General features: G+C 37.0%; 21 protein-coding genes and 5 long non-coding RNA genes across 38 annotated transcripts in view; 13 read left to right on the top strand and 13 right to left on the bottom strand.

The window, feature by feature from the left end:
* The first annotated feature begins 4,429 nt into the window (after window positions 1-4,429).
* Window positions 4,430-7,540, top strand: LOC113728680 (uncharacterized). Its single transcript, XM_072077431.1, has 4 exons — window positions 4,430-5,410; window positions 5,568-5,710; window positions 5,771-6,080; window positions 6,169-7,540. The coding sequence occupies exons 1-4, from the start codon at window positions 4,907-4,909 to the stop codon at window positions 6,790-6,792; spliced, it is 1,581 nt and encodes a 526-aa protein (XP_071933532.1). The 5' UTR covers window positions 4,430-4,906; the 3' UTR covers window positions 6,793-7,540.
* Window positions 7,541-16,200: 8,660 nt separating this feature from the next.
* On the bottom strand, window positions 16,201-18,215 carry LOC113731496 (uncharacterized). The gene is made up of 2 exons (XM_027256798.2): window positions 17,411-18,215; window positions 16,201-16,474 (listed from the first exon to the last, which is right to left on the bottom strand). The coding sequence occupies exons 1-2, from the start codon at window positions 18,029-18,031 to the stop codon at window positions 16,391-16,393; spliced, it is 705 nt and encodes a 234-aa protein (XP_027112599.1). The 5' UTR covers window positions 18,032-18,215; the 3' UTR covers window positions 16,201-16,390.
* Window positions 18,216-25,714: 7,499 nt separating this feature from the next.
* On the top strand, window positions 25,715-28,015 carry LOC113731498 (uncharacterized). Its single transcript, XM_027256799.2, has 2 exons — window positions 25,715-26,157; window positions 27,592-28,015. Exons 1-2 carry the CDS (start codon window positions 25,858-25,860, stop codon window positions 27,709-27,711), a joined length of 420 nt encoding a protein of 139 aa, XP_027112600.1. The 5' UTR covers window positions 25,715-25,857; the 3' UTR covers window positions 27,712-28,015.
* Window positions 28,016-28,959: 944 nt separating this feature from the next.
* Window positions 28,960-30,401, top strand: LOC140037212 (uncharacterized). Its single transcript, XR_011841138.1, has 2 exons — window positions 28,960-30,098; window positions 30,221-30,401. It is a non-coding gene; the product is annotated as an uncharacterized lncRNA (long non-coding RNA).
* Window positions 30,402-31,270: 869 nt separating this feature from the next.
* On the top strand, window positions 31,271-34,327 carry LOC113731499 (uncharacterized). The gene has a single exon (XM_027256800.2). The coding sequence runs from the start codon at window positions 31,541-31,543 to the stop codon at window positions 34,037-34,039; it is 2,499 nt and encodes an 832-aa protein (XP_027112601.2). The 5' UTR covers window positions 31,271-31,540; the 3' UTR covers window positions 34,040-34,327.
* Window positions 34,328-35,877: 1,550 nt separating this feature from the next.
* Window positions 35,878-37,586, top strand: LOC113731501 (3-oxo-Delta(4,5)-steroid 5-beta-reductase-like). Its single transcript, XM_027256803.2, has 2 exons — window positions 35,878-36,139; window positions 36,312-37,586. Exons 1-2 carry the CDS (start codon window positions 36,101-36,103, stop codon window positions 37,434-37,436), a joined length of 1,164 nt encoding a protein of 387 aa, XP_027112604.2. The 5' UTR covers window positions 35,878-36,100; the 3' UTR covers window positions 37,437-37,586.
* A 137-nt stretch (window positions 37,587-37,723) lies between these two features.
* On the bottom strand, window positions 37,724-39,571 carry LOC113731502 (uncharacterized). 3 transcript variants are annotated; one of them, XM_027256805.2, is made up of 5 exons: window positions 39,123-39,571; window positions 38,961-38,982; window positions 38,774-38,879; window positions 38,576-38,683; window positions 37,724-38,393 (listed from the first exon to the last, which is right to left on the bottom strand). In XM_027256805.2, the coding sequence occupies exons 1-5, from the start codon at window positions 39,181-39,183 to the stop codon at window positions 38,292-38,294; spliced, it is 399 nt and encodes a 132-aa protein (XP_027112606.1). In that variant the 5' UTR covers window positions 39,184-39,571; the 3' UTR covers window positions 37,724-38,291. The 3 variants fall into 3 exon arrangements, with proteins under 3 accessions (XP_027112606.1, XP_027112607.1, XP_027112605.1); XM_027256806.2 differs by having other exon boundaries at window positions 38,957-38,982; XM_027256804.2 differs by having other exon boundaries at window positions 38,957-39,014.
* Window positions 39,572-39,707: 136 nt separating this feature from the next.
* Window positions 39,708-43,373, bottom strand: LOC113731500 (probable protein phosphatase 2C 63). The gene is made up of 4 exons (XM_027256801.2): window positions 42,818-43,373; window positions 41,996-42,369; window positions 40,554-40,790; window positions 39,708-40,288 (listed from the first exon to the last, which is right to left on the bottom strand). The coding sequence occupies exons 1-4, from the start codon at window positions 43,101-43,103 to the stop codon at window positions 39,986-39,988; spliced, it is 1,200 nt and encodes a 399-aa protein (XP_027112602.1). The 5' UTR covers window positions 43,104-43,373; the 3' UTR covers window positions 39,708-39,985.
* A 4,045-nt stretch (window positions 43,374-47,418) lies between these two features.
* LOC113728681 (uncharacterized) lies at window positions 47,419-48,714 on the bottom strand. Its single transcript, XM_027253052.1, has one exon. It carries the CDS (start codon window positions 48,712-48,714, stop codon window positions 47,419-47,421), a length of 1,296 nt encoding a protein of 431 aa, XP_027108853.1.
* A 695-nt stretch (window positions 48,715-49,409) lies between these two features.
* Window positions 49,410-53,442, bottom strand: LOC113731503 (probable E3 ubiquitin-protein ligase RHY1A). 3 transcript variants are annotated; one of them, XM_072079510.1, is made up of 4 exons: window positions 53,168-53,442; window positions 52,635-53,008; window positions 51,386-51,576; window positions 49,410-50,254 (listed from the first exon to the last, which is right to left on the bottom strand). In XM_072079510.1, the coding sequence occupies exons 2-4, from the start codon at window positions 52,953-52,955 to the stop codon at window positions 49,825-49,827; spliced, it is 942 nt and encodes a 313-aa protein (XP_071935611.1). In that variant the 5' UTR covers window positions 52,956-53,008; window positions 53,168-53,442; the 3' UTR covers window positions 49,410-49,824. The 3 variants fall into 3 exon arrangements, with proteins under 3 accessions (XP_071935611.1, XP_071935610.1, XP_027112608.1); XM_072079509.1 differs by having other exon boundaries at window positions 52,635-53,015; XM_027256807.2 differs by having other exon boundaries at window positions 52,635-53,442.
* A 3,591-nt stretch (window positions 53,443-57,033) lies between these two features.
* On the bottom strand, window positions 57,034-58,204 carry LOC113731068 (uncharacterized). The gene is made up of 2 exons (XR_011841139.1): window positions 58,061-58,204; window positions 57,034-57,814 (listed from the first exon to the last, which is right to left on the bottom strand). It is a non-coding gene; the product is annotated as an uncharacterized lncRNA (long non-coding RNA).
* A 5,282-nt stretch (window positions 58,205-63,486) lies between these two features.
* LOC113728682 (uncharacterized) lies at window positions 63,487-67,317 on the bottom strand. The gene is made up of 3 exons (XM_072077432.1): window positions 65,953-67,317; window positions 64,576-65,038; window positions 63,487-64,478 (listed from the first exon to the last, which is right to left on the bottom strand). The coding sequence occupies exons 2-3, from the start codon at window positions 65,024-65,026 to the stop codon at window positions 63,487-63,489; spliced, it is 1,443 nt and encodes a 480-aa protein (XP_071933533.1). The 5' UTR covers window positions 65,027-65,038; window positions 65,953-67,317.
* Window positions 67,318-68,448: 1,131 nt separating this feature from the next.
* Window positions 68,449-73,351, top strand: LOC113731504 (probable prolyl 4-hydroxylase 9). Of its 2 annotated transcripts, none has more exons than XM_027256809.2 (8): window positions 68,449-68,871; window positions 68,970-69,089; window positions 70,299-70,456; window positions 71,666-71,750; window positions 72,013-72,108; window positions 72,346-72,411; window positions 72,542-72,661; window positions 73,065-73,351. In XM_027256809.2, the coding sequence occupies exons 1-8, from the start codon at window positions 68,752-68,754 to the stop codon at window positions 73,149-73,151; spliced, it is 852 nt and encodes a 283-aa protein (XP_027112610.1). In that variant the 5' UTR covers window positions 68,449-68,751; the 3' UTR covers window positions 73,152-73,351. The 2 variants fall into 2 exon arrangements, with proteins under 2 accessions (XP_027112610.1, XP_027112609.1); XM_027256808.2 differs by having other exon boundaries at window positions 68,454-68,871; window positions 71,648-71,750.
* A 2,957-nt stretch (window positions 73,352-76,308) lies between these two features.
* On the top strand, window positions 76,309-79,268 carry LOC113731505 (leucine-rich repeat protein 2-like). Its single transcript, XM_027256810.2, has 7 exons — window positions 76,309-76,466; window positions 76,659-76,791; window positions 76,941-77,012; window positions 77,391-77,534; window positions 77,634-77,705; window positions 77,813-77,884; window positions 78,909-79,268. The coding sequence occupies exons 1-7, from the start codon at window positions 76,385-76,387 to the stop codon at window positions 78,973-78,975; spliced, it is 642 nt and encodes a 213-aa protein (XP_027112611.1). The 5' UTR covers window positions 76,309-76,384; the 3' UTR covers window positions 78,976-79,268.
* A 1,159-nt stretch (window positions 79,269-80,427) lies between these two features.
* LOC113731507 (uncharacterized) lies at window positions 80,428-84,175 on the top strand. 4 transcript variants are annotated; one of them, XR_003458539.2, is made up of 5 exons: window positions 80,428-80,819; window positions 80,927-80,968; window positions 81,456-81,511; window positions 82,965-83,066; window positions 83,864-84,175. It is a non-coding gene; the product is annotated as an uncharacterized lncRNA (long non-coding RNA). The 4 variants fall into 4 exon arrangements; XR_011840325.1 differs by having other exon boundaries at window positions 83,897-84,175; XR_003458540.2 differs by having other exon boundaries at window positions 80,431-80,819; window positions 83,876-84,175.
* Window positions 84,176-86,308: 2,133 nt separating this feature from the next.
* LOC113731509 (protein SYM1-like) lies at window positions 86,309-89,926 on the top strand. Its single transcript, XM_027256812.2, has 4 exons — window positions 86,309-86,900; window positions 87,670-87,898; window positions 88,999-89,123; window positions 89,420-89,926. Exons 1-4 carry the CDS (start codon window positions 86,541-86,543, stop codon window positions 89,501-89,503), a joined length of 798 nt encoding a protein of 265 aa, XP_027112613.1. The 5' UTR covers window positions 86,309-86,540; the 3' UTR covers window positions 89,504-89,926.
* A 1,644-nt stretch (window positions 89,927-91,570) lies between these two features.
* On the bottom strand, window positions 91,571-93,746 carry LOC113731508 (uncharacterized). Its single transcript, XM_027256811.2, has 2 exons — window positions 93,600-93,746; window positions 91,571-92,924 (listed from the first exon to the last, which is right to left on the bottom strand). Exon 2 carries the CDS (start codon window positions 92,907-92,909, stop codon window positions 91,842-91,844), a length of 1,068 nt encoding a protein of 355 aa, XP_027112612.1. The 5' UTR covers window positions 92,910-92,924; window positions 93,600-93,746; the 3' UTR covers window positions 91,571-91,841.
* Window positions 93,747-94,852: 1,106 nt separating this feature from the next.
* On the bottom strand, window positions 94,853-97,750 carry LOC113731510 (probable polyamine transporter At3g19553). Its single transcript, XM_027256814.2, has 2 exons — window positions 96,430-97,750; window positions 94,853-95,760 (listed from the first exon to the last, which is right to left on the bottom strand). The coding sequence occupies exons 1-2, from the start codon at window positions 97,404-97,406 to the stop codon at window positions 95,220-95,222; spliced, it is 1,518 nt and encodes a 505-aa protein (XP_027112615.1). The 5' UTR covers window positions 97,407-97,750; the 3' UTR covers window positions 94,853-95,219.
* A 2,709-nt stretch (window positions 97,751-100,459) lies between these two features.
* LOC113731511 (FAD-linked sulfhydryl oxidase ERV1-like) lies at window positions 100,460-103,889 on the top strand. 2 transcript variants are annotated; one of them, XM_027256815.2, is made up of 6 exons: window positions 100,460-100,903; window positions 101,325-101,477; window positions 101,750-101,797; window positions 102,480-102,544; window positions 103,066-103,143; window positions 103,581-103,889. In XM_027256815.2, the coding sequence occupies exons 1-6, from the start codon at window positions 100,520-100,522 to the stop codon at window positions 103,687-103,689; spliced, it is 837 nt and encodes a 278-aa protein (XP_027112616.2). In that variant the 5' UTR covers window positions 100,460-100,519; the 3' UTR covers window positions 103,690-103,889. The 2 variants fall into 2 exon arrangements, with proteins under 2 accessions (XP_027112616.2, XP_027112617.2); XM_027256816.2 differs by having other exon boundaries at window positions 100,470-100,903; window positions 101,325-101,402.
* LOC113731512 (uncharacterized) lies at window positions 103,805-104,824 on the bottom strand. Its single transcript, XM_027256817.2, has 3 exons — window positions 104,504-104,824; window positions 104,252-104,380; window positions 103,805-104,155 (listed from the first exon to the last, which is right to left on the bottom strand). The coding sequence occupies exons 1-3, from the start codon at window positions 104,677-104,679 to the stop codon at window positions 103,969-103,971; spliced, it is 492 nt and encodes a 163-aa protein (XP_027112618.1). The 5' UTR covers window positions 104,680-104,824; the 3' UTR covers window positions 103,805-103,968.
* A 1,541-nt stretch (window positions 104,825-106,365) lies between these two features.
* On the top strand, window positions 106,366-108,483 carry LOC113731513 (small ribosomal subunit protein uS14z/uS14y/uS14x). The gene is made up of 3 exons (XM_027256818.2): window positions 106,366-106,531; window positions 107,855-107,954; window positions 108,270-108,483. Exons 1-3 carry the CDS (start codon window positions 106,470-106,472, stop codon window positions 108,276-108,278), a joined length of 171 nt encoding a protein of 56 aa, XP_027112619.1. The 5' UTR covers window positions 106,366-106,469; the 3' UTR covers window positions 108,279-108,483.
* Window positions 108,484-109,975: 1,492 nt separating this feature from the next.
* On the top strand, window positions 109,976-111,044 carry LOC140037213 (uncharacterized). The gene is made up of 2 exons (XR_011841140.1): window positions 109,976-110,197; window positions 110,515-111,044. It is a non-coding gene; the product is annotated as an uncharacterized lncRNA (long non-coding RNA).
* A 439-nt stretch (window positions 111,045-111,483) lies between these two features.
* LOC140037214 (uncharacterized) lies at window positions 111,484-112,231 on the bottom strand. Its single transcript, XR_011841141.1, has 2 exons — window positions 111,914-112,231; window positions 111,484-111,837 (listed from the first exon to the last, which is right to left on the bottom strand). It is a non-coding gene; the product is annotated as an uncharacterized lncRNA (long non-coding RNA).
* A 1,073-nt stretch (window positions 112,232-113,304) lies between these two features.
* On the top strand, window positions 113,305-121,269 carry LOC113731514 (QWRF motif-containing protein 2-like). 2 transcript variants are annotated; one of them, XM_027256820.2, is made up of 8 exons: window positions 113,305-113,552; window positions 113,646-113,737; window positions 115,202-116,796; window positions 117,995-118,114; window positions 119,280-119,396; window positions 119,521-119,610; window positions 120,673-120,780; window positions 120,869-121,269. In XM_027256820.2, the coding sequence occupies exons 3-8, from the start codon at window positions 115,327-115,329 to the stop codon at window positions 120,917-120,919; spliced, it is 1,956 nt and encodes a 651-aa protein (XP_027112621.1). In that variant the 5' UTR covers window positions 113,305-113,552; window positions 113,646-113,737; window positions 115,202-115,326; the 3' UTR covers window positions 120,920-121,269. The 2 variants fall into 2 exon arrangements, with proteins under 2 accessions (XP_027112621.1, XP_027112620.1); XM_027256819.2 differs by lacking the exon at window positions 113,646-113,737 and having other exon boundaries at window positions 113,343-113,552.
* A 5,113-nt stretch (window positions 121,270-126,382) lies between these two features.
* Window positions 126,383-127,627, bottom strand: LOC113731516 (LOB domain-containing protein 38-like). Its single transcript, XM_027256821.2, has 2 exons — window positions 127,198-127,627; window positions 126,383-126,995 (listed from the first exon to the last, which is right to left on the bottom strand). The coding sequence occupies exons 1-2, from the start codon at window positions 127,379-127,381 to the stop codon at window positions 126,598-126,600; spliced, it is 582 nt and encodes a 193-aa protein (XP_027112622.1). The 5' UTR covers window positions 127,382-127,627; the 3' UTR covers window positions 126,383-126,597.
* A 7,605-nt stretch (window positions 127,628-135,232) lies between these two features.
* The window catches only part of LOC113731517 (phototropic-responsive NPH3 family protein NPY2), a 6,695-nt gene continuing 5,153 nt past the window's right edge, over window positions 135,233-136,774 (bottom strand). For all 3 annotated transcript variants that reach the window (XM_027256822.2, XM_027256824.2, XM_027256826.2), the window contains 2 exons: window positions 136,571-136,774; window positions 135,233-136,248 (listed from right to left, as the gene is read on the bottom strand). The exon at window positions 136,571-136,774 is cut by the window's right edge and continues 960 nt beyond it. In XM_027256822.2, the coding sequence (XP_027112623.1) occupies window positions 135,676-136,248; window positions 136,571-136,774 (777 nt within the window). In that variant the 3' untranslated portion in view covers window positions 135,233-135,675. The remainder of the gene's footprint in view (window positions 136,249-136,570) is intronic.

Below are 136,774 nucleotides of genomic sequence, written 5' to 3' on the forward strand. Positions count from 1 at the left end.
TATATGTTCTCGTGATTGTGTCGACCTTTTTCCCCCCAATAAAAATAAGCATAACAGTGACGTCCCACCTTTTTTTTTTTTTTTTTGTCAAAAAAAAAATATCCGTAATTATGATGTCCCACGTAAAACATTATACCAATCAATCATTTGGGTGCGTGCAAACAATAGATGGTGGTGAAGAATTTCTTTCCATTCCTAACGTAAGAATATGATAATGATTCCGAAGTTTAATAAGTCAAGTCTAGCGTTATGAGACTTGGGAGTAAAAATAAATTGATGCCGTCTCTTCTCTTCTTTTGATAACAACAATTAGACTAAACGCTTCTTTTACAGCAAATTAATTTGACTGGCAATTCACATGTCCGAGGAGCTTGTTTTAGTGTAGGAGTAATTACGTAAAAGACAAGAGCAGTAGGGGCGCTTTTACGAACTGTTTTTGGTACTTGGGAAGAAAAAAAAAAAAGATTGAGGTGAATTATTGATACTGATTCATTGAGGTGATATACATGTTCAAAAATTGGGGGCAGATATTATTATTGTATCCTCCAAGTCGTACCTTCGGACCAAGAGATTTGTGGGCAACGTTCCAAATCGAAACAAACAAACATAAGAATAAAGGGTTGTGGACAGCAACAAAAGAACCGACGGTGGAACATGCATTTCATTCATGCAAATGGTTGTGGTATACAGCCCACGATCACATTGAGCTCTTCAACAATAGTCCACAAAAAAAAAAGGGATATATAAAAAGGTACTTAATTAGGTATGTATGCTAGACTTTTGTTCATACATGAAATGAAAGTGATTAATTAGTTTGAGAGCTGCGCTTAAAACAAGGGTGCCTAGCTATCCTCATTTTCTAATCTTATCTCATCAATTTTGAAAGTGTGTTTTGCTGCAAAATAGTACTACGTAATAAAAGAATGATAATTAGTAAAAAAATGCTGTGGTGGATCGTATAAAAAGAAATTGGTTCCATAAAGTGGGAAAGGTGGTCAATTATATCAGGTTTCAGTCCGTCTGGAATGATATAAATGGAGTCCTATCAAACAAAAGTATAAAGTTAAACGCGTTCTTTGGGCCCTTAAACATGGGAGCTTTTGTCTTCTAATATTACCAGTGCTGCATTAATTAAATTATTACGAAATCAAATCAAAGTGATCAGCGTTATTATTGGCACCTCCTGGGACACGAAGTATGCCCCCGGCTCAGAACCAAAAAAGCATATTTTAAAGCATTCATAAAAGAATCTACACAGTCAATTCCATTCCGCCAGAATACAAACTTCTTTACAGCTAAATGACAAGGCAAATCCCAAAACACAGGGAGAAGATTCATGAAATGAAACTTTGCAAGAATGGTATGCATGAATGATGGTCATGAATATCCTCTGTTTAAATAGCTTCTTAGATTGTTAACTCAATATGTTTGCTTGCTCAATAATTCTTAACGAGGTTGTTTTTCAATGATAAAATGAGTGTCACGATCTATGTACTTTATTTTCTCCTCATTCCTTCTTTGCGGTTGAAATGTTCAAAGAAAGGGTTGTACAACATGTTACTGCCTTGTTTGGATTGTCGTTTTCCGTCGGAAAATTACGTCGTTTTCCGTGATCATATTTTCCTATTACCTTTTTTCCTCACATACATCAAATCGCTACAGTAATTTTTCCATGAAAAATCATGGAAAATGCAATCCAAACACAATAAATTTTTCTCAGCGGTATTTACGAGACACTCGTTATTTTTAAATTATATATACTTTATCATATGAATGTATATATTCATATTTTATTGCACCCTTATAATTAAAAATTTTTTTCAAATTAACTTCATTTTTGTAAAAATTGACACCTGAGACCTCTAACATGTATTAGCTTTCATTTTCATTTCCTTATGGTTATTACTTTTACTTTTTTTTAAAAATTCAATATTTCCCTTTTTCTCCAAGAGAATATAGCTAAACTGATACAAACAGATTTTGTGTCAAAAGGGGATTCAGTTGTTATTCCAGAGAAATGTTAGGTGATTTATGTCGCACTAGATTTGATTCTATTTTAGTTACCCCAAAACAGAACATTATGAATTGATTTATGATTTTCCATGTTCGGGGGATGGAAAAGTCTGCGACTGATAGATCTTTTGAATATTAATGATGAATTCATGAGTTAGATCTCCATTTCTTACTTTTAGATGCCAAACCAACCGATCAATTTTTTATTTTTTGGAGGGAACCGATCAAATGTTCAAGTATCTTCAACGGAAAAGCGGCTACTTAAGTTTACATTAGCTGTATTAGAAATCAGTTTATCCAATCAAGGAACACCAGATTTGTTGTATTAAAAGTCTCCCAAAAGGGAGAAATATAAGGTGTGTTTGGATTGCCATTTTTCAAAAAAAAAAATATTACGTTTTCCGTGAACATATTTTGCAATCACCTTTTTACTTCACATATATTAAATCGTTACAATAATTTTTCTATAAAAAAAAAAAAACCAGAAAAATACAATCCAAACAAAGCGGTGAATCTTTCTTAGTGGAATGGGAGTTCAATTTTGTCATCGGAGCCATTTCAACCCCTAAGCCAATTTTCTCTATTTTACATACACTTGTCATTCGGGTCATTTTCAACCGCTACTTCGTTTCAATGGTTGTTTATAGGGACTTTTACCCAAAAGTTACAGAGCCAATTTGAATTGCATTTTATGGAAAGTACTTTAGAAGAAAATACTGTAGCACTTATCCGAATATATGATATATATGAGGTAAAAATATGATTAAAAAATATATTGAAGAAATATTTATAAAAAATGTAAAAATTATTCTTCAAAAAATAACAATCTATAGTACATTTTTTAATTGATACGTATGACTATAAAAAGGTGATTGAAAGGTAACTTTTAAAAGATTTTCAAAAACATATTCATGGACAACCCATTGTTATCCAAAATAGACTTATGATATTGTTCATTTTGGATTGGTCTGTTTTTCAAAAATAAGTTTTTCAAATGCAATGCTACGGTAATACATAAATAAAAATAACTCAAAAAACATCTCATCCATACAATATATCAAAAATAACTCACAAATATAAAAAAAAAAATTAAAATTCTACAACATTTTCTACCTATCACCACCCCTCCCTCATCCCCACCCACCACCGTCACCACCCCACCTCCCTCTTCCTGCTTCCCTCATTTTCTCCTCCATCCCCCTCCTCTTCTCCTCCACCCCCAGAAGGTAGCAACCTTTTGGTCGTGATCTGGCCGCGACCAAATCAAAGGGGGAGGGGAGGGTCGAGGATTGGCAGGGAAAGGGAGGGAGGAGGAGAAGAGGGAGGGGGTGGTGTTGGTGGTGGTTGTGGTTGTGGATGGTAGTTTAATTTTTAAAAAGTATTGAAAAGGTATTTTAATTTTAAAAGGTATCCCAAAATATATGTCAAAAATTCCTTCAAAAAATCATTTGTAGTAAAAATTTTTCATGTACACTGCTTCAGTAACATATTTTAAAAACACTTCTAAAAATAACTAATCCAAATGGACTGTAGCACACAGTTCAATAAATGTATAGTTGAAATACAAAAATGATTAATATGTGCTTTTCTGTGTAATGACATATCCCAGCAAACTTTGATGGTATGGTGGTTCGTACCCTGTGGATCGAGCTACATCAAATACACGAACTACCTACAAGAGTTACTTGGGCTAGGTCAATTTTAGTCAATGAGGTTCATGTTAAGATTTCGCCGCCGTGACTTCTGCATACATGAACCACCCAGTCTTGAGTTTTTACCGTGATGGTTTTCGGGTTCATCCCAGCCCATTAGCAACAGACAATGATTTATCCATACAAAGAAATAATTATTATAGCACCTTTTAAAATATTATCTGTCTTTTTCTTAGAAGAATTTCAAACTTGTATGGGCAGCAGATTATTTGAAACATTACTTGAACTAATTATTATAACAAATTTTAAAATATTACTTATACTAATCAGTTTAACACTTTTTTATAATGTAATATATATAAAATAAAATAAAAAGACAAAAGGATTATAAAAAATTGCAATTATGAAGTTAATAAAATAATATTTAAAAAAATTTAGCTATCCAAAGCTAATATTAATTTGCTGAACAATATAATGATTATATATATATTATCATTTTTGTATCTTACTACTATTTTTGGATTTCACATATATAAAAAAACTTCCAGATTATCTTCCGTCCGAGAGCACTCGCTAAGCATTGCTATTACTAGTAATAACAAAGAAAAGGAGAGAGAGAGAGAGAGGGCGATAACCAAAAAGCAAGTGGGGACCCACAAAGGCTGATAGACCTGAGAATTCAAGCACCCATCTGATGCGCGTTGCATCACCGCTCCCTGATTCTCTTTCACACACACTTCTCACTTTCTACTTAGTGTAGTCTACTACTGCTCCTACTATCACTGCTGCTACCACTACTGAGCAAATTCAAGCAAACAGCAGCACCAGCTTTCTCTTCCTCTTCCGGCGCTTTCATTTTCCCCTCCTTATTCCCCACCAAAACAAAATCCCCGCAACACTCATAACCAGCCTCTCAATCTCCCAAAATTTCTTCTCACCCATTTTCCGATTCCCTCACAAATTATTCTCCATGCAAATCATTGCTCACCACCGTTTTGTATCATAATCTTCAGCTAACTCCCCTTTTACCCTGTCCCTGTTATTGTTATCCGCTTTTCCTTCCCTAGAAGAAGAATGGGTTTTCATTCCCATATTTGCCTGCCTTATTTTTCTTTGTAGTAGTATATAGAAAATTCCATCTTCAGTAGGGGGAAAAATAAACTTTTCCTCCATTTCTTTGCTTATATAAAAAAAAAAAAATTGAGAGGACGAGAGTTTCTATACGTACAAGTTTGTGAAAAATGGAGAAAAAGCAAGGCTTTTTTTCGGCGATAAAGGAGGAGGTAGTAAGGGGTTTATCGCCGTCGAGGTCACGATCAAAGAGCCCAGCAAGGAGCGCCTCACCCATCTCGGCTTTGCTCCGGAGGAAGAAGACCAGCGGTAGTACCAGCAGCAGTGGTAACAGCTACGTAGCGAATCCCGAAGCGTTGATTGCGAGATCAGGGAGTATGAGGCCGTTGGGGGAGACTCTGACACCGTTAATGGAAGGCCCCGATCCGGATGGAGGTGAAATCGGGGAGTCGAAGCGGGTCGGGTTGGGTCAGTGGATGAAGGGTCAGCTCTGTCGGGCCCCGTCCGTGACTTCAAGTGGGTACGGAAGTAGTAACAACAACACTTCCGGGGGAAGCTGTAATAGGAGGTCTGATCTGAGGTTGTTGCTAGGTGTCATGGGTGCGCCGCTCGCCCCGGTTCACGTTAGTTCTATGGACCCTCTGCCCCATCTCAGCATCAAAGACACCCCCATTGTGAGTCGATATTTATGAACCTTTTTTTCCGTGTAATTTCTTGCTAAGTAGTTGCGTCCTAGTGTTTTTTGTTTTTTTTTTTTTTTGTGGGGGAAGAAAGATTTTGATTATTTTGGCTGTTAATTTGTGAGTAACTAATTAAAATCTTGTGATGCAGATGTCGACTAGCACGAATACAGATTCTACTACTGTTATCCAACTTGTTGGTCTATTTATTGTTAATATTAATTTGAAGTGTTTTGGTGGTGGGGCTGCAGGGAATGGTGGTTGGAGTCTAATTTTTGGGACTACTGAGTACTGAGGTGGTAGAGATTTATTCCAAGCTTATTTTGGGTAGGTTGAACTGTAATGTAATTGAAGCAATGGTTGTAACTTTTTCATGTCGTCGGTGGGAAATCCTGTCCTAAGTGAAGTGCATGCACCAATTTTGATACAAGATTGTCAAATTCTGACTTGTGCACATGGAGAGAATAGAAATGCTGCTAGAGCTGCTGAGTCTGGAGGTTTCGTCCTGTGGCAAATGAATCCTGACATGTGGTATGTCGAGCTTGCGGTTGGCGGTAGCAAGGTACATGCTGGTTGCAATGGCAAGCTTGTTTGGAGGCACACACCTTGGCTTGGGGCTCATACAGCGAAAGGGCCGGTCAGGCCTTTACGCCGTGCTTTACAGGTTAAAACTAGTGACAAGCTTTTTTACCATTTCCTCGTTTATGTTTTCTTGTTTTCTCACCTCATCCGACTGTGGTTCTTCTGTACAGGGTCTTGACCCAAGAACAACAGCCGGTATGTTTGCAGATGCCAGATGCATTGGAGAGAAGAAAATTAATGGGGAGGACTGCTTCATTCTCAAGCTTTGTGCTGATCCTCAGACACTGAAGGCAAGGAGTGAAGGGCCTGCAGAGATCATTAGGCATGTCCTTTTTGGCTATTTCAGCCAGAAGACTGGTCTTCTTGTGCACATGGAGGATTCACATCTTACGCGCATTCAATCTAATGGGGGTGATGCAGTTTACTGGGAAACCACTATTAACTCTTTCTTAGAGGATTATCGTCCTGTTGAAGGTATAATGATTGCTCATTCTGGTCGTTCAGTGGTTACACTTTTCCGGTTTGGGGAGATGGCAATGAGCCATACGAAAACAAGGATGGAAGAAGCTTGGACAATTGAAGAGGTGGCGTTCAATGTTCCTGGCTTGTCTTTGGACTGCTTTATTCCACCAGCTGACTTACGGTCAGGGTGCATGAGTGAAGCCTGTGAACTCCCTCAAGATGAAAGGGCAAAGAGTGCACTTGCGCTTGCTGCTCACCGGGCAAAGGTTGCTGCACTGGAGAAAACTCACGGCAGCAACATGGATAATGTGTTCTGGAAAGTTGAGGTCTAACCTAACAGGATCAGTGCCGCAATTGTTTATATGGGTAGGCAGTTTTTAATATTCTAACGAAGTAGAAATTAGGAGCTAAGCAAAATTAAGTTAGTTGAATATGCATCTACTATTCTGTAAATGGAGCATAATTATTCACAGGCTCTTGCCTGGAGCCTGGATGAATATTTATGCTCTCAATGCGGAATCCAACTAAGGGGTTGGAGCTCCTTTTTTTTTCTTTTTTAGTAATGGATAGAACATGCGGAGGCTAATTTTTTGGTTACCTTCCAATAGTAAAGGAAGGTGGGGAAGCACAAAACCTAGGCTGAACCATTGACCTTTGAATGCTGATTTCATACTAATTTCACCGTCCAAATGTATACCAACTGGGCAGTTTGAAGAATCGTCCTAGATGAGGTTGATACTTCAGCAGTAGTGTTTTAGCAGTTCTTTCAAGTTCTTTTTATTGCAGTCTTCTTGCTTTAACCTTGATGGTTTTATGGATTTAAAGATATTTCTTTCTGCCGGCCTGGAGGATGGGATTTCTCTGGTGGCTGGGATAAAAGCTAGGTTGCGGCCTAACACCATGAAATCAGACCATGGCAAATTGGCAAATGTTGCTCTTATCTGCTTTAGGCAACAGTTCTGATACGGGCTTCCGGTTGTGTTGTGGCATTTTGTCAGTCTCGTCAAGAAAAGATGTAATTTTAAAACTTTTTCCAGCAGATAATTTAATGCTCGGAAGAGATGAGCATCATTTCTTTTATCGATTCCTTTGCTATTCATTATTCTTTTTGGGCCTTAGGTAACCGTATCTTAATAATCTGTCAGCAAAACTTCTCCGATGGATCAGAAGGCAATTCACAAGGCAAGCAGTTGTGGCTCTATTCCCATCCAATCCTGCTGAAACTGCAGATAGACCCTAAAAATCTTTTTCAGAGTGGCATTTTATTAGATTTCTAGTCAGCTATTCATTCAAAAATTGCATCGTCTTTTTCTTCCTTTGTATATTTTGCTTGGTTTCGTGGCCCTGTCTATGCATTGGAATCATGGAACGTTGAGGAAGCTCGAGAAGTAAGGAGAGCGGTTTGACCGCGAGTTTTCCGTTTCCTGTACTGGAGTTTGCCTTTATCTTTTCCTCATACTCGCCTCTGCAAATGTAGCGAGTAAACTTTTTCATCTTCCCCCTTTTTTGTTTTTTAATTGGAGCCAATTCCATCCTCTATCCTGTAAAGTGTAAAGCCCTTCTCCTCGTTAGGGGTATTTTCCATGGCCTGAGGATGTAGCGTGTGTGAGAAATTATCATTGCACCAAAGGCATGGGGGCAAAAGTCGTCCCAGATCCCTGTGGTCTCCTCTAATCATCCCTCTCTTTTTCATATTCCATCCTCAAGTGCTCGTGCTTTCTCAAAGTGAAATTGATCTGCCTTTGCAGTCAATTTCGCCTCCTCCTTTACCCCACCCATCACCTGCAATTTTTCACTTTCACTACTATGTCAGTTCTATAATTGATGGCAGCAGTAGCAGGTACATGCTTGTGGGGAAGTTTCTAAAGATCTACACCATGATGGTGTCCCCCCAATGGTCAAATTTCCGGATTGATGGTGGAAACAGGTTTCTATTGATTGAATATTTGAATGGTGGGTGACTCGACTCGTTCATTTTAGAATGTCGCAATAGCATAAATGGTCTCCCCAGTGACTTGTGAGAGAGAGCGGCATAAATGAGTCTACCGACTCAAGGACAGCCCAGTAACATTTCATAATCTATCTTCTTCAGGACAGCAAATCATTGGAATCTTCTTGTATTTAAAGGAATAATTTTAAAAACTTTCCTGAAAATCTGACAGGCAGTTTTACTAGTTCTCCGGAGATTTTAAAAATTATATCTCCTTTCCTTGTTCAAATAAGAATGATAAGTCTTTAACATTTTGATAAAATTCCCGAGTTGCTTATGCAAAGAATATATAAGTTTTACAGTTTTTTTTTTCTTTCTTTTTTCTTCTTTTTACCACAAAGTCATGAACATTGATCTTAGCCTCTATTGTTGTTGTCATACTTTTAACTAGTAACTTTTTATTTGACAATTTTGAATGCGATCGATTTTTTCTACCTTTCTTTTTGTTTACCAAAAGCAGTAATAACTCTAAAAAGAAAAGCCCAAAAATGCTTTCAAACTATGGCCCTGTTTGGCACTTGAGTGTTTTTGTCAAGTTTGTCTGTTATAAGTTTTTTAAAAACTTTAGCTACAGTAAACTCAAAAAACTTCTCAAAATTTTTAAACTATACACTTCAAAATATTCAAATTTTTTTTAAAAAACTTCTACAGTAAATTACATTAAAGTTTTAGACAAACACCCAAAAAATTCACTTACAAAACGGGGTCTATGATAGTTCCACCAATCCAAAAATTCATAGAACTTCGAAAGAATTATGACGAACTTTCTTGTCCAACTTAGGAAAAATATCTATGAAGGGTAAAGCACCGTGGAAAGTAACCTATCAATAGTAATAGAACTATTATTGTTGCTTATCAAATAATAAATGGATATTAAAAACATTACACTTTTTCGTTACATTTGTGCCAAATCTCAAAGGAGCTCAATAAAATTGTCAAAATCGTAATAGAAGTTTATGAAATTATCCCAATATTTAATGAAAAGAAATAATGCAGAATTTAGATCCTTAAATAGGGAATGCAGTGTGATAACTTTTTTGACTTGAGTTGGGGCGTCTTCCACTCTGCGCTCGGTAATATTTTCTCAAACCCCACACCCAAAATTGATACAGCTGCTTTGGTAAGAATAATGTCAAGGAATACATGGTAAATTTAGGGGGGGGGGGGGATTAGGTTTGCAGGTATGAATTTATACATGTACCGTGGAATCAACCATGCTATCACAACAAAATGTAACATGTCTACATCACTACAATTAGTGACAGAACCATGTTTTTATTTCGAGTAGGCAAACTTCATGCACATAAATTTAATTTGTAATCAATATAAAAATTTTTAAATTTTGGGGGGGGGGGGGGGGAGCAGAAAGTTTAATGTATAAAGGACACTCAATAAAAGCTTCCAAGTCCTTAAAGTAGAAAAACAATTTGTAGGACTTGGGTCGGTACTCCATTCTAGTTCCATCCTGAAAGAAACGATCAAATTGGAACATGGTTGCTTACCATTTCTGTGTCCGCCAATACCTTTACATGAAAAACACATCCCAACAGCATCTTTTAACCACAAAAATAAAAATTGCACTGCCAGCTACCTCGATGAATGTGGACGAGTCCAAGTAATGCCTTTTAAAGTAGGAAACTAGACCTAAATTTGTGACCCCTTAATAATTTCATACTCAAGCAAACTAGGGAAGTCAAAAAATGAAAAGAAAAAAAAAAGGGGAAAGAAAGTCTGAAGGTCATTCATATTCATTCAAATACATTTGAGATGAGACACTAGAACGAAATTCATAGCATAGCTCATAATTGTTGCCATAGCTCCCAAGTCCATTCAATGTGAAAGGTTCGTTCAATCATGCATGTGGTCCTGATTCCTGACAGTCTGCAGTATCTCTCCCATTGCCTGATTGGAGAAGAAGGATCTGAGGATTCTTAAGCCAACCACCGCCTGCAGGCTGCATCCATTATGGACCGGTTACTACTTACTACTACTAATACTCTTCTGCCCTGATGTTCTTGGAGAGGCTTGGAAAGGGAAAGAAAACAGTAGCCTATTGGCCTTGGGACCAAATGGGTCATGGCTTTCAATTCGGCCTATCCTACCCAGTACGTAGCATTTTTCACTCTGAGTAACTAAATGCCAGTTCCCATTGTACAGTTATTTTTGTTTTCTTTGTCCTGGAAAAGTTAGAAGCTGTACGCTGCTGTCACTGATTTGTGCATAAACCAGTTTGCCGACCACTGAACAAAACTCACGAAACAAAAAAGTACTGCTTAGTAAAACAAGAAGGTACTTAAATTGGGGGGGGGGGGGGGGATTTTGATCTCCAACTGATGATCCTTGGAGAATTAGGGTACACGAAGCCCTTCTCTTAAAAAGTTGGCAATGGCAGGGGTAGTATATATTTATTTTTTGGATTCTAAAGTTTGACTTGGAACTACAGTTTCAAACTCCAAACCCTATTAGTTGATTGTGTTTCTCTATTAGGATATGTGATTTTTTTTATGCAACCAAATCTAATTTCAAATAAACGACCCAACAGCACATGCTAAGGCATATACATGTGGAACTCCCCGAACGCGCACTTATAGATTTGTCTCCAATTCGTCAATCACCGATCAACGCTTACTGCTAATTTTTTTCGGAAATGGCGAGGATGCATTTATGAATCACCGAACATTTATGATTTTCACTTTCACTGCTAATAGAAATTCTTGCTGCTCCTTTTTTGTGATTTAGTACTATTAGTAGTATACAGTGGGGAAGGGAGTTGACGAGTTATGAATTCAACACTACTTATTACTCCCTCCCTTTTTTTATAACTGACGTTTAAGAAATTTGCTCTTAAGTACTTTTATCTGTCGTTTTACTATCCACATGCAGCATTAATTATTTTTTCACAATTTTACCCTTTTATTTCTCTTTTCCAATACAGGGTTCTTAATTACTACTCCTAGTTAGTTTGCATTGCTTTTGGCCTAGTAAAACAGCACCATTTAGTACTCTAGTGAGAGAAAACATGGGTGAATTGGACAATTAATGAGGGTACAAAAGGAAAGTAGTGTATAGATTTAAACAATGAAAAACTTTTCTTAATTGGTGTGCAAAACCTTAAACGTCAGTTATAAAAAAGGGAAGGAGTAAATACTAAAAGTGAGGACAGGATCACTTTGTCGCTAAGGGAAAACCCTAAACACACCTGCTAGACACAGAAACCCTTTGATTGTTGGCGCATGCAAAAGAACAAGTTAATGCATGAAAAAGGGTGGTTCACATTAACAAAGCCACAACAGCTTAGCTAGCTAGCAACCCTACATTAAAATCTCATTCTCTATATTTGGATTGCCATAAAAATTTTATTACTCTTATCATAAACATATCTATCGATCGATCACGTATTTATCTCACACACGTCAAATCGTTATAGTATATTTTACGGTAAAGTTTCTTAAAAAGTAACAATCAAACGGGCTATAAATTTTCAACTTGTGATTAATCACAACCACAAGGAGAGTGCAAATTGGAATCTTCCTTGTATCAATCATGTGCTAATAATTGATGGCTGCTGCCTAGCTACTGCCCGTTGTATATAGTTGACCATTTCTTGGGCTTGATTCCGAACATGATCCGTCACAACAAATTAAGCTGAGTTTTAGGAATTTGGGTGGCATTTGACCCAATTGCAAACGGAAGGTCACTTACTCGGAACTTGACTTAGTTCTCTACTAGTAGTACTAATAGGAAATTGCTGTACACCACGCTGTACTAGTTTCTAGTACTGGTTGTAGGCTATTAGTAGCATCAATTATCAAATAAATCTGTCGGCAAAGGGAAGCTTCCCAATGGGGACGCATCCCATGCATGGCTGTGCGTGTAGGATATAAATGGTTGCACATTAATGGGTGTGCCAGCCAGCCCCAGCCCCCCGGAAGCGAGTCCATATCCATCCGTTATGGTGCTGCAGCGGCAGCTGAATTGAATGGGTGATGATGATCTTGATGGCATGCATCTATAGTCTCAAGAATCAAGATTAATATGTTAGTCGTCACAACCGCGTCCTGTTGTAATTAATGCAGCACCAGTACCTAAACCATTTCCTGTGCACGTGCGTTCCCTCCTTGGGTGCCCCATAGCCTTATGTCGCCTCACCCCACACAACTGCTCATGTTGTGTGGAGGCGGGACTTTCTCAGGAGCAGTAAACTACCCTGTCGTCCGTCCCACTTTAATAGTCTTATTTTTTTTCGTCTATTCTAAATTGTAATCTATTTTTTAATTAAAAAATATAATTATTTTTAAATTTCTCTAAAATATTCTTATTCAATTTAGATTGTTATTAGTATAAACTACCTTATTTAATATAGATTCTTAACCTATCCCATTTAATATATTTAGATTTTTCAAAACATATTAATATATGAAAAACCAGTTTTGTTATTCTTTCAAGCTAAAATGTGAAATAATGTAAAATGAGAATTGATTCTTTCTTGATCATCAATTCAAGTTTCTTTAAATCACCAATTCAAGTTTAATAATTAATATAAAATTGTACTCTATTTAATGTAAAGGTATTTTAAAAAAATAGCAATCTAAATTTATTATTCCAACAAAGTTAATTACTTTTTCTTAAATTGTGTGGAAAAAAAACTAGAACTATCAAAATGGAACAGATGGACTACTTACTACTCACTTTGTTCTCCATCTCACTCTGATAGTTTTACTTTTTTTTTACACATTTTTTTAAAATTAATTAATTTTATTAAAAAAAGTAAATCTAATCTATTGCTTTCTTAAAATACTTTTACATTAATATTAAGAGTTTCACTAATCACTACTATACCTTTACATTAACTATAATAACAATAACGATGGTATATTACACCATTCAAAACATGCATCAAAATAATTATTGGTAAAAAAATTGACTGTATTAAATAAGGTAAGCTATATTTATGAATAATGAAGTATATTAAATAATGATATTTTAGAGAAATTAAAAATTAAATATATTCTTTATTTGAAATGTGGATTATAATTTGAAAGAGATAAAAAATGAAAATAAAACTATCAAAGTGAGATGGAGAGAATAGTACACACAAACAATGCCATACTTGAAAAAGTAAATATAAGCCAATAGTCCAAGAGACTGTTGGTCACCAAGACATTTTTAAGTCTTAATAGAGGTGGAAGGTCAAGGGTTCAAATAGTGTCTCCTACCGGTTACTATTTGTGACTTTCCATTCTTCCTTCGTTTATATTATAATAGAATAGGTTATAAAAACAGTTATCGTTGTCGGAAAAAAAAAAAAAAAAGGTAAATCTAACCGAAAGGTTGGCAAGAAGCGAGAAATTGATTTGTGGAGCCACTTCCGATCCGTTTAATTTGGGGTGTCTTGCATTTGTCCTTAATGGCTATGTATCCAATATAATAGCTTGTCTAGTTCTTGAACATTCCAAGTTGTACGGTACGGTGGTACAACTTGACAATAGATTTGACAAGCAGTTAAAAGGTTGTTTGACTGCTTGGTACAGCGTTTTGTTCAAGTTTCCGGATATCAAATACTACTAATTGTAATTCTTTAAATTTCCCAACTTTAACTGGTGTTATTGAATGTTTTGGATTGGTAGCAATTATTACTTGAGTTGTCACCACTGATATGGCACAATTTGAGCCATTGTGTCTATCAAAATTCGGATTTACATAAATGCGAGCCTTTTCCTTTTATTTTATTTGCATGATGTCCTTCACTCTATTCACGGGAACTGGTTTTGTATTTAGTATTTACTTGAATGGTAAATTAACTCAAATGGACAAAAAAAAAAAAAAAATCCGGCGGACCAAATATTGCTGACCTAAAACTATTGAGGACAAAAAAAAATTTGTGAAAATTTTAATGCTCTTCTTAATAAGAATAAAAACATGGAGTTTGAGAGGTACTAAATGTCAGTATCCCAGGCTCAGAGGCCCAAAACAGAATCTCACCCATTTTTTAATCATATCCAAAGTGTTACAGCAAAAACTGAATAACCCATCATTTATGTAAAAAAAAAAAAAAAAAAAATTTACGCCATCATTTTGAGTAAAACATCTCCTTTAACAACATAATCATGCTGCGAGGGTATAACTGGGGTGACAAAGGGGCAAGGTCGCACAAGAGTAAAAATTCGAGGCCAACCTGTGGCCTGTAATCAGTCGAAACTCTGATGTAAATATAAAAGGTGCAGCCCATACCAAATTAATGTCCACGACCTTCATCTCTCCGATTCGGCCTGGACCTGAAAATGAATTTTGGGGCCTGGACCGTGAGGGAATTTGTATCTTACAGAACGACCCAATGCATAGTCAAGAATGATGCATCGATTAGGCAGCAATTCAATTGTGTCCGCTTCAGATGAAATCTCAGCTTATTCAATCTTAGACCCAGCCCAAAATAAATGTTTAATTCAATAAGAAAGTTCTAGAGTTGTAAACGAATAAAATTGAATCGAATTTTCAAACTGTCAGGCTCGATTTGCATTTTTAAGCTAAGTTGGATTCAATTTAACATTCAATAGATTCGAGTTTGATTCAATAGTTGAAAATTCTATTCATTTTTTAATTCTAATACTAAATTATCACTAATACGTATATTATATTTATATAAGAAACTAATAAATGCTTAAATATACATAAAATATTAATAAATATTTCAAATAAAATTTATTAAAAATTACTCGAGTCTTATCAAGTCGTAACAAGCCAAATATGTACAAGTTTGAACTCGAGTCGATACTTTGATCGAATCTTAATTCCTATCGGAATTTAAGTTATAACTCGTTGAAAATCGTAATCAAATTGAATGCTTAACAGATCAAGCTACAACTGTTTATTGAGGGTTCTGTTCGTTTGCACCCCTAATTTCGACTAAACGCTTTATTTTATTTTTTTTAACACTCCCACACCTGAGGAAAAATAGTGGATAGAACAATTAATATATTTCTACCGGATTGATCATATGTAATGTTATTGCCAATATTCATCGACTGTTAGTGTCGTGATCATATTTCATTGGAGTACGTCAAATAGGTTCAAAAAACCACCTTAGATAGTTTTAAAAGGAATTTAAAACCTTAAACCAACTGGAGTTATATCTTCCTAAACCTTTGCTTAGTTTGTTTCCCTAATGTTTTGCATCTTACTCGTCTCTCTCGGTCCATTTTTCCGGTAGGGGGTGACCTGAAGGCAAAACTTAGAATGTCGTTAATGTGTAAATACACTATGGCCGCCACAACACCTGATAGATCTGCTTTAAATTAAAGCCTTTAATCTGGTGACCTCGATCGAAATGGGATCGAATCCATTGATCATGATCCCTGAGCGTGTCCGAGTCACTGTTCGTGTTTGGTTCGAGTTTCAAAACATAGCAATTCCTTGCTCCTGCGTGAGGATATCCTTTTGCCTGGTTTTTACAAAGTAGAACGATTACACGTACTGACTTGCATCTGGATACATGTCATCTTAATTATTAACACACACACACACACACACACACACACGGAGAATGTTAAGACCATATCATCGCCTCCAAATGAGTTGAATATCGTAAAGTAGAATGAGATTGGCAGATCGTCGGCACTCGTAGTGAGTTGCATTTCCTTTTATTATTTTGTTATGCGATTTGACAAATTGAAAAAGAAAATAAAGGAAAGGACTACCTAAAAAGCACAAGAGTCCAAGACTAAAAAACAACTCGAGAATAATGTGGGCCAAATTAAAAAAAAAATCAACCCCTCAATTCATACACAAAAAAGCTCCATATAAGCCTCTCAAAGAATTGAAGTGAATGCGTAAATCGAGTACAACAGGTAAAAAGTCCATCCAACGAGCTAATCAAAATGATGGCAAGCAATATGAGCAGTAATACTTAGTAAGAAATGTAGATGACAAAGACAAGATTTGATCTAAATTAGGAAATATAGGACAGTCCATCCAAAGGCCAAGCTCGATATAATCTTGGCCGACGACTCTATGCTCTCTGCTCCACTCTGCATTCAGCAAGCAAAAACCAACACCCAATTAGATATTTTTAACACTAGTGGGAATCCACAATGATTATGATTATGCTGCACGACTCAAAACTGCGACAAGTATCTAATAACCAAGAAAACCACCATAACATCTGTTTCGAGCTCCTCCTCGACAACACTTTAATTGAGCTGTATGGATGAACAAACAAATTAGTGTGCCTTATGCCTCCGTCTCTGTCCTGCCTTAACTTGCATTTTGTGACTAGATTCTTCTCTGTTTTTTTTTTCTTTTCTTTAAAAAAAAAAAAATTTAATGTTTAAGGACATTTTGCTTATCCATCTATCTCTTACTATTAGAAACGGTCTTGACCTTAAGAGAATCAGAACAGCGTAACGGGAACCAAGGGGCCACTCGAGGCACCATGAATTATCCATTTCTGAAATAGATCTGCTACCTTTCCTCCCTCACCAATAATATTCTACTCCCAAAAAGACTAAAAACCGATTGAAAGAAAAATTTTTGAACAACTTTTAATACAAAAAAAATTCACTCATAAGATCTACAGTTCCCACGCGACACATTAAATTCAATCACGCTTATAAATTTTTTTTTTTTCACTGCATCAAGGTGGGAAAAAAAATGTTAAAAGTGATCAAATCTAACATATTACTACTATTTGTCTTGGAGAATGTACTACTTAAACGGCGCCGAAGTGATCAAATTCAGGGAGGGGCAGTGCAAATTAGTATTATAGCCGTATATAGTTTCGGTTACTTATACAAAGGCTTCGATGCATGGCAGTGTGTAGATATATATAGCCGTGGAATGAGTAAATGAACTAAGTACGGGGCGGATCAAAAGTGCATTTTTCCCACATATAATATAATAATAGTCGATTGTTAAATTAAACTACAGAAAACACAGTGACGCAATCAGTGTTGTAGCTGGGATACCTGATCAGTGGCTGATGGAGCAGGGGCGGTAGTGCCCAGGCTGGGAGCAGGAGCTGGAGCTGCGGTCGGAGGAGAAGGAGGACTCCGCAACAAAGGCGACGGCGCTGGGGATGTCGGCGTAGCGGGAGCTGGTGAGGGAACAGAAGCTGGCGGGGCAGCCAGTGGTGCGGGTGTAGATGCCGGTGGCGGGGGAGTGGCTGGCGGAGGTGGTTGAGATGGAGGAGGGGAGGCCGGAGCTGGAGGAGGAGGGGAAACCGGTGGAGGAGAGCTGACTTGAGGAGGAGGTGAAGCCGGTGGTGGGGAGCTCACCGGAGGAGGGGAGGAAGCAGGCGGCGGTGAAGCCTGGACCGGGGGTGGAGAAGTGACAGCTGGCGGAGGCGACGACACTACGGGAGGAGGAGATGAAGGTACAGGGGGCGGGGATGATGTTGGAGTTGGAGGTGGATTGTTGGTAGGGGGAGGTGAAGCTGTGGGAGTAGGAGGAGCAGGGGGAGCTGTGGTGGGTGCAGTGGGAGTAGGAGGAGAGGGAGTAGTGGTGGGTGGGCTGGGCGGAGCTTGGCCACCGACGCCGGCGACGATAACGCAGATGAAACCTAAGAGGAGAACACCTCGTGGCTCCATGGAAACACGATGAGGGAACGGCAAAATGGGAAATAAATTGTAGTGATGTTATATTCTCAGCAGAAGACCACCGCACTCCCACTGTGTGAGTATGTGAGATGGAGGGACAGTGATGCGAAGACAGGGGAAAGCCAAAGGCCAGGGACTGCTTTATATAGGCGGGTTTCGTTTTACATCGCCATGCCCAGGTGTATTTTTTTGGTTGCAATGGCGGTATATGGAGGCATGGCATATATAGCGGGTAATTTGAAGAAAGTTGGCAGGTCTGTATCGTCTCTTAAACCTTGCAAGTATTTGGCAGTTGTGTACTGGTTGTTTGATGGTGATGGACTAATAGTATAGTATTGTGTGATTTTGTTTATGTGAGTACCAAACTGACGTTAGATCTCCGGTGGCTGTGTCTAGCGTCTGATTACGGAATGCCGGATAGGTTGCATGTACATGTAGGATCCCACGGGATCTCTGTGTCTATAGTTAATGAAAGGATTGTAGTTGTTTCTTAAAACTTACCCATGCACTATAACTCTCTTAATTTTTAAATTGTATTGCTCGAGATTTTTTCTCATCTCAAATTTAATGTAAGGGAGGGTTTCAACCCCTATTCTACAATTAAGATTATAACTTATGCGCCTATAATGATCAACTTACGTAAAGCAAGTCAGTTGAATTTGTTTTACTCTCAAGGATCTCAAAGTTCTACAACTCCGAGTTTGGTACACAAGAATGGTTTGGGAAGGAAAGACCATTCCAAACTGCCCATTCCATTCCGAGTTTGATTTAGATCATATAGGGGGTGCTTGGTTGGAGGGTATAGGAATCAAGAATTGGATTGAACCCCAAAATTGTTGCTTGGCTAATGGGTATAGGTTTTGAAATCTTGGAATGATTCATGAAAAATCAGCCACTCTCAATACCCAAGTAGATTGGAGGGTTTTGATGAATCCCACATTTGATTCCAAAATCTTAAAAAAAAAATTATTTTTGGGATTTTTTTAAAATATATACTGGCTCTGTTTCTATATATTAATATTTATTTATTTATTTATATATATATAATATTTTTAATTTTAATTTTATTTTATAATATGTATATTAATATATATTTATATTTATATTAATATATATTAATATACATATTATAAAAAAATGAAATATATATTTATATAAATGTATTTATAAATATATATAAATATTTATAAATATATATAAATATTTATATTTATATATAAATATATATTTATTTATTTCAATTGATATAATATATCTAATATACATATTAATATTAATATACATAATTGAAATATACATATTAATATTAATATAATTTATATACAATAAAATATAAATATTAATTGAAATATACAAATTGAAATAAATATATTTATATATTTATATAAATATATATAAACAAATATATTTATATATTTATATAAATATAAATATATTTATAAATATATTTTAAACAAAAATATTTATATATAAATATATATTATTTATTTCAATTGATATAATATATATAATATACATAATTGAAATATACATATTAATATTACTATAATATATATATAATATACATAATTGAAATATACATATTAATATATATTAATATACATATTATAAAACAAAATTGAAATAAATATATTTATAAAATTATATAAATAAATATAAATAAATATATTTATATTTATAAATATTTATAAATATATTTTAAACAGAAAATTAATATTTATATATGAATATATATATGGTGGATGGGTATGTGGGATAAGCATTCGAACGAGGAAGAAGAAAGATATGAAAAGAAAAAAGAAATTAAAGGTAAAAAATTGATTATTAAATTTGATACCCATTTCTTACAAATATTTACCAAGCACTCCCATTTGTAATCATACCTTTGTCCAAAACCCATACTAAGTTTTTTTGTATGATTCCAATTACAATTTCAATTCCTAAGCTTGAACCAAGCGCGGTGCTATTTGGTAAAAGGGGATCGGAATCAGGAATTGAAATAATTCTAATTTTTGTTGTTTGGGTTACATGTATTGGATTCATAATTTTGGAGTGAATCATTAAAATCTGAAAATTCTCAATTCCCAACAAATTTTTTGGGTTGGGAGGGGGGGAGGGTGGGGTTGGTGGATTCTCAAATTTGACTCGAAAACTTAAAAAAAAAAGAAGAAAACATATAGTTTTCATCACTCTATCACGTCGGTCCAACCTCCATGGTAGCACCTTAGTATCAGATTTCCTCTTTCATCTTTTCTCTCTCATCTAATCTTCTAGAACATGTTTTCATTATCATTCTATTCTCTCTTCACTTCTTATCCAACCCTCCATGGCAGCAATTCCACCCCATCTGGTTCTTTCTCTTCTTTCTTGTCAATCTGTCTCTCGTTTTCTCCTTTCTTCTCTTTTCACTCTCTTTCTCTTTCCTCCAATACTCTATGGTGGCCACTTCTCTCCATCTAGTTCTCTCTTCTCTCTTTTTTTTTTCTTTTTATATAATCCTTTCTCTCATCTCTTGTTAGTCGCTCTCCCATGTTCCATAGATTGCAAGGTTGATTGGTGAAGCATGAATACTTAAGAGCTGGGAAAAAGGAAGTAGGACAAGGGAAAGAAGAAAAAAATAAAGATAAGAAAATGAAAAATAAGTTGATTTCAAAACCTTTTAAATATATACCAAACACTAATCGTTGTAATGATACTTTTGATCAAACCTCATACTAATTTTTTGGACGTGATTCCAGTTACAATTATGATTCCTAGGTTTGAACCAAGCTCCCCTTTAATGAATTTTTTTTCCCCTTGAAATGCTAATTCTAACCTTTTTTTTTTGGAAGTATATTCCTCTTTCCAAATTTATCCTATAATGCCCAAAATAGTAGGACGCTAATTTTACCCTTATAAATTTTGTACTGCATCACCATGTTTTAGGATATTTGTGAGCTCAATTAATAATTGAATGTAATTTTTTCTTAATAAATAGTTTTTCTTGTTTTTAGAATAAGTTTTCTTTTTTAACTAGCAAACAAATATTTTAAGATAATTTATTCTCTGACTTCAAACAATTGAGCAAAAATTTTTTGAATGTCATATCAAAAAATGAAAAATAAAATTTAAATTTAAAATATATTTATTTAGCTTTATGCAATTTATATTTTATATTTCCAATGGATGCAAAATTTTAACTTAAAAGTCTATATGCTAGAATGAATCAAGTAGTACAATTGAAAATTTTAAATATCAACCATTGGTTATTTTGAAAACAAAAGATGTCCACGTAAATAAACAAATACTACAAAGTAGAACAGATAAAACATATTGTGTGCTATTAACTATTTCAGAGCAATTAGGTCAAGTTTATATTAATTGTATTTCATACTGACATCTAAATATTGATTATATCAAATATTAAAAAAATTAATGAATATTCCATTCTAACTTGAATACCAGATACTAGAATGATAAATTTTTTCCTACCATTTTAGATTAAAAAAAAGTATTTTGAGTGGAAAGACTTTCTCATTCAAAACATTTCTGCGTACGTTCTTAATTTAAACACATAAACCGTTAAAGTTGCCCTATGACTAACCAAAAAAAAAAATATAGTACTGTCTTGCTCAGTTAACAATCTCTGCCACTAGCCTTTTGGGTTAAATTGACAATAGGGGGTTATGTGGTAAAATATCAAATTATATAGGGATAAAAGGTAATTTATCCTTAATTAAACTTGGATAAGTAATACATAATAGGATCTAGTTTTGTTTAAGTTGGTTTGTTCTTCATCAAAATCTTATTTAAGGTGTAATGAGAGAGGATTCACAAGTGCCATTGGCCTTTTTAGCACTAAATTCGGAATGATAATTGAGAAAACTTTATGTCCGGCTTGTGACATCGAGTATTGAGAGTGTAATGCACGTCTAGCGATTATGGAAAAACACATGGATTAAAGAATGAAGAAAAGAAAATAAGGGGATATTTTTGCTCGAAATGTCTCGGCATGTTGCAGATGGGTACATCATGTATGGTCCAACTATGCACGAAACGAACTCCCCTAATCCCCATTCCCCCACCAGCCAGCCAGCCACCACATCAAAAGCACAAGGAAACGTCCCCGTTCCTAAGAGTGGCCAAAAAGACAGTTTGTTCGTACTAGATTTCGTTAAGGCGAAGGAAGGACAGAAAAATGGAAATTGCAAGAAGGAATTTTCAGTAATGAGTTGTGACATAATTGCTGTGCAGCACACTCAGTTGGTGGGATTCATCATATATGTGAAAAAAGGGTCATCTAACAGACTCGGAATCACTTTCCAATCTCTGCATACGCGTCAAGGTTGTGTTGGGTTGGGTTTGGTGTTGATTTGGATGGAAGGAAAGGCTGTGCCTCCAGAGACAGCTTGGAAATCTGTTCACTCCACCTTCTTCAACTGCCATAACCATTGCCCAACCTTTCGAGCCTACGCAACAATCCATTTGGTCTACATTTGTTCTTTAGTCTTGACATCCTCAAAAACATCCGCATTGATATCAGTTTTCAGAATATAGAACGAATTCTGGGACAAATCAACCAACTCGGGACATGCATGTCTTATTTTTCAAAGGCATCCATTTCTTTTGAAAGCAAAAAAAAAAAAAAAGAATATGCATTACTCGTGAATAAGAATGACACAGTTGCCGTGAAGGAGATAATTAACTGGTGACATCATTCATGCATGAGACACTTTCAAAGGTGCTAATCATGTTGCATGATTCCATGGATGGGTCCTTAATATCATTTCATATTAGTAGAATGATTATATATACCCGTTTAACCACAGGGAATGATGAATATCATTTGACTTTCTTTCATGGAGGGATTTCATTAAAACTTTATAATCATCCTCCCGTTTGCATGTTGTAGTAATGTAAATGAAAATTACCCGATAAACTTGAATTAAGTTTCTTCAAACTGAAGATAAAGTAAGTGTACCTGACCATTTACTATATATATATTGTACCTTTCCGCCTGGATTAGGGTTTAAGCCAAAAGCACTTAATTAGCTGTTTTACAATAACATGTAGCTCTGACGTGACTGCTAACCCATGCAAATAAAATTTAGATGAATTTATGCGCATTTTGTGCCAATAGACCCTGTGTATTTAGCAGTAATAACACTACGTAATTTCAGTTTAGACTCCTCAACCACAGTGAACCGAGTTAATTAGTCCCTAGGACAGAAAAAAAAAATGAAAGGAAAACACCAATGGCAATGAATCACGTACCGGCGAAATAAAACAAAAGGTTGCGTCGACATATGGCAGTAGCAAGTCAATTTCAAGCTTGATGATTGGCAATTAATGGAGATTGGTGCTAACCATAAAGGAGAAAATAACACGATCGATGAATGGAACGGGGCAACTGACTGAATCGGTATGGGTCCGGAAAGAGATCAAAGGGAAACAACCATAAAGTCTCTTTCTCCCTAAATCTCAAACAGCGTAGAGTGCAAGATACTATTGGGAATTTGGGATGGATACTTCTCGTTTTAAGGATCATTTTTGTGGGATTAATCTGCTAATCTCAATGATGACGTTACGTGCCATCCTGGACTTGTTGTAACATTCCTTTCTCCTGCTGTCTTCTGCCCGTTTTCCGTCCTCATTTTCTGATGAGGTGACTTTCTTCTTTTTTTATTTTGGAATTGTTGGAATCAATATATAGCAACAGGTATGCCCGCTTCATTTTTTTAAAGAGAAAATTCCAATCCTTACAACTGAAAGGGAGAAAGAAAAGAGCTTAAGAATAGAATCAGATAAATGTCCCTATCAGATGGATATGCTTTTCAACAACATGTACATCGACATATATAATATGTGGCTAGAATTTTCAGCATGTAGTTAATTAAGTTTGCCTTGGTTTTTAGTAGGTAAGATCGAGGCTCTAAGAATTTAGAAGTTTGGCATTCAAATTCCTCCTTCCCCCTCTCTATTTCTTAAATTACACCCTTTCGCTGCTAAAAAAAATTTTAAAAATTGAGTCTAGTTTCAATTCGATTTGATCAGAATCAAGTTTTTATCTCGTTCAGATTTCCCCCTCCCCTCAAAAATTTAAAATTCTTTTCTTATGGAACAAAACAAAAAAATTCCTCCCTTTAATTCTTTTGCTCTTATGTAACATTGTCAACGCAAAGTGTGTTTTTATCGTTAATTAAATGACAAGAATTATACTTGGATCCTGTGAAAGTATGAGCAATTTACACCTCCCATGTTAATCCTCAGATGTGTTTGAGCATTAAATAATTCTTAGTAAGATTGTTTTGATAGTGGCAGATGTGTATTAGCTTTTGCATTCACACAAATTAGAGGTCATGAATTTATTCACGCAAAATCATGATTGAACCATTAAAACGAATTGAAATGCATTTGTTGTTTATTATGAAACAAGTAACATGTGAAATGATAATATATAATCGACACAATATTACACCCTAAGAGAAATGCAAAATTGCACAATTAAATTTTCAAGGAGGGAACATTGGCAATCTATTCGTTTCACCTTCACTTGGAAGAATTACAACGAATATAATGTCATCGATAAAACTTTTATGAACTGATATTGCATACACTAGCAATTTTAGATGCATGCTCCATATGCAGAGTTTGGTGTGCAATTATGATCTGTCATTGTATACACTGACAGTACCAGAAAGATTAATTCTAAAGTTATGATAACAAAAAACTAGCAAATTAGAGATCAAAAATCTATATGAATAAGTATTCAATAACTCGTATTTCTTCCTAGACAACCCGAGGAGTAGGAATGCCAATGAGTCGAGTTTAATCGAATAACTCGCAACTTTGTTCGGTCAAAAATCAAGGTCGAATTTGTATTGATTGAGTTCGAGCAGCTTTAGTTGCTCGATGAGTTCAAATGCGAGTCTAATATGTGAAACTCAAAAACTCGTCGAGTTCAATCAAGTTTCACATATATATATTTTTTATAATTTTTTATTTATTAATATAAAATATCTATTTTATCCCTTATTTAAATATATGCATAATATAAATTTATATTTTTTAAACTCGATTTGATTCAATTAAACTCGAATCAAGCTTAATTGGACTCGATTTGCACATGTTTGAACTTGAGTAGGGTAAAACAAAATCTAACTCAAGTTTTCTTAATTGATCTTGAGTTTGATCTTAAGTTGACTTCTACTCGGACTCAATTACCCCCGTAAGGAGTGCTCTTTAATGAAAGAAAACCAGAATCGTGGGCTCTATCTTACATTCTGTACCAGTCCAATCCAATCCCAGCGAACAACGCGATGGTATTGCATGTTGTGCTCCAAAACTTTGGTTACATGTACGAGGATTGGATTCTTCTGACCACAGAGCCCAGACCAAAGAAATCCATTCGTAGAGAAGTTTTTGCTAGAAGCCCAATTACTGTTTGCTTGAAGCCTTGACTTTTGCGCTAGAACATGGCCTGGTCGGAGTTAAACTGGGGAGGGAAGCCATTACCCGGGGGACGACAGTGAAGGGTAGTTTCGTAAATACACAGGGACAATGACCTCCAGTCCCCCGGACACGGGTCGAAATCTAAAGGCGGCCTCAGTAGTCAGTGCCTTTTTCACGCGCACAAAGAACCCTTGGGTTTCCCTCCCACTCTTATCTTCTCCTTGCCTTCCCCCACTCACTCCTCAGACCTCACTCTCTGCAATTTCTATTCAAAAGAGAGGGGACAAAAAAAAAAAAAAAGAGAAAATATTCGCTAGAGAAAATAGTAGTAGTACTAGTATCCTTTTATCAATAAACCAATAATTTGTATACATCAGCAGCTAAGAATGGCAACAATCTCTTTGGGGATTTCGGCGAGCTTTCTGACTAAAGAAACGCCGTCGTCGTTTTCAGTCAGTCTTGCCCCTCCCGTCGCTGTGCGTGCAAACCTGCGCCCTTTGCGTACTGTGACCCTCGCCACCGTCTCCAAACCGGCTGCCGAGACCAAGAAGCGCGAGCCCAGAGGCATTATGAAGCCGCGCCGTGTCTCCCCGGAAATGCAGGCCTTCCTCGGAGGGGTTTCTGAGATCCCTCGTACTCAAGCCCTCAAGGAGATTTGGGCTTACATCAAACGCCACAATCTTCAGGTATCCCCATTTTTCTTTGAACCCTTCTCTGCTTCTACACTTTTTCCTTGGTATTTGTAAGCGAAGCTCATATTGTTATGTTATGCCCCCATAATCAGATATTTTTTAATTTCTGGCTCTTGGGTTTGCTTACCTGTTGAATGGTGTCTGATCTTCTGCGGTTTTCCCCTACTTTTTTGGATATTTGTTCACTTTGGCAAGGTAAAAGCTGTTAATCCTCTTGTGATGTGAATGTCGGCTCTTTTCAGATGTTTGATACCTTGCATCTTTGAAGTAGTTATATTTGCTGCTTTGGAATGCTGGAACTGGCTTTTCTTGTCCGCTTCACTTAATAGTTACTAATGTACGAAAAATGCTATAGGATTAGGATGTCTGTTAACCATGCATTTTTTGACTGTGTCCCGTTCCCTGGGAAGCCAATACTTGCGGTGTATGGGCGTTTATCTGTTCGAGTATTACATATGGCTGATACTGGAGAATGTACTGCGATGCCCTTCTGCTTTATGCGTCGTGTATGCTTGTTTTTGTTCTTTGGATAGTTAATAGTGTTGGGAGGCTGGGAGCAACTAACATATTTAGAGGCCACAAAAGGTTATTTTTTTGTTTTGTTTTGTGATTATTTGTTTTTATTGCAAATTTGCAGATGACATTGGTTTCACTCAATGAACTGCAAAGAAGTTCTTGAATTGAAACTACTTGTCTATATGATTGGATTGCATGTTCTTAAATGAGACATGAATTTAAGTAATTTAGAGTCTTTTTGATCTCTGCAATTGCCAAAATGTTGCAGACTCTGTTTTCATTGACTTTTAAATTGACTGAATTAAGTGATTAACATGGAACCTGTGATTTACCAATTTAACAACTGAAGCCTGATTTGCACATAAACATACTTCAACATGTTGCGAACTATATTGCTGATGAGTCCAGATTTATCTTGTTCAATGTGAAGCTTGTCCTTGAGCTTGGTTTATTCTGTCTGGCTGGTTGTACACATGCTAAATTGCTGTTAATAATGTTGAAAATGTTTTTATTTATGGACATGCCTGTGTTGTCTGCTTTATGAACTTTTTTCTAAGTTTTCCTTGGATTGTGGTGGTTTTATTTGATTGGCTTTGTTCTTAAATGCAGTTCATCAAAGGTGCAGTAAATAAAGATATTGAATATGTGTGTAATGACTTCGAGATACATGATGTGTTTACTGGTTGACAGCCTTTTCTTTTTCTTTCTTTCTTTTTGTTGGGGGGTTGGGGGGGTAAGTTATAGGGTTTATGTCTTGTTGAACCCTGGCTGATATACAAAGTAGAATTTTGTTCTTCTAGCTGGTGGTCGTGGGCCTCGTGGCAGGTTTTAAGGGCCCATCATTGTTGTGCTTATACAATTGATTGTCTTGTTGTGCTGATGAATTGGTATGTCCATTTTAAAACAAAACAGGATCCTGAGAACAAGAAGGTGATTATTTGTGATGAGCAGCTGAAGAAGATTTTTGGAGGAAAAGATCGTGTTGGGTTTCTTGAGATTGCAGGGTTGATTAGTCCTCACTTTTTAAAGTGAAATTGTCACCTTCACATTACTCCACATTTTGCAAGGAAAGCACAGCTTTGTAAATGGAAATTTTGGGACTTGGTTGATGGAATTACTTCTAGGAGATGTTAGTAGTGATTACCACCGCTCTTGCTAGTATTTCCTTCCAGATATTTCAGTACTGCCCCCCATGTGACCAGGATGGATATCCTCCTAGTTTGGATGGATAATTTTGTTTTTGTTTTTGGTTGGGGCAGTCAGAATTTGCATGTGGGCTTACAACTGCCAAATCTGGAATATCAAGTATATTATGTTACCCCGTATTTAGGCGAAATTACCATATGGCTTCGTTTGGATTAGCTTTTTTTTTTGGGTGTTTTTGAAAAATTTTACTGTATCAGAATTTTTAGAGTATATTTTGGAATATTTTTAGAATATATTTTGAAATATTTAAGAATAGTAGATTTTTTAGAATATATTTTGAGATATTTTTTAAATATTAAAAAAAAATAAGGTTACTTTTTTAGAGTGCCTTTTAGAGTAATTTTTATAGTATTTGAAAACTAATTTTTAAAAAACTCAATGATCCAAAAATACGTGTTGGTGTGTAGCCATATGGCGCCGCTAAGGCAACTTCATTTCTCTTCTGCTTTTACGCCTGCTCCTGTTTCATCATTCCATGTCCCTGAATATTCTTATTGGTAGCTTCATTGGATGAGGCTATTAGTATTTGGGTTATGCCTAGTTTATGTTGAGTTTAACCTGGACCAAACCCAATCCCAATTGATTTTTAATTATTCTATTCTAACTTCAATATTATTATTGTGTTAATTTTAAGTGTCATTAATTATTTTTTCTCACTCACACAATAATAATAATAATATGGTAATGTCCAACCAAATAAATGCCCCTGCGCGTGTATATATATATATATATATATATATATATATATATATATATGTTTTTAAATCCATAATCAAATAATACTTTTTTTTTCTATTTAAAATAGGGAGAACTGCACAAATAGTCCCTCACATATTGCAAATGTGAAAATTTAGTCCCTCAGATCGAAAAAGATCAATTTTAGTCCCTTTTCACTTTTCCGACTGATTTTTGCCTGGAATATCTCACGTGCACACCACGTGGCCAACTTTTCAAGGGTAAAAATGTCAAACCACTTATCTGTTGACCAAAACCAAAATGTAAAGGACGAATACTTTCCAAAATTCTTCTTCTTCTTCATTTCAACCAAACCCAAAAGCTGAGCTTCATCTCCATGGCAGAACCCCCAACTTGTAATTGCGGTGTACCAGAAGGTGGATTTATTCTGGAACTTTTCGCTGTGATGATCATAAGAATAAACTTTTGTAGAGCAACTGGAATCCTGCTGTGACAATTCAGTGTTGATAAATAGCAAGTGGCCAATCGGCAAGTTGCCCACAGGGAGGATACCAAATATAGATGAACCATCAAAACCTGCGGGATAGGGGATGGCATGCCTGGTCCAGGAGCTAACACCACCATCTTCGTAACTGTCCGGTGTATAAATGAATAAGGATTCTCCATACCAGGAACAAACAGGGCCAAGCGTCCCCTGGTTCGTGCAATATTCCACGCATGGCTTCCTGCGGCAGAACATGGCTTCCTGCAGTGGAACTTTGGCTTGCATCGTTCGTCCAAGAACCATTTGGGTAGCTCCCAACCCCTGCCTAAAATTCCCCTGGCTTTCATTCTCCCTACCCGAAGACTCTGAAATCAACAGAGTTGTCTCCTTCATGCAAGAACTCTCCCGCTACCCAAATACAAGAACTTTGTTCCTCCCAAAACAGCAAATAACCAAGAAACTACACCAAAACAACAACCAATGAACAGATAAAAAGAACACCACCACAACCATAACCCAAAGAAGCGCACTATCCATGCCAAGAATAAAACGCTAAGCTGATATGCCAAAATACCAAGATACAGAGAAAAATCCAAGAACTTAGAGCTTCTATTATGACGTGTACAAGAAAACGAACAAAAGTAGAGCATACCATTTTAGTCATGACTTGCACGGTGTGAAAGAAGCAAATGCAGGAGAGCAGATTTGAGGCCACCAAAAGCAGGCAGTCGACTACCGGAACAATTCCGCCTACTCGGACTGGATTCAGTCGTTCCCAGAAGCAGCCCCCTGCCCTGGTTGTGTTTTTCCAATCCTAATTCACACAAAAAACCGGAAAGTTAAGATAGTTAAGAACCGGAAAGTTACCGGAAATGAAGAACCGGAAAGTTTCTCTGGTCGTCTTCCGCTGCTTCACATTGCTACTCATCTGTGTAGTGGTTAGCTTTGTGAGAACACAATCAGCGCCTGAAAGTGCACTCATAACATCTATTCCTGGTTTCAATGGCACTCTACCTTCTAAACACTATGCAGGGTACGACTCTTTTTCACCATTTCTCTTGTATTGCAACTATCAAAGTAAGTTTCTTGAAAATACTTTGATGGGATTATGCTGGTTCTTGGTTTTCTCGAATGGGTTTTTTTTTTTCCTTATAGGTATGTGACAGTTGATGAGAGTCGTGGGAGAAAATTGTATTATTACTTTGTTGTTTCTGAGAGGAATCCGTCACAGGATCCAGTAGTTCTGTGGCTCAATGGTGGTCCTGGTTGTTCGAGCTTTGATGGATTCGTCTATGAACACGGTATTGGTTGAATTGTTATATCTTCTTCGAGTTGAGATTAGCACGTCTTAATTACTTACTTTGATAGTTAATTAATTGAAGACTGAATTGAATTCTGACGCTGGCAAATAAGCCATGTCTTGTAAAATGCTCATATGGTACTTCTTTTTCTAACTTGACATACTTATATTGGAAGGCAAGCATATATGATATTTTACGGTCTAATTTCTGTTTCCATTCGTTGATTCTTATGCTCTCTAATTCTGCTTCTTGACCAGGTGAAGTAAAGGGGTGTAGATTTTTCATATTATCTTTTCCCCTGTTTGTAACCATGATGGCTAATGGAACTTCCCTGCAGTTTTCGAATGTAATGGTTATTTGTTATAACGAGACATAAATTGGCACTGTATATATGGGTGATGTAACGATTTAGTTCTGCATATTCCTTGCATACTTTTGGTTTTTATGATCTTAACTATCTGAAGAAAAGAAAAAAGAATAAGATGGTGGCGGTTTTTTTTATGTTACCAATCCTTGCATATTCCTAATTTACTGGAAAGTTAAGAACCGCCGCGTGGCGGTTCTGCCATGGAGATGAAGCTCAGCTTTTGGGTTTGGTTGAAATGAAGAAGAAGAAGAATTTTGGGAAGTATCCGTCCTTTACATTTTGATTTTGGTCAACAGATAAGTGGTTTGGCATTTTTACCCTTGAAAAGTTGGCCACGTGGTGTGCACGTGAGATATTCCGGGCAAAAATCAGTCTGAAAAGTGAAAAGGGATTAAAATTGATCCTTTTTTATTTGTTAAGGACTAAAATTGATCTTTTTCGATCTGAGGGACTAAATTTTTACATTTGTAATATGTGAGGGACTATTTGTGCAGTTCTCCCTTTAAAATAAAACAAGTGCTGCGCAAGAAAATGAAAGTGGAAAAACACAAACGTCACCAAATTTGGCCCATCGGATGGAGATATTTTCATCTTTTGGAATCGAAATGAACGAACATCAATCAAGACATGGGTCTAATGTCTAAAAGACGCATTAAAGCTTCTTCTTAAGCTCATTCTTCTTATTACAGTCGTTGGCACTAGAACAGGTGATGCCACCGGCTGGGTCGAACATTTTTTACCCGCTGGTCTCTGCTCCCTCTTGCTCGAGTTCCTTCCCTGAGTTGGATTGGAGCAGAAATTGTGTTAATGGCAGAGAAGCTAGCACTTCCTCTCCTACTTCCAAATCCGCCACCCCCAAAGCCTTTCTTTCAAGAACCCCAGCCTCAGTCCACCCCTCTTCCCCACCCCAATACTAGCTCCTTGGACCCTCTCCTCCAAAACCTCCTCGTTTCAGAAACCCACCGAAACCCCACCACTTCTTCCAATCCCAGCCAAACTCATGAAAACCACCCCCAGTCCCCATCCTCCTCCTCCTTTATCCCCCGAACCCGACGGCGTCTTGGCAAGCACCGTGACCTTAATAGAGGGAAGCCCTGGTCTCACCACCGCCTCTCCTGTCAAGGTGAGCGGACTCTCCAGACCCTTCTTGATCCAGAATTCCATGTCGAAAATATTAGCCAAGTGTTGCTTAACTTATTTAATTCTCACGATTTTGGTAAGAACCAACAAGGTCCGGAATTCTGCACTGAAACTTTGAGCTTAGACATCTTGGGTTTAGTCAAGGGCTTAGGGTATTATAAGAAATGTGACTTGGCAATGCATGTCTTTGAGTGGGTTGTGAATCGTAGCGATTCACATCTTCTGTTGAGTAATTCTGTTGTAGCTGTGATTATCAGTATGCTTGGGAAAGAGGGCAGGGTTTCGGCTGCAGCTTCTTTGCTTCATAATTTGCATAGAGATGGTTTCCTCATTGATGTCTATGCATATACTTCTTTGATTTCGGCATTTGCTAATAGTGGGAGGTATAGGGAGGCTGTGATGGTGTTCAAGAAAATGGAGGATGAGGGTTGCAGGCCTACTTTGATCACTTACAACGTGATCTTGAAAGTTTATGGAAAAATGGGCATGCCTTGGCATAAGATCATGGAGGTGTTTGATGGTATGAAGGTTTCAGGGGTTGCCCCAGATTCTTATACGTATAATACCCTTATAGCTTGTTGTAGAAGGGGGTCTTTGTATGAGGAGGCTAAAGAGATTTTTGAGGAGATGAAATTGGTTGGCTGTGTGCCGGATAAAGTCACCTATAATGCATTACTGGACGTCTATGGCAAGTCGAGGAGGCCTCATGAAGCTTTGGAGGTTTTGGCAGAGATGGAGGTCAATGGCTTCTCTCCCTGTACTGTGACGTATAACTCTTTAATATCTGCTTATTCTAGGGATGGATTGTTGGAAGAAGCAATGGAGCTAAAATCGCAAATGATGGAAAAAGGGATCAAGCCTGATGTGTTTACTTATACCACTCTATTGTCAGGATTTGAGAAGGCTGGTAAGGATGAGTCTGCCATGAAGGTCTTTGATGAGATGAGAGCTGCAGGTTGTAATCCAAATATCTGTACGTTTAATGCCCTTATTAAAATGTATGGCAACCGCGGAAAATTTACAGAAATGATGAAGATTTTTGATGATATCAAGACGTGCAAATTTAGTCCCGATATCGTTACATGGAATACACTTCTTGCAGTGTTTGGACAGAACGGCATGGACTCTGAGGTATCCGGGGTTTTCAAGGAAATGAAAAGAGCAGGCTTTTTAGCTGAGAGAGATACTTTTAACACTCTAATCAGTGCTTACAGCCGCTGTGGGTCTTTTGACCAGGCCATGACTGTCTACAAGAGAATGCTGACAGCAGGGGTGACCCCTGACCTCTCTACCTACAATGCTGTTTTAGCAGCTCTGGCTCGGGGAGGGCTCTGGGAGCAGTCTAACAAAGTGTTTGATGAAATGAAGGATTGTCGATGTAAGCCCAATGAACAGACCTATAGTTCCTTGCTTCATGCCTATGCTAATGGCAAGGAGATTGACAAGATGCATGGTCTTGCAGAGGACATCTACTCTGGTGTTATTGAACCTCATGCTGTGCTTTACAAGACGCTCGTTCTGGTTTATAGCAAAAGTGACCTACTTGCAGAAACAGAACGGGCCTTCCAGGAGTTGAGAAGAAAAGGTTGCTCTGTCGACATAACGACTCTGAATGCCATGGTTTCCATATATGGGCGGCGTCAAATGATCAGAGAGGCAAATGAAATTATTAATTTCATGAGGGAAAGTGGTTTTACACCGACCTTGACAACTTATAATAGTTTGATGAATATGTATAGCCGGTCAGCAGATTATGAGAAATCTGAAGAAATGGTGAGGGAGCTTTTAGCTAAAGGAGTTAAGCCTGATTTGATCTCGTACAACACAGTGATAAATGCATATTGCAAAAATGGTCGAATGAGGGATGCATCTCGGGTCTTCACAGAAATGAGGGAATCTGGGCTTGTTCCGGATGTTGTCACTTATAATACATTCATAGCTAATTATGCAGCTGTCTCGATGTTCGTTGAGGCAATTGATGTGGTTCACTACATGATCAAGCACGGTTGCAAACCAAATGAGAGCACTTATAATTCAATTGTAGATTCGTACTGTAAGCTTGGTCGGAGGGATGAGGCAGTGGTGTTTGTTGGTAACCTTCGCGAGCTTAATCCCCATATTTCTAGGGAGGAAGAATGTAGATTGCTGGAAAGATTGAAGAGGTGATTATGGAGCATCTCCTGCTGCTTGTGGAATCGCCTTGCACACGTTCCTTCTGGTCTTGTTGTTTGCCTGTTTATAGCCTGCTCCAACGGAATAATGAGCGGGATGGCATGTTTATGTATAGAATCTTACCCGATCAAGTCATGTTGGACTAATACTTGAGCTTCAGTGCTCATTAGGATGTATAGCTGGCATTAATTAAGCCTTTGTAAACCCATAGGAGATAGAAAACTCTGATGCAAGGTATGTACAATTTCGTTTCAGTAATCAAAGAGGAGATTTGTGAATCAATCTAAGACTTTGTCATTTTTCTGCAATATTTCCTGGGGATACCATACGTCGAACACTTGAATTCTCTGGGAGAACATGGTCTCAGAAAAAGGATGAAATTTGAAGCGGGACACCAAATAGTAAATCAAGATTAGGTACAGCAAAACTACCGAAATCTGGACTTGGAACATGCCGTTAATGATTGACCGAGTGAACGTTAAAAAACCTAATGATGAACTCTATTCAGAATAAAGGTCTAATTCCTACCCTCCATTCCTTCCTTCCATCGCCTTTACAGACTCTATACATACATAAATACTTCTTTTTTTTTAAAAAAAAAAAAAAAAAAAACAACAAATCAGATCACAGGTCCAACTTTGGACTTTTCTTTCTTTCATTTTCTTTCTTTATTCTTCATTGAGGGAGCCCGTTAGACTTTTTGTTACTTGTAAAGCAGTCTAATCTAGACTTTTTGTTGTTATTGTTGTTTTAATTAAAGAAAATAATATTTATTGTCTCCATATTAGCTCGTAGCCTTTGTTAAATTCAATTGTTGGCGTTGGCAAAGCAAAAGTTAATAGCAGCACCTTACTATCTCTCTATCATTATCTCGGGAAGCCGGCAGCCATGTAACGTGTATCAGATGTGGATGCATTATCTTATTAAACCATACAACAATGCAAAACAAATTTGTACCCCTCCCAAAAAAAGGATGAAGAAAAGAATAAGGGATAATATTAGAAACCTCCTTGAGATTTCTCTTAATATCACCTGATTCTCCTAAAGTTTTAAAAATATCACTTATCTTCCTTACTTTTGTTATTTGTGTAACAAAGTGTTTAAAAACTCTAAACTACCCTTTCACTTACTAAATAAAAACATTCGTAACCCACTTTGTTCACTTTCAAAAAACCATCACCTCAAAAACAATTTCTTATGATATTACTAATTACCACATCATAATGCTATAACCCATAAAAATATAAATTTGAAAAAAAAAGATATTTGAAAAAAAATACACTTGTATCAATTTAACTTTATATGCTCAAAATAGATTTCTTATGAATGTATATATATTTTTAATAGCTTCTCAACTCTTACTCAAATCATTAAACTGTACCAACTATTATAAAAATCAACTTAAAATAAGCAAATAAATTAGACTCCACTTTATAACAATCACAAAAAATAAAAGATAAATAAAATTCAATTTATTATAATTTACAAATAAAATATTGCATAGTCATCCAAAAAATGAGTAATAGAGAATGAGGAAGAAAAGGAAAAATAAGAAAGTGACTTTTGTTTCTTTTTTTATTTTATTTTTGAGCTCCATTTATTTAATATGTTGTGAATTATGTGTCAAGTAAGGGTTAATATAGTCTCTTTACAATTATTAGGGATGATAAGTGATATTTTTACAATTTCAAGGGTGTCAAGTGATATTAAAAGAAACCTCGAGAGGTTTCTGATACTAAAAAGATTAACAACATCCATTCCAGCCCACAAAAAAAAAAAAAAAGACTATAATCATCATCATCGTCATCATCATTCATTACACATTTACGCCTAAAGAAATGGGGCATTCGATTGATTTATCAGCGCCGGACTCCTGACTTCACCGCTTTTGTCACTCAGCATCGTCCGCTTCTACACGTCTTCGCCCTTGCCATCAGAAACAAAAGACTCCCTCCCTTCCTTCCTTCCATCGCCTATACAGACTCTATACAGACATAAATACTCCCCACACAACAAAACTCCATTTCATTTCATTTGCATTCCGCCAATCCAAAAATGAGCTGGTGGTGGGCTGGAGCTATTGGCGCTGCTAAGGCAACTTCCTTCTTCATTTCTCCTTCTAATTAGTCTCTGTCTCCGCATTTTCCTATTGCTACCTCCATCCATTAGATAAGGCTAATTAATATCCCCCCACGATCTTTATTCTTTGTTCTTTATTTTTTGTGATTCGGTTATTGATTGATGTATCTTTTCCAAATTCGAACAGAAAAAATTCGATGAAGATGATGCACCGCCCCAGTATCAGAGCGTGGCTCTAATAGTTGGGGTCACCGGCATCGTGGGCAATAGCCTCGCCGAGATCCTCCCCCTCGCCGACACCCCTGGAGGCCCCTGGAAGGTCTACGGCTTGGCTCGCCGCCCCAGACCCTCCTGGAACGCTGATCATCCCATTCACTACATCCAATGCGACATCTCTGACCCCCAGGACACCCAATCCAAGCTCTCCCACCTCGACGATATCACTCACCTCTTCTACGTCACCTGGGCCAACCGATCCACCGAACTCGACAACTGCCAGGTCAATGGCAACATGTTCAGGAATTTACTCAGCGCTGTTATCCCCAGTTCCCCAAATTTGCGGCATATTTGCTTGCAGACTGGGAGGAAACATTATCTTGGTCCGTTTGAGTTGTTTGGAAAAGTAGGCCATGATCCTCCTTTCCACGAGGACTTGCCCCGCCTCGACGTCCACAATTTTTACTACACTCTCGAGGATATATTGTTTGAGGAGGTGCAGAAGAAGGAGGGATTAACATGGTCCGTTCACCGACCTGGAAATATTTTCGGATTCTCACCTTATAGTTTGATGAACATTGTTGGAACCCTTTGTGTTTATGCAGCTATATGCAAGCACGAAGGCGCGCCGCTCAAGTTCCCAGGGTGCAGAGAAGCCTGGGACGGGTACTCTGATTGCTCGGATGCAGATTTGATTGCTGAGCATCATATATGGGCCGCGGTTGATCCCTACGCAAAGAATGAGGCGTTTAACGTGAGCAATGGAGATGTGTTCAAGTGGAAGCACTTCTGGAAGGTGTTGGCTGAGCAGTTTGGAGCGGAATGTGGGGAATATGAGGGGGGACCGTTGAGCTTGAAGGAGATGATGAAGGATAAAGGACCTGTCTGGGACGAGATTGTTAGGGAAAAAGGGTTGGTGCCCACTAAATTGGAGGAGGTTGGGGTTTGGTGGTTTGCCGATGTTGTTCTGCAATATCCATGTTTGTTGGATGCCATGAACAAGAGCAAGGAGCATGGGTTTTTGGGATTCAGGAACTCCAAAAATGCCTTCATTTCATGGATTGACAAGGTGAAGGCTTACAAGATCGTTCCATAGTTTGGCCTTTTGTTTTTGAGTTTTGTGATGTTTGATGTGTTCTTAGATATGTTTCTTCTCCAGTAGCTTGCTGTTTAGAAAGGTGAGTAATGATGAAAGATATTATATCTGGCCACGAGGTTTTAGTTGCAATGTGATCAGTTTCCGCAATTCGTATCTTCTTTCTTTGTTACCCTGCTTTTACTCTAATTGCATGCCCTGATGAATCTGCTCCACAATATGGCCTTGACTTTTTGAGACAATTATAGAGAGACGTATCAATAATGGTAAGTGCTAGAAGCAGAACAGAGGCTAAAATATCCAAGTCTGGTATAAAGTTAAACAAAGAGTAGGAGAAGACAGCAGAACTAGAATGGCACTTTGAACCCCCAAATCTTACACTGATGATGATATGCAATGTACGAAGGGAAAGAAGGCCATGGATGTAACTTTCACTCCCATTACCCTGTGTGTTCTCAAGCAGGATAACATCCTGAACGAATGATCCTAATGCAGAAGATTCCTCTTGCATTGGAGAGTAACACCCCATATCTACGCAAATGCCATACTCAGCAGTGCAGTGACAACCAATTTGATTGCCTCTTGCAACGGACAAGCTGTCCAAATATTCTAGAGTGCATCAACATCAATAGTAGTGGGGGTTCAATAATTTGGAAAGCCACCACAACTATTGACCTTACCCAGGAAATAGCTTTGTTAAGCGTGTGGACAAACACTTGTACATATATACAAAGCAGCATAGATGGAAAGGGAGACTTTCTCAAACAAGATCACCGCATGCTAAAGATTAAAATTTGATTCAATCTCTTCCTTCCGGGGTTGAAATCACAAAAGGTTGTGCTTCAAAAGAGAGGTTCAGAGTTTAGAGAGGAGTAGAGCCAGCTCCTCATCAGGAATTTTAACGTCAATGCATGCTCCGAGGGAAGCAGCTAGTCTTGCAGCTAACTGATGCTTACACTGAGAAACAGCAAAAAAGGGACAGACTAGATGCTCTTTTAACTCGTAGTATCAAATTAAGCATAAATATTTATTAACGAACGAATACTAGTAAACTTATGTAGTCAATAAATAGAAAAAAAAAAAGGGACCAAAATGAAAATGGTTCATATTCTAGTAGTAGAAAAGAAACAGGAACTCACACAAAGCTGTTCTCCCCTGTTAACAACGTCATAGAAGAATGAATAACAAGCACAATAGTGTTCCGGGAAGCACAAGTATTCTTCTTTCCTCCGCGATTCTCCCAGAACCTGATCAAGAAACGAAATTAAGGGTCATGAAAAATGAAAAAAAAAAAAAGGTACATTTATTCTTGATTAAATGAATAAACAGGAACGAACCTGAAAAATAGAGCGGCCGCTGGGTTCACCAGAGATTCTCTTGACTCCTCTCTGATCGACTATCCTCGTCGCTTTCTCCAGATTCTTGCCGAACAAAAAATGCAGTCTACAGACAGAAAGGCTCACATCCATCAACCAATATTAACAGACAAAATTGAGAAAAAGAAACACTCGTTGACTCACTCACGTTGAGAGCTGATCATCCGTGACTGCCCAGATTCACAATCACATGTATAAACATCTATTGTTAAACAATATGCAGTCCAGAAATCAATTTATAAAAGAAGAAAAGATGAAGAAGCATTAGAAGACATAAATGAAGAATTGGAATGAGAAGGAAGCAGTGAACCTGAACCCCTTGACTCAATTTCCTTCCACGCTGCTTCTGCAACCAAACTGCTTGTGTTCATTCTCGGAATGTCTAGTCCTCCCCACTATCTCTATCTCAGACAAACGTCCCGCCAAGGGCCAGAACGCAATGTCTAGTCCTATAGTTAAGGCGCAGTGGCCCAGCACTCCATTTCTCTTTCTTTTTCCATTTTCCTCTCCCTCTCTCTCTCTCTCTCTCTCTCTAAATTTCTTTCTTTATTTGGGTTAATTTTCATTTTTTTTTTAAAAAAAAAAAACATATCTTCCCCCTTTTGAGTGGTGGCAGCTCTTGTGGCAAAATGATTTCGGAATTAATTTAGTACTCCCAACTTCTTACTTTAGATTCTAATTTTCTCCCAACTTCTTGTGGCAAAGACATTATTCTATTGGTTTCGCAAGAAAGATTTCTTAAACATGATTCGGTCGCACGTTCTGCATCTCCGGTGCTCACCTTCGTTTTGTAATACATTTTTTTTTTTTTTTTACTATGAGATCATTGCGACAGGGTAGAACTTGTTCAATTATATTGGCAACAAAAAAGGTTAGTATGTACCAAGAACCCCCAAACAAAAAAACAATCGACGTAGTAACATATAATAATTATTTTCTGTAATGCAATCCATTATTTGTCTCCAAAACCAACTCTTATTTGTCTCCAAAACCAACTCACGGCACGGAAGAAAGAACAAAAAAATGATTGTATCCAATCCGGATCTGAAGTTAAGAAAATGCTAAGCCGCTACACCACTCTTCAGTCTCATATCTACAACGGCGAACTGCGTCTTCCTGTATACCTACAAATTACATTTTTTCAGTTCAGACTTCAGATGTAGCAGTATGTTATTAGTATACCGCCCTTATCTGATTGTCCTTGCTCAAGAAACTCCTGCCGTATGCGTCATCCATTTCTTCATCCGAGTTAGAGGAGAAGATGTCCACTGGAGCGCTTATGCAGCCAACAGTGCCTTGCCTTTTAGTAGGAGACAATTTGCTTTTCTGGTGATCAAGATAAATTACGACCACCGTGATATCATCATGGAAATGCCGCCGAATTCCCTTTTCTATCTGTGTCATGTCCTTGTACCTCATCTCTCTCTTCTTTGCAGCCTCCCGCAGGGCAGCTCCAACTAACCTTTTAGCTATTCCCTGCAAGTATTTCACCAATACAAGGAAACAAAACTCAGTTTTACCTACACCAAAAAAACATTCCGAAACATATCAATGTTCCATCCAAACTACTCCATTTATCTGTCCTGAAATTATTCTAGATCATGCAATCAAATCATCGATATATCTCGGTGATCTAAGCGTAGCCGGAAGGAAAGACAAACTAAGCTTGAATGGATTAGTCATGTTCTGAAATAACCTCACAAACAATCAGTGCATCAACACTACAGACAAATTAACTTACTGCTCTTGGATTCTTGAATACAATCTCCACAGCAGCCTCATCAGTTAGGTGCTCCCAAAGGCCATCAGACGCAAATATCAAGAACAGATCTTGCGGCTGGATCTTTTTACAGATTATTGAAGGTTCTGCTGTTAATACCGGTCTCCTTAGCGGAACAGGATTTCCAAATTGCTGGAAAATTGGATCTCTGTTGAACTCAGGTTTCTTCAGATAGACGTCACCAATAGATCTTGACACCTGAGATGCACAGGACATATGTTTTTGTATCAGCAATTACATTGAAGTCAATGAAAATTTGAAACAAGAACAAAATGACTTAAAAAAAAAAAGCAGACATTGACCCCAGTCATTGGCATTGGATCTAGCATACCTCTTCTATGCTACATCAAGAAAAATAAAATATATCTTACTAGCTTCATGAACATCATGGGAATTTATGGCCCTCATCTTCTGATATGGCCAAGATATAAAGGAAGACCACTATATATTCACTGGAATCACAACCCTTGTGATACTTCATGGAACATCTCATGCGTGGAAGACATGCATGCTTCAGCTGCATGAGACGGTGGCAAGGGGCAGAGCATGTGATTCCTGGAAGAATGGGGAAGGCAATGACCCTTAGAACAGGCTAGACCATGGTTTCTGATGCTTTCCTTTTTATAGGCAAAAGGCAAGAGGAAAAGATAAGAAATACCATAAAAATTATAACGAGACCTTTACTGCTTCCCTGATCCCTAATGTAGGCAAGAGACGCCCTTTTCTCCCAAGAAAGAATATGAAGAGGAATGTGGTAGATAAACAACCAAGATGAATAATATACAATAACTCAAATGATATCAAGATCCACCAAGCAACAATGTGTGTGTGTGTGTGTGTGTGTGTCTATATATAGGCACTATTTCCAGCTTCAATGCTTTTGGAAGGAAGCTTTATCCCTTTGGAGATTATTCTGCATCAGCAATCCAAATATCAAAGACTGAATAAAGCTCTATTCCAAGAAAGCAGAATCATTTGCCACATTTCACCATTTTTTGACAAGACCGTAAACAATTACGCTTAGAAAAAAGAAATTAGACACTAAAACACCAAAAGTAGTAGATCGTAGAGAAGAAAGCCATTGCCATCCTGTCCATAACAAAATTTCTTTCATCGCACATTCTATAAAATTTAAAAGAGATGGTTTGGTACAGAAACAGAAACCAATTTCAAAGTTTCGAGGTCAAAGATAAATCATTTCTCTTATAAGACATGAAAAGGACTAAGCTAATTTCCCTTATTGGCCACAAAAAAGCCCCTAGGATACATAAAAATAACCTCTCAAATCTAATAAAACTTCCCACTTAATTACGAAAGTTTGATAAGATAAGTATACAAAAGCAGGAAGAACGAGAAGCAAAGTTGAATTCACTTATTAAGCAAGTCAAAGGAATGCAAATTACCTGAATTATGCCCTTAATTCTCCAGACTCCGCGACAATAGATCACTATGGGAGAATCACCAGGATGTTGTGCTTCAACCTCCCTCCTCACCTTCTCGCACGAAACATTATGATCTGTTGTTAACCGCTCAGCTACCACTGAACTACTTTCACCATCAAAACCTCTTCGGCCCAAAACAGCTCTGGAGTCCCCTAAATTTGCTACATACAGCTGGTCATTAGAAATAGCGCCAACAAGACAGCATGAGCCAACCGAAGCAATCTGTGGCGTAACCGCCAAGGATCGCTTCACTAATTGGGTAAAATCCTCTTCTGTAGCACTAAATGCCTTCTTTATCACATCCGCTGATAAACCCCCTTGCTCACTGGCAAATTCTACAAAAAGAGTTTCCCACAAATCACGTAATTGAATAGTATAACACAGCCGGAGGGAGCGAGTCTACAAGGAACATATTCCACAAACCATCAAAAGATTATTTTAATTTCAAGGCAAGCCGCCACCATCAATCAGGGTTCATTCACAGAATTTGACAAGGGTCGCTTGTTCCTCGTATTCGAATGATCGATAGACTCTCCCCGTCACCATTCACCCCACCCTTCCAGCTTCTTCCTTGCCAGTTCCCACCCCACCCCTTCTAAAATTCTATTTTCACTTTTATGCTTTGGCAGGGAGAAAAAAAACCCAATAATGAAAAATCTTACAAAGTTACCAAACAGACACAGACATAGACACGGAGAAAGCATGCATTAGCAACTCCAAAAAAGAAAGGGGAAAGAAGATGAAGAAATGAAAAAAAATTGAGAAGAACAAAATGCAACATACTGTGTAAATAAGGGAAGAGGTGGCGGTTAACGAAGCGAGAAGCTTCAGGGCCACCGTGACCGTCGTAGACGCCGACGTAAGTGGCGGAGGGGGAAGTGTAAACTTGACTCTGGTCCTCGAGACTAGAATTAGCCTGGACAACGGCGATGGAGAAGTCACCGGAGGCGTGGGGCTTTAAGTCCATGTGCCACAGCAGCTCATCTCCTCCTCCGCCTCCGCCGCCGCCGCCGCCACTCCTCCTCCCTAAACACCTCTCCAACGGCCTATAGCACGATCGCAACATCATCTATCAAATTCTAGTCCTTACGTTTGAGGTGGGGTTTTTGGCAAGAAAGATGAATACTAGTACTAGTCGTCCTCCTATCCTATATCAGGAGGAGGAGGAGGTGGAAGCGAACAAAACCGGGAGCAGACCGCGTAGGAAAGGAAGAATAGTGAAAGACACGCTGAAGCGGACGCGTTTTTCTACTTTTATTGCCGATACGAATGCCTTTTTCTCCACTCTACACTTCATTCAAATTATAGTCCATTCCATTCTTTGATTTCGGTCTTCTTTGGGCTTTTTCAAGTTCCTTAATAAAGACTACAACTGGCCCGGGTCTCAACCATCTTAAAGGTGCTTTAGAATTTTCAAATTCTGTTGAGTACGATACCCTTTTATTGGTCCAGACCTAAAATTTTGTTTTTTTTTTTTTGGCACCCAGACCTAAAATTCAGTATGCGCTATTAAAGAAAAATTTTTTTTTTAAATAATTAGAAAAACCTTAGTGCTTGGAGTTGTTGGAGACTTTGGGTACATATATGATGCAAGCAAGCAAAATATACTACTATTATTTGATAAAATTGAATTATCCAAACACACCCATTTATTGCGACTAAATTAAAACAAATCCAAATTAAAAAAACCTAAAATCTATCTCATTTCTTTAAATAAAACTATAAATTAAAGGAAAACAAATGACCCCGAGAGTTTGGAATTTTGGATATCTTCGTAGAGAAGTTAGATGGGAGGCGGAAAAGTACAAAGAAGCGGAGGAGAAGCAGAAAGAGACTAATTTGTCTAAATATTATAACTCTTCAATATAGACGGGGTCAATTGTGGTTCGCTCAGTCTTCGGGAGGATCCATAGATCGAAGCTACACAAGTTTTTACCCATCATCATTAAGCATAATATGTATTTATTCATTAGTATTTACTATTAACCCTCCAACTTGAGAAAATAAAAAGAATTACTGCTAAGTCTCCAATTGTATTCGGTAGGCAAATCGGTGGTATTACCAGCGTTCTTCGCCTTTGTCTAGCCGTCAAGCATGCCAGATAGACGTAATGCCACTAAGGTGGCTGTTAGACATGATTGATTTTAAGCAATTAGTCACTGGAAATTGCATAGTTGGGCTCCAACTTCCAACCAACCAGGAGTTCGTTGCTGGGGTCAGAACATAAAAAGTCAATTCAAATTTTCCATCATGTCTGCCGATTTTCTCAGTCATGGTTGTATTTCAAAACAGCGCCCATTACTGATTATACTACACTCTTTCCTTTTTATTTTTTTTAAAAATTTTTTTTTTGGCTTGAGTGGTTATGGAAGGAAAACAAATTTCTATTTCTAAAATAAATAAATTATAGAGGTGAATTTTGTTGGTGAGTGGTGACAGATTGAGATAATGCTGCCAAAGCAGTCGCCCATTGTACTTTGACAATAGGGAGTACCCCGGTGTCGTGTCATTTATGGTTCAACATTAACCAACATATAGACACCATGTCACTTCATGGAGGTTGACTGTATTCCAACTCCCAACAAAATATATAGGAATTTAGAAAAAACAAAAAAAAAATTGATTCCCTTTCCTGATGTCCAATTAATAAATTCTCTGAATAGAAGAACCTTGATTGTAGGGCAGGGCAGTGCATAAGCTGTTCTGCTTGGTAATATTCCGATTGGGGGGGGCAGCTTTGAAAGTTTAATCAATGGTAGTAGTAGTTAGGTCAGGTGAGCGGGCGGTTGAGAAATGTGGAAGGCGCCAAATATCCCTTGCCCTTAATAATATAATACTAGTATAGCCTTTCTCGGATGACTCGACTCGAGTGATCTGTGCTCGAACTTTTCATATCTGGGCAATTTGCAATCGACAGTTCATCTGTCCTGTTCCTGGCCAGTCGCAGTCGATTGGTCTGCCGCAAGAATTCTGAAAATATAGCTTATATGATTAACAGCATCCCACCATCAGCGGCACCGCCCGCTGTAACGAATTTCAACATTTTTGGTGCAAGGAGGTCCGTATTATCAACCTAACAATAATATGAGTCATACGAGTGCGACCATCCCCACAATTCCATCCAGGAAAATTAGTACTTGACATGCGCTGCCACCTTTTTATCACTTGTTTTTCTATATACATGTGTCGTTGTCATATTTCCTTATTCATATATTTTAAGTGTAGAGTTCATTTACAAAAAAAAAAAAACGATTGAAAATCACAACATATTTATATGATAAACATGAATATAAGAATATGTAAAATCAAGAGGTTGAGCGTTTGTATCTGTCGTATCATGTTTTACTCACGAATATTTAGACACTTCACGGATATCTAAATTGTGATGATGGAAATAACAATTAATGAAGTTTTTCTTTAATTTCTTTTAACACAAAAAACGAATATCTAGAATTGTGATGATAGAAGTAACAATTAAAGGGGTTTTCCTTTAATTCTTTTAATAGGAAAAGTATGAGATTTAAGGAGTGAAGAGGGAAAGGAAATTTTATATATGTATGTTAAAGTTACACTACCTATAATATTACTAGAAGAACCCAGTAAAAATAGGGGAAAACAGCTTTTAATGAAAGTTGACATCTACATTTTCACAGAGCAATTCAGTCAATGACTTGCTGAAAAATGGTTCCTCACTTATATATCACCACCAAAAATTGTTTACCAGCGTCTGTCCAAAAGAGTTGAGATGTCAACTATTGGGGAGGATCACACCCCGTGGCCGACAGGCTATGCAATACTGTACTTGGTGTTGGTGTAACAAAAATCAGCACGAACACTTGGCATTGAAGATTTCGACTGTCTCAGCTGCTACAGCTACAATGGCAATGGCAGCAGGAGGAACACAATTATATATTGTTGGGGGCACTAACAACATTGCGTTACAGTAAGTGGGATTGCTGCAAAACTTGATTAGATTTTGGTTACATGCATTGCACTTTATGCAGAAGTAGGGTAGGGACAGTCATCAAATCAAATCACTGCAGGTTAACGGTCGACCTTGTTTTAGTATCAGCTAACAACCGTTTGTGCCCCAATCTTTTTTCTGCCTACACAACCGGTGGCCTGGTTTTAGTGTCAGCTTTACCAATCTTAAAAACGCCACCAATGCAATGGCTCTTATTGTTTGGTCGATCAATGGGTGGATGTGACTCATTTGTCTGTGTCAGTAGCCTGCATTACATTAGCATTGTACCCGTGCGGATTGCTGCATCAAACAAGTTAACTGCTGTATGCTGTCAGCTTCTGTTTACTGTCAACTTCTGTGTCTTGTAAATGTACCAAGAAGAATACTCGCTTAAATTCATCACTTGAGCGTCAATCAAGGAAGTTTTCTTCTCTGAAGCTCTCGATGTGAAGTTGCTTTTGCATAGTTCTTTCTTTATGTGTCACATTATCAGAAAAACAGGATAAGAATGTTCTTGGTTAATCGCGAATTAGACTCTCTGATCCAAGTGAAGACCATGCTCAATTGTGGTTCGTCAATTTCACGATGTCCCATTAGTGACTTTTAACATGTGATTTTAGAAGTGTTTTGCTTTGGATCTTGTGATCTTTTTCCCGAGTTATAATCTTATACTTTCCTCATTTGTCATACATAAGACAAAAAGTTTGATTTAGGTCAGGCATCAGGGGGTTCTGCCACTCAACCTGACCAGCTATGCCAGAGGCCATCCTGACTCTGACTGCCCCAATTGCAACTTCAGGAGATCAACGGAATGGTCCTCATTCATATATACCACACGCCAACCTCTTTAATTTGATTTCAGATTTTATTTGCTATATAGAAGGTCAATTTGATGACAAGAAGGAAGAAACATATAAAGTAAAACTTTGTAATCTTCAGGTATTATTTCAGTATTTCAGATTGACTTGATAAACATTTACAAACCATTAGAGATGATCTTAGTAGCCCAAAGCGAAATGCCAAAAATAAAAGCCATTAAGTCAATCGAACACAATCAAATTTTGGAGTTCTTTTCTGTGAAGGGCGGATCTCATCAGTTCCTCTGGTGTTGGAACCATCCTCAACATCTCCTCCGGCGTTGCGAACTCACCTTTTCTCAGCCATGCATTTGCCCAACTATCAGAAAATCCCTTAACAATAACCAAACCATTAAACTTCTTTACCTGTGGGACACTAACGCATTCTTTAACATCCCAAAACACAATCTCCGGCAATTTCTCATACCCTCGACTCTGATACTTACGTAAGCTTGCCCACGTTGCCCAAAAATTATTTGCAGCCTTCTCAAAGTCCACATCAGTGAAAACACATATCTTCTTCACCATCCTATCCAAACTCATATTTCCAGCAACTGCAGCTTCTAGAACTTGATCGAAAACCTTGGAAAACCCATATTTTCACATTGCCTCAATTTTCTCATGAACTCAATCTTTGATCTCAGATCACTTCCTTCAATCCTGCAAAATACGGGGTCAGTGCCGAATGTGAGCACTTTTCCCTTCCAAGGCTCGTCACTGATTTCTGAGATCAGCAACCCCATACCGAGAGCAAAATCCATTGCTGCATTTCTAGTGCCTCCTGACACATTGTAAATGGCCAAACAGTTTCTCCATTCTTGTTTCTTGGCACAAGCTTCAACTATATTGCGCCATCGAATCTCTACGGTGTCATATTGAACGCTTTCATCATTCAAGCAGGCGACAATATGACGAGGACCAACCTTGCTTCTACCCTTAGTGTATATATCAGGCAAAATTGTTAATCTTTCTTCACTGTCTCCAGTCAAAAGCCTTTTGTCCTTTTGATAAAGCATGAACAGCTTTTTACCTAAATCTTTCTTTGTTGTTGGCACTGTTACTCGGTCTGCTCCAGCTCCGAGGGCTTTGCGGAGAGGAACAAGGACTTGTTTACGGAAACGATTTCGGACTCTATAAGCATAGTGGGTTTCGTCAATCTCCTTATACTCCTCATCAGATTCAGGCGGAAATAGCTTTCTTGCAATTCCCTCACATATCAGGGTCGATTTATCACAAACAGAATCAAGAGAGGGACATAATTTGGAAGCCATACTAATCTCGTCAATTCTTCCCGAGGCCAAAAACTGGAGATCATCCCTAAGAAGATCAGCGAACAAATTTGAAATTTGATTGTGCAAGAAACGATATTGCGCATCATGTACGTACTTCTCCAGTGCTAATCGAGCCCTGCTGATATCTCTCTGTGTCTTCAGTATTGTGCATGGAATCTTATCTGAATTCTTGATATCTGCCATTGTTCCCGAACCCTTAGAGGGGTCCAGAATTCTGCATAAGATCTCAAGCGTATAGTCTAAAAGCTCTAAACTCGAAAATATGCTAATATTGCATGCAAGAGTTAGGTGATGATGCTGGTGAAGCCACAAAATTGCAGGCAAAAAGGCTAGTTTGTTAGAGTTTCCGAAGTTGAATATGATTTTAAGGGTCGTCAGGGGGTTGTGCCTCCAAGCACTCTCTAGTAGAATGGGGAGGTTTTGGAGCGAGAGGTCACAGAAAAACAAGTCCATGCAAGGGTTTCTTGGGGATGTTGGCTTTTGATCAATTGGGGAAAGGGGCCTTTCATCTTGAACAGACAGGTTATGAATAAATGGTGGGCCAAGAAGAATGGTTGGAGGAGCCATACTGGCTTCACAACTCGAGCAGGAGCAATGGAATCTATTTATAGGGGGAGGATTTCTTGGGCAGGAAGCTGCAAAGTCCAGGGAATAATATGGAGTAAGGCGGTGATCACACTGCGTTAGCTTACTTGTCTTTTGGGCTACGGCTCGCTGTACCAGCACTTTATTTGCCTAATTTTTCTCATTTCCTTCCTACCTTTTCTGGGTGAGCTTACCGGCAGTTAAGACGAGTTCCTCAATTCGTTACATGGCATTAAATTCAATTCATCTTTTACCCGCTCCTGTTGAGTTGCCTCATTTCAAACACACCCTAAAGGGCCTAAACAAAACGAAAACGAAAACAAAAGCAGAAGCCAGATTACCCAAAAGATTGAACAGGACTTGAACCAACTTTTCCTTCTTTTTTGTCTGCTAATACGGAGATGGCCGATGTACGAGGGAATTTCATTTGGATTTTGGACATCGATGGGCGCTTTTTGAGTGGTAATGTAGCTGTGACCTAAATATGGACTTTATATGTTGATCATGTAACATTTAATCGGCCCCCTACATGCAAATTGTTACCGGCTAGCATGTCGTTATACTAGAATTCATGCATCCTTCCGACGGCTTTGCAATCTTTTTTCCAGGGAAGAGCCTGAGGTGCATCATATTTTAACGGTGTTTACATAACAGCGACCTAGGAGAAAACTGCAGCAAACCAGATAAGTGCTTCATTCTTATAATTGCAAAAAGATAAATTTCAACGTGGATATTACAAGTAATTAAGATTCGCATATAATACGCTCCCAGTTTTAATTCTTTCGATATACTTGGACAATTGAAACCAGGTTAACTCACCAAGTAATGGCATAGACACATGGAAGACGAAAGACTTGGTGAAAGGAAGGGAGACTTGATACACAGGAGGCATAATGGCAGCTCACAGGCACAAACAAAAATCTCCAGCTGACATTACTGGCAAATGGGAAGATAGTAAGGACTGATTAGTTAGCATCCTGGAACACCGGATTCCATTTAGTCACTTCCAAGATGAAGCAACGGCTCTGACCTATCCCGTCATCCAAAACTTAACCATGGTATGAGATCAAGTTAATAGGCAACAGATTACACTCATTCTTTGGCTCTACGACCAGTAATTACAACAGCTTTTCGACAATTAGGGCAGTCCCCACAGATCCGCACCCAGGGATCCAAGCAGCAGAAGTGGAACCTATGCCCACAAGTTAAAAATATCAGCTTATCTCCCTCCAGGAAGCTCTCAAGACATATGCTACAATCCTCTAATCGCCTTGCCGTTACCTCTCCATCACTGTTATCAGATTTACTGAATATCTCAACTTTCAAACTGTCTAGAGCCTCTTGAGTGAGTCCTGGAGGTCTCTCGGACTTTTCTGTGGAAAGGATGTCAGTGAAGGAAACTGATTCAGCTAGCCACTCTCTGGAAATTCCATTATCCCAGTCCCCAACATCAGCAAGCCTAAAATCATCCTCGACAGCAAAGTCATTGTGATGAATGCTTGATGAAGGCCGGTGCCTTTGCCTACAGGTAAGACAGCAAAAGTCCAAGTAATCTGAATGTCAGAATATCTTTCACTACATGCAAAAAGAAACATATAAAGCAGTGTCTACAAAACAAAATTTTTCTTTCCACACGTTTCGCTGTTAAAGCATATGAGACAGCACAAAAGGCACTTGATCTGCAAAATAAGTTCACAGAAACAAATAGGCAGATTCTGTCATTCTACCAAATCTGCCTCTTCCCTTTACACAGCACAGCTGTAAGATTTCCAACTAAACTACTACATGATTTGTCAGTGGACATTAAAGCAACGGAAATAAAGTAAAAAGTTCAAAAAATAAAAAACAAAAGCAGATTGCTTAGGAACAATACGGCCAAAGTTCTTTAAAAGTTTTACAGTAAGATACTTAATCTGGAGACTAGAAAAGGCCAAAAGGAAGGTCTTCTTCATTCAGAAAATTCCAGAAGAGGCCAAACAAAATGGGAAGTAGCCTATCCTGATGAAGCAAATGCTTGAGGTGTGCTAAATTGCTCCCCAAAACCATACCACAGATCAATGTCGTCAAGATCTTTTAAGTGAACTTTCTGCATGAAAACATTCTATTCTGAATGCTTTAAATTTGCATCTGTTCCAAAACAGTGTTGTCACCCTGACAGTTTCATGTAATCCTCTAGCATCCAAGAGAATTCATATAGGGTGGAATTGCATTTATTGCCAATCTACTGTTATCCTTTCCAACTAGACATCATATAAAAGAAACTAGGAATCCCCAAGCAAACAGAATCACATGAACAAAATGGGACTTGAGAAGGAGGATGAGGATTAAGAAGATGGAAACTGGAGCACCCATTAAGTTAGTCTATACACACAAATGATAAATTCTACTACTGCATATCAAAATATATTGTCTATTCTTGTCTAATTGCTGGTTTATTAATTCAAATCCAAGGAAAAATTTTCACAAGTCAAAAGAAAAATTGGAATGCTTAGGCCCTAGGTGCGTATATCAAAACTGAGAACCTGTGACCATTTTTCATAAAGGCCCTGCATAAACTCATAAATGAAATTACCACCACAATAAAAAAGAGCTCCTAGAAAAACAAAAGTTGCAAACTCAAAAAGCTTTGCGGATCAAAAGTGGGAGAAATAACCTATTTGCAGATAAAGAGACTCCTCTCAGCCTCTGCAGAAGCCTCTCTCTTGCAAGAAGCACAGTTCCCGGAAGCCTATCATTACCAGCAGACCTCAGCCCACCCCTTAAGGCGTCCACAGATTCAGAATTGTTAACCTCTCGTAAGGCAGAAGGACTGCTACCTTGGTCCAGCCAACCTGATTCATGATCCTATGCACAGAAAGAACTTAAGCATAAAACTTTCCAGCCAGCAAAAAGATTTTATTGGTGTTGGGGAATGGGATGTCAAAGACTGGCAATGCCCTTAAACAAAAGAATACAGGGTCACCCTCCTCTTAATAAGTTGAAAGTCAAGGAAAAAAAGCACACAAACCACCTGAATAATGCAATTACGTGTCTAGAGATTACACACAGTTACAGCTGCCTCATTCATTTGTACCTCATATTTTTCGGCAGATTAATTAAGTGCGGAGTAAGTACACAGGCAAGCAAAATCCCCATTAGACAGAAACTTCAGATTGAAACCTGCCAAAATAATAAAGAAAGTGGTGTTTCATAAAGTTGTACATTCAAACTCTGAGGATAATCACACTCCTATTGCCAGGTGCTATCAAATCCACATTGAAAGGTTTCGTCAACTGTTAGAGAATGACCGCTGCTCAAACAGCATACTTAAGTTGAGCAAGTTGGAATCAAGTAGCTAGCAAATTTATTGTGTTCAATTGCGGTCCCACAGTGTAGAAGGTTATATTAGAACTGCTTCGATGTGGAATTCAAATTTGCAGGTGCTTTGAACGTCAATATCGAACAACAAAGAGGAGGATTCCTCACATTAGTTGAGGTAATGGGTCAAGCTTGCCCCCACCACAAGGCACAGAAACCTCTCATGGTGTGCCACTAAACTGAGACCATTAAATATTACAAGTTACAACAGACATCAAGTAAGTATGATTACACCGGCCAAAAGCAAGTGGACCACCATACCACTTGCTCATGCTAAAATCAAACAAATTTCTCCCTCGATAAATTAGTAGTCTACCTAATTAACTAAAAGCAAAAGTAAAAATTTTTAACTCGGAAGAAAAAAAAAAAGAAAGAAAGTTACATAAAAACACGTCCTTGATACAAAAGGATATCCACCAATTTGTTCGACATTTATCCAGTTTTTTAGCATCAATTCGATCAATTATAAACATAAACTACACCACACAGACACATCATGTATAATTTATAAGAAATAATAAAGTAAAAGTTAAGGTATCTCATACAGGAAGAAGGTGGCGATGAGGTAGGTGATGTCTAGGGTGAGGAGGGCGCCGAGGGAGAGGATCACATCCTTCAATATCGAGGCGATTATGATGATGACGTCGTGAATTAACACTAGTAGTAGGAGTGGTACCGTGATGGTGATTGACGTGATCGCGGTGGCGACGACTATTAGGGTGAGGAATTCGGTGAAGATGGGAGGAGGAGGAGGAGGAATCAAGCGGCGGCTCCTCTCCTCCTCCGTCTCCAAGGTCGAGGAGGCTGCTGCTGCTTCGACCAAAGCGAGACCTCCTGGCGTGAAACAGCTCCGACGCGCTCGTCATGCAAATGCAATTCAATCAATTTCCACCAGCCGGAGCAATAATTAAACCGAAACCTAGAAACTTTATGTTACTCCAATTAGCTTTTGTACAATTCAAGCTGAGATGCGGATAAAGAAAAGTGGTTTTTCAGATGAGGAAACGATGAAAGAAGTTTGAATCTGATTGGGGGAAATTTTGGGAGGAGTGGTGAAGCGAGATGATTGATACAATACCCGGGAAAAAGTCGGGAAGAGAGCAACAGAAGAGAGCCGGAGCCGGCGTACAGTTTCCCAACGGAAAGTTCTAGAATTTTTCTTGCAAAAACGACATCAACAATACTTAATAACTAAAAGGCACCAACAACTAAAATTCTGGATTCTAATCCTCCTAATTCCTCCGCGTTTCTTAAATCCCAACCTCTTCTGGATACAACAAGCAATTGGATCTGTTTAATGCTAGTTTGGTCTCGAGAGAAATCACTGTGGATTTCCGTCTAACAGTCCAGAGGAAAAACTTTTGTTCAATAACAAGTCCGTTAACTGAAACATCATGTCATTTATCCTATTCCTAGCTTGGGCTTGCGACAAATCAATATGGGCCTCTGTGCAAATATATCAATAAAAGCCTTTGTCCAATATGTAGTCCGTTGAGAAGATTCACTACTCAACTAATACCGAGAATTAGGGGGGGCAATCAGGTCCAAACCAGGTTGGGGGGTCGGGTTCAGACTCGGGTATAACAAGAAATCCGTTGACCCGAACCTGACCCGTCAACCCGAAACTGGTTAGGATACCTAACTCGAACCCGAAAATTTCGGATTTACGGGTTAGTGGGTCGACCCGAAATGACCCGAAACTTAATTTTAATTTATTAATTTACCACTGTAATTTCTAATAAAACTAATTTCGCACAAAACTAATTACATAATCAAGTAATAAAAGTTTAAATAAATAATCCCAAACCAAATCTAAAATAAATTAAACACTGTAAAAGTGTTTTATCCCAAACCAAATATAAAATAAATTAAAACAGTATAAAAGTAAAAAATAATATAATACATTATTTGTCCAAATATAATAATTTCAACTTCACACAAGTTAAATAAATTCATTTAGGATTAAGTGATTAATGCCTTTGAAAAAAAAGAATAACCTAGTTTAGTTAGATAAAATAATTGTTATGTTTATTAAATTATTTTTAATTCATAAATGGGTTATCGGGTCACCCACGGGTAGACCCGAATTCGACCCGTTTCTTTTCGGGTTCATCGGGTTCAATCCCGATTCTGACCTAAACCTGCAAAATCTCAACCAAAATCCATTAATTTCGTGTTAGTTTTGTATCGTGTTTTCAGACCATGTCAGAAATTGCCACCCCTACCGATAATCCTAAGTGAAAATGTTGTGAGATCCACTGGATAATCTTCCTTGCGTTGGCTACCTTGGTAATTCCATAATGGCTAGTTTGGGGTTAAGGATAGAAAAGAAAATAAAAGAAATCTCAAGTCATGAGAGAAAATAAAGGGTTAAAAAAGAAGATAAGATATTTTAACATTATTTGAGAGTTATAAAAAGAATGTGATGACTTGGATACGAATATTATTAAAATTTTGGATTAATCTTCTATGCATTGACAATGTATATATTTTTCACCATTAAATGCATGACACATAATTCGAATTTGAATTTAAAATTTCATCCAAATCAGGTCGTATATTTGGGGGGAGGGGGGGAAGAGACTTTTGAAGCTACAGTTGTAAATCTGTCCAATTCCAGGCCTTTCCACTCTTTTCTATCAAAGAAACTCGCAAGCAAAGGAAAAGTTCAGATTTCTCTCCCTTTTTCTTCTTTTCATATCATATCCAAGCTCCCAAACAAACTGTGAGACCTCATAGTCTTGGAGACAACTCTGGGATCACGTGGTACCCTTTTCTTTATAGGATCACTCGATACTGGTGTTTCCATGCCATGTTGTTTGCATCCGCTGATGGAGTCGATACAATTGTCTCCAATCATCATATCGATTGTATGTAACATTAGAATAAGCCGGTGACAGAAAAAAAAGGTTAAATAAGCCTTAATCTAACAAATATAATAACCCCTGTACTTATACCTTCTTTCACTTTACTATTGCAACTCCATTTATCATCGCCTTCTTTTATACCTTTTTATATAGAGGTGTTAAGCACAATTTAATTATGTTAATCACAATTTATGTTTATCAAATGTGCTCATTAATAAGTGGAACTGAGTATGCAATAGATTTTGAATGAATTTAAATGAATATCTAATTAAACCCATTTAATGAACGGGTAATGGGTGGGCTGATTCCGTTTATCCATTTATACTCATTTTAAAATAATTATATATTTAAACTCAAATTTTAGTAGGTGTTAAGCAAAAAAGTTTGAATTTCCTACCAATCTAATGATAATAAAATGTAATTATTTATTGTAAAACAACATGCAAATTTTTTATTTTTTTTTTAAAAAGAGTAGAATTTCAAGTGAATCATAAGTGGATAATTGGGTATACTCATATCCATTTATTGAATAAGTATAAATGGATTGACTCATTTTGACATATTTATTAAATGAGTATAAATGGTTTTATCCAATTATACTCATTGCTCAATTATAATCCATTCAAATATGTTATAATCACCCATTTTGACACATCTACTTTTGTATCTTGAGGGTCAAAAGTGCCATTTAGTCTCTTTCTTTTCATTTTCTCTTATCGGTTCCTTTTTTTTTTTTTTTTTGGTTTTTATCTTTCCTTTCCTTTCTTTTAGAATAACTGATGGTGAGATTTTTTGTCCCAAAAATACTAAAATATTCACCGAAGTCCTCTTTAATACTTAGTGTTAGTACAACATTTTACGAGTTTGCTTCACTTACCAAGTGAAAATCAAATGTATAGCAAAAGGAAACAAAAAACTACCATTCAATATTCATTCGTACCACGCTCCATAGCAGCCAGGTATAGTTTAAGAAACAAATTTCTTAAAGCAAAGTACATCTTGCCTTGGCCATGATCATGACCTCTCGCTCCTGCAATATATCGGGCCTTATTATGGAAAAATTAAATCCACATACATATTCCCGTGGTTCAATTCACGTTGCCTAAATTTTGATGAAGTTTAGTAGGAATTTCACATTCACATTCACATTATAAACGACGTCAACCATTTATAGTGATTACCCGTCTTGATCCTCTCACTCCTCTTCCAACTTCCAAGCATGATTAAATAAGTTCACCATATAGTACTATGATATATATACCTAACTGTAGAAAAAAGGCAGGCACAGTAGCAGGTTTTGTGTCTGTCATTTGTAAGCCGTACGGGTTTCTATTCTCCGTACCACTCACATATAGGCTATAGCACGGCATGTGTCTGGTCAATGATGCCATTCCATAAACAGATGTCACATCCAAGAATTTGCAATAAGCATGACGTACGCAGAATTTTTGTAAAAAAAAAAAGATATTATAATGATTTGATAAAAAAATAATTAAAAAATATGTTCATGTAAAATATAAAATTTTTTTGAAAAAAAAAAGTGCAATCCAAACAGAGCCAATTTGCAAACGCTCGGAGGTGCAATATTAGCCTAGACTTACAAGATTTTGTTTATAGATTTCAGGAATAACTAAATATTTATTGTAGTAAACATGCAACTAAAGATTCATTTTTTGGACTCATCCAATGGTATAAAATTATGCATAAGAGTACAATATTTATTTTTTTATTTTTTTTGTCAAATATTTATATTTTAATTAACATATACATTTGGCAAATAATTTGTACACAATCAAACTGTCAAATGAATATTTTGTGGACTTGTAATTCACATAAAATGGACATGTAAAAAAAAGTTAAATATTAATAAATACCATTTTCTTACCCAAAAAAAAAGCAAATTACATTTAGTAGAAAGGAAAAAAATAACATCATGTAATATATTTTAGTTTAAAGTTCATCATTGTGGAAATAGAAAGGACAACTGTAAAAATTTCAACAATTCTGATGGCCAATTGCGAGGCTAGAAGATAGACTACCAAAATTCAGTGGAGGCAAGAGTGAGATAATATTATAATTCTTAAAATTTTTATAAGCTATATTAGCCAGCCTATTCTTCTTTTTTCCGAAACGGAATAAGCCCACACACACCCAAACAATGAGAGACACGCAGCAATCTAAAGCCTTGCTTGGATTGAAGGTTTTCGTCGGAAAATATTATCGTTTTCCGTGATCACATTTCCCTATCACCTTTTTCCCTCACATATATCAAATCGCTACAGTAATTTTTCCATGAAAAATGACGGAAAATGCAATCCAAACACAACCTAAGCCAGCTTATTTTTTTTACCACGCAAGTTAAGCCAGCTTATTCGATCATGCACTTGAAGGTTACAACTGAAGAGTTCCAGGTCTACTACATACTAGTACCTAGCTACATCAGTCGTCATACATACATGCATGCATATATACATACATATATGTATGTATGTGTGTATATTAGCACGAGGACGATGATGATGGTATGATTACATAGTTATATACGTACTAGTTAACAGTACATGTCGGATTCTGGTTTGTCAACTCCATCTACGTTCCTCAGCCAATAAGTAGCGTCACCAAAAGAAGCTGCGCCGTTTGGAACGTCCTCCATTACCCTTTCGTGGCCTTGAGGATAGTATATCCCGCTACGAGGATGCGGCACCCACCAAGACGGCTTCTCCGGCTTCTTCATCATCTGTCTAGCTCCAAGTCCAACACATTCTCTGTGTTTGTTGCTTCGTAGGTTCTGCCATTCTGGCTGTCTCTCGTACGTTGCCCAGCTGCTGGTCGCCAATCCTGCTGCTTGCTGCATGTAACTGAAACAATATGCCAGGAAGCATGTGAAAATCAAAATCAACGCACACTAACAACTACTGATATAAATGGGAGGAAACCAATTTTGTTCTTTTCTTTTAGAGAAAGAAAAGAACATTGGAGAGCTGTATATAGGTTTCTTTCGAGTCGTTTCTAGTTTGTAATGAGTTAAACGAGTTAAATACATATATATATGTATTTTCCGACTGCTTCAAAGACATATCCTACTACTGTATATAAGCTCTGACCTAAGTTGTAATTTCTTGTTCATCCCAACCACTCTAGCCATGGCTCTTTAGATAAATATATAGATAGCTGATAACTGACACGGGAAGAGAGTGAGTGATCGATCAACAATAATAATGCAGCACCTGACTTTTGACGATGAATGCCTGATTAATTCACAAGAACACCATAATATATACCCAACCAACCCAAGTGGAGGCTAGCGAATAAACAAGCCATTTTCTCAGTGCTATGATCAAAGTGGAATCAATTCCCTAGAAAGTAGTAACTTACCTCTGGTGAAGGTTTAGGAAACTTTCACATCAATAAAGCAAAAGTAACAAAAACTCAGACAATATCATTCTTACAATCTGGCCTGACCAATCTGTGGTTCTTAACGTCCGCTAAGTTAAAGTAGAAATCACAAGTACAAAATATTGTAAAATTTTCTGTTATGGGATACCCGCCAAAAATGCAAAAATTTTGGATGTGGTGCTGACTCCGGGATAAAAATGCTCCAAGTATCTACACCAGCACTACTTGGTAGGCACAAATTAATCTCATCCGAAAATGAATGCGTCAAGAATAATAATGGGTCTCTTTAGAAGGTGTGTTTTTTATGTGTTTGTATAAAATTTTATTGTAAATTATTGTAGAATCAGTAAAAAAATTTTTGTGTATTTGAGAGTTGAGAAAAACATTTTTTCTTTTTCTTTTCTTTTTTCCTTTCTTCTTCCTCCATCCCTCTAATTTACTGTAGAGGGAAGAGAGAGGGAAGAAAGTAAGAAAGGAAAAATAAAAAATCGCTAGCGTTGGTGTCGACGCCGGTGGAGGTAGCAACTTAGAGCAGCAGATGGTGGAAACGGTGGTAGAGGGAGGTGTGGAGAGGAAGCAAAGGAAATAAAGGAAACTTATTTTTTTGTATGTGTTTGAGTATTTGATGAGTATATTTAAAAAATTTTGACAAGGTTTTTAAAATTAGTATAGTTAAAATTATTTAAAAAACGTGTAAAAAGAAAACTCAAATAAAAAACCTCCACCTTCCAAACAGATGCTCTGCATCATATATCAGATCTGATTAGAACTCACGCGGCTACGACAAGTCCTCTTTATTCGCTGCAATTTATTGTCAGTCATAAGAGAAGTTCTTCAGGTAGATTTTTTCTGGTGATTGACCAGCAACAATTTGGTTGGTAAATTGTACATCGATCTAACTTATTGCAGTACCACATATTTAGTCATAATTAAGGATGGCAACGGAGCGGGGTTAGTCCTAATTAAGGATGGCAACGGGTTCCCCCGCCCCGTCCCGCTTCACCTGCGGGGTCAGTAAAAATTTGTTATATAATTTTATTATAGTTAAATTTTAACAAATAATCAAATACTGAAATATTAACACATCACCAAATTATTATTCATTGTAATTTTACAATTGAATCTTATAAAAAAATCAAACAAAAGCTATTTGAATACAATCCAACATGATGAAATAAATACAACTAAATTAGTCAAGTTTTCACTTTTGGTACAAATACAATCACTAATTCATTATTGTGCTTGTGCTTTTTTTGTGAGAAAAAAATGTTATTGTATTAAGTATAATTAGGGATTTAGTATAAATGTATTAATAAATTTAGTATAACTAATTAATAATTTATATTGGTATACATATATAATTATTAGTATAATTGATAATATCAATTATATCAATTATATTACATATATTAATATATATAGTGTGTTTAGATTGTAAATTATGTGAGATAATTTTGTGAAAAAATACTGTAGCATTTTTTGATATGATGTATGTGAGATAAAAGAATGATTGAAAAATGTGTTGATGATACAAACAAATCAATATATCTAAATATGGCATAAATAAGGTGAAATAATGAACAATCCAAACACTATCATAAATTTGTAACTAATTAAATTATATATTATATACATATATATTTTTTAAAGTAGGTGGCCCACTCCCCCGCCCCGTTTACAAGCCCCCGCCCGGGGGGGGGGGGGTTCCTCCCGGCCCGTCCCGTTAGGCCCCCGCCATCCTCAGTCCTAATGGTAATATGGGATGGTAAGCTCTTCACCAGGCTAAATATTGTGGACAATCGATTATTATGCCTATTGATTACACATGTAGGTAGCGGCGGTATGTTGTGTGGCGCGCGCCTATAGGTTCGCACAGCATAGGTGATGACTGATTGGACACAAGCACGTTGCACGCAACCGAGTGAACGATTGCGGTTCGACTTCCATGTTATTTTCCTGTTCAAATTTTAATTTTTTACTCTAGACCTTTAGACGACAGGTCTTTGAATTTTATTTTTGGAAACTTTTAATCTAAAGTATAAAAATCATCTATTTTTGTCTTTAAATTTTAGATACTTTAGACATTAAAATATGAAATCTACCTCGTGGAACTTGTCAAAACTAACGTAATAGTCGGCGAGCGATGTTCGAAATTTAAGAAGGAAAAAATGATCCTTTTAAAACTTTTAAATTATTTCAATTAATTTAATTTAATTCTCCTCCATTTCTGTTCACTTTTGGGTAAAAAGCATAATTCAACGAAACAATCATACTCTTTCCCTCCCTTTCCCTTCCTATCAGGGTTCGCCGTCGCGGATCTCGGTCGCGTCGCGGACTCGGTTGTTCCACATCCGTCGCGACATATCGGATGAATATCGGGTGATACATGCATTATAGCATATAAAAATTTTCAAAAAATCTGAAAAAATTACTAAAAATAGAAAATACCATAAAAAGCACAATTATCAACTTAAATTTACTAAATACCTACATTATCATATATAGTTACTAATTATTAAATAAAATAATGCTGTCATTACCATAAAGGCCTATAACATTAGCAATAAATGATTTTAGAATAAAGTGTACGTTCTGATTCTATTTTATATGAGATAAAAAAGTATACATAAAAATAAAATCATCATATGTTACATAATACAATACATAAAAATAAAATCATCATATGTTACATAATACAATACAAATCTCAGTACACAAAGGAAGTAGCGGTGTTTAGTTTAATACAATAAAAAAATAAATACCTATCAAATAATATTATGAAATGCAAAAACATAAAGAAGCAAGCATTTTCACCATTTTCACCCTATATTGATCCACTGCAGTGCCCAGATGATTGATCTCAATTTCCTAAAATATAAAATAATAAATATCACTGAAATATTAAAATTAATGAATTATGTACAACTCTTAAATTCTATCAAAAACAAAGTAAAAATTTACATACCTATTAGTACCATGTAAAATGACGAGGAGGTTCAAAATCATGCTCATCTTCCGACCGATTAGAGTAAGAATATGGCATTTGCATTTGATTTTCTTCATGTGAATGGGAAGAAATATATGAACCATATTGTTCATCTCTTAAGTTTGATGACGCACTAGATGAACCATGATTAAAATGTGGCAATGGTGGTGGATTTGATCCAAATTCGTCACCTCTATGGTAGTAACTGAACCCTCGATAGTGCAAACTATCATTGGTGCTACTGGATGAACCATAGTTGTGTCCATAATAACCAATGCTACGTGAATCAAATGCAGATTCGTCATGATGTATTCCAGTTGGCCGATTATAATATCCACCAGTAGAAACACTAGTGGACCTTTGAAGATGGCTAGGTCCACCATATGATCCAGTAGAAACACTAGTGGACCTCTGAAGATGGCTAGGTCCACCATATGATCCGTATTCAGAGCAATAAGAAGTAGAGCCTGCAAGTGATCGCTCAAATTCATGTCCTGACCACCTAGTACCCAAACTTTTACCAGAATCATAGACTCCATATGAATGACCTATATTTAAATCTTGCATGTGCTCATGAAATTCAGAATATCTCCTAGAATTTGAGTTGTAAGAAGAGTCACCTTCACTTGAAAATTCAGTTATTTTGCTCAAATATTGCCGCTGTGCTTCTATACCAGGACGATATCCATGATCAGTGTCTTGAGTAGCATAATAGTTATCATCTCCTTGACCCCATGACATGCCATCAGTATATTGGCTATCATGATAGTTACCACCACTACCACTACCATAAACATTTTTTGGTTGAGAATGTCTCATGTTCGCTCCTCCATCATCATCATCATTACTGCTGTCATCTTTTTCACTGCTAGAACTTTTGGTAGAGGAAGATGAAATGGATTTTGATATAACTTTTTTCTTCCCAGTACCCTTGCTTTTGCTCGTAGATGCTCGGTCCTTATGTTTCTTTTTCATACCAGTTATGAATTGGGACAAAGGCATATCATTATCATGATCACTGTCATGACTTTGTTCTCTCCCTTCACTTTCACTGATGGCCTTATCCAACCAACTCAAATCATTTTCATGAATCAATGACGGCTCATTTTCTCGGACCCACTCATCTAATATATCATTTTCATCAAAAATGTGATTTAAATCAATTGGATCATAAAAATCATCAGTGTCATTTTTGTACATCAAATTCTTCACTCTAAGCCGCATGTTGTAGTGCACGAATACCAACTTGTGCAACTTTTCAATTGCCAATCGATTTCGAAGTTTTGTATGTATCAAAGACCACGTACTCCAATTTCTTTCACAGCCAGATGATGTACAAGTTTGACTTAGAACTTTAATTGCAATATTTCTTAAATTAGGAGCTTCTTCACCATACATATTCCACCATTCAGCTATTAAAAACATATAACGTAAAAAAAATACAATTTTAGTTATGCAGATATAATCAGTATCATTACAATAATACTAATGCATAATATAATTTAAAGAACAAAATCATAGTTATGAACCTGGTAAAGATGCAGCTACTGCCTTAATTGCAAGTGCACTTCCAAACTCTCCAATTTTGTTCACGAATGTATTTATCTAAGAATATTATAGAGTTAGAATATTAATAATTTTCTTAAATTTATACAGTAATGCAAGTTAATAAACAATAGCTATTTTTTGTACCTCGTTCATTGCTTTTGCTTGCACTTCTAAATTTGGTTCAAGCCTTTTGATTACTTCTTTCAATCCCCTTCTAACTTCAGACGTGTTAAATTCACAAGTGCTGGAATATTGAAGAGCGGGATTTAAGAAATAGGCTGAGCCAATGACATAAAAAAAACCAAGTGAGTAAATTTTTAACACAAAATAATTTGTTTAAAAGAAATATTTATTTATAATTGTCAAATGCTTATTACCTGTTGAATGCAAGTTTCGATGTAACTGCCTATACCATCTGTCATCAATGACATCCCAATACTTTTCATAGTCTTTCACTGCACTTTGGATTGCCATTTTAGCCCTATCCATTGCCTCATATATGATGGGTAGTGTGGGTTTTTTATCCTGATCAATCACTTTTAAAACTTTCACTAGCGGCTCCATGATTGCACATACCCGTCGTACCTTTTTCCAAAATCTTTATGACAAAATCAAGTCAGACACTTCAGCAGCTTCTTCCCTTCTTTTAGAACTGCTATTATACTCCTGCCACTCATTTGAAGTACACATTCGTTTCAATTCGGTAGAATGACGAAGAAGACTTTCCATTGCAATGAACTCGGTAGCATATCTTGTTATGCCGGGTCGCAATAACTCTCTATGATTTGTATATGTCTTCATTAGGTTGACCACTTTGTCACTATTGTATATAAAACTGGTAATTCTCTTACCTTGTTTGATAGCATCCTTTATTGACTTCATCTGACCAATGTCTTCTAGCATCAAATCAATGCAATGTGCAGCACATGGTGACCAAAACAAATGCTTCCTTTTCTTCATCAGTTGCTCTCCGGCTGCCTTCATGCTAGATTCGCTATCAGTGACAATTTGTACAATATTTTGTTCTCCAATGGAATCCACAACTTTATCCATTAAGGATAAGACAAAGTTTGCAGTCTTTACCTTGTTTGTACGATCGATAGAGCTGTGGTATATCATGTCTCTATCACAGTACACCATGAAATTAATGATTGGATGCTTTGTCCGAGTACTCCACCCATCACACATGATTGTGCACCCATATGTTTTCCATTTATGTTTAATGGAACTAATGTATTGGTCAACATCTGTCATCTCCTCATTCAAATATTCACCTCCAATTTGTTTACCTGTTGGCCCTCTAATTCCAGTTTCAGCACTAGCAATTGTGTCAATCATCGATTGATAATAAGGACCACTATCAGCTGCATGAAATGGTATGGCATTAAAATGAAAAAATTTTGCAACTGCCTTACCAACTTTTTTGGTATTTTCTTTGGAAAACAAACTTTTTATTGACTTATTTTTTGAGGGAAACATGTATGGATCAACTCCTTTTGGCCCCAAAACTCCTTCCTTGAGTTTAAAACTCTGTGACAAAGCTCTTTTATTTCTAGAGGACAATAGATTCGGCATACTTGAACTGGTACTCCCTGCAATATAGCACATAAAAGATTATAATTTGTTTATTAAATAAGTCTTGTAATCTAAAAATGTTATATTAATTATTAGATATTTCTACATACATACCAGATGTAAAATCCATAGTTGGCTGACCTCCAGATATAGAATGCCTACGTTGCTCTTCCATAAATCTCATGTATCTACTTTCTTCCATAGCTCGCTTATATTGCTTTCTTTCCAAAACTTCCATTTCTTCTTCATTAAGCTCGAAAACATTATCATCTTCATCATCCTCATTTTCATTTAGTAGATTGATGGACGAAAGCAATGATTCTTTTTTCTTTTGTGTTGCAGCTCTTGCATTCTTACCTTCATTCAAGTGTTTCTTTAAAAGCTCGCTTACATCTCTTGGAGCTGCCGGACATGCCTCTACTTGTCCTGCTACATGTCCAATATGTTGTTTCATTCTTGTAATTCCTCCGTGTACAATTTTACCACAATAATTACACTTTGCAACCTTTCTGTCATTACCAACTGGAGTAGCATAATCCCAACCAATGTCTTGATTTGGAGCCATTTTATACTGTCCCTACATTAATTAAATAATTGTAGATGTGATGTTAAACATATCAATATGCATTATTTAGATAATAATAAAATTATTTTTTATTATCTAAATATATTAAATTTTTTCTAATCAAGTTTAATTATGCAAGGTAATATGCATTTTTAGATAATAATAAAATTATTTTATATTATCTAAATATATTAAATTTTTTCTAGTCAAGTTTAATTATGCACGGTATGATGCATTATTCAGACAATAATAAAGTTATTTGAAAATTATCTAAGTATATTAAATTTTTTCTAATCAAGTTTAATTATGCAAATCAATATGCATTATTTAGATAATAATAAATTTTTTTATTATCTAAATATGTTAAATTTTTTCTAATCAAGTTTAATTATGCAAGGTAATATGCATTATTTAGATAATAATAAAATTATTTTTTTATTATCTAAATATATTAAATTTTTTCTAATCAAGTTTAATTATGCAAGGTAATTTGCATTATTTCGATAATAATAAAATTTTTTTATTATCTAAATATATTAAATTTTTTCTAATCAAGTTTAATTATGCCAGGTAATTTATACTTTGACAATTTGCCCAATTCAATTTTTTGTTTAACTAACTGCAACAAACTATTTTTTTTAACTTTTTCTAATTAATTTACCTAAAATCATTTTAACCAACATAATTGAGATACATGAAAATAAATAAATTACATTTATGATCATTAAAATGTATCCAAATAATCACTACATATTTTCTAACTAAAATTTAGATAAGAGACTACTAATACAAATTAATCATATACTTAATAATATGTAAAAAATGTCAAAATGCATTACTTAAATTTACAAATACCTAAATATCATATCTGAATGTTAAATTAAAAAAATTAAAATTGATAAGTTATTTTGAAAGAAGATGCGGACCTTTTGACTGACGCTTGGGTTTAAGATGAGGAGCCTAATCTCTTAATTACTCGGACCAAAGCTGGACTTTACGTGCTTCTAATTTTTCCTTCAATTTTTCCCCATGGCTGGCTTCGGTACAAAAGCCCATCTTCTGTTCAGTGCACCGCACCTCACTGGAGTCTTCCTTCAGTTTTAGCCATTTCTTCCTTTGACTTTTCCCTTCATTTTTTTCCCCAATTTCCGTTTCTCACCTTTTCACCTCACGGCCACATAATGTGGAAATTGAAGAGCAGCCGTCACCTTTACTCTTTCTTTTGCTTTCCCTTTCTATAATTGAAGAGCCGGCTCATTGAACTCTTATTTTGTTTTCCAATGGAAATTTCTGCCGGCCGTCAACAGATGTGAGCCGCAGCCAGCCGTCAACAGATGTGAGAAATTGAAGAGCCGGCCGTCACTTTCTCTTTCTTTTGCTTTCCCTTTCTATAATTGAAGAGCCGGCTCATTGAACAATATTTTGTTCTCCAATGGAAATTTCAGCCGGCCGTCAACAAATGTGAGCTGCAGCCACACGTCAACAGATGTGAGCCGGACGATGACAGATATGAACCGCAGCCGGATGATGAAGAAATTGAAGAACCAATCGATTTGTTTCTCCAGCCGGCCGTCACTTTTAATCTGGAGTGAAGCTGATGGATTACGGAGGAATTGCTGGTATGGTTCTCTTTATCCCCACTTTTCCCTAAAGCTTGTCTTTGTGGCTGAAAAATGAAAAAATAAAGCAGGGGAAAAGACTGCAACAATCGTGTGGAGTCTGTGGACCACCTTTGGTAATTGTAGTTTTGTTTGGTTTTGTAAAGGCTCTGCAACAGCCATAGCTAGTTGTGGTCTGATGCCATTTGTGTCCTTTGATGCCTTTTGTGTCCTTTCGTGTCGGTTCCTTTTTTGTTTAGTTTTGGGTTCCCAGTTGCTATTTAACTTATTTACTGGTACATATCCGAGTCGAATCCGAGAATTTGGCCGTTATCTTGCTACACGGTGCTAATTCGGAGGATATCGGCTGATTCGGAGCGATTCAAATCGGATATGGTGTAATCGGTGTTTCGGGTATCGGTATCGGAACGGCAGGTGCCGTTCCGGTTATGACTCGGCCGAGTCATAACGGACTCGGCCGAGTTGGCGAACCATGCTTCCTATCCTTTCCTACCCTTCCTCAAAAATCAATTTAATCAACAAAAATGAAATCATTCCAATTCCCTCTCAGTTTCCTTTCCCTCCCATTTCCTCTATCCAAACGGTGCCTTAATAATAGATTTACTTGCACCTTGGTCTTTAAACTTTATTTTTTTAGATAATTTACCCTTTAAAGTATGAACTTTGTCCTACTTTTGTTCTTAAACTCCACTTTTGGATACTTTTACTCTTACGCACTGTTTGGTTTGAAGGAAAGGAAAGGAAGAAATATCAATGGAAAATAAAAAGGAAAGGAGAATAGAGGAAAATGATTTTTAACTATCTTATTTGAATTAAAATTTAACATATCTTTTTGTCATAAAACAAGGGTTAAAACACACTAAAAAAAAGAAATCTTATTCTAAGCTATATATTATATGAGAGACACAAATTAAATGTTGATCTAAATCATTAATTTAGGAGTTCCCATGCTTGTATCTATTGTCCATATTTTGAGTCGATTTTTCGTAGATGAACTTAAAAAAAAAAAAGAGCCTGGTCTGGTTTTCAAAACTAGAAACGCTTGCATAGTATTTTTTTGGTAAATAATAGGCATAAAAGGCTATGGGCAAAATTACAAGCCCACGAACAAAATCCAACCCAAATCTACCTTTCCAATATGGACTTGTGTACTAGTTGCGGTACATGGCACAGTCCAATTACTCTTTGCTTTCTTAGCAGTTGGAACCGAACCGTTCGAAACGCGTGTCGTATTTGCAAGCACCGTCCCGTATATTGTTGAAAGTAGAGTTGTAATCGAATTGAATTACTCGCGAATAATTCGATTAAAAACTTGATTTGAACTTGAATTGATTGAATTCGAATTGAGTTCGAGTAATTCGATAAGGCTAATAAGTCTAAGTCGAGTTCGAATATGCAGAAGTAATGTTCGAAAGCTAGTCAAGTCTATTGAGTTTTTTAATTTTAATTATTTAATATATTATTATTATGAAAACTACCTTTATGTCCAAAAGAGTGATTGAATTTAAAAAATATTTCAAATCTTATGAAATTTTTTAAAGGGCAATAATATCTTTTTACTCAAAAATTATTAAAAAAATGAAACTTTCTGACTCGAACTTAATAAGATTCCCGTTGACTCGAGCTCATGAGAGTCGAATTCGAATTCTGTAAACAATGCATTAAACTCAAACTTGAGTTCTAATAACACTACTTGCTCGACCTTGAGTACCCTTTCTACATGTCGAGTCGAACTCGAACATGACAATACTCAAACTCGATTCGAATCGATTGCATCACTAGTTAAAAGGGAATTTACTCTCCTTTTGTCCAGACATTTCAACATCAAAAGAGAAGGAAAAACTCCCGCCATTACCGCATTCTGTCATTGCCTACCCCGGCAATCCCAAGTTCTAATATATTTCGCCAGACAAAAAGAAAGAGATTTCGGAGTTGAATTAATTGGATCCTTCCAAACTAAGAGTCTTCGTTTCCCGTCTCTCACTTCACTCACTCCCAATACGCGAACATAGTCTGTGTGTGTGAGCAAAAATACTCTCGTCAAGAGTCAATTCCTCTCAAGAGTCAATATTGAGACCGAGGATAAATTTTAGCATGTGAACCATCATGAGTTCCAAAGGAAAAAGATTTCCGCGGTTCAAGGTTGCTTTGGCTTTCCCGGCTGTCGTTTTCTTATGCTTGTTTTTCTTCCTAGCTGGCCTGTTTGGATCCATTATCATTTCTCAGGTTTTTCTCTACATACTATTTGAATCGGTGCATATAAATTGAATATACTGGTTATGGTTTTTTTTTTAAATTTTTTTAAACAAGATACGATTTTGCAGGATTTGACGAGAATTGGATCCAGGCACACGTCTTTGAAATCAGTTGAGGAGGAAAAGGATGGTGGTGCAATGTCACACGGCGAAACTGGAGAATCTTGGGTTCGCCCGGTCCCATTCCAGGTAACTGATTCAATTTTTTTCTCTTTATCCGGCTTTTAGCTGCGTGTATATATTTGGATTTCCAAGTCAGAAAAAACGTTTACGTTATTAGAGTTGTAATAAGCTCCTACATACATGGTCTGGTAGATGTAATATTTGGAAATTCTAGTGTCAATACTGGGGTAATTTGGTCTGAACTCATGCTTGTAGTGACTAGAGCATCTACTATGATGCAATATAGGGGAAAGATTAAACACTTGCATCATCTTAAAGAAAAATACTGCACGCCTTATGATTATGAGGAAGGATTGGGGAAAGATTAAACATATATGTCACCTTTAAGCTAAATACTGCACTGCCTGCAATGGCACTTTAAATTCACTAGCAAGGTCCCGCCCCATCAATCTTCTTGAATCCAAAAGCTTATCCTGTATGTGACAACATGATTTTTTTAGCTTATTCCTTTTAATCTAAGGGAAATGGATTCTCTCCGACGACAATCTTTGAATCGACGGAAAAGTGCGCTACTGAATGATCTAGAGTGATCCTCTAATGAGAAGAGCACTGATAGTTGATTTTAGTAGCATTTTCAGATTCAGTCAAGATTGCCCATTTTAAAGTGGGGTAACTGTTGCGGTTCAGTCTGATCTGGCGTGAATGCCTAATCGGAGAGCGTTGAGAATACTTAGGTAGTAGTTTGAGATTAGGCCAAGGTTGCCCTCTGAGCGGGGTAATTGTTGTGGTGCAAGCATGAACTGTCAATCAGAGGTGACTTGACCAGGATAGAGGTCCAGTTGGCATACTCTGTATTTTCTGATTCTTTGGTCTGGTTCAGAATATAACTGGAATTATTAATTAGGCACATTAGGTCCGTGATGGGATCTTGCTGAGAATTATGATATCTTGGTTGATTCTGATACCACGAATGTCTTTGGGAATATGTCATGGTTTTACCAAGTGCTCCATTAAACGAGCTTTTGTTGTTAGCATTCACCAATGCATCAACAATTTAGTTCTATTCTGACTTCTAAATTGAAAAGCATACTATTAATGATGTGTTGTAAACTAAAATTTCAGACCAACACCTTAACAGCCAAATGGAATTCCCAAACTTGGAAATTCATCAACTTCTAGTCAGGTCAACTTTGTGTTGAACTTGGTTCATCGGATTTGTTCCGAAACTAATTGAATTGATCATACTCCAGAATTCATCTCAACCTTTGAGTGCAGATCTTGAGCTGGAGGCCAAGAACTTTTTATTTTCCTGGTTTTGCAACCGCCGCGCAATGCCAGAGCATAATTGAGATGGCCAGGTCAAGTATGAAACCATCCACTCTTGCTTTGCGAAAGGGGGAAACTGCTGAGAGCACCAAGGGAATCAGAACCAGGTCCTTGTACAAATATGTGACTGTTTATCTTTTATACGGTTATAGGATAATCTTTCCGTGATATGATGCTTTTATGTGGTTTCTTTTAGGTTTCCTCGAAGAGGAATTTAGATGTATTCTGTAACATTTCAGACCATTAGAACTGCTTTGAATTTGGAATTGCTTCTCCTTACCTGTCATCTTTTCACCATTCCATATGCTGGTAAAGAAATTAAATTCTTTTTTGCGTAATTTACTTTTAACAATTTGTCATCTGCTCTATAATGTTTTATGCTCTTCAGTACTGATGCTGAGAGCATAGTAATAGGCTTTATTCCTTCTCCATATTGCTATTTTTACTGTATTCCTGTTACTAAGTATAGTTGCTAAACTATTCCATATTACAGAATCGATACTTCTGCCTTCTGGTTACCAAGGCTATAACTAGTTTGGGTTTTTTTTTTTTTATTTACAAAATGTATTATAATTTAATCCATAACAATTTTCACATTGAACCCACAAATGCCTATATTTTTGAATTACATCGAGGTCATTAGAACTCTCTATTATATTGAAATTGCTCATCTTCACGTGGGTTTGTATATCCGAAACCTCTCCTTCACTATCATTTCTACTTTTACTACAAATGGAACTCTAGATGTAACTATCCTTGTAATTATCACCTCCACTTACGATGGAAGTCTTGATCCAGATTTGAGACCGAAGATAACTGTCAATGCAACTATTAATATGATTATTCCAACTATATTGAGTATCATACATTTAATGAGCGGAGTCATAGTAGATATCTTCACTGGTAGGTCCATTATTCAAATTATCATAATCATTTCAATATTAGCCCCTTCTTTTCATAATGAGCGGAGTCAATGACGCAAGTTTTCAATCTTCTCTATATTCATGATTGGACTATCGCATTTCTTGTTGTTTCCTGAGTTCCCTTATTTTGTTGAAAGGAGCAAAAATTATTTTGCAGAACCAATATTACACGTGCTTGCAGACTGAAAAGCATAGAAGCAGAATAAAATAACACTTATGGTCTGGTGTTAGCAAATCATTGATAATTGAGATGACAATAGCAATAATCATGATAATTTGTGTCAAGTATTTTGGCTGCTAGAAAAAAAAAATTTAAAATGTTATTTTGGGTGCTTCTTACTACTTACCAACAGTGTTTATTTGCTCTTCTAACAGTTCAGGCACATTTATCAGTGCAGCAGATGACAGAACAGGAACCCTGGATTACGTTGAGAGGAAAATTGCCAAGGCTACAAGGATTCCTAAAAGTCATGGAGAGGTAATTGTTTGCAAAATTTTCAATATCAAATGCAATTTTCTTTTTCAAGCAAGCTTACCCAAAAAATGCAAGAGTTTGTCATGCAATTGGTGTCTGTAAATGCAACTTGAGTATTCTTTTGATGTATAATGGAGGTCAGGCTGAGCAAGACAATATCCATTCTGAAGAACATGTTTTAAAGAAATAAATGTGATCCGCAATAAAGAATCAAAAGCTTGCCTCTGAGATATGTTGAATAATGCAGCATATAACCATATTGCAGGCATTTAATATTTTGCGCTATGAGGTTGGGCAAAGATACGTTTCTCACTATGATGCATTCAACCCAGCTGAATACGGCCCACAAAAAAGCCAAAGGGTATTTCCCATCTACATGAACTGGTTATCTTGCAATTATCTGACAGTGGTATGAAGTTATTTCATTTTATCATAAAAAGACTTAGCAGCACTGGAGGGACCTAGGATTCGGGATCATTTTCTTTTGAGAGACATGCTATAGTCTGCTGTATTATATCATCATTAAGAAAAGCTTACTGGTCGATAAATCTAGCGGTATAGTGGCCATATTCACTCCAATTGAACGGTTTAAGTGCAGGTGGCCTCATTCTTGTTGTACTTATCAGACGTTGAGGAGGGTGGAGAAACCATGTTTCCCTATGAGGTAAAGTCGTGAAATCCACCTTTCATCCTAATGCTGTCATAAACCAGAGCTCTTTGAATAGTGTGGCGGATTGTTATCTGTTTATCAATATTTGATGCATATGGATTGCCACCGAATGTTTTATGTGCAGAATGGCTTAAACACGAGGATGGCTTATGACTACAAAAGCTGCATGGGGTTGAAAATTAAGCCACGTCAAGGAGATGGGCTACTGTTTTATTCACTGTTTCCAAATGGAACTATTGACAAGGTAGAGTTTCATCTTTCCTTAAAAACCTTCTTTTGTGCCAGGATTTCGTCCAGTGATACCATTGAACTTCTTTTGTACATTAGATAAAGATTGAATGCTGTGGTTTGATTTTCATCTCCAGCATTTCTTCAAATTCACCTGCACTAAATAAGACACTGCCATTTTTAAGCCTTGATTCCACTACCTTAATTCATAGATTGCCTGTATGACAGATAGAAACTTAAAACCTAAATCTATGATACCAAGAAGAACTTGAATCCTTCACCATAGTCCATAGATCCATCCATTTGGTTGTCAATACTGTAGACTTTAGTCTTTCGACTGATCATTTAAATAATAATAATAATAATAATAATAGGTCTTAGCATTCCCCGTTCTGAACTTTTGTTGTGCTATCTTGCAGACATCTCTCCATGGAAGCTGCCCTGTGATCAAAGGGGGAAAATGGGTGGCTACAAAATGGATCAGGGATCAAGTACTTGACGACTGATTCATGCAATTCACAAAAGGACACCGTGATTAACTTCTGTTCCCATAATTCCCCAGAAATTTTAGGAAACGTCTTTTAGAGGCCACCCCTTTCGTTTTTTTTTTTTTTTTTTGGGGTGGGAAAAACAGGTCATTGAACTTGGATGAGGATACCATATTTGCTTTGTGAAAAGCTCTAAAAATTATTATTGTTTTTGTCCATCTAACCTTCTTAAACCCCCCAAAAACGAATCTGGTTTAAAGCTGGCCAACAAAAATTAATGTATTTTAACCAAAAGTAAATAGAATTTTCTTTTTCAGATGAGTGGAGTTGAAGCCAAATTACACTACTAGTTCTGTTAGGTATCTACTATTATATGTTCTACCATTGTACCCGAAAGGTTTTCACGAAAAGCTGCCTTTATCAAGTCTGAAGGATCATGGAAGAAGGTCATTCATGAGTGTACAGTCAGATTAAATTTTTGCCACAACATTCTCTTATTTTATTTATTTATTCTTGGAAAGAAAAAGAATGTTATCATTTCTCTTGAACCAAAAACAGAAGGACGCTCTTGGGATTTCACAGATTCGGGCTTGCAGGTGAACGAACGCCAATCTATGGGTTACCGATCTGCCGTCCCATTTAGGTGCTACTCTGGGCCTGTTTTGGTTTAATTGAATTGACCAGCCTGCTCGCAATGTGCTTCGCTGACCAAGAAGACCGAGCCCATTCGGAGCTAAATTTACTTTATCCAAATTCAAAAGTAGATTTTGTTTATTCATTTAGTGTATTTTTTTCATCATAAGACTACATATAATCCCACAATTTTAGACTATAGAGCTAATACAAGAAATTATAACTAATTTATATTAACTAACGCCCACACTTCATAGGACTCAAACTGGCATAAAGTAGATTTGTATATTTGACGAGATTTATATTTAATGAGACTTGAATCCGAAACTATACCTCAATTTCCACGAGTAGATCAAGACTTTATCAGCCCAAAAGTAGATTTTTTTTTTTGGGGTCAAAATTAGATTTTACGATTAACCCAGATTGGCAATCTTTTTGAGTAGTAATCATAAGCAAAACAAGTTGATCCTTCCATCATATTGGAGAACTTGAATGTATCCCATTATAAAAGCCCATGAAGTTCAAAAAAATAAAAAAAATAAAATAAAATATGGTACTCCCACGAATTGGGAAGGTTTGATTGTAGAATACATTTAACTGTGGGGGTGGATTCAATTTTAAATTGGATAAATGAAATTGATTTGAGGACACAATTTTATCAAATTTTATTACTATATTTTTGCATGTGATTGTCCTAATGTTTATATTTAGCATGTACATCTATTGTTGTTATCTATGCTTACATACCATATAATTGAGACTGATGATTAAAGAAGCCCCTTAATTCGTAATACCGCTAAATTAAGGAGTGTGTTTGGATAGGAGATTATTTGAAATATTATTTAAAATAATTACTGTAATACTTTTTATAATTTGATGTAATAAAATAACAAGATAATTGAAAAGATAAAAAAATATAGGGAAATTTGCCAAATTGGTCCCTAACATTTACCAAAAACACTTTTTTAGTCCTTTACATATAAAATCAGCCAAAATGGTCCTTCACATTTAAATTGTGAGCCAATGTGGTCCTATTGCTCGTTTTTGCTCATTTCTCCGGCTAAAAATAGCACGCCTCTCTCACGTGGTCATATTTTTAGGAGCAAAACCGGAAACACATTTCATTACCTGTTAAAAGTAAAAGGTGTGGACAACCACCAAAATACACATTTCACCTTTGGCCCTCAAAGTTTCAAGAAACCTGAATTGCATCCCCGAATGGTGGCGAAAATTATTTTGTAATTCTCCTGTATAAGTGATGTGCTTAATGAATCCATAGATCTGGTTCTTGTTTACTTATATCCGAAAGTCCTAACCTTTCCATTCTAAGTGAGAGTCTAACAAGTCCAGGACATTTGTGCAACATCGATCCCACGAATCCAATTTGGGCCTTAGCTGGAACCCTAAGCCTCAGCTCCTCCGCCACCCGCCAAAGCCGCTTACTCGTGTCCCTCCATCCTTTGCAAACCCTGGCCGCCGACAACAGTGTTGGAGGCAGGAGCCTCCTCAACACCTCCCACAGACAACTCATCGGCAGCTTCCCGGACCCGGCAAGATCCGATTCGGGGCTCCAGCTCGAGAAGCTCCTCCTCGTCCTCCTGGTGCTCTTCCTCATTCTCTCCCTCGTCTTGCGAGTCCCTCGCATCAATATCATCGTCGAAGGAGAGAGCTTGCCGGAGGTTGGAGAAATGCTGGCGATGAGGAGGGGGAGGGGGAGGGGGAGGACGGACAGTGGAGAGAGGAGAAGGGATAGCGAGGGAGGAGGCGGCTGAGTCAGTTGAGGGCGTGGCGGTGGGATGCAATTTAGGGTTTCTTGAAACTTTGAGGGCCAAAGGTGAAATGTGTATTTTGGCGGTTGTCCACACCTTTTACTTTTAACAGGTAATGAAATGTGTTTCCGGTTTTGCCCCTAAAAATATGATCACGTGAGAGAGGCGTGCTATTTTTAACCGGAGAAATGAGCAAAAACGAGCAATAGGACCACATTGGCTCACAATTTAAATGTGAAGGACCATTTTGGCTGATTTTATATGTAAAGGACTAAAAAAGTGTTTTTGGTAAATGTTAGGGACCAATTTGACAAATTTCCCAAAAATATATTAAAAATTATATTTGTAATGCAAATAAATAATTTAGAACCAAATAATGGATTTAGTGCCAGCGGTCCCCAGCCCCAGCGAAAATTCAGACTCAGTCATCATAAGAGCGGAACTCATGGGTCAAGACCGTAACGCGACTTCCCCTGTTTTCCTTTTCAGTGGAGTTGTTGCTTGTTCCTTGCTTTCTACCACCTCAGCTGGGTTGTCCTTTTCTGTCCTCCATAACAGTTACCATAATGTTTGAACTTTGAATCTGCATCTAAAGTGCTTTAGTATTAGTCTTAGAGCTTGTGCTTCCAAAGTTGAATTGACCCAACTACTTGTTCCCCGGCAAGGCAAGGTGGGGCCCAACCCATCAGCTGACTGACTGACTTTTTCCAAGTCCCCTCACAGCCCCCGCGGACACCCCCGCACCCCCCCCCCCCCCCCCCCCCCAAAATCCCATTCTTATTTCTTTCTTTGTACAAGTATTTTCACCTTCTCTGCTTCTGCTCCACCATCTATCTCCCTCTCTCTTCAATGGCTTTTCCTTCTGCCCTTTTCATCTTTGTCCTTCCCCTTTTCCTCGTCTTCTCTCCCACCCTCTCAACCAACTCTGAAGGTGCAAAACTGCCTATCCAAAGCTGACCCTCTATTTCTTTCGTTATGGGCTTTATTTTTCTCGAATTATTTGATTTTCATTATGTTCTAAATCTTTCTTTTCAGGGTTTTGGTTCTTACTTTAGATTGTTATCAATAATTTATATGCTACATAAATTTCCTGAACTCTTGATGGATGTGTTTTAAATTTCAGGAAATGCTTTGCATGCTCTGAGAAGCAGACTTTTTGACCCCAAAAATGTTCTGCAGAGCTGGGACCCTACTCTGGTTAATCCTTGTACTTGGTTTCATGTCACATGTGACTCCAACAACCATGTTGTTCGTTTGTAAGAGATCTTTAATCCCCTGATTAATTTTCTGCAACATCACATCGCTGATCGTGTTCTGCACGTTTCTGATTTGTTTAAGCTACTTCCACAGTTTTATTACTCTGGTTGATTAGTGGTGTGGGTTCTTTGTCTCGGTTATATTGCAGGGATTTGGGTAATTCTAACATCTCTGGAAGCTTGGGACGGGAGCTTGGTGAACTCAAGCACCTGCAGTACTTGTATGCTCTTTATTAACTTAAGCTCTAAAATTCCTAGTTAATAAGCTATATGGGACTTATGAGTACCTGTCATTTGCATGTGGTATAAAGTGGCTTTCTGTTTTGCATGGTGAATGAAGTTAAAACGGACCTTTCTGTGTCACATTTCTTATGTTGTTCACAATAGCAGCTTAATTTGTTTCTTTTGGACACATTTAAATCATTCGTAAAAGCATGTGATTGGGAGGAAAGGGAGGCAAGAAGAAGGGGAAGTTCTCAACTTTATTGTATGAGAAAATCTTGATTGCTGCTGGCAAAGCCAAATATTGGTTGCGCATTCTTTAACGTTCTACTTTATGCTTTCGTGTGACGTGGTGTAAATTTGTGTGTGAATTGCAGGGAATTATATAGGAACAATATAATTGGGAAGATCCCAAAGGAGTTAGGTAATTTGGAAAGCCTTATAAGCATGGATCTCTATGGCAACAAGTTTGAGGGAAAAATCCCCAAGTCCTTTGCGAAGTTGAAGTCTTTAAGATTTTTGTAAGTATCAATTTCACTAAATAGAGATACATTTAAAATTCTCAATATTTCTTAGTTATAGGTACATTGTTGATTGAAACATCATATTTCATGTTACAGACGACTAAATGACAACAAGCTGACAGGATCAATTCCCAGGGAACTCACAAAACTATCCAATCTTAAAGTTTTGTAAGTAGTAGACACTAGAGAGTGCTTTCATTTTACTTGAATCAAGAAAAAGATTCCTTCCGTTCTCCATTCCTGTACGAGTCATGCTATGAACTTTGAATCTGCAGTGATGTTTCTAACAACGATCTTTGTGGAACAATTCCGGTTGACGGCCCATTTGGCAGTTTTCCCATGGAAAGGTATTTGTTTCTATTACCACTTCGCTTCTTGCCAAGACACCAGCCACAGCAATCTTCTAGCTCTAGTCAAGTTTTTTGTCTTTCCAAGTGATGCCTAATCTAGTATCTGATACCGTGGCTGTCCACTGTTTGGATGGACATATTTTTGGTAAGGAAATTAGATAGGCACGCAATATGAGTTTTTAATCGGTCAAAAACCATCTCAATGAGTTTTTAGAGGAGTTGGCTACTATATTAATTGTGATGTGGGAGGTCAAGGGTTCAAATTTTGCCTCCCATCAATGTCTCAATATGAGGTATGTTCTAAATCTATACGGGTGTGTGGTGCACCCGTCTGGTCTGATGGTTTTTCAGTCCCCGTCAGATTCCTCCAGCTCAGTTGGGCTTTCCCATAGAGTAGATTCCTCCCCCTTCCCCCCTGCCCCCCTAGGAGTAGGAGTAGGCTAGACATGTGCCGTTACGACAAAAAAAAAAAAAAAAGGGTCAAAAACCATTCATTTCTTTTTCCTTCCATTGAACCCAAGCTACGTAGAGTCGGGACCAAATTTAAGTTCAGTGTTTGAAATCATTCTTAGTGCTGTGTGCAATAATAAACGATCCACCTCCTTGTGGTGGGCTGATAATTTTCTTTAAATATCCTTGAAGATTTTGAAGAAACTCGAGCTAGTTATCTTGATTTAGATTACCCATCACCTTGAGATGTTATAGAAGATTCAGTTGGAAAGAAAACCTTTAAATCCTTCTCTTGCCCCTTAACTGTTCGTAGAACTTCCTATACCAGTACAGATTTATTTCCTTCGTCTTGGAAAGTGCGGACAAACTTAATCATCTTTTACCTTACATACATACATCAAATTGCTACAGTGCATTTTTCTATAAAAATTCCAAAAAAATAGCAATCCAAACAAATGTTAATTGGGATTTTATCTAAAAATAGCAATACATAATGTTCACTAGCTGATTCCTGGATTATGCATACAAGCATGATATGCAAGGTTGTCATCCTGATGCTTTTGATTTTCAGTTATGCAAACAACAAGCTGAAAGGACCTGAGCTGAAAGGATTGGTGCCGTATGACTTTGGATGCTGAAAAAAGACTTATGCTTGATTAGCTTCAAATGCTGAAGATCAACAAATTACAGGAACCCCTTAAAACGTATCTTTGGATTGTGTACTGTAGCAGTGAAAAAAGTATTGTAGAACAGCGCAAGTTTCAAGAGGTATTAACAGGTTTAATAAAGCTAGAAGTGAAACAAGAAGTTGTAATCTCACCTGGCAGATCCTGCTGATCTGAAGATGAAATAGAGGTTGCTTTCAGTGTATTGGTATTTGGCATGCCTTGTGTGATAATAAAATTGTGGTATACATGCCTTTACATCCTTATATTGCCTGTCTGGGCTTGAGAATGGAGTTAGTAAAGACTAGATTTTGTTGTTTATTCCTTATCTACACAGCTGCATATTGCTAATCAAGCCATTAAAGGAGTTAATTAACAAGACGTGTTAATGAGCTCTACTTTTGGATTTGCAAGCATAGTTGTTTGAATTGCAAATTTTTGGAGTTCTATATATTATAGCAATGTGATTTATGTAAGATAAAAAAAAAAATAGAGAAATGTATAAGAGAATATTTCAAACAATTTTTTTGCTAAAAATGGCAATCTAAACCGTCTTTGTGAATCATCTTGTGCTACTTGAATTTAATTGGCAATTTTATTGATATCATAGATATTAAATTCAGCTTGAAATTTGACCCGATGAGGCGATCAGTTCATCGGGTCATTGGTTCAATTGCAATTTGGACGGTTCAACAGCGAGTTGTACAATAGTTATATTATATAACATAATAATATATATTTAAATTATAAAAATAATAAAATTTTTATGTTGACAATCAGCCAACAATTCAAACCGAAGGCCTTTATTCAATTACCAGTTGAACTTTCAAGTCATTAATTGCTTAACGAATTTGTTGCTTAACCGATTTAATTAACGATCCAGTTCAGTCCTATGACTGGTTCATCGAATTGGTCGGTTTAACCGTCAGACTGGACCGACTTTTTTATAGCTATGATTGTTATTGTAACTGAAACTTCTTTTAGCGCATTTTGCTGCATCTTTCATTGGTTTTATCTTCTTCATTCTGCTGCTTTTTCTTCCCTGGTTTAACTTGGCTTGGCGCTCATAAGATTTTGATATTTATTCATGCGAATGAAATTGCCAGTAAACCACTGGTTATATGGGAGAAGCGAACGTGGAAATTTTGAAAACTTAAAAAAAATAGTTAATAATTGATAAACCAACGGAATTAATCTGCGGATATGCTGTCGGCTGTTGGTCAAACTTCAGATTTGGTATAAGCAAAAACGTTAACAGCAAAAGTTTTGAGCAAGCAACGGGGGAGACGTGTTAGTGGAGGGATGGTAGAGGCGTAGTCGTGTCGAAGCTCAAAAATGCTGACTCACCGGTGGAGTGCACCCGATGGTTCTCTTGTCCTGGACGCCAGTGTACTTTTATTAGTAGTTAACATATCTAGTCTATTGGGGAATGCCATTGTTTTCAATTGGGCTTCAATTGCTGACGTGGCTTGCTTGCATTGGTTGATTGGTGGTCGTCCGGCCCGTGGGAATTCCGAATTGATGGTCGTCCAGCCCGTGTTAGAATTGGACGCCTGCTGATTGTTGCATTGGTTTTCTTTCTTTCTGACGCATTCTGTCGAGGATGGGACTAGCACATGGCTCGATGCATCACAATTTACAAGGTTCTCTTTCTCCTTTGTTCATCGCTGTTCTCCGCTATTCTCCTCTGTCTCTCTCTCTCTCTCTCTCTCTCTGAGACCATCTCTCTCTTTTCTTCTTCATTTTCATCAACCACCCCAGAGCCCTTCTAGCTCTCTTCTTCTCCATGACCGGCAACATCAGGACCAAAACATATGGTTGGTATTTTTTTTCTTTCCCTCCCTGATTTCTCTAGCCTTCTATTTTTCTTTTTAGGTTTAGTTGCCTGATCTAATCTAATTCGTATTTATTTGTGATATTGCAGGTGAAAATTTTGGAATCTCTTCCAACATTCTTGTGAGACTCTGTAAGATTTTTTTTCCTTTTTTTAAAATTGTGTTCTAAAACACGTTGTTAGTTTTGCTCTTTTTCCCCCCTTTCTTTTGCCTGGTATTCTTCCTTCTCTTGCCATATTTGTATCTCAATTTTGCTCTTGGCCAAAAAGTGTTAAAAAGGATTTAACAAATTTGAGAAATTTTTTTGGAACTTTTCCCGATCTAATGCCTTTATAAGAAATTTTTCCTGGTTTCTTTTTGTTCCTAATTTATGTTTTTTTTTATATATTTCAAGTCAAAAGTTTATTCATCTCTGCCGCTTCGTTGCTCTCCAGAGCTCCTCTCCTCTCCCCTTCCATTTTTCTTTTCATTTCTTTGTTCCTTTGTTCCTTTTTGTTGTTTTTTATTTGGTCCTTTTTTCTCTGTTTTTCCCTCCGGTTTCCCCCTTCCCCCCTTTTCCCTTTCTTCTCTTTCCTTTTTTCAATTATATGATTCTAATTGATTTTTTCCCCTTGTTAGAATTGGTCTGGATATGAAGCTACTAAACGCATGAGACACAGAAATCATCTTAATTGGTAAGCTCCAATATTTCCCTAAAGTTTTACAGTTTCCTTTATTTAAAAAAGAAAGACATTTTTCCTGCTAAGATTTGTTAATCTTTCGATTAATAACCCAGAGATCTGAAATACTATTCTTCCATTGATTTAAGCATTGATTTCTCACTCTTTACTTTGATATGATGTGGGGAAATTTGCACCAGTGGTAGAATTTCTCGTGCACATTACTTTTCCTGGAGAAAGTTTTCGTGGTTGAAACTTGCAACAGATTAATGCGAAACAATTTTTCTATGACATACAATTTTTGGACGCAGAGTATATTTTTCTGAAGCTGTGGTGACTGACGCCTTTGAAAAAATCCACCACATAGGAAGCAATTTCTTAAAGTTAGTAGTTTGGTATTGATGTCAATGAGGCTCCATTGTTTGTAAATAATACATTTATTTGGTTGAAGATGCTCCATTGAATTAGTTGTTATTTTTACTTTGTGACGGCTAAAAGGAGGAAATGGATGAATTGAATCAATATACTAATCTGTTGGTATGTTGTTCTCTTCGAATTGATATAAATAGGAAAATCAGTGATTTGGATGGGAATGACTCGACATATTAAACATACTCAGTGTTTCCTCACTTAAACTATGATTCACATTTCCTCTTCTAAATTTTTGAAAAAGCTTCATACAGTATTTTATAATTGGGGCCATTTTGAACTTATTATGATTATTTTTCACTCCCATGTGAACTGGTTGATATTTTCTTAGGAAGTAAAAAAGGAAAAGAAGAAATAAAAAGGAACAAAGTCAGCCTCGCAATTGCATTTAATTGGGTTATCGTGCAGTGAACAAGGGCTACAGCTTGTAACATCAAAGCTTGGTTTTACGTTTTGCATTGCAGAAAAATTTGGAGAAGAAAAAGGACAACTAATTATCATAAACGTTGTTCCCTTAAAAGTTTTCCATTAGCTTGTTCATGATTGGATACTTCAGTAGTCATATTTTGTACTTTGTCCTTTATTATTAGTTTCATCATTGTATTATTTTTTAAAATTATTTATATGTCATTTCAATGTTTTTTAAATCAGTAGAATTCTAGAATCACTGGAAGTTGATTGAGATAAAAAAGGAGTTAAGTGGTCATCAATGTATCAAAATTCTCATGTTTTTGGTGTTTTTGCTTCTTATTCTCAAATTCAATGGTGACATTGGCTTTAAAAATTTACATCTCTTTCTTCTTCTCGAATAATGTATTAAATTATGTGAATAATGTATTTTCTGGTTTGACAAGTGCAAATATAGAAGATCCTTTGTTCTGTCTTTTTGAGAACCATTGATCATTTTCCAAAATGGTAACTCTGATATGATTGGAAAATATTATTGTTTATAATTTTGTTGGTATAGTCATTAAGAAACAAACAGTAGATTAAGGTTTTTATGCCGACGCTCTTATGTCTTTTAACATTCTGTTCCCAGGTAAAACCATTTTTATGGTTTGCATTATGTTGACATAAAGGGGTATCGAAGACTGCTACTTTTGCTTAACATTGTTGAATTTTGCATACAAGTTCCATGAAGGTAAGATGCTCTATCAACTCAGTGTGAAGTCTTGCCGCAAAAGAATTTTTTTTTTATTTTGTATCTGGGTTGGTTTTCCCATATAGGAAAGGTGGTTTAGTATGTTAATAGAACTTTCAAGATTGAATTTGTGGTGAGAAATGGGATTGGCAATAGTTGGAATTTGACAAACTATTGTTCAGTGTAGCATTGATTAGGACCTAGCATTTTGTTCGAATATTATAGATTGGGCTGAAATTTGACAATAGTTTCAGTATAGCATTCATTAGGACCTAGCATTTTATTCGAATATTAGTAATCAAAAGAAAATTTTCTAAAAAATGGTTGATTTTGGTACGCGGGGTTAAGTAATTTTTTTACCTTTCTTAAAGTTTGTGTTTTAGATTACATCAGCTTGAAATGTTTAGAGTCGATTCATTGTAAGTTGACAACATAAAATGATTCACCTCATAATAGTAGGGTGGCCTTCAATATTAAATCTGCAACATTATACTTGTAAGTGGTATAGTCTCATATAATTCACGGGAGTTTCAGCTTTCTATTTGGCTGGTTGTTTAAACAGTTAACGTGAACAACTTGTTAGGGGATTACATTTTTATGTTTTTATTAGAAATCTGTTTTAATTTGAATTTTTGAATTTTAAGTCATCGCATACCCTTGTTCTTATAAAATGATGAAAACCAGTTAGATGACTCCAGTGTACCTGTTTTACAATATTGTCACATTTCAAATTTCCAAATTGCTCCTAACATTCTTTTTATTGATCTTGTTGTAAATAATCATTTGTGATGATATAGTACTTCTGACAGAATTAGCGGCTGAATTTCTAGGATGAAGAGTGCGAAAAGTTGATTATCTACTTGAGATGACTGCTTTTTCGCTTTTTTCCTATACTGGCATGATCAAGACGCAAGATCAGATCTTTCCAACCACGAATAGTGTGCATTTGACAGTTTGAATTTCTTTTTTTTTTTTTTTATAAATCTTGCCCCGGTGATGATTAGTAATCATCCAAAATTATACATGTATAAATATATTTATGGGAACATCAACAATTGTCTAGAGATCAATTGGCCTCTTTACTTATTCAATAATTCCTTTCTCATAAATTTTTTTTCTATGATAGCTTTATTGCTTTCAACTGAATTGTGTTTTTCTCCAATTAGGAAGTGTTTGGCTTCAACAATTTATCACGGTATTAGATGACAACATCCTTAATTTTGTACAGTGCAAAGCTATGGTTCCAACAAATATACCAAAGCTGAATTTATGGTTGATTTTGTTACATACAAGGTTGTGGCTATACAGCATGTGCTCCATCTCATACCAATTGTGATTCACTACTGCTTGCATATATATGTTTTCAATATTTGGAGATGGTTCGATCACCGTAGGCATAATTGCAATACGACCGATATAATCCCACAGATGCGCAATGATTTGAAAATGCATCAAAACAATTTTTAAAATTATTCTGGAAAATCTCAGAATCCAAATGAGGCTTCAGTAATTGCCAATATTAAGGACAATATAATGTATTGTGTTCCGTTACATACAAATGCTTATCTAATATTCAACTTTATTTATAAATTATTAATAGATTTTGGCGCCTACCAACCTTTTGTTTACATTTATCATTTGCATTGCATCTTCTCAAACAACTATAGGTCTCTCTAGACATCCACAAGTTACACAATCCTCAAGAGTCATGGTCATATGAGTTCTACATCTCAAGATATAGCTATGTTATTGGGAGAGCTCGCTATATCAAGGATTCAACTTTTATTGAACATATTACACTACTAATCATCACCACTTTCACACCTACTAATCATCACTGCATTTCCATATTGCACTATTAAACACATTACATTACACATTTTCCAATCTTCTTATTATTTTTCCTCAAATTTTAATTACCCATATACTTATTCAAAACACAACCCGGAATACATCTTTATTATTTTAATTCATTGGCATTACAATATTTCAAAAACACATTAGGCATTAGTGGGCATAATTCCATTCATCCATCGCGCATCGCGCGATGATCTCCTCCTAGTAAATAGTAATACGGGGCCGCACAAAACTAAAAGATTCGAAATTGATTTTGTGTTCAACGGCAATGAAGGTCGTGCAGCCGCCGCATTATAGTGAACGCGTACTCGCTGCTTCCGCCAGTTGAATGAAAACGACTTGTTCTTTTTGTACCTTTTCTTTTTGGGTACTTTTTCATCTCGTAATTATTTCTAGATTTGCAAATACCAAATCATGAAAAAGAACAAACCATGTCGTAATAAATGAACATAAAATAAAGATTAACTTTTAAGTTTGTGGAACAAGCTCCTCCAAATCAAAGTTACATAAACATTACTTCTTTATTTATAAATGGTTGTAATTTTAGTTGTTTGGCAGTAACGAAATTTGTTTCGAGACTATTCATATTTATATAAATTTTTAAATTTATTACACGCCTTGTAGTTATAAGCGTGCTTTTATGCAAAATAACGAGCATGTGTAGTAGACAAAGTGCATATTAGAGGTGAGCAAGAAAATAAAAAAGAATATTCGTAGTCCAATAATAATCAATCAATTATATTCGCTGGTTGAACAATAATATTTATAGTTGAATATTTTTCTGATTTTGCACTATTTTATTGAAATTTTAATAACGAGCATGTGTAGTAGACAAAGTGCATATTAGAGGTGAGCAAGAAAATAAAAAAGAATATTCGTAGTCCAATAATAATCAATCAATTATATTCGCTGGTTGAACAATAATATTTATAGTTGAATATTTTTCTGATTTTGCACTATTTTATTGAAATTTTAATTAGTGTACCTTTAACGCATTTTTTTTTTCCAAAAATACACGTACTTTTCTATGGTTAACCTTTCGTGCAGTATTATTTTTTCATAAAATTACACACTTTTAATTTTACATCTCTTAAAGAACAAACATCTAATTTCTAGGTTTCTAGTTAAAACAAGCCTTTATCTTATTAATATACTTTAGTTAGTATTGTTGGAAATTTTCAACATGATTTTTCATTGCATTTTTTCTTGTGAAATCGAATAGTTCTTAGCATCCTTAAGCACAAGAGAAGTTCTATCATGTGAGCTCAAAAACACTCGTTTTTTTTTTTTTGGTCAAAGGTCAACTTCTATAAAAAAAAAAAAAAAACACGATTGTTAGCACCTGCAAATGTAACAAATTCACCGGTGAGCGTAGATTTTGAATTACTTTTCTAGATTCTGAAGAAACAAAAAGGCGAGTGTAATCAACATATATGCTCGAGAGTAAACTAGTCAAAACTCCAAAGAACCAACCACATCATTAAAAAGTCACCAAATTCACATCAAACTTCCTATGAACTCCCCTCTCGCTCGTACGTACGAAACCTCCTTAAAGTAGGCTCTAGTCGTCTTCTTCCATCACTCAAAACCCCAAACACAATCGAGGTTTAGGTTTTTATGCGTTTGACAAACAAGATGAGAGCAGACTTCATTAGACATGGGCTCAAGTCCCACACCGCAAAATCAGTGTGCAACATATGGAGGACGAAGTACTACTCTGTCTCGCACTCCGCCACCAAACCATCAGAGCACTACCATCAAATTCAACACTCTAAACCTCATTCCCGTTTCAGCCATAAGGCCAAAGAACTCGGGCTCCCAGCTCCAGCCATCGTTTCTTCGGCGTTGTCCACCTCTACGACGTCGTCTAAATTCGGGCTTGTGAGTTGGTACTTGGGCATGGTCAAGTCTCGACCTATTATTACCAAGAGCATTACCTGTGCATTTATTTATACTGCTGCTGATTTATCGTCTCAGGTAATTTTAGATTCACACCCGGAAAAATGTCAAGCTCTTTTTTTTCTTGAAAAAGTTGATTTCTTGATCATTGTTTTTGGGATAGCAACCTTTTTTCTTTTGTCCTGAGCAGTTGCATAGTAGCTGAAGGTTGCTATGCTCTCTCGCTCACTTTTTCTTAGTTTTGTTGGTTGTGACATTAATGGCTGATTTAGTAGTGGGGTCTTTTTCCTTTTTGCTGTTATTGGGTTGTTTAATTGTCTCGTAAGCTAGTCTGATGCTTGTTGAATTATGAACTTGTGCATGGTTTACTTAGTAGTAAATAAAACTGTTTTTCCTTGTGAAGTAAGTAGCTTGAAGTCGGGTGTGTTGCCGGGCATTTCATTGAGTGCCCATCACCTGTCGATCTGGAAGCTTTGTTCCGTGATCACAGTTACAAGTGTTAACTAATTGGAGGTTCTTTGATGTTTCTACTTTGTTTACCCAAAATTGTCAGAGTTGATGGCTATGAAAGTTCAGTTAATTTGTAAAATTGTGTTCCAAGATTGCAACTTTTGAGTTCTCTGTATCTACTGCTTTTGTAGTTATATTTGCTCAACATTGTTTCTGTTCATTTATTCTGCTTCAATTGGTCTAAGTAGGCACGTCCCAAAGTACGTGTATTCTGTAATTTATAAGCTTCATAGCCATCAACTCTGAACTTGTCATGTCTTTGGCTAAGTTTTACACGATTATTCTTGGAAACTTTTTGTTTGTTCTTCTTCTTATTGTCATAGACATTTTTTGCCAGACAATTGTACGGCAATCGTCAGAGCCATATGATTTGGTAAGGACATTGCGAATGGCTGGATATGGGATGATAATTTTAGGTCCTTCATTACATTTCTGGTTCAACTTTGTCTCAAGGGTTCTCCCAAAGCGTGATCTCATCACAACACTGCAAAAGATTATTTTGGGACAGGCTGTCTTTGGACCTACCATGACGGTTATTTTCTTCTCTGTAAATGCTGCATTACAAGGTCCCATATGTTTCTAGTTCTATATCTATTTTTCTTTTCATTTTGTTTTCCCTATATGATAATGTACCCTTAGTTTTGAAGTGTGATCATAACAGTATTGTTTCTTGATCTCTGCATTGTCGTGTACATTCAATGCGTTCATGTGTCAATTACAAAGTGCAACCTATTAGGAGTGGTCTTTGGTAGGAAGTGCTACTTTATAGATGCGAGTCCAAATACTCATATATAATTTGGATAATCACTTTAGATAACTTATAGGCCAATTTGTACACGAGAGTAAGCATATTCTGAGACTTTGTATGCCTTTTTATATTTTCTGATTAGTTCTCATGATGAAATTGATCTACAGCTAAGAGAAACTACTTAGACTTCTAAGTAAGGTTTGCCCCAAAATTTTGATCATCCTCTGTTTCATGTTATCACACAATTATATGTTCTTGTAAAAGAAAATAATATTCAGGAAGGGCCTACTGTTTATAGTTGATAATCACCTAATAGATATCAACCATGCTTATTTTGAAAAACTGTCAACTCAGTTGACAGAGTGGATATGTATGACATAGAGTAGGCTGCATTATTTTCCTCTCCTTTATGCTCTGGAGCTGCATATACTTCAGCTATTAGGTTGATTTAAAAACTTTTAGGCTCATGCGTGTTCTATAGGTTTAGTAAATGATATAATTGAGCAGAAGAGTTGAAAGTGGATGTTCCATACTTGTTAATTTGTTGAATTGCTTGTTCTTCTAAAGTTCAAGCTGCTTGAGAAAGAGTAATACCCCAACATTTCTTACATCTTAAGATGTGGTGATAATAGTTGAATTTCAGATCCTGGAATGCTTTGAAATCATGTCAAAAAATTTTGAAGAATGTTGACCATCCAAAAGTGGGTGATCGGTGTGGCAGTTGTGAAAGCACATGCAACTATCTTCTTAACACCTGCATGCATTTGATGTTATACGTGTATCTAATCCATGATGTCAACGTGGTATTTGATTATTGAAGGCACTCTTAATGCTTATTACAGTTTCTGAGCAAGCTGGTATCTTTTGCAATCGCATCACAAGTCATTAGAGCTGACTTCTCTTGTGGTTGCTTTATAGGTGAAAGTGGTCCAGAGATTGTTGCTCGATTGAAGCGTGACTTGGTCCCTACCATGATCAGTGGTGTTATGTATTGGCCTGTTTGTGATTTTGTGACATTCAAGTTCATTCCTGTTCATTTACAGGTCAGCATCCTGTGTATATTTATGAGATTTATGTCTGAATGTATTGTTTTATTATCTACTAGGGTTGTGCTTCTGATCAAGTGTTCTGTTGTCTTTTGGACAGACATTAGTGCGTTGATTAGGATTGATATTTGATGTTGAAACACCTTTTTCCTTTTCTCCTTTTTCTTTTCCACTCCAGCTTTGCTCCTTTTCTTTTACTTCAGGTGCTTGAAGAAATCCAAACTGTTGTGGCATATATCTTTTACTTGCAAGCTACTAACAGATATTATCTTGTGTGTTTTCCATGATGACAGCCACTGGTAAGCAATGGTTTTTCATTCTTGTGGAATATTTACTTGACATACATGGCTAGTCAAGAAAAAGTAGGCACAGCTTGATTGCAACTTTTCTGCTGGCTGAGACCCCCATGATACTTATGTTGGGCTGGCGAATCTTTGGTTGATACTGGCAGTCGAGGTGAGATTATTCAAGGAGAATGACAATCAAGTGCGACTTCAAATGGTTTCTTGATGTCCAGAAAACTTTAACCAGGAGGATTATGTAGGATAATTTTTTTTTCAAATGAGCAACAACCATTTTTTATTGATGATTTGACAAAGTTGGGATGCTTAGGTTTTGTGTCATCATATAGGCACCAATTTTTGTGCCCCTGTAGCCAGAAATTTCTCTTGCTTCTATTATGTACTTGGAGACGCTCATAGTAGCGAAAGTTTTTGTCACAGTCGTGGCTTGGATACTTGTAGACGGATGTAATTCAGCACAAAATACTTTATTCCTAATTTGATCCTTCAGTCCCACAAGTTGATTCTACGAGGATACTAACATTCATCCCAGTCGGAAGGATATCTGCAACACATAACTTGTAGTAAATGGTGAACGTGTTTGTCCTTATTGTGACAGAAACAATACCAACACTATACGTCCTGTTCATAGGCTAGTACAGCTCTCTCCCTCTCATAGTGAATGTCATCTTAGCATAGACCCGAAAACCAATTTCTTAGTGCTGATTCCATGTAATGTTTCCATGCAAGCTGTGATTCACTTGACACCAAGACTGTTCCTGAACATTCCTGCATTTCCAGCCAGCCAAATGGGATACTCTGGTTTATTTTAAGTAGTTTCCACCGAAAAGTGATGACGACAGTCTTCATGCAATTGCTGTTTGCTTTATTGCTAGAACGAAGCACTATGCCACTCCTGAAACTTCAGAACTATTATATTATGACACGAAAACCTGCACTGGCACAGCCGCAACTTTCCCTTAATAGAAAATCTGTCTGGACATATCAAGAAATAACAGCAACAAGAAGGGGAAAGTCTACCAAAGGGAGACATGGTTAAGCTTATTCAACAGAGAGAAGCAGCATACTAGAAGGTCTATAAAGAGGCAGTATTTGCAGATCTGCATTACAACCTGATATCTCCACAATGATGAGCAATTTGTTGTTTTCTGGTCTTCAAAGATCAAGAGAAAGAGTGATTTGAAGATCAGGCCTCCCAGTAACGCGTTTGAGCAATAACCTTCTTTCCATGAGAGACACCTTCCATGCTGCAGATGCAGCCATTTCATTGACAGCTGGCAAGTGTTTCTAACTGAAGGGAAAAGTAGATATGCGACAATCTATAAATTTCATATAATACTCATATTTGCTATTGTCAGAAAAGACACTTCATCATTCGTCACCCGATGTATTAGCAGTATAACTGATAGTTTCTACAGTTGCTTAAATTCGAGAACAAATGCAATATAGCACTGATACTTTTGCAACTGATAGTCTAGCGTGCTTTAGCTGCTCAAGAATGTAGACCAAAGTAGAGAGAAATCAGTTAAGTCACATTGCCCCATGTACATTTTTGTTGACATTTAACATTCTAGACCAGATCATCTGATATACTTAGATGAGAAACCTCACGAGGAAACTGCTGCAAATTTGTTCTTCACAGATTCCAAACAATAATTTGCAGGCACATCACGACTACATTATCTCCCAAGAGACAAAAAGAAGAGAGAATGTTACCAATTTAAAATACAGAAGATGGAACAACCAAGACACTAAATTGAAAGAAAAATGCCACTGGCCTTTGCACATGCCCCCAAAGCAAGGGAATAAATTGCATGTAAAGGAGTACATGAAACGGATCAAGCAATTGAATAAAAATGCACTGACCTTCGCACCTTAAACTGATGGCAGCTCCTTCTTGCCTGTACCATTGACAGAAGAAAGAAAAAACAAGCAAGAACTAAAAGAAAAACCTTACAGTTGAAACATAATTGAAAGGCAGAAGTCCAGAAGAAATAACTACTACTATTGTCAATGAAATTATAGTGTATTAGGTTACAACTACAGCTAGTTGGAAACAGATGATCATTTTGTTCCTACTGAATCGGATACAAAAATTATGCAGCTTGAAATATCGCATCTGAGCTAAAAAAAGAAGAAATATGGCATCTGAACTGTTGAAACGTATCAAATTCAAAACTAATTGTACACACACACTCCCTTCCTAATGGCTAACAATGCTGACATCTACCAGCAGCCAGATCTGATAATTCAAAACTTCCTACGTTATTCACAGCTTATTTCCATGGTAACTCTTGAGGACACAACATTAAAGCAGAGGTCAATCTACATACAACAAAAAATATTCGATAAATCGAGTCTCGTAGGATGTCCCTCCGTCCTCCCAAGGATCAATTACTAACTAGAAATCCGTTCAACTCTCGAATGCACAACTGGCAATCTTTTCCAGTTGTAAAGGCCAATCTTCACCGAGCATACGAGGATTTGACTCCATTGCCACCCGAAAATCCAAGACACTGGCACAAATTGCTGTGGATGGTCTTTCTGAAAACACTGCAGGTAATATTCCATTTGATCCAGGCAAGAGATGGTTGCTTGAATGTCTAACATGCTCTTTTGGGCAATGTGTTCTAGCAATTAGCATACAAGGTTCAATTAACCTCTTTAAGAACACATCCAGTCCATTATTTAACAGGTTAGCACAGTCCAATGAGATTCCAACTCCCTCCAGCTCCAATCTTTTCTTCAAAATAGTCCTTAAAGATTCTGTATCAGGTAATCCACCACTGCTTTGGAAATTTCTTGCACAAATGTAGTCAGCAGATGCACCTCCTACATAAGGACCTTTTCGAGCACCACCAAGATTCATGGAAATACCAAATGGAGCTGTAACAGGGCTTCTACTTTGTATGCTTGGGCTTCCAGCAATCTGCTCAACTTCTTCTCCCTCTTCAACAGATGCAACTTCAACTGGAGGTCTGCTACCAAGCGAGATCAATTCCGTGGCACTTTGTTGCTCCTGTACTCTCAGAGCCCCTTCTTCGCAATTAGGGCTCTTTCCAAGTGGTCCAAGAGGACTTGGATGGTCCCGAAATTTGCGATCTCTGTGAACTGGAGATCTACTCTTGCGAGGAGATTGAGCAAATGCTTCGCCATAGAGAGACTGTAGACAAGTTCTCTGATAACCATTTGCCACTTTAATGCCGAGGGAACCATTAATTTTTTTAGCTTTTGGAGGAGGAACTTTGCCAATAGAGGCATTCATGATAATGGATCGAATGAGGCGATTGTGAAGAGAGATATTCTCTCTCCCAATTGTTCGTATACAAACATTATCAAACTCAATCTTGCTGAGCTGTAGACTGAACAACCTTCTGAGCTGATTAAAATACTTTTCAGCTCTTTGGTGCCCAATCTTTCGATAAATGAGATCTTTCAGCTCTAATGTATCCATTCGCGTAAAATGATGATTGGCCACCATTTTAGTGCGAACTACCTAAACATTCAAGATATCAAAAATGTCACAAGTAGTATAGCAATCATCATCCAAAATAACATCACATTCTTTTCCATTCATGCATAGTTACATAAAGATCCAATAAGAAACCTCAAACAATCCATTGATTCAGTTGATTTCTAAAAGCTAAAGCACAGAACTAGTGAAGAGAGAGAAAGAGAGAGAGAATGAGTTCTTCGCATGAAAAAGAGGGAGAAAAAACAGAAAAGAAAAGAAAAAAGAGCTCAAACACAATTATTCAATCACTCGCTCATGTTTCATATTGATCAACCACACACCCAGTTCACAAATTATGCATACCGACCGCACCCCAAGAAAATAACAACTTTTCGTTATCTGCAATCCGAAGTCAACACAAAAAGCCAGGGAAGCTCCGAAACTAAGCAGCAATTCCTAAAAACAGTTCGACCAGGATCTTTTTAATCTATGAAATTCGCAAAATCTCAATCGGGCAATCCAAAAATACAAACTTCAGTAACTATAAAGTTTAAACTTTGATGCAAGTTTAGCATTTAATTTCAAGAATTAAATGGAAACCCTTTTAAGCTTGAATGAAGAAAAATCAAAAGAAATGACCCAAAATTACGAATCATGAAAATAGCAAAATTAATTAGGAATGAAGAAAGATAAACTCATAAAGAAGCAAAAATTAACCTGCTGGGAGAAGATGCCGAGAATCCCCAAAAGGCCTAATGGATCGATGTGTTGCCCGTGTTCTTCTTCTTTGCTATCAAGTGTCGAAGCAGGAGTCACCAAACACGAACTAAGTTGCCGTGGTGTAATTGTTAGAACATCTTTAATCACGTCAATGCGCACGTGCGATTTTTTTTGCCCAATGTATGCGTGCGTGAATAGGACACTGTGCTAAGGCCGTGTTTGCCTCGTTTCTTATTAACGGCTTCTTCAACTAATTTTTGTGCGTTTGTGATTATGTTTTCGGAAAATTCTACGGTCCGACTTTTATCTCTTATTAAAGATAATAGTTTAAATTTTTTAAATACTCGAACAATGTTTAATACAATGATTAATAACACTTGTTTCAGCATCCACAACCGTGACACCCAAAAAACGACGGTAGAATCTCCCCATATCTCCAGGTTGAAGGGTCTGCTACATGTATTTTTCTCATCTGACCGGTTGAGCAACTCTAGTTGTAAAAAGGTTGAAAGGATGCGAATGAAGAAAGTGTATTGATTAACAATGACAAAAGGGAGCATTCTTTTTCTTCAATGCTGCTGTAATGACACTTCGTGCCTTTTTGATCACTAAATGAGTATACAATTGTGCATTATTTGGACATGAAAATATAAACAAGTGAATTTCATCGAATTTGGAACATGATGCTCCTAGTTTCTGTGGGAGCTGAGAACATATGGCGAGATGAAAATTGTAAGGAATAGGAAATACGCGCTAGAGTGCTGATTAGAATCTTAAAGCTTTTTCAGTTTTTTTTTTTCCTGTTCATTTTTGTAAAGGATTTGCTGCTTATGAGTATTCTATTCAAGTTTTAAGCTACCGCATTTTGAAAGCAGTTGAAACAGTCAAATTATATTTCATCAAGAAAGCATAGCATTGCAACGTTCTAGCTGAAACTGCCAAATAATGAGCTCTAGCAACTACAGATCTACCAACTTTTAACTATGTAGGTTTCGTTACAAACAAATTATCAATCAGGATAGACGGCAACTGTCGCGGGTGCAGAAGATATGTTATTCAGATATTGCAAGAGCGAGCATGAGGCAGTCTATAGCAACGGTGATGACTGAAGAAGCAAACCGTCACAAGCATCCACTGATCGAGTCCAGACATGCTTGAGCTACCACCTGCAAAGCAGATATTGAATTTCTGGGAATGGGAGTGTAAGAAGGCAAATATTGAATCATACAGTATGTCCGTCAACAATCATGGGACAGAAGTCTGGAGTTCATTTAAGTACTCAACAGATTCAAGATCTTTCTTTGAGAGGTGTAAACCCTGTACTGATTAACAAGTAAAAATAGACAGATCAGCAGTCATTTATCAACTACCATTCGGAGCTCACAACTGAACGTGCTTAACCAAATAATCTGGAACCTATTCAATTCCTTAGGCAAGCGTGATTATTGCATCCAAAGTAAATCTTATGAATGTTTACATGCTCTTGAAAGACCTCAGTATCTATAGAGATGTGACAGCATATTGCAACCACAAGAGTGTGATACATACTGTCCAAAACTATCATACGAGTCTAACGTAGGGGTGCCTCTCTGTAGTTACAGCTGGAAGGTGCGTCCTCTAATCCAATTTTGAAACTTCTTCCGATGACATCTGAGGTGCTTGTTCTACCTTGGAAGATTGCAGGTGCGATAGAAGCCCGACAGATGCTTCGTCAGCAATTTCCTGTGGGTGCTGTGATTCAATTGGTTGTTCTTCAGGATCATTATCAGAAAGTGCCACAGGTTCTGTTGCTTTGAACCTAGCCCAATTTTGATATTTTATAAAAAGTAAAGCAGGATACAACAAAAAACCGAAAATAATAACTCCAGCGCTGACTAAGTATGTCTTCAAAGAGGCAAGACACATAACAAGAGCAAGCAACAATGCAGGAGGCAGGCAAAGCATAGTTGCACCAAAAGTTTGCAGGGGAACTTTGTACGGTCTGTGAAGGTCTGGTTTCTTTATTCTCAACCTTATGTACGCTGCAAACTCAAGTAGCATTCCCACAGAGTACAGAAAATTAAGGAACTCCAAGATTTCTTGGAAACTCATCCATGACAAGAAGATCACTCCCGTTGCTGAACACAAGATGCTAATTGTAGGTGTCCCGTATTTGGATCTACAAAGTTCAAGAATATGTCATTCTACAGGCTTTGAAAAGGAAGCCGTTACATGCCCACCTATCATAATATAGTAAAACAGCAGTTAAATGCAAATAGAATCTCCATGGCGCTGATAAGTTCATCACTGTTCATAGTTGTTGAGTGATTTTTCTGAAAGAGCATCTAATTTGACCAATAACAAGTTCTGATCCTACTATTATATTTCTAACTGAGTAATTTGGAAAATAGAATTAAAAAATGTAACTACACGCCTAATGTCTTTGGATTTTCAAAAGCACAGAATTGTTACTGGATGAATCCCCCGAAATTCTTGACCAGACACATAAACAAGAGTCAAAGGTTTTTGTTGTGTAATTTTCTATGCAGAATTCACACGAGTAGGAATCAGTCACTCAGAGAGAAATTAGTAAACACGGAAACTGAAAGATAAAAAACTTCATTTACACGAGGAATATGTATTAGTTCTCATGATTATTCAGGACACTGAATTTCGTGATTGCTACCATAAGCACTACATTTCATAAGCTTTATGTACTCAAATATGTCAACCATGCATCTCATGGTCGTTACCTAGGATAACTGCATTTTATTCTTGTAAACATGAGTGAAAGCAAAAGAAACTGAAAGAATCAACAACTGGCTGCGACAGGAAGTGACTGACTAACCTGGACGCAAATATAGATGGTAGCAATCCCATCTCGCTCATGCCTAGAAGTTGGAAGGCATCGGCGCTCATCTCAGCTTCAAACAAACCCAAGTTGGACATAGCAGCAGCAGCTTGAATCCACCACCTAAGCCAAGAGCCACCGATTAGCATTCCAACTTCTGCAAAATATCCGTCGCTCCACTCACTTGGATCAGATTTTAGAGCTCCAGTACCAGCAAGAAGTGGAATGAGATATGAACACACAACCAAGACTACAGCCCCAGAGAGTGCTTTTGGGAAAGTTCTACTGGGCTCCTGGATCTCCCCTGCTAGTGTGCTAGCCTTGTCCCAATAATTTAGGTTCCAAAACATACTATTGAAGTATCCTCTCCAGTCTACTTTCTTAAAATCCACAACCACCCATCTTTGAGGCCTAATTCGAGGTATTGAAAGAATGCCCATCACGACAAATGGGAAAAGCGAGAAAAATGCTAACAAAACAGCTGAAAAACCAACAATATGCAGACCTCTATAGTTCAGGTATGTCAAAGAAACTGTAATACCTAAAAGAGCTGGAATTCGAGCAATCAACCCGTTAAAGATTGGAAGCGAATGCTTCAAGTAGTCCAGGAATAAAACAGGATACAGAGCATTATCCATAACCCCGCTAAACCATTTCCAGAAACCTTCTTGGAATCCCCAAAAAGGGCCAAAAGCTGATGATATCCAGATGACATAGCCGCCATTTTCTGGGAAGCTTGTGGCAAGCTCAGCTGTGATTAGAGCTTCAGGGACGCTCCAAAATAAAGGGAATACCAAGAAACCAAGCAAGGATAGAAGAGGACCACCTCCTGCCCTGACTGAATCTTCTATACCAAAGGGGCCACCAGAAACTTCATAGAAGATCAGAGCAATTAGAGGCAATAGAGTTAGTTTTGGACTGGCGTTCGCAGTTGCTGAATTGTTTGCGTCACTTACCATGCCCTCCTTGCCCATTCACGAAGGAGGGTGCGGGAAGGAGGAAGGGAAAAATAATTTCACCTCCAAGAAGGGAATCCGGTGGGTTGAATCTTGACCAGATGTGGAATCTGTATCAGTGATCTCTGGTGGCTATTTTAAAGAATATTGACGCTTAATTGCCTACACTGAAAAGATCTGAGATTCCACAATACATAATTAACCAAAAACCAAAGTAAATTCTGCACTGAATTTCCTTGCTTGTCTTTAGTCCAACAAAACAAAATATCTTGATCACAAGAGCTCCTGCCAGCTCAATGGAGTGTTGGTTATTCCACTGGAATTCAGCTAAGAACCAAAAAGGGATGCAACAAATAAAATGGAAAGGAAGAAATGATAAGAAATGAAGGAAAAGGTTGAGAGAAACTTGCAGAGTGAAGAATTAATCCATTTCACTCGCAAGGAATTTGTTCAAATAATGCAGAGGCAGTCCCGACTAATTAACTAGTGTCTAAAGGTACTAGTATCTAACTGCCGACATGACGTGGACCAAATTTGTAATTGATTCTGTTGACTGAGTAAAACGGCACAGTTTACATTAATAACTCAACAATTTAACTACTAATCCAACTAGTCCTGTGACAGGTGGTGGTGTGATGTTAACGGTTTAAATCTTGCCTTTCATTAATTATTATAATATGTGATTCTCAAAAAAATTCATACATGTTTATAATGCATCCGTCTAATCCAGTAATTGATGATTCTGTCCTCCTCATCAGCTCCTGTAGATTCAATTGAACCTCTCTCTTAAATAGATTATAATAGCTAAGATATAGATAAAATGTGATGATTAATAAAATAAAATAAAAACTAGTCCCGTGACATATCTTTGTGGCGAGTCTTTTGACGGAGTCTTCTTCCGTAGTTGTACGCAGGAATCTACGGTGAAGTTGACTTTTGGCGGGAATGTTTCGCAGCCACCCTTCCAAGAAAGAGAGAGGAGAGGAGAGGGTGGTTGTCAAGATCATCTCTACATACGTACCTATTTTTGCGTACATCTGGTCTGGCTTGAGTGGGAGTGGGGCTTTTGGCGTGTAGTCTCGCAGTTGCTTCTCTCGTCCTTCCGATCCGGAGAAAGGGGCAGCCCACTACAGTTTTCCAATTTTCATCAGTCAACGTCAACCCTTTTCTACTTTTTCACCTTCTCACTTATTTAAAAGACTTTCGGAAAATAGAAAATTGAACAATTCTATCGAATCTTTCCTCTTGGTACAAGCCCCACATGGAGTTTTGAAACTTCGCTCTTTACTCTTTTTCTTTTTTAAAATTTTTTTTTGAAACTTTGTCTTTTTTTTTAGAGAATTACAATTTTGTCCCCAAATTTTAGAATATTAGCATTTTTAATCCCTAAAGTTTGCATGAAGGTAAATATAGTCTCAAATATTTCACTTTCTACGTATATTTAATCCTAATGATCGATTTTTATCAATTATTACTAGAATTAGATCATGTATCAACTACTAATTATTTAAAAACTAAAAATTAATAAAATATTGCTAATCATGAACTATAACAAAATATGACTAATTAGTCATCTGGTCACATGAGTAATTAGTTTTTACCTTTTTTTTGTCAACCAAATATTTGTATTTCTGGATTAAATACTAATTACTCATGTAATCGTCATGCAAGTAACTAGTCCTCTTTTACTACAAATTATGGCCATAATAATTTTTTCAAGCTTTTAAATTCTTTTTTAAAAAATTTAACTCATGTAACCATCATATATTGTTAAAGGAAAAATTAGACCAATCATTTCTCATGTATTGTACATGGTAAATCTTAATCTCTCAAAATTAAAATGATTAATTTTAGTCCCTGATGTTGGGTTTGGATTTTATCCTACCAACCGTTTATTGAATAAAACCCAAACCCAACACCTGACATCTAGAAAATGGTCGTTTCTGGTCATTAGAATAGGTCATGTACCTATTACATGATCAATTAAGGACAAATTTAGCAATTCACTTATTACTTCTCACCAAATGTTATCGTTTTGACAAAAAAAAATTATTACTTCTCACCAAATGTAAAATGACTAACAATTAACTCCTCCCTCATTTTTTACACATTTACTATCTTGTCTCTCTTATTCTTTCTCCGTCTTTTTTTTACTTCCACCACCTTCTATGTTTTCTACTTCCCTTCTATTTCCTTTCCATATTTTTCCCAACACTATTTTCCTTTCTAGCATTGTCGCTATTACTCATTTTCTACCATTATCTCTTCCTTATTTCTCTTTTTTTTTCTCTCGCTCTCTCTCTCCCCTACCTTCTTCTTTTTTCCATATTTTCTCCCATCTCATTTGCCCTTCCACCCGATCTCCTAGAGACTACAAGGAGAAAGGGTGAAAAGACGAGTGGGAGGAAAGAGAATGAGAGTGAGGGAAAGAAAGAAAAGAAAGGAAGAGAGGGATGGTGGCAATGGCGAGAAGATGAGGGATAGAGGAAGAAAATAAAGGTGGTGGAAAAAGATTTGAGTTTAATTAAATTTGTGTAGAAAACAAGTGGGAAAAAATCGTGGATTAAGTGAGAAATAGGGTCAATATTATGTGAGTTGTTAAATTTGCCTTAAAAAATTGACCACATGATGGATTTATGACCTCTCTAGCTAAAATTTGACCGAAGAGGTAATGAGGGACAAAAAGTGAGCATTTTCTAGATGTTATGGATTAAAATCGATCATTTTGATTTTGAGGGATTAAATTAGAGAGGATTGATGTGGTTTTCTCATTATTAAAGTGTGGAGTAAACAGACAAAACTTTAAAAAAAAAAGACAAAATTTGATCACAAGCAGGAATGGCAAAGCCTTCCTTAATATATTCTCAATAGAATTTAACTAATGAATAATTTAACTAAGGAACAAGTAAAACACATGGGATCGGTTACTGTGAAAGTGTGGACTCGACAAAATTGCACTAAACAAGGCTTTAAAATGCCTTTTTTTTTTTGGGTGAAGTTGTTGAAGTTTTTGCTCCAATTAAACCATGTCAAATGACATTTCATTTGTGTCAAAATTAAGGAAGAAGGTTCTACAATGAAATGCATTACTCTTCCTTATTTTTCACATCACAGTTATATGGTTAGACCTAATGATTGAACCGATAACAACCTTAATCCGGTCATTTATTCCGGTCTATGAACGGTCTGGCTTCCTAAAACTCATCATGATGGTTTATACTAATAGTTTTCTCGCGGCATTCAATTGTCCAACCCCGGAGTACACAATGTCCCAAAACCCGTTCCAATCTCTCTTCGGGGCGCTCTTAAACGTCTCCAACTGCATTCAAACTCATCTCTCCCAATTCATAAGCTTCCCCCATAACAACAACCCAACCACCAGGACAAACCACTATCCCTTCCCATTATTTTCTTTATCTTCTTCGTCTTTGCCTGGAATTTCAGAACCAAAACAATCATACCTCAATCCTGCCAACACTCTTTTACTCCGGCCGGCTGGACAGCCACCCGAAAAGGTCCTCCATTTACAGTTGTTTATCCGCAGTAACATTTATTTGGACTGAATTTCTCTGGGATATATTGATTTGTCATGACAGATATAACGGTGAAGCGGATGCTTTATAAACGTTTGTTAAAAGTCCTGAACCAGTTTTTTTATGGATGATCATCCTTTTTTCTTTTACACTGTTTATTTCCACTGGTATTTTGTACCTTTATCGTTGCTAATACCTAGTATTAGTGGATATTCTCAAATATGCGTGCAAGAGATGGAAAAACTTAACCAGCGTCAGCAAATTGAATAACATTGGTTCCTACTTGCTATAAAGTTCCAATCTATGCATACATGCCCTTGTGGCTATTTACTTTTGATCTGGCCCCGAATTTGCATTTCCCGTCATGTCAAGTTTGTTGTTTGACGTAGTTTGTCTTTCTCAGAATAAAGCAGCTGGTCCTGTGACTAAAGAAGAGCTTGGGAGGGCCACTTGGACTCTTCTTCACACTCTTGCTGCTCAGGTCCTTGATAATCTTAGTTCGTGTGTCCCTATTCTTGTTCCCATTTTCGGAGTTGTGTTTAGCACCATCTCTCGTGTATGATTCTTCCAGTGCTTGGTCTTTATTGCTGCTATGTATTTTCCCTCTTTGAATTGTGTTTTGTTATTATGTAATTTGCTGGGTGGATAATACTTTTTGCTTGATTTTGAATGTGTTTTGCAGGCGTCCACAATTCAGTTGTCATTCCATGAACTTTATTTACATAGTGTCTTTATATTCCTGTTCTTGTTATCGTTGTTGATTTATGCGTAGGATGCTTTTCAGTGTTCACCTAGTTGTTTTCCTAATGAGACTTCTGCATTTTTCAGTATCCAGAAAAGCCAACTAGGCAACAAAAGAAGGATGTAAAAGAACTGGTATGACACTCTTTGACCTTGTATGACTTCTTGTTCATCACATTGAATTCTCGCTTCATTCAGCAATTGCAAAAGTTTGTTAGTCCTTGAACATGAGAATGAAAATCTAGCTATTAAAGGGGCTTTGTAATGAATTTTGGGGACAGCTTTCTTCTTTTAAATCACTGACTTGTTAGACATTGGCTTCTGATGGCGTTGGATTAGATTCTTATGTAAATCTCATTTGGGAAATACTGAATGATTTTTTATCTTTTGGCAACTAATGACATTTTTTCAAGATATTAACGAGTAACGTACTGATTTTAGTTCCCTGAAGACCAAAATGGTTGGTGCTCTTGTAAGAAGGGGGGCATCCTTTTGGTTTTGCTGTTAGTGTACTTGTTAAACTCAGTTGTGCATTGGAAGCTTAACAGTGAACTTGCTTTCGTCCCCCCTGTCAATTTGAGATTTCCAGGGCCTAATGGTTTTGTTTATCTGCATCAAAGCCTAAAAAATGTTTCACCATCTTATTTGCTCAAGCACTTGATTTGTGTCTTTGCTCTTGAATTAGTGGTTGTAAATCTGAGTTTCCTGTGATTGCACCTTATGCAACATTTAGAGAATGATTGTGTGATAGTTCATTAACACTTCATACATAATTGGTTTGCTTATAGCATCTGATGGATATGCACATGCAATGCAGATGGCAATATTGTCCCGTATGTACCCTTGTAAGGAATGTGCAGATCACTTCAAAGAAGTTTTGAGGTGGAGTGCTTCTTTCCCCCTTATTATTGGGTCCTTTTCTTTCATAGGCTGGAATAGATTGGCCATTTTTATTAATCATCTTTCCGACGTGGACATTGAGGAATCTCTTCTATAGCTGAATGCATACAGGGATAAAGGGTCCTCTTATTGGTGACTGCGTGCTATTCCTATCAAGCTAGTGGATTAACATCCCTGGCTAATTTTCCAATTCTGAATACCAAAATTCGTGCTTTGAACTACGGGTCATTCACTTTTTTGTTTATTTACCCATCAAATGACCCGTATGACAATTAGGCTTAGTTCTCATGTTAAGTTCATAAGAGAGATATGGAGCAACTTCATGTGTGGGTTTTAGGATTTCGATTTTTCAGCTTATATAAGTTACGAGGGATTCATTCTGGTAATTACCCCTCAACAAGGTTTCCTATATTTATCATTGCCCAACTCTTAGAATCTACAAGCTTTCTTTCACTGATACCATCTAAAAGTAATTGACCTTTTCTCCTCTTGGATTTTGGCAGAGTAAATCCTGTACAGGCTGGAAATCAGCATGAGTTCTCCCAATGGTTATGTCATGTACACAACGTTGTGAACAGAAGGTACTTGTTAGTTTACAGTTTAGGTGCTCCTGAGTTTCATCCCTAAGGTTGTCAGGGGCTCGTTTGTTAGATGCTAAATGTTTCTTTGCTTACGTGAAGAAGGTTGGTTGGAAACTTCCCCAAATTAGATCACCTCACTTACCCAGTCTTTTCAAAAATTAACATGGTCATTTTTGTGATAAGTAAATTTTATATACACTACTAGTATATACGTATACTTCAAATTCAAAATTTGCACAAGTGACATGTATCTAATGGTGATAGTGTATACACTAGCAGTGTATATAAGATTAATTCTTTTGTGATTATGCTTTGGATTACCGCATTTACATGTTATGCATAAGTGGAACTAGGATTGTTGTTACTCGAAATTTCAGATGGCCTGAAATTGTAACCTTGTAGTTAAGAGTTGATTTGTGCTTTTCTGCTTTCAACAGCCTGGGTAAGCTGGTATTTCCCTGTGAACGAGTAGATGCGCGGTGGGGTAAGCTTGACTGTGAGCAGCGAGCCTGCGATCTGCAAGGGGACGAGAATCCTTGGGAATGAATCATCTTCTTGAAGTGATGATACCAATCTCTTATCCGATGAAGACATCAATCAACCGGGAAATCCCGTCAATGTTATACTTGACTTCGATATTAAACTGTATCAAATTATCATATAGAGGAGAATCGAGAGCGGAGAGGCCGCTCCCATTTCATATAAATGCATTTAACCAGGTAATTATACAATTTTTTGAAACAGAACAGATGTAGAACCGACAAGCTTTCAGTAAAATCTACCCCAAACAAAAAAAAAAAATGTCTGCAACTTGAACTGCAATGGTTAAGACTGCCCCCCAGAGGACGAACCCTCTGCCTTGTGGTCAGCTAGGTGCAAATCCACGAGCGCCCGGAAGGGCGGAGCTTCACCAAATTTTAGAATGTATGCAGTTTCATAAACTGGTCGCAGCGGCAAGATTACTTGAGCATCCAAATATGCGTCGCAGGAGAAACACCAGACTGATAGATCGCTGTACGAATTCCCAAATTTTTTCTGGTTATCCATCCAATTTATACGACAGCCGTTTGAAATTTCATTTTATCCAATAAGAGGTAGTAAATTATACCTGTAGCTAAGTGCCAAACAATGATTATTTTGTTGACGATAATGCTCAAGCATGTGTTTATTAACAAAACGGCTACAGAGCACATCTTCGCAGCTTAAGCAGAGCCAGTTCTCTTGAGGGTGTTGGCACCTTCATAATTGATATAACACCAGATTTTTAGCATTGTTAAATAAATTTTATAAATTATGTATTTACAAAATTAATCAAAAACAAACGAAAAAACAAATGGTGGTTGTTTCGGTGAAAACGCACCTGTAGCAAGGAGTATCTGGGGGTGGAATGTGTGTGAGGTCGGAGGATAAGGTATCAAGGTGATCGCAGTGGGTCAGGGCCTCCACCCAACCGGATCCGGACCCGTATAGGAGAAGTTCGTCATCGTCTTCTTCTACGATGTGAGAAGACGATGAAGCCTCCTTGCTGCTGCTCATTGATGATTGTTTGTTCTACGAAATTGACGATCAGATTGCTGCTGGAGAATCCGGCTTGGGAGCTCTGTAATCGGGTTTGGGCTTGGGCTTATATTAGCGTTCTTCGTTGTCTACTTCGCCTGGAAGCGTTTCCAAAGTGAGCAAACACCGCTGTTAGGGACTACAACAGCATACGAGTCCTTGTCTTTTCCCAAAACTCGTTTTAGCCAATTTGCGGCTAATTCGGTAAACAGGAAATTGTACTTTATGAAACTTTTAAAAAAACACGAGTTTGTTTGGATAAGAGTTTATTTGAATGATTTATTTGAGATATTTACTGTAGCACTTTTTGTGATGTGATGTATGTGAGATAAAAAGGTGATTGGGAAAATAAAAAGGTGATTGGGATTTGTGAGAATAAATTAAGCAAACCAAATTCTCTCTATCCAAACAAACTTACAGTCTAAAAAATTTGCTGACCCAATTAGCTTTTTTTTTTTTGAAAGAATTTCTCCATAAAACCTTTCCAACATGTAAAATGAGAAGAAGACAATTGGCTCTATAAAAGCTTGGGAGATTCTATCATACTCTTTAAGTTTAATTTGTCACTAAGTCATTAAATAATTTTAAATTTAAATCACTAACAAGTAGTTTGGGAGCGCAGGATGAAAAAAAGAAGAGAATGAGATATCTCAACAGCTAGTTTGGGACTAGATGATGGAAAAGAAAAATAGAGAAATATTATCTTAAGTTATGAAATTTTTTTTTTTAAAAAAGAAAGAGAGTATATTTTAATGTTGTTTGGGAGTTTAGAAAAGAAATAAAAGAATTTTGGATATGTATATCAATAAAATTATGTTCAAATAACAATTAAGGATACAAGTGACATTTTGAAAATTTTTACAAAGCCTTCCTTGGGACTTGTTTGGAAATTTTTTTTTTGTTTTCATGAATATTCTCTCTATATCTTTTTTAATTATTTTTTTTCCTTCACATACATTATATCATTAAAAAGTGCTACAATAATTTTTCTCCAAAAACTCTCCCAAAAAATGCAATCCAAACATACTGCTGCCTATGTTTGGGGCGGAATTTTTTTTTTCCCAATGTAGTTGGGAAATAGATTTCTAACCCCGCACAAACAAACAGGTACTTTCCGTCACTTTCTTTGTTTTCTCACCAAATATCAGCTGCCAAGTGCACAGTAAGAAATTAAGGTAGTACTGTAGTTTCCTAGCGCAATCATAATTTTTTTTTTTAAAAATTAAGGGTATTTTCGATAAAACTGAATTTTGAAAACTTAAATTTAAAATTTAAAGTTTAAATTCATTAAATTACTGAATTATTAAGTACTAAATTTGACGCATTTGAGTGTGTATCACATTAAGTGATAAATTATTTACTTATCACTTAATTTTGATAACAAATTTTGTTTAATAAAAACAATGTTACTTAATTAATTCAGATACTTATTTTTTTATTATCAGCCTTTGAACTCTTATGATTTAAATATATTAAATTATAATATCGGATCTATGCTCGTAAAAGCAACTGAGAAAAGATAACAAAAAAAGAAAAGTGAAACTAAATCGACGGGGCAAAATAGTCAAATGACTTAAGTATGTTCCCTACTGTCCCCCTTGCCTGTCACGCGACATCACTGACCGAACTAGGGTTTTGGGCCATCCATTCCACACTATAAATACTCTCTTACAACCCTGTTAAACCTCCTCCGCCTTCAGTAATTAGGGTTGGCTTTGGCAGAAATTAGCAGCCGCTGAAAGCTTGACAGAGAGGAAGACGATATCGAGATGGGACACTCCAACATCTGGAATTCTCACCCTAAGAACTACGGCCCTGGCTCTCGCGCCTGGTAACTACTACGACATCTCTATCACTCCTTTTTCATTTTTTTTCAAACCAAGATAATTATTTATGTTTAGGATCTGCTACGTGCCCTGCTTCTTAGGTTTCATGTCTGGTTCAGTTTGGTGCTAAATATAGTGGGAATTACTGGAGATGGAGAACTTTTATTGCTTTTTGAAAAATATTTGGTTGTTGTTTTTCCGTGATTTGTTTCTAGCTGATATTAGGGAGCGAAAGAACTATTTGTATGCTACGAGTTAATCTTGATATAAAGTTGGGGAATTAGGAATTTAGGATATGCTCGAAACGATAATGATTTATGCATTTGGGTTGACTTGGATTTCAAATCCACAGTACAAACCATCCTGTATCGTTTGGACAGCGCACTTCCAATTCACTCATTTAGTACGATATTTCAGATCCCTCTGTTCTTTCCCGTTTCCCTCCTTCCAATTTCACCCCTAAGTTTGTATTGCACCAAAAAATATCTCGAAATTTGTAGCTCAGAACAACAGCATGATTGTTTATGAACACCAGTTTGAGCTTCAAGATTTGGCAACTAATAGAATTTGTACCATTTTTGTAGCAACCATTTGTTTGTCTCTCCTCTTAAATACTAGGTTGAAGTCAGCACTATTGCTCTGATTTGGAACTGGTCTTGTGATCCGAGAGTCCTGTAACTCGTGATCTTCGTAATATGCCTATGAAGTTTTTATTTATTTGTGTGAGCAACTAGTTATTTTGTATTTCAAGTCCTTCTCTACAATTAAATTTTTACCAAACAATTTGTTTGGATTAACCTGGATTTCAAATACTCAAAATCCTGCATGAAATCTAATTCCATGAACTTAGACTGATCTTTGTGGGAGTTTTTGTACATCTGATCGTTCTTAGTCCCATTTATTGTGGTTTGTCAACTAGTATAATCTGGTGTTTGTATCAGTGATGTTGGAGTCCTTGATTGGATTTCAAGAAATTGTAGGTTTATGGTGTACTGCCTTTTATACTGGATCATATGGTATATAATCTTGTTTTCAAGTCAAATTGGTCCTAATGATGGGTCAATGTGATTTTCGTGCTAAACAATTATTTTGTCGTTGATGGCTCAAGTGAAATTTGGGAGTTTAGTAAGCTGTTGTAAGCAGTATTTTGTAGTGATAATGGTATTATTCGCTATGGCGTTTTAAGAATTGTACCTGACCACATGGATATTTTCTCCTCCTGGTGGTTTGGTGCTTTTTCTTTTTTAAATACCTGGAGGCTTTTTTTGATTAAACTATTTGTTGATTTCAATTGTTGCTTATTGGTGTGTGTTGGTTCGTTTTGACAGCCGTGTGTGTGGAAACTCCCATGGTATTATCAGAAAGTATGGCCTGATGTGCTGCAGACAATGCTTCCGCAGCAATGCTAAGGAGATTGGATTCATTAAGGTAATGGATTTTAAGTTTTAAGAAAGGAATGATCATACTGTTACCTTTTTTTTAAAAAAACTAATAGAGCTACTATGATGTGGTGGTGGTTTTTTCATTGTCATGTCAATATTCATATTCATGTTAGGACCTGATTTTGTATTTAAATTTTCTTGTGCCTGTTGTTCTAGATAGAGTATATGCCAGTTTAAGAATTTTGTTAGTTGGTTGTTGGCAGTCTATGATACTGAGTTATGGGTCTTGTTTTACCATTTTTGTGTTCGTCTTGAATAAATTACTAAATCATTCTGAATTTTCTTGCATTTGTCCTTGCAGTATCGTTGAAGGAAAAGGTCGTTGGCTCCTTGCTAGTGGATTTTGTTAAGCAAGCTGCCATTAGAGATAAATGGATCCCAAGTTGTTATTTGCTTTGTATTTTGAACAATTTTGGCTGTTCTAATTTGTCATTGAACTTGAATTGGTATGTGAATCAACAAATTCTACTATATGCTGTTCTTTAATATAGGGTATCGCATAAGAAATTGATGAATTGCGGGCAATGTTATTAATTAATTGGTTAATTCTCTTGAACCGAATATTCTGGATCGAATGTGTTTTATGTCGATGGCATGATAAATTGGTTAAATTGGTTCTCGTTCACTGTGAAGCAAATATAGATTTGTATTGGAACGGATTGCCTTACCCATAAGCCTAGAAGGAAATTTGCGTGGATGTCTGGAAAATCTGCACCGTTCAGGCGGATGGGGGGACGTCAGATGAAAGGATGAGACGTATATGAGAAGCTCTAGAGAGTGGTACTAAAATGCGAGCAGGCCTAGCTTAGTAGATAAAGGATTGAGGAGTCCAAATTTACGAGCAGGCCTAGCTTAGTAAATAAAGGATTTTGAGGAGTCCAAATTTGTTGGAAGCTTGCTGTGGTTGGGTCTTAAAACCAAGGAAATTGGAGAGGAGGCCAGTTTCCAAAGTCATTGGGCTTCCTTGGCAACTGACGTCTGATTTAGACCACAGACCAAGAATTTGCACCGGACCAATAACAAACCCCAACACCCCCCCCTCCCATGGCCCCATCCCACCCTTATCATAAAGGAGCTCTCCCAAAACCAATAAATAAAGGAGGGAACAGCAAGCAAGCAGATGCAACGCGTTAGTGTTTGGTTGAAAATCAATATGATGAAATCAACAGACACGAGAAGGAGAATCCTAAATCTGTACTCAGCGGAATTTGAAATATTTTCTTAATACTTTCTTAGGGGTACTAAATGATAGTATTAAGAAAAGAATAACCTCCACGGAAAGGTTTCTGATATTAACCCTTTCTTTTACCCTTCCAGTCACTGTTTCTGTTCATCGTGCTTCTAAGTTGTAGCAATAGATGCAATTGCATGGGGCATACAGTAAGCGCGTAATGGTAATACCCCGTTCAAGGGCATCATATGATATGAATGCTCTCAGATACTTAAATTGTGAATATCATTTAGTCAAAAGCTTGTTGTATACTATGACTATCCTGTTAAAGAATGACGTAAACTTTAGAACAAGAAAAAGCTTGTTGTACTGGCTTTATCATCCTTAAATCAAACAAATAAGAAATACATTGGGAAAGTTCTGGGCCGGCGGTCTCGATTATTATTATTATTATTATTATTATTTTTTCGTGAACTGATCACTTAAAGAGTGGGCTTCCACAGAAAGTCTGCTCAGTGGTTGGGGTTTCGCCTACACTAATTGTAACATTTGATTCTACCTTAAGTATCACTTGGCTTTACTTCATATAATTCGACCGACTTTAAAATGAAACTCCGGCAGGCTTAGCCTCAGTTCAAGCAAGCACAGGGGGGCCGGCGCCTTTTATTTTAAGCTATAGTTAGTTAGGACTTAGGGCTCAAGATTTCGGCTTTTAAATGTGACTAATGAAAATTTTGTCTATTGCGTGAGTCAGAAGAAATGTCTCGAATTCAAAATTTTTTATTTACATTATCTTCTTGCATACCATCCAACTCATCCTTTTCCGCTATTGCACTGAGTCTCTGCTCGGAACGAGGATCTTCTATTATTGATTATTAGTAATTAATTTGTGGTTTATCAATCGTTTTCTGAATCACCGGTAATCAGTTTGTCACCGTTGACGTTCGCCAGGGGGGTCCTCCGTGAAACACCAACCCCGCCCCGGCCCCCCAACCCGAAAGGGGCCAAAACGACCACGCCAACCAAGGTCTTGTAGTCCTTTTATCCGCAATTGCACGGTACTTCTAAGCACCACCACTTCCCTTCTGTAGTTTATTAAGCTCAGACACACGGAATCCCAAGTTTGTGAAAAACATATATACTTTTGCTGATTTGTTTTGTCCAAGCAAAATGACAAAATCTCTCTCTCTCTCTCAAGAACTTTGATGTTAGAGCTGTAAATTGAAGATGTGAACATCCAGTTAACCAATCTATGATATCAACATTCACCTAGCTAGCCAAAACACAAAAAAAAAAAAAAAAAAAAAAAAAAAAAAATCATCTTAAACGTAAGTTAATTTCGTGGTTGGTTATTCGAAAATTTCATTTCTCGCAGGTAATTTACTGAAGTACATCGTGATTAACAGATGGAAGAGTGGAATGATATGGCGCTTTGTCAAACATGATGGATGGAAATCACCAAACCATATATGACACACGGAAACGAATAATGGAACATTATGAAATAGGCTTCGGCTGCCGAGGCTTATTCTGTAATGGGCATTTTTACAGCACCAAGAAGAAGAGAATAATTCATATATGATGAAGAAGCGGAAGGAAGGAAACAACAGTAGTGTCAATAAATGCAGTAACTGCACACGTGCACTGCCATGTCTAAATCTGGACTCCTGATGCAGATGCAGTTTTAGATTGGATGTGTTTTGGGTTCATGCTTCCAAGCGTATGCATCTGCCCCCTCACTGTCACAGGACGGGACGAAACGAAACTGAGAGAGCAGACTGGGTGCAGACATATAATGCATTCATCTGCTGTCTACCATCCACACAAAAAATCTTGGTAACTGGCTTTTTTACTACTACAAATTACACCCCTCTTATGGATCATTTAGGAGTACATTTTGTGGGATTCATTCTAGCAACGATAATTTGTTTGGATTGGCTATTATTTGTGGGATTCTAGTAATTTTTATTATTATTCTCTTTAACAGCACACTGAGAGATGGGAATTAAGAAGAGGGGGAGAGTAACGAGGGATTTGAATTCACAGGCTCTCATTCCTAAGGAATCGATCTTAATTATTAGATCAAAACTTCATCCGCTTATCATAACCATGATTTAAATAATACTTAATCCAAACACGCTTTTTGAACAAAACTTTTCCAAATTATCTCATATCCAAACAAATTCGTTTAACCTAGAGGAAAAGGGAAAAAGAAAACCCAAAAAAAAAAGGAAAATAAAAAGGTTTGTTTGTTTGGTTGGTTTGCTAGATAATCGAATTCTTTTTCTTGGTTTTCTTTCTTAGCAGGAAGTGCGTTGAATTTCTTGTTAAATACTTCCACCCAAAAAAAAAACTGCTACTAGTTGAGTTGATCTAGAACAAATAATGCACCGCATATAACTTAAAACAGAGTACATGCAAATATGACCATATCTGTCTAAAATTTTGTGAATAACTACGACTGCAGATGCGCAAGTTGTTGCAACTTCCTCTGGTTTTTGGTCGTCGTCCTTCTCTGCATTGAATAACATTACAAAGGGAAGGTCACGGGTCACCATAACTGGTAACGCCCCCCGTTCGGGAAATTAATACCAAGAAGGAAGAACATGGCCATTTGAGCACACTGCTCTGACAGGGATACATCTGTTTACGACCGGCTACATGCTATTGTCTGCATTGTCCACGTACAATTGGTCGCCTGCTAATAATAGTCCGATCAATTCCATCGTTGAGCTTAACATTTATGGAATGGGAAATTATTTACTGGTGCTTACAAGAAATGAAGAAAGCCGGTACTGACATCATCAGCTGGGCTCTGGCTAAGTTGCTGAATTGACCTTTAATTTCCTCGGAATATCACCCACAACTAAGAATTGGAGTGCTAGGAGGAAGGCGGATGACACAAAACCGAAGGTAACAAAAGATGCCGAAGAAGAAGAGCAAGGAAAGGATAAACATGCGTCAAAAGCAAGGGAAACGAAGCTCAGATCATGGACGGAGAAAGATACATTGAATGAGACGGTGCATCCTATACGAAAGCAGCCGAAAATAAACAACAATGCAATTTGCTTGTATCATAGCTTTGCGTTTTTTTTTCCCTTTCTTTCTTTTTTGGGATAGATTAGATAGCTAGGCAATCTCGTGCAAAATCTTGCAAATTTTACGGGAACAATTGCAGAAACCTCTCCTAAGGTTTTTAACAATCTCACATGGCCCTCAAATTTTGAAAAATTTCATTTGACTCCTCTACTTTAAACTGTTTATAACTTTTAAAATATAATATTAAAAAACTCATTTTGGGAAAGAGAATATAATTTCATTCCAAATATGCTCTTCTCTTGTCATTTCTTAATTATCACAATACACTAAATTTATCTCTTAGTTTTTAGTAATTGATTGATATAGTTCTTTAATGAAAATCTAAAAGTTGATCATAAGATCGAAAAACTTTTCAATAGTTTTGTGTCATTGGTTTCAACAAGAAATGCTAAATTACTTAAACTTATGAATTATTTACAATGCTTTTCAAAAATAACTTGCAATGATTCATAATCATGTGAATTTTCTATTATCGTACCATTTTAAAAACAATACAAACAAGTGTATATACAATTTTTAACACGTTGTATCTTTTTTACTTTTCAAACCATCGATTAGAAAAAAATTCAAAAATATGTAAAAGGATTTATAAAACTTATTAAATTAACTCAAAACACTTTACAGTAAAAGAAAATATTATCCTTGTAAATTGCAAAAATTTTAAATAAACCTTCAAATATTAACTTTTGATATATAAAAAACATTCTATATTTGGTTCAGTTAGAATAAACCTTGGTATGTTTTTGTTTTTCGTTTATTATTAATATACTCACCATTATGTAAGACAGCAAAAGAACAAATTTGGAACGAGATTATATTCACGGTCCCAAAATAAATTTTTTAATAATATATTTTAAAATGGGTTGTAAAATGATGCAAAACACCTAAAGCAAGCAAGGGAGGCAAGTGAGATTTTCTAAATAAAATTGAGAGCGCCAAGTGAAACTGTCAGGTACTTTGGGGGAGGTCTCTGAAATTATCCCAAATTTAGGAGGCAAGGCTTGTCCTTAGTAGCTCAACTCAATAAATGCAGCTCGTTCACAACTCGGCTGTACAAAGTAGTACTACTACTAACTGTTCGCGTCTTTTGTGCAAGTATTTCCTGAGAAACAGTGGACAAGCAAGCAAGCATCTGTATGAAGGTAGTAGCACCTTTTTATTTGAGCAGGTATACACTGCTGAATCTACTTTTCTTCATCTGTGTGCCACTGAAGAAGTAAAAGGAAATTCTGACAACGACATCCGAGCCTCAAATATAGGCCCCTTGAACGTAAAGATTTGACACTGAACTCCAAGGTTTTGCAAGTACTCAAGGTTCGTACACTTGACTATAAAGATTCGGTTAATCAATCATCAAATTAATTACCATTGCGAAGCTTTGTGATTCTAATAAGGCATTTTATGAAGGCCACATGCGTGATTATTAATTTCTAAAACTCGGTGATCCTGGAACTTCTTGTGGTCGGTCACTAATCTTTGGGATTGAAGGAGCTGTAAAAGTAAGTCAAGTCGCTGAAGCTAGATTCTTTCCTCTTATCATACTTTCCAATTCATCATTTTCTTCCTTGTTTAGCAGATCAAGATTCCACTTTTTGTTAAACTAACACAGGAAATTAGGCTGTCCTTGCTAGAAATTCAAGGTTGCCCCACCCTTTCTTTGTAGCTATAGATGCTGAGGAGGAAGAAATGGCCCTAACTAGCAGTAGACGATTCTTCAAGGCCTGCACCTGCAGGCCCCTTTAGACCCCTAAAGAAATTCACAATAATGTTGAATTTTTTACTCAACAGTACTAAAAATTTCCACTACTATCCTAGTACTAATCAACACTTCTTGAGCCCCCCCAACTGTTTCTCACCAGTTCTAGGTTATTTTTTTTCTTATCAATGCATAGCTCGTCTCAAGCCAACTATCTATGCGGTCAAGTAACAGTTGGTCATATTAAACCATTGCATAATAGAGCTCTTTTCAATTTCTGATGGTGTCGTTGGTGTAATGCAGTCTCTGGTTCAGAAAGTGGATTTATTGCAATGAACCCTGTTTTTTTTTTTTTTTTTTTTAAAAAAAGAAAATAAAAAAGGATAGCACCGCAGATGAGAACTTGATTGGCATTTCTATATACCAAGAAGGGTTGGCAAAGTTTGCTCTTCTCCCCTTGCATAAAAACAAATTCTTTGCATCAAATCCTAGAGGGTGCTACTACGGTCATTCCATATTGTCATTTTTTTTTTTTACATTTAAAACAACAGTTCTTCTTTCTTTTTCAATTTCACGAACCAAGAAAAATGTTGCAAAATAGAATGTGCTTCGATGTCAACTTCCCTGCATTTGACGCGTAAGGATTTGGCTTGTATTTAGTTGAGTATTCCCTATCTGCACCTACAAAAGCACACAAAATAGACCCCAAAAATTTATTTAAAAAAAAAAAAAGAAGAAGCAGTCATGCGTGGTTAAAATACTCGTGTACCCTATCTTAAACAATAAAATAGAAACTCATTTCGTTTAAATAATAAAAAGTGAAATTCATTCGTCATTAGAAAAATCCTCTGTTGAATAAGCATAATTTGCCTTGGGTTAGCGTAACGTCTCTCCAAAGGCTCACAAAACCCAAAACCGCCACGAATTAGCCCACCCCACCCCACCCACAACCCCGCCCCTCCTCACTCCTCCTTACCATTGTAGTACCAAGTTTCCATGCCCCCAAATCTCACCTTTCACCAACTCTCCTTCTACCCCTCTCTCTCTCTCTCTCTCTCTCTCTCTCTCTCACTCCAAGAAACGTCACTGTGTTTGCTGGAAAAATTACCCCTTTTTTTTCATTTTCCATAGCTTTCTTGGTCTAGATTAGCAAAAGAACCTGCATTGTATCAGCTCATCTCTGCAGAAATCTTGAGAAAATGTGGAATCTTGCAAAAACCCATTGTGGGATTTTGAGTTATGCTGGGATTTCGTGATCTTCTTACAGGGTTTTTGTGCTATGGAGAAGCAAAATAGGCTTGTGGATAAGTCACATTTTGGTGTGAAAAGACAATGTGAAGGGTGAAAGTTTGAGTATCTGGTGTCTGAACTGTGTGTATATGTTTGTGTGTGATGATGGTGGCTGCTGTTTCTGGTGGAGGAGGAGCAGCTTCAACAACTGGCCCACAAAACCCCAAAACAATTTCTCGAGATGAGACTCAAACTCACCAAAGAAGACCTCCACTGCTGCCTTCTGAGAAGGATAATAATGGTATTGACAACCCAAAAAGGCCTAAATCAAGAGTTGTTTCTTCAAGGTACATGTCCTCTTCTCCTTCCACTTCTACTTCAAATTCTTCCTCTGCATCTTCGTCATCAGTTTCCTCTAGAAGATTCCCATCCCCTTTAGTTTCAAGGAATTCCACTGCCGCGTGGAATTCTCCTGCTTTGGTGCCGAAAAGGTCAGTTTCTGTCGACCGGAGGCGGCCGGTGACAGCAGCTAGGCCTTTAACACCCGATCTTGATGCCAAACAAGGCAATGCAGGTGGTGGTGAACCTTCAGCTGCTACAAAGCTGCTGGTCACTGCTACTAGGAGTTTATCAGTTTCTTTTCAGGGGGAAGCCTTTTCGCTTCCAATTAGTAAGACTAAAGCTGCCCCGCCTTCACCTAATTTGAGTAGTGTGAGGAAGAATACACCAGAAAGGAGGAGAAGTAGTACTCCTTCAAGGGTGAAGGGTGATGGGGGTGGAGATCAAGTTGAAAATTCCAGGCCCATTGATCAGCATCGGTGGCCGGCTAGGACAAGACAGGCAAATCCCTTATCTAGAAGCTTAGATTGTAGTGGTGGGGAGCGGAGTAAGCTCATTGGATCTGGGAATGTTATTAGAGCATTGCAGCAATCCATGATTGATGAGAGAAGGGCTTCATTTGATGGAAGGCTGAGTATTGATTTGGGCAATGCTGAGCTTTTGAAGGCAGTTCAGGATGCCCCAGATGGAAATTCAGTCAATAATGAATCATCTGTGCAGTCTGATCTTACTGCATCAGATACAGATAGTGTTTCTTCCGGTAGTACTTCTGGAGTGCAAGAATGTACTGGGGTTTCCCATGCTAAAGGTGGACCTCGTGGAATTGTTGTTTCAGCTCGCTTCTGGCAAGAAACTAATAGTCGGTTGAGGAGGTTGCAGGACCCCGGGTCACCTTTGGCAACTAGTCCTGGTTCAAAATTGATTGTGCCACCAAAGTTGAAGAAGTTCCCTAGTGATGGTCCCTTATCATCACCACGAACAATGTCATCACCTATTCGGGGGCCTATAAGAGCTTCATCTCCCAGTAAGCTTATGACCTCAGTTGGATCATCTCCTTCACGAGGAATGCCTAGTCCATCTCGGGTCAGAAATGCTGTTAGTACCATTAATAGTAGTTTTATTGAGACACCGTCAGTTCTCAGTTTTGCTGTTGATGTTCGGAGGGGGAAAGTTGGGGAGAACAGAATTGTTGATGCTCACTTGTTGAGACTTCTATATAATCGACATTTGCAGTGGCGTTTTGGAAATGCTAGGACTGAAGCAACCTTGCTGGCGCAGAAACATAGTGCAGAGGTTAGTTATTCTGTTCTTTTTGGACAGTAGTTATCTTTATAGTACTAAATTTGAGTATTTCTAGATTTACTCTGCAGTTAGTGTTTGAGCTTTTAGTTGACTGTTTCAAATATTTTGACAAAGTTTGCTTTTGCCCTGGATACAATGCCTATAAGAATGCAACAATTATGTCAATAGATTAGGTGCCGTGAAACTGTGTTTTTGAACATCCAAGTTTCAGTGGATTTAGAATAGCTTTCTAACTTTGATATCTTTTAACAATTATAGTTTCTTTTTCTAGCACTTCCTCTAGCTTTCCAATTTTATTGTCTTCTTTGGGATAGTTTTTTTTTTAAACTTTTTTCTTTTTGGGGCTTAGTTTTTTTTTTTTTTTTTTTTTTGTGTTGGAAAGGGGGGGGGGGACCTTATCAGTGGTCTTACCTAATTGTTCCTCCTCTGTTTTAGTGTCTGATTTTCATTTCATACAGATTTGAGCTTCAAGTGGCTATTCAATGACTGATGGCATAAATGCTTACTTGTTTGTGCTGTATAGCATATAGCTTAGTATTCATGTAGGTGTATGATCTTTATAATCCAAGTAACTATTTAATGACTTCATGTATGGCTTAGTATTCAAGTAACTATTGAATGACTGATGGCATAAATGCTTAACCTGTTTGTGGTGTATAGCATAGCTTAGTATTTATATAGGAGTGTGATCTTTATAATCCACTGATGGGTGGGTTTACTTTGCCTCTGTTTGGATGATTACCGATTTAGCTAAGCAGTTACATTACTTTACTGCTTTCATGCTCCAAGAGTCGTTTGTTTAGGAAACAGTTCAATACCCTCTAGAGATTCTCATATGAAAGTGATGGTATGGATTGACATAACTGTGAGAATTTAAGTCAAGTTTTACAAGTTTTAGAAAGTGAAGAACTCCTGCAGGTTTTACAATTACTTGCACCACCCAAATATCACTTCTGGCTCTGTGCTGCTCATGGCAGTCTAGTGTTGCAAGCTCATTCTATTTTATCATCTCTTTAACTTGTTTTTGTCCTCATGGTGGGTGATCTTGTCTTACCTAATACTGCTCCCCAGTGACTTCTTTCATAACTTCATGGTTTATATGTTGCTTTTTTGTAGTGCCTGTGTTGCTAAACTAGTACAAAGAGACAAAATTCTAATATTTTTAGCTATGCTTTTGTCCCTTTTCCAGAAGAGTCTGTGGAATGCTTGGATAACAATCTCAGATCTACGTGATACAGTCACAAAGAAAAGACACAGGTTACAGTTGCTGGGGCAAAAATTGAAGTTAGCCTCCATTCTCAAGGGACAAGTAAGCTTCATTCTTTTCATCAGTTTTTGGATGAATACCCTGTTTAAATGATGGTCTGAAAATCCTTCATTTACCGTGGTAAGTGTTAGGCCTTCTTTAGACACATAAAACATTTTGTGGTTGTCCAAAAACAATAAAAATAAAATTCCTCATATTCATCAATGCTGGAGAGGTCTGAAATATATCAATTGAAACTTTTATAGACGTTAGTTTGGTTACATACTTAACCAAATCACACCTCAGAGAGAGAGAGAGAGTCCATGACACAATTTATAACTTCATTTATAAAACTGTCATGATCACATACTACCTTTCTGGTTATTTTGTAGTTCATGGAGCTAGTTATGATTTGGTAAATAAGTAATCGGATTCTCAATTAGTAAGATAGATATGAACATGGGATTGGGGATTGTGTAAATGTTAGCATTTTTCCAAAAATATAAGTCTCTGGGATTTCCCTTCCGTCTCTTTAATGTCATTTTATTTGAAGAGGGTCTATATGGTTGATATTCCTTATCTATACGTCTTCTTGTCAATTATCACTCAACACTTTATGAATGGAAAACAAACTTAGTCTTGGTAAGTCTAATCTCTTGAGTTATTTTAAGTGAGATTCACAGTGACATACTCCAACTTGAATGTGTTTGTGAAAAAGCTCCCTTTTGTTTGATTTGGTTATTTTCTTTAAGCTTGAATACACAAGATTTTGTTTATGGGGTCGCAAAATTTTATCCCGTGAACCGTGTAATTACTCTTAGGAATTGCAAAAGTTTCAGAAGTCTTTTTCCTATCTGGGTGTTGCCCTGTTTACTTCCAAGCTGAGTTTTCACATATGAAAAGGGATCTGAAAGCTGATCCTTTTTATTATTATTTTTTTTTTGTTGAAAATCTTTAATTAGGATATCTTATATGATTGGATTTTGTATGGTTTTTATATGCTTTTGTCATCTAGCAATACAATATCACTGTCTGTGGTATGGAAACATGCAATCAGAGTGCATAGTCAATATTGATGCAAGCAATATGTTATTCAATTTACTTGCTAGTTTTTAGCAAAATTTCCAAGGAAATTGAATTTGTAACTGGAAATTATTGAACCAATCAGTAAATTATTTGCCTTTTCAATCGAATATATGCTGAAACCACTTTTCCTCATCTTCTGTAGATAACTTGTTTAGAAGATTGGGCTTCTTTGGATAAAGATCACTCTATCTCTCTGCTAGGAGCAATTGAAGCGTTGAAGGCTAGCACTCTTCGCCTCCCTGTTGGTGGAGGGGCTATTGTATGTGCCCTGATTTACTTTATTGCTTTCAAAGTTCTGAAAATTATCAAGACAGCAAGGAAAAAAAGGGAAAAAATGGGCTGTCATAATTTTCATTGACTGTATAAAGCTTTAATCATAACAGGCTGATATTCAAAGCTTGAAGGAGGCAGTTGGTTCTGCAGTGGACATGATGCAGGGAATGGCATGTTCAATATGTTCTCTTCTGCCAAAGGTAATTTATCTGTCTTTTTTGGATAAAAATTCTCAAACCTTTTGAATTGCTCTAGTTTTGTTTCCGAAATGCAGTTCAGTTGGAAAATGGTAGCTGAATTTTCTCCATCAAGGTCTCTTCTTGATCTAATATTTAGGTGATAAACTAGTGCAGCTGATCCTAAGCTTATGAGCGTCATTACTCATGTTTCAGTTTATTAAGATTTTCATCTCTTTATAGTTTGCAATATACGTTGTTCCCAGTTAAACCTGCAAACATACTTTTTATTTGTTTCTGTGTTGTACCACATGGAACATTCATTTACAGATTGATGTGGTCTTGAAAGGACAAATTAATTTCTTTATGTGGATAATACATGGCTGTAAGAAAAGTACGGAAACAGTAGTAGTTCATGGATAATTATTCTCGATCTTCACTTCCAATATACTTCTACTTCTCTTCGCCTCCCGTCCTTGTGGCTGATAATGAGATAACAAATTAGTCCTTATGTTGAAGAGAAGAGGAACATGTATATCCTAGTGATGTAAATTGAAATTTGAAGCTATCTAATTGCATCCAGTGACTTCTCAAAAACCACGAGTCTTGCAGATTTGATTCCAAGGATATTCTGTTAACCAAAGAAAGAAAACGTTCTTACAAGCTTTGTCACAAGGTTTAACATATTTGGTATCAGCCTTTGCAGATTCTAGATATCATTTTAACTGTAACAGATCCCGGCAATAATTCATTATTCATCATTGAGATATAAAATACAATAATGCCAGTACAGTTGTGATGAGCAGAACAAACATACACCAGGAAGCAGTCATGTCTCAAACTTTTGGTATATCTGGCATATCAAGGTTAGCCTGAAGAAAGGAGTAAACCTGCATCTACATATACAATGCTTCTCGGTTCTGTTGTTCTTTTCTTTTTTAATTAATGTACGGATGGTTGTTTGACTTTCAAAATCCTGGTTATGTTGAGAAAAATGAGCATGGAGATTATGTACTTGGAACATGCGGCTGAAAGATGATAATACTTGTAAAAACATGTCTAACCAAGTTGATCCTTTTTTTTCAGGTAGATGAAGTGAATTCTCTAGTGATTGAACTTGCGAAAGTGACTGCAAAAGAGCGAGCTTTACTCGAACAATGCAAAGATTTCTTGGCTGTGCTAGCAGCCATGCAGGTAAATACCAGCCATCTCTTTTTATTTTTCATTCAGGCAATTTATCTGATTCATTCGCTGATTATACTTGTTCAAACATATTTGACAGGTGAAAGATTGTAGTTTGAGAACACACATCTTACAACATAACCGTGTATGAACAGCTTGACATGACATTGTACAACTGATCCTTGTGACTACCGACTCTAATGCTAACATAGAAGAACTAAAACCATTCGGTGCAAAGGCGGAGATGGCTTTGGCGGCAATAGTGATGCAACAACAACTGATTAGTTTTGCTTCTCAACCGACATTTTTTGGGGAATAATTGAGGTCAGTCTTCTGCAGTATTGTGCCTTAGCATCCAGAGTTAGAGGAAATGTCTTAATCAGTAATTAGTTGTGTACACATTTCTTTTTCTGTTTCCCCTTTCTTGAGGGAAAGAGAAAACTTTGTGTATATATATCCATCATATTATATATTTCCTAATGAAATTCTTGTTCACCAGTAGTTGCTATCACTTGTCATTTGACTCTCTGCACTTCATGATTTTGTGGCTACGAGCTTGATGTCTAATTAATTGGCAGAAATTCTGGTCGCTGTGGAAGCCATTCGTGTTGTAGAACCTAAAAACTATGAAGACTTGGGGGTAGTTTTCGGATTAAATCCAAGTAAATAGAAGCGTAAATTTGGCAAGCAAATATAATAATATTTTATTTGGTTAGAAAGTCGAACTTTGAAGCATAGATAGAGAGAGAGATGGGGAATGTAAAAGTTTTGAGGAGGGTAGATTCGTCCCAGCAACCCAATCCAAGGCTGGGTGGGGCGCATCCCCCGACCGACAAACAAGCCGCTGACAATACATTTCCATTATTATGAAATGGCCTCTCTCTCCCCCGACTGAATGAATTGTACTTCCGGTTGAATAGCCAACCAAAATGGATCTTGAAGATCGTTTTTGGACCGTGACCCAAACAACCACCACTAGTGCTAAAAGCCTAAAACTGGAGGGGGAATTTTAGACCGCCACACCCAAAAGAAAGAGAATAAAAGAGGGGAATTTTGGCTTTACGCTAAAATTCAACCGGTGTTTCTGGAAGAGCAAATTAGGCCCGTTTCAACCCAAAAACGGAAGCCGAACATACGTAAATGGGTTTCGAACGATTTTGCTACCCCAACTCCGGGCGGAGTTGGCGTCCAAATCATTTGGAGGGTTTTTTGTTTAGCTTTAACCCACAAGATATCGGAGAAAGCCTGCCAGATAGTCTACCGTATTACCATCCATCTTCATTCCTCCTTTGAGTGTGGAAGTTGAACCAACCAAAAAACACAAGTTTTGGACCACTCACATTAATTAACTCAACTCCAAGATTAAACTCGGTTGCTATGGTACTTGTCTTTTATTATGTACGATTACGATGCATTTAAAGTCCTTCGCACCGGCGACGACTTCAAACAAGTCAAGTCTGCTCGCAACGGTCAAAACTTGATTCGAGTTCGAGTTGACTTTACAATCTAATCAAATTAAGTACGCGAATACTAACTCGTTAACACGTCGAACCAATTCGAATTTATATATTTTAAACAGTTTATGTCCTCTGTATTTTTATTATTTTATTAGAGTGAAATGTCAATTTTATCTATTTTTAAAAATATTAAAATTATTTTTTTTATTTTATTTGAGCTCGAGTTCGAGCTATAAAATAAGAGCTTGTCGAACTCGAACTCAACTTCAAGTTTAATAAAAATTGAGTCGAACTCGACTAGTTTATCGCAAAGCTTGAGTCGTTGGAAGCCCTACTTGTTCCCACCATAGAAGCATACAAGGCAAAGTCCAAAATGAAATGACAAAATAGAGGGACACAAGGGACAGCTTAAATTTGACCTCCACAGCATGCGGAAAACAGAAAACAAAAAACACACTCGGACACTGTGCTCCACTCCTTTTCATTGGCTTTCTTAAGACCCCCAACCACCACACCCCAAAAAAAAAAAAAAAAAAAAAACCCCATACAAAAAAAGAAAGAAAAAAGTTTGCACACTCTCCAACCAAGTGCCGTAGCTTTTTTGTGATGTCCAAGGAAGAAAAAAAAAGACAAACATTTTTTGTAAACATGAAACAACGAATATTGGTGGACGGACGTTACAAGAAATGAAAGTCAACAATCAAATGCTACCTTTGCAGTCTTCTGTTTGTCTCATCTCTCAGGTAGCCGCAATTCAGATCCCTGCTCCTCAATTGCTCTGTTTTCGGGGATTGCCTTTCACAGTTATCTGGATGCGTCGCCTTACTCGCAATTCAAGAAGGGGTATTTGCGCAAACTGTGTCCCAGGCTCCCAGCTTTGGTCGATCGCAATTCAGATGTCTCCTTTGCATATAGTCCCACATAAACAAGGGGCTGGACTCTAGTCTGCAGTTCTTCGGCCTCTTTTGAATCGAGAGAATTCATGAAATATTTGAAATAACCTCAAGTTTTTCTCAGTTTGATGCTCTACTTCAAAAATGCATCTGATCTTTTAAAGTAGTAAAACATCTCGATTTGGTCTCTCAAATTAAGAAAGTTTAATCTAAAAAAGTTTGTTGATATTCCTTAATTGATAAAGTAACGTTAAAAATACAAATAAAAATTTCACGGTTCTGAATCTAGATAGAGCCTATTGAATAAAGGATAACTTCAAGATCGAACTCAAATTTTAAGTTGGTGTAGACTTCGAGTTCTAGTCCAAATTTTTGTTTCAAGCCTATAGCAGCTTTAAAGCTAAATTTCATTGACCTACGTCCAAATGCTCAAATAGGCTGGAATTTAAGTTGAAGAGGACATGTAATGCTCCTTTTGATTTTCAATGTTTAGAAACAATTGGAAAATCTCTTGCTTTAATGGATTAGAGCAAGTGGGGAAAAATATTCCATCCATCCAATCATGCGCAAGTTGATTGCTAGTGGCATCAAATTCGTCTCGGCCTCCTAGTCGTGTCTCCAGCCTTCCTAGTTCTATCAAACACAAAAGCCTTTTTCGTTTCCCTTTTGTTGGTTCATGGTTTTCGCGTACTGTTTTTAAGATTAACCCGTCATTAAGAAAAGTTAGAAGGGAATGCAAATAAACCGACCCCCCCGTGGTATACAGCAAGTGCATTTGGATGGGAAATTATTTCAAATAGTTATTGTATCAGTTTTGGAATGTAATATATGTAAGATAAAAAGATGATTAAAATGAAAAAAAAAAAAAGATTGATTAAAAACTATGTTTGTAATGCAACTAATTGTGATAAAAAAAAAAAAGGCTATTCAAACAGATTTAGACCTTGTTTGATAATTTAATTAAACACTTAAATTTAATGAATTCAATATTAACATATTCAGACGTGTTTGATAATTAAAACTAGAACATTTGAATTCATTAAGTTGCACTGAATTTTCTAGCCAAAATTTGCTTCAAAAAATAAGTAATTAGCTATTCACTTATCGTTTAATGTGATATATACTCAAATGTATCAAATTTAGTACTTAACAATTTACTAATTGAATGAATTCAAATTCCATATTTCAATTTTATCAAACGTGGTGCCCTTACTGTTGCTCATTTTTTCCTTTTGTATGTGCTGCTTTAGGAACGAATTGTGAAAAGAGAACCTGTTATTCGAAATTATCTATCTCCACTAATCAATTGCTAAGAACGAAGCGAGGCAAGATTAAAAAAAGAAAGGGCAGGAATAGAATAGAGCAACGAGGAGGCGTAGGCTGTGAAAATAGACAACGACAAATGGGGTCCGTGAGGCACCCCAAAAAGCATATGCAGCGACGCACAGCAGCTGGGTTGGACTGCATCGGTGTGGACTGTGGAATCCACACCCACACACTCCCCCCATTTCCCTCCCCTCTTCAGGCCCCACTACCCCCCAATTTAATTGGAAAGACAAGAATGGATGGATGGTCGCATCTCCTCTATTGGCTTGGCTATATCCCCACTTTAAAAGCCAGATAACTTGATTGAACAGGGCCCCATTTTGTTTCTCATTGCTGATCTAAGCCACCAGCAAAGCTAGCTATCCCTCGCCACCCTTCCACCGCTAATTCACACTCAAGCTGATAAATGCAATTTGCAGATCCCTGACCGGCCCCTGAACCCTGTAATTAGACGGTTTACCTGCCTCTGTAAAGAACCACAACAATTTTTCGAACACAAACAAAAAAAAAGAGGGAAAAGGTCCGGTAATATCAGGAAACCATTGTTTGAATTTGTTGGTTGTTTGCCTTTTCATTCCTTTACAAATAATGGATGACAACCCACCCACCCGAACAAGTTAAAAAAAAAAAAAAGGTGCTGCAAGTAAGAGTTAAGTTATCAAGTGGTGGCTTAAAGAAAGAGAGCCTAGTTCATCCATTCCTGGAATTTATGCTGTCTAAGCTTTGTAAGTTAGCCAAAATGCTCCGGAAGAGGGCCATGTGCCTGCACGCACAAGCCTACGAAGCAGATAAATGATGCAAGGTGCCCCATGTCCGATCAAACCACTCTTTTGACAGGGCTACCAATCTTTTGTGTCTGATTATAGATCGATCGGGGACACGATTTAATAAGCCATCCATTAATTCTTGATGAAGGATCTTTCACTGCGTCTTGGTTGTGTGTTTCCAGAACATTCATGGTGAGGCAGAAAATTGAAAGCGTACAAGCCATTAAAATCTTAAAGCTAAAGGGATAAAAAAAAAAAGGGTTTAATTAGAAGTTGGTATTGGGAGAAAACCTGGGTAGCAAAATAAAGAAGCTTGGTCAGTATATTAACATTATTCCAACTCAACCAGGTTGTACTACAAGTTGGAAATCAAAGATGTGGCCTAAAGAGGAGAATCTTCAAGACTTTTTTGAGTAGTAGATAGATAGACCCACACATTGGAAAGACGTACTCAGAGGCCTCATCTCACCTTTGTTCAGTCAGACAGATGTCTCAACTCTCAAGAATATAGCAGCGCCCAATAAAATGTTTGGATACCATATGTGATCGCAATTCATAAGCTCCAATTTACCAGATTAATATAGGTTAATTTCATGTCCCATTTCTCTTCTTTTTTTTTTTTTTTTGAGGGTCCATTTCTCTTCAATTTCTTGGTCTGTTTTGGCAGACGAGAGACCATCATATTTGAGGGGGTTTAAGCGAAAGTGGCATGCACATGGCAAAAACATGTCATAGCATCTGAATCATTCACGATTAATTAAGCAAGCAACGATTTCTCTTTCAATTACAGCCATCAATCAATTATAAGCAGTGATTTCATTTTTCTACATACATACTGTACTGTACTCATAATCATTGAAATCACTATTATCGTTTACACGTTCCACAAAATCATTTCGTGCAATGAACTTCACCGCTTGAGGATACCATTCCAGAAACAGCCCTCTTCAGTCCATGCTCAACTCAACCAAACAAACTCATATTTACTAGCATATGAGAATAGAAAGTGAAAGAAGGAAAATCCCAAAATCTCACATCATCATCGCCGTCAACCCCTTTAATGTTCACATCATAAATTTAAACATTCCTTAACAAATAGGAAATGGTTCAAAGCGATATTAAGGATGTTGATTATAAACCCGTCGTAAAGTAAAGGGAATATAGATGAAGATGGCTGAGAATTTACTTGATTTTATTCAAGGTCACAAATACGAGTGACAATTCAGACAAACCACAGGTGAGAAATCCAGCAACCCCCCCCCCCCCCAAACCGCTTTTGCCGGCCAAAGGAAACTGAAATAAAACCCCAGAAGCGCCCAAGAAAGAGGGGGAAAAAAAGTCAAATTGATTAAAATCCTCAGGAAAATTGCATTTGCCGATGCTCAGTCAAAAAAAGAGTCTAAGAAGCTTTGTTCCTTCTCCGCCTTTTAGATTTTGATAACAATTACTAGCAGTATAATCATAGCAGCTCTCCATAGTGGAGGTTTCGGACTCCTCCGGTGTGGCCGACCTCCTCTTCACTCTCCCGCCTGCCGTCACTCTGGCCGGCAACGCAGCCGACAAGTTAAGACACAGACGGCTCGCCTCCGACGCATCATCATGGTCCACAGCTTCTTGAGGTTCGGAAGGAAGATTCATCATCGGCCGCAAAACTCCGCCACGGAGAACCGTCTCCACTGCAGACTGGCACAGCTGCCAGTTGCCGGTCCACAGCAGCCCCACCACTCCACTTACTGGGTTCACGGTCCTCCCACAAGCTTCATATAGCAGCGATTGAAACAAGGCTGTACATAGACCAAATTCATATAAAAATTCTCATAAGATAAGATAGCCCCCAAAAACAGGGGAAAAAAGCTTGATACAACACATTTCTGATCGGGATGGTGCGAGTCGAACTTAATTAGCCTCTTGTTCACAGAACCAGGGCTCTGTTCTCACCGTCCCAATCGCCACAAGAGATAGATAAATACGTGAAGGATACATCACCTGGTCTTTGGGGTTCAGGGACGGCGGAGAGGAAGGACATGAGACCGGCGCGGCCGAAGAATTTGGCGACAAAAACTGTGGCATTAGCTTGAGCTTGAGGGCTCCCAATCCCCTGTAAACTCTGTCGTAGTATGCAGTTTTCGTTGCAGCCCTTTCTTAGTATTCGGCATCCGTTACAACTCATCTTTACCACATCTAATCAACTTTTCCTCCTTCTTGCCTACCTTCTATTGTCTACAGCTGTATGTGTGTGTATTGTATATATGTATATGCCTGAGATGAGGTGAGTTATGAGGGCAGTGATTGCTTTATAGAGCTGGGTATCTAAAAAGGAAGTTGGAAGTGAGTTTGGAGTTTGGAGGTTGAGGTTGGGAGGAGAGGAAGAGGCAGGGGAAAGAGGGGGATAGAATCCTTTTATAGCGAAGGGATGGAGGGGGTGCATGGGAGGTGGAGAAAGGTAGAGAAGAATTATTAAGAGCCAAAAAGGCGCAGAAGGAAAGGAAGACGGGAGGAGGCTGGAAAAATTAACCATGGTTAAGGAGAGAAGATCATATTCGGACTATGGTTTGGAAGGATTTTCCCTTTCCTTTCTCTAGAGTCTAGACTCTAGAGTGAGCGGGTGGGTGGGACCATAATGTGATGTAACGAAAGGAACAATCACCATTTTAGTACAATTTGCATATGACTATGAGGTAAATTCTGTAACGTAGATAAAATGATACTTGGAACATTTTTGACCTATCTTGACCATTAATTGATGGGGATGATCGCATTTTTTATTTGGTGATTCTTGGCCCCAACTTCATTGTCACAACAAAATGACTTGAACAATGGTTATCTCATCAATTCAGTAGTAAAGCAGATTTTCCTCGAACAATGGTTGATATTCAAGAAAATACTCTTAGTATTTTTTTTTTAAAAAAAAATCACAGTATCGAAGGAACCCTGAAAAATCTCGGCATAGATCGAAACAACGAATTTCTCTACGGTACTACATTTGGCCTTGTGCTTTGTCTTTTCTTTGAAATTGTCTTGATCGGACTTCCACCCCTTCTGAACGGCCAAATAATCACCGTTTCATTTTCGTTAGTTACATAGTTACAGTTAGTAAATAGTATTTGTATAATATATATTCACGTGTATGATTTTTAAAAAAAAAAAATTTGATAACTCGTATGTTAAAACAAACACTCAACATAGATTAGTTTAGTATGCTAATAAAATTTAGGATAAATCTTATATACACTGACAGTGTATACACTATCACCGTTTAATTCATGATATGTGTGTAAAAATTGAATTTCAAATTCCAATTTTACATAATTTTCATTCTTTCAACGCTGACCGTGTATACATGATTAATTCTAAAATTTATAGTCCTAGATGATATAGCTTCCATAAATACAAACTCGTATGTATGTATGTATGTAACGTATGCAGTGGGTTTGCTTTTGGTTTTGGGGAAGAGCGAGGGTGCGTTTGAGTGCACGTATTGTGGTGGTTGTGGTGGCCGGGGTAGGGTACTGTGGGGGTTTCCATGGTGTTGGGTAAGACCGGCTCCGTGTCTCCGCAAACGGCCGGTTCCCTTTGCACCATTTTGTATGTTTCTGCAGCTTCATCTTTTTGCGCCCATTGTTTTGGAGAGTGGGACTTTGCGGATTCAACATTCTCTCCGCGAAGCGTGACTTATTTACTAACTTATTCCTTTTCCAGCTTTTTTGGCATTCTTTTGTGAGCTTTTACTCGTTCTCGAGCCACCATAGTGCGGCAGAAATTTGTCCTTGTATTTTATACGTTTTAGATTAGAACACCATCATGGAAAATTACAGCCATCAATGGAAAAATCTTTTAAAATTAGAAAAATGAATAAGATTTTTTTAACAAAAAAAAAAACCTAGAGAAAAGTTTTGTATAACCAATATAATGTACGGATGAAGAAAGCTGTTTCGTTTTGTTCATAATTCACTCACTTTGGTTACCTCTTCGTTTTCGTTGGTTGTAGTGGAGCATGACCTAACTATTGTTGCCAAAAAAAAAAAAAAATTCATGAATGCTTGCTTTTCTTTTCCCTATTTAAGAAAAGTATTCTAATGACAAGGCTCCGTTTGGATTTGAGAGTTCTTGAAATACTTATTTTTCATCTACAAATCCTATAGTAACACACTTCAAAAACACTCATTATATTTTAAATACAACTTTAAAAAATAAAATAAATATAAATAAATCTTATCACCTTTTTTTCTTCCTCCAATCACCATCACCATCTACCACTCCCTCCTCCACCATCACTATTACCTCACCGTTGCTCCTCCCCTCCTTCCTCATCCTCCTTCTCCTTCTCCTTCCTCCTTACTCCTCCCTCTCCTCTCCTCTCCCAAGAACCAGCAACAGCTTTAGCTGCGACCTTTTGGTTGCACTAGTCGCGACCTTCTAGTCGCAACCATATTCGAAGGAAGGTTGGGTCGGCAATCTTCGAGTGGGTCTAGGGGGAGGGAAGGAGGTATAGAAAACAAGGAGAAAGAGAGGGAGAGGGAGGGAGGAAGAGGGGGAGAATGGAGGGGGAAGGGGATGAAGGAGAAAGAGAGGGAACATGGAGGAGGAGGGAGGCCGTGGTGGAGATGGATAGTAGTGGTGAGTGGCGTAAATTTTTTAAAAAGTATCCAAACATATTTTAAATTATAAAAATACTCCAAAATACATTCCAAATATCCCAAAAAATACCACCAAAAATAGGGGAGGAGGGGAGGTGGGTGGTGGTAAGGTTTTATGCAATTTTAAAAATATCTCATTAAAATTTTAAATCTTAAATATACCCAAAATATATTTTCAAAAATACCCCAAAAAATAACATTAAAACATTTACAATAAATTTTTTTCACGTACATTGTTATAATAAAATATTTCAAAAACATCTCAAAAATAGCTAATCCAAACGGAGCCGTAAAAGAAGAAAAAAAAAAGGACTTGGTAATTATAATATAAGACACAATAATGTTTGTATTTGCATTAACTTTGCAGTCGGGCCATTTTCGTCGGACATCTCATGCAATTCTCACATTGTGCTACTGTAAATGCTCGCTCACTTGCAGATCCATCCAATTTGGCCTCCTAAACTTAAGATCAAGGGTAACTACTCTATTTCTCTTTAAAACGTTCAAATAACCCGTAGTGTTTTAGCAGAAAAACAAAAAGAAAAACAATAGAGGGAGATTCAAAGAATAAAGTAAAACACCCACTAGATTTATATAACTAAGCAAAAGGGTTTTAGATTTGAAGGTACTTTCCAGATAGTATTATTATTATTGTCCTTTGAAGAACATGTAGCGATCTGGCTTTGGCGACAACTTTTAGGCAAGATTCCCTCCCCTAATGCATCATCGTCACAGGAAACAATGAGTCATCCTTCACTACTGCTGCATCATATATTAATTCATCCAAACCCTTCTCCCCCGCCACTAATTTCATGCTTGCTTTGGTCACATTTAAAACTGGTAGTTTAAATTTTACACAAAGATCTCTGACTCCAACATATACATTTATTTGTACGAACTGATCTATGCATTCATGGAGATGCGCATCAATTACGCTTGTGTGTTCTTATAAACCAAGTCCAATTGTAAAGTCTTAGAAAAGGAATGGCAAAAACATCATTTGGCATGTCGTCGATGCATGACACAGAAACGAGAAAGATAATCCAAAACACCATCCCGATTTCTTCTTTTAATTTTTTTAAATTTTTTAATAATAAAAAAATCCAATAAGGTAGGCATTTGCTGTTGTTTGGATTAGAATGTAGATGAATTTAAAAAAATATATACTACTATATATATATTTTGTCCTTGTGAGAATCCCCGAGGTCGGTGAGCCAAGTGGATAGAGGCCCGGCCGGTGAGTTGCTTTGGCCGTAAAATGGAAGGTGTAAACAAAGCGCGTGATTAACGAAGCTGAGAGTGAAGATCGATAAAACAAAAATAGTGGCGGCAAGGATCTGACTACTGAGGAAGAGTCAATGAATATGAGGAGGGCGTCGAAGAAGAAGATTGTGGTCGCAGATCGTAGTCTTGACTTGGGCTACGTGGCATCTTAATCCGTTTCTTGGCGTCTTTTTTCACCTCAACATTGGGGTTGGGCACAAACAAATCCACGTACGACGTCTTGCTGGGTTTGGAACACCAAAAAATTTGTCCCTTTTTATCCAATTTCATAAAATATACATTTATTTTTCTATGGTGTAACTTATTTTGAACACAAAGTAAATATATAATAAATTTTTATGAATCTCACACAGAGTATTAAAAAATAACATACACGCAATGATCTAAATCTTTTATATATATATATATGGGAAAATGATCGGTTTCATCCTTCACATTTTACAAAAATATTCTTTTCGTCCCTCACTTTTGAAATGGAGCAATTTCATCCTTGACATTTAAAAACTGAAATTATTACATCCCTAAACCTAAATTTCATTTTGAATCAAACCACCAATCAACCTGATCACAAATTTTGGGAGTGTAATTGGAAGATCACTTGGTTAACTCAACTTGATATTCATGTGAAATTTAATGAACCTAAAAGAAAGATTAATCTTTTCTACATTATCATTGTATGCACTGACGGTTTTATGTACCGCATATCATTTTAATTTAAATTTAAACACCAAATTTTATATTTATGATACAGATCTAGATTCGCAAGCGGATATACTTAACGGTGCATGAAAAGATTTATCAAAAAAAAATTATACTATTCCAAGACAAAGAATGGCCTTTTATGGTATAATTTTTATTTTTTTGGTTTAATAAATGTCATGTGAATATGATGAAGTTGACCGAATGATCTATCAATTTTATTTTCGAAATTTATTGTTGGGTTATTGGATGGTTTGATTTAGATTGAAAATTAGGTTCAGGAATGTAATAGCTTTAATTTTTAAATGTCAAGAACGAATTTGCTTCATTTTAAAAATGAGGGACGAAAAAAATATTTTTACGAAATGTAAGGGATGAAACAGGTCATTTTCCCTATATATGTTGAGACAGTCAACTTTTCAGGACGGTCGGTCCCAAAGCGCATCTTGTTTTATATGTGATTCCCACAATTACCCCATTTGAGGGCAAAGAGAAAAGAATGGGAGCTATTGATCTCCCACGCCAAAAGTGAGATTTAATATTCACCCCCCATTATGCAAAGAATTATTTATTATTATTATTATTATTTGGCTTTTGGTAAACGTAAGCAAAGAATGATACGTTCATGAATGTATATATAAGAGGCTTACCTTCCCTCTATTAGAGTATAGAGGCCCTCGTACACATTGAAACAGCCCATTGGTTCCTTGACCTTTGTCTTTTTTTTTCTGTTTATTAAAACAATATTGCCCTCGATCTGCAAGGCAACAACTTATATAAAGAAAGAAAATGTGCCAAGTGAGTGCGTATGCAGTTTGGGAGATTGGATACGGTGATTTGGTACTGGACCACCGAGTTGAGATGGCCATATCACATATGGTTAATTCCACAAATGCAAAAAAAAAAAGGTAAAAACTCAGCCAAGGATGATTACGATAATGCTGACCTCCTCCCATTAAAATCCCCTGCCCCCCCCCATCGAACCCTTTTTTCTTGCCTCTTTCACTTGAATCCGTCCTTCCACGGAGCGGAAGGACAGATGATGTTTTAGAATCTTCAAAGAGCCAAAGTTCCATCGTTAATTTGTATCAGTCATTTGTATCAGTCATTTGTATAGATAGATAATTATTTGAAAATTTTTTGTAATGTATCATACGTGAGACGAAAACTAATTATTCGATACTAATCTACGATGGGACGAAGTTACCTCTCAGGATCTAATTAATCACTTATGAGTGTATTATGGATTATGGCATGTATAGACTAGAATGCTGTTTGGGCCACAAAATTTGACAATCTAACGATGCTTTTCTTTTTCCTTTTTTTTTTTTTGTGTCAATCGTAAAATGTGTTTCAGATAGATAATGCTAGCCCAAAACTCGATATCTCCATCCAGTAAAACATTCAGTGACAGAGATATAGAAGAACATCCAGCAATACAACTGTTTAAACTTTAGTGATTCTATGCGCTTGTACCCAAGCCCATCCTCGGCCCAACCCAAAAATAAAGAGAAGATTAAAAGAAATAATCCGTGTATGCTTAATCCAGTTGAAGAATTATAAAAGGCCGAAACAACTCCATTTAAGATAGACCTGGCAATTATACCCAAAACCCAACAACCCACCCACTAATTTGAGAGGTTGGGTTGGATAATTTGGGTGTTGGGTCAATTTTGGATTGGGTAATAAAAATTCAAATATATTTTGGGTGGTTTGGATATTTGTGTTGGGCACCTATTACCCAATTTAAATTTAAAAAAAATAAAAATATTAAATTCAAGAAACACGACTCTTGTTTCCGGCGACTTCAACATAACTTTTGTTCTTCTCCCGAATAAACTAGACAGAAAACTTCTGACTTATTTCTTGCATTAAATGGTGTTTTTGAGTGCTGGCGATTTTTGTTATCTTCCCAGATAGTATCTAAAATTTCAGTTCCCAAGTTACTGTCCAATAATTATCTCAAGAAATCCAATCAAGCAGTTGTTATATAATTTGAAAAGCATAAAATCACAAATTAAGCAGCTGAAATGCTGAACGTTATAAATTTCATCTTATGCTCAGATTAATAAATGCAGTAGTTAGTGCTACACTTTCTCATGTTCTCCTTGCGTGTTGACTTGTGGCTTCAATTTTGAACTTTTCTCAAATTAGTTCATCATATTAAATTCCTATGCTATAATTAATTATGGTTGTGTTTGGATTGCATTTTTCTAGATTTTTTGTAGAAAAATTACTGTAGCGATTTGATATATGTGAGGTAAAATGGTGATTGAGAAATGTGTTCACGGAAAACGTAGCAATTTTTCTTTGAAAAATAGCTGTCCAAACTTACCTATTAATATATATTGCTGCTTGTGTTTGTGATCTGTTGGTTGGGGCTTTAAATAACTAGCTTCCTATCTCATACTACAGTTGGTAAACCGGAAGATGATGAAGTAAGATTGAAGCCACCGCGCTTAGCTAACTGAGAGTCTTTTAAATTATCTCTGATTGGATGGTTTGAGTTGTTATTGGACCTGTTTTAATGCCGCGTTAATTTTTTGAAAAAATTTCAAATGAATTGGATAGTGATATTTGAACTAATTGATTGAGAACTATATCTCTCTCATCAAAATTTCAGTTTAATTAAAGCGTGATTGGATCTTTTTTAAGACTAGAAATATGTTTGATACAGCTAATGCTAAATCAAGTAACAAAACTTGAAAAATCGTATATTGGTATACCATTTTTTCATGCTATATCCACCTTGGACTAAAATTGTTGCTTCGATCTCTTAGTTTGGACCAAAGCTTTATTCACTATCCAATTTGAAAATCCTTACTTGTATAAAAAATAATAAGTTCATCCAAGTAGTTTAAATAGTTAATACGTGTGTATATTTGTGAAAGTATATTAATGTGTTCTAAAGAACTTAAGAAGTGAGTGTATGCTTGTATTTGTGACAGTGTTTTAATAAGTGAAAATGTGTTTATATGTGTGAAAAAAAAATTTTGTATGTAAAAATGTATTAAAGAAAATTTATGTATCAAAATTTATTAATTAATATATTGAGTCATATTTGAACCATGGATTTGAAATGACCCAATATGACCCAACACAAAATAAACCCAATTTAAAGTTAGACGGGTTGAATATAACCCATTTAAGAAAAAATCCAATATTAACCGTCCAATTACCCGGGTATAGTTTAGGAGGTATAATTTAGGAGTTTCAAGTGGGAAGGGGTGAGAGTTAGGAGGAAGATAGGCTCTGAATTCTGATTCCTCCTCCCCGTTCCTTACAGGGAAAAAAAAATTCCTACGTCAGCACGTTCATGTGACAGAGAAGAGAAGTGGACAAGAATAGCGACAAAGTTCAGAGGATTCCAGGAGGTCTCCTCACAGCATATAGACTGGAGATTTAATAACTTTTGTTAAAACTATATATTAATATAACCAAAATTAACAAAATGACTGATCGAGTTCGAGAGTGCTTTAGACACAGGAGGCCCCTATAACTAGAGGAGTCTTGGACGATTATACAGCCGATATGGTACTTGAAAAAAGCTGCAATATGTTACTTCCAGAGGCCTCACCACAATACATCATCTGACCTGTGTGGCTATCACAGCTTGTCTGGTCCTAGCTTTGAACGGTGTCAGTCTACGATAACTTTCCAGAGGTTTTCCTTCAGTTTCTCAGGTCCATGGAATTGGTTCCACTTTCGAAATCAGACAGACATGAATACCTGCTGCTATGTCACAATTCTTTCCACGAACTATGTGCTTCTTAAAATGCTAATGATATCATTAAGGTAATCTCTGAAATCCCAACCCAAAAGGAGCCCTGATTTTGTATTCCCATTAAGAAACTGAGTGCCTTCCCCTCCTTGAAGGAGTTGATTTTGCCTCTTCAAGATTGGCGGAACCAAGACTCTCTGATGAGTCTGATCCACTGTTCTCCCCCTGTCCTCCTCCTTTGCTAGACCAGATTTTTGAGAATATTTTCTTCGACATAAGCAAACTTTTCATTTTACTAATGGCAGCCCTGTCATTATTATGACTCCTACTATCTCCACCATTTCTCTCACTGATGGATCCATTCCCCAATCTTAATGCAGCGAGCTCCCCCTTTAAAGCCCTGAGCTCTTCAGCTGATGCTACGGCATCCCAATCTTCTTCTGTATTAGTTGTTGCTGTTCTTGAGCTCCCATGGGAAGCACTGTTAAGGTCTTTAAGAACTTTGGGTAGATCAGGAGTGCTGCTTCCAGATGATGCAGCAGCTCTTACTTGCTCAAAAAAGAGCACCTGTACCACTACACGCAAGGGAAGTCTCTCATTTTGCACAGCATGCATGCATGCATCAACAGAGAGCTTCTTGCAGTCCATCAGCCTGCAAATTCTCTTCCTCTCACTCTTACTGATGCCAGGGTGCACCTGAAGACAAAACCAATACATCAGTTGATGGTTGACATCCTAAGTTCTAGTACTACACCATATTAATATCCTTCTATTCTGGAATCCGGACATTACATCCTGGCAGACTTTTTACCAATAACACCATTGGATGGGAGTCCAAAGCCTACAGGCCTCTGCGTAACACCATTGGAAAAGGATGAAAACTTAAAAAGTACGCAATTTGCACAAGTACTCAAAACTTGCAAGGAAGGACGTATTTAACACAGAACACATGCCATGAGATGCAGAAATTCCTCATTTGTGTGTGTATGTGTGTGTGAGAGAGAGAGAGAGATCTTACCTTTAGAAACATGTCTATTGCACGATAAAGACCATCATGAGCAGGCCGAGAAATACTGGAAACCATCTCAGCAAGATCAACAAACAACGACAAAGGTAGATGAGGGTCCTTTGCAATTTCAGCAAGGTAACCATCAACAAGCTTTGCAACCATCAATTTTGAAGCTTCAGATAAAATCCCAGGCTTTCTAGCCTCCTGAATCTC

This window comes from Coffea arabica, chromosome 2e (genome assembly GCF_036785885.1).
Source record: "Coffea arabica cultivar ET-39 chromosome 2e, Coffea Arabica ET-39 HiFi, whole genome shotgun sequence".
NCBI lineage: Eukaryota > Viridiplantae > Streptophyta > Magnoliopsida > Gentianales > Rubiaceae > Coffea > Coffea arabica.

Bases quoted from the DNA above. Each gene is read 5' to 3' on its own strand.
- LOC113731511 (XM_027256815.2), top strand. From the start codon at position 100,520: ATGATTGAACCGATAACAACCTTAATCCGGTCATTTATTCCGGTCTAT. The intron at 102,545-103,065 runs GTGGAGTGCTTC...GGATTTTGGCAG, and splicing joins CACTTCAAAGAAGTTTTGAG to AGTAAATCCTGTACAGGCTG. The intron at 103,144-103,580 runs GTACTTGTTAGT...TGCTTTCAACAG, and splicing joins CACAACGTTGTGAACAGAAG to CCTGGGTAAGCTGGTATTTC.
- LOC113731498 (XM_027256799.2), top strand. From the start codon at position 25,858: ATGGCAACAATCTCTTTGGGGATTTCGGCGAGCTTTCTGACTAAAGAA. The intron at 26,158-27,591 runs GTATCCCCATTT...AAAACAAAACAG, and splicing joins TCAAACGCCACAATCTTCAG to GATCCTGAGAACAAGAAGGT.
- LOC113731505 (XM_027256810.2), top strand. From the start codon at position 76,385: ATGGCTTTTCCTTCTGCCCTTTTCATCTTTGTCCTTCCCCTTTTCCTC. The intron at 77,706-77,812 runs GTAAGTAGTAGA...TTGAATCTGCAG, and splicing joins CTATCCAATCTTAAAGTTTT to TGATGTTTCTAACAACGATC. The intron at 77,885-78,908 runs GTATTTGTTTCT...TTTGATTTTCAG, and splicing joins GGCAGTTTTCCCATGGAAAG to TTATGCAAACAACAAGCTGA.
- LOC113731508 (XM_027256811.2), bottom strand. From the start codon at position 92,909: ATGGTGGCCAATCATCATTTTACGCGAATGGATACATTAGAGCTGAAA.
- LOC113731499 (XM_027256800.2), top strand. From the start codon at position 31,541: ATGGCAGAGAAGCTAGCACTTCCTCTCCTACTTCCAAATCCGCCACCC.
- LOC113728681 (XM_027253052.1), bottom strand. From the start codon at position 48,714: ATGGCTCCTCCAACCATTCTTCTTGGCCCACCATTTATTCATAACCTG.
- LOC113731501 (XM_027256803.2), top strand. From the start codon at position 36,101: ATGAGCTGGTGGTGGGCTGGAGCTATTGGCGCTGCTAAG. The intron at 36,140-36,311 runs GCAACTTCCTTC...AAATTCGAACAG, and splicing joins GAGCTATTGGCGCTGCTAAG to AAAAAATTCGATGAAGATGA.
- LOC113731516 (XM_027256821.2), bottom strand. From the start codon at position 127,381: ATGAGTTGTAACGGATGCCGAATACTAAGAAAGGGCTGCAACGAAAAC. The intron at 126,996-127,197 runs GTGATGTATCCT...GTCTATGTACAG, and splicing joins CCCTGAACCCCAAAGACCAG to CCTTGTTTCAATCGCTGCTA.
- LOC113731509 (XM_027256812.2), top strand. From the start codon at position 86,541: ATGCGTTTGACAAACAAGATGAGAGCAGACTTCATTAGACATGGGCTC. The intron at 86,901-87,669 runs GTAATTTTAGAT...ATTTTTTGCCAG, and splicing joins CTGCTGATTTATCGTCTCAG to ACAATTGTACGGCAATCGTC. The intron at 87,899-88,998 runs GTCCCATATGTT...GTTGCTTTATAG, and splicing joins TGTAAATGCTGCATTACAAG to GTGAAAGTGGTCCAGAGATT.
- LOC113731496 (XM_027256798.2), bottom strand. From the start codon at position 18,031: ATGGAGCCACGAGGTGTTCTCCTCTTAGGTTTCATCTGCGTTATCGTC. The intron at 16,475-17,410 runs GTATCCCAGCTA...TGCTGAATGCAG, and splicing joins CTCCATCAGCCACTGATCAG to AGTGGAGCAGAGAGCATAGA.
- LOC113731503 (XM_072079510.1), bottom strand. From the start codon at position 52,955: ATGACGAGCGCGTCGGAGCTGTTTCACGCCAGGAGGTCTCGCTTTGGT. The intron at 51,577-52,634 runs GTATGAGATACC...TTCTGTGCATAG, and splicing joins CTCATCGCCACCTTCTTCCT to GATCATGAATCAGGTTGGCT. The intron at 50,255-51,385 runs GTTATTTCTCCC...TCTTACCTGTAG, and splicing joins GTCTCTTTATCTGCAAATAG to GCAAAGGCACCGGCCTTCAT.
- LOC113731513 (XM_027256818.2), top strand. From the start codon at position 106,470: ATGGGACACTCCAACATCTGGAATTCTCACCCTAAGAACTACGGCCCT. The intron at 106,532-107,854 runs GTAACTACTACG...TCGTTTTGACAG, and splicing joins GGCCCTGGCTCTCGCGCCTG to CCGTGTGTGTGGAAACTCCC.
- LOC113731504 (XM_027256808.2), top strand. From the start codon at position 68,752: ATGAGTTCCAAAGGAAAAAGATTTCCGCGGTTCAAGGTTGCTTTGGCT. The intron at 72,109-72,345 runs GTATTTCCCATC...GTTTAAGTGCAG, and splicing joins GCCCACAAAAAAGCCAAAGG to GTGGCCTCATTCTTGTTGTA. The intron at 72,662-73,064 runs GTAGAGTTTCAT...GCTATCTTGCAG, and splicing joins CAAATGGAACTATTGACAAG to ACATCTCTCCATGGAAGCTG.
- LOC113731500 (XM_027256801.2), bottom strand. From the start codon at position 43,103: ATGATGTTGCGATCGTGCTATAGGCCGTTGGAGAGGTGTTTAGGGAGG. The intron at 42,370-42,817 runs GTATGTTGCATT...CTCTTTTTGTAG, and splicing joins CCTCTTCCCTTATTTACACA to AATTTGCCAGTGAGCAAGGG. The intron at 40,289-40,553 runs GTAAGTTAATTT...AAATACTTGCAG, and splicing joins TATTCAAGAATCCAAGAGCA to GGAATAGCTAAAAGGTTAGT.
- LOC113731514 (XM_027256820.2), top strand. From the start codon at position 115,327: ATGATGGTGGCTGCTGTTTCTGGTGGAGGAGGAGCAGCTTCAACAACT. The intron at 119,397-119,520 runs GTATGTGCCCTG...TAATCATAACAG, and splicing joins CTGTTGGTGGAGGGGCTATT to GCTGATATTCAAAGCTTGAA. The intron at 120,781-120,868 runs GTAAATACCAGC...CATATTTGACAG, and splicing joins CTGTGCTAGCAGCCATGCAG to GTGAAAGATTGTAGTTTGAG.
- LOC113731502 (XM_027256804.2), bottom strand. From the start codon at position 39,183: ATGAACACAAGCAGTTTGGTTGCAGAAGCAGCGTGGAAGGAAATTGAG. The intron at 39,015-39,122 runs GTTCACTGCTTC...GTTTAACAATAG, and splicing joins AATTGAGTCAAGGGGTTCAG to ATGTTTATACATGTGATTGT. The intron at 38,880-38,956 runs GTGAGTCAACGA...TTCTGTCTGTAG, and splicing joins ATGATCAGCTCTCAACGTGA to ACTGCATTTTTTGTTCGGCA.
- LOC113731512 (XM_027256817.2), bottom strand. From the start codon at position 104,679: ATGAGCAGCAGCAAGGAGGCTTCATCGTCTTCTCACATCGTAGAAGAA. The intron at 104,381-104,503 runs GTGCGTTTTCAC...TCAATTATGAAG, and splicing joins CCAGATACTCCTTGCTACAG to GTGCCAACACCCTCAAGAGA. The intron at 104,156-104,251 runs GTATAATTTACT...GAATTCGTACAG, and splicing joins TGTTTGGCACTTAGCTACAG to CGATCTATCAGTCTGGTGTT.
- LOC113728682 (XM_072077432.1), bottom strand. From the start codon at position 65,026: ATGGCTCCAAATCAAGACATTGGTTGGGATTATGCTACTCCAGTTGGT. The intron at 64,479-64,575 runs GTATGTATGTAG...GCTATATTGCAG, and splicing joins AACTATGGATTTTACATCTG to GGAGTACCAGTTCAAGTATG.
- LOC113731510 (XM_027256814.2), bottom strand. From the start codon at position 97,406: ATGGGCAAGGAGGGCATGGTAAGTGACGCAAACAATTCAGCAACTGCG. The intron at 95,761-96,429 runs GTTAGTCAGTCA...TGAACTTTGTAG, and splicing joins CCATCTATATTTGCGTCCAG to ATCCAAATACGGGACACCTA.
- LOC113728680 (XM_072077431.1), top strand. From the start codon at position 4,907: ATGGAGAAAAAGCAAGGCTTTTTTTCGGCGATAAAGGAGGAGGTAGTA. The intron at 5,411-5,567 runs GTGAGTCGATAT...CTTGTGATGCAG, and splicing joins GCATCAAAGACACCCCCATT to ATGTCGACTAGCACGAATAC. The intron at 5,711-5,770 runs AGGTGGTAGAGA...ATGTAATTGAAG, and splicing joins TTTGGGACTACTGAGTACTG to CAATGGTTGTAACTTTTTCA.